At 43.7% G+C, this 144,179-nt stretch overlaps 1 protein-coding gene across 2 annotated transcripts; it reads right to left on the reverse strand.

Annotated features, from left to right (window-relative positions):
• Nucleotides 1–42,659: 42,659 nt before the first annotated feature.
• On the reverse strand, nucleotides 42,660–45,134 carry LOC123407905 (transcription factor BHLH094-like). 2 transcript variants are annotated; one of them, XM_045101147.1, is made up of 8 exons: nucleotides 44,446–45,134; nucleotides 44,130–44,366; nucleotides 43,970–44,035; nucleotides 43,745–43,813; nucleotides 43,569–43,640; nucleotides 43,261–43,473; nucleotides 43,076–43,166; nucleotides 42,660–42,958 (listed from the first exon to the last, which is right to left on the reverse strand). In XM_045101147.1, exons 1-8 carry the CDS (start codon nucleotides 44,809–44,811, stop codon nucleotides 42,921–42,923), a joined length of 1,152 nt encoding a protein of 383 aa, XP_044957082.1. In that variant the 5' UTR covers nucleotides 44,812–45,134; the 3' UTR covers nucleotides 42,660–42,920. The 2 variants fall into 2 exon arrangements, with proteins under 2 accessions (XP_044957082.1, XP_044957080.1); XM_045101145.1 differs by having other exon boundaries at nucleotides 43,076–43,169.
• Between the last annotated feature and the right edge of the window lie 99,045 nt (nucleotides 45,135–144,179).

Here is a 144,179-nt window from a genome sequence, read left to right on the forward strand (position 1 = left end):
GAATCTGACGCATTCAGCTTCTAATACTTGAGAATATTCTTTCGCTTCCCGTCGTGCGAACCAACAAATTTGGGTTGAATACTCTATCCTCGAAAACTGTTGCGATCCCATACGTTTGTGGGACATCAAGGCTTTTTCTGGCGCCGTTAACGGGGAAGCACAGCTATATTCTCTGAGTCACTTGGGATTGACGTCTGCTGATCACTATGAGGAATCCGAAAGATCCAAGAACTAAAATCCTGCCTTCCATACGAGGAGAGGTAAGGAACTGCCATGTAGCTCTGCACTTGATTCACCTCCAGTTTTGAGTAAGTTTGCGACTTCGCCTCCTGCTAGAAATCTTGATATGTCGCCTGTGCTTGATGATGCTACTTCTACTGTCCTTGATGCTATGTTTGATACTATGCTTGATGATGCTCTGCTTGATACTATGCCTGATGATGCTATGCTTGATACTATGCCTGATGATGCTATGCTTGATATTATGCCTGATGATGCTATGGAGGGAGAGATAGCTGAGGATTTTCTTGCGTTTAAGGATAGCTATGATGTTGAGAAACTTATGCGCAAGAGGAAAGAAAAATCTCTAAACGCTTGGATGAAATATGACCCGAAGTTTGCCACTTCGCCTATCTTTGTGACCGATAAGGATTATGAATTCTCTATCAACCCTGAGTTAATCACTCTTGTCGAATCTGATCCCTTTCATGGTTATGAGTCTGAAACAGTTGTAGCCCATCTTACCAAACTGCACGATATAGCCACCCTATTCACTAGTGAGGAAAATATCAGCCACTACTACATCCTCAAGTTGTTTCCTTTCTCGCTAAAGGATGATGCTAAGACCTGGTTCACTTCTCTTGCTCATGTTTGTGTGCGTAGCCCCAGGATATGGTCTACTACTTCTCTGAAAAATATTTCCCTGCCCATAAGAAGCAAGCTTCCTTGCAGGAAATATACAACTTTGCTCAAGCTGACGAAGAGAGCCTCCCACAAGCTTGGGGGAGGCTGCTACTGCAACAAAAGACCTTCCAAAGGCGCCAGAAATAGGCACGTCGACGGGAGAATAGTTGGCTTGACCTTTCTACTATGGCTACGCCTTAATGGACTTCCTAGGCAAGTAGGCAAAGTATTTCCCCCGTGGCCTTGGAGCCTTGCGTTGGTGTTCCCTCGAAGCAGAAAGGGTGATGTAGCGTAGCGATGGTAAGTATTTCCCTGAGTTTGAGAACCTAGGTATCAATCTAGTGGAGGAGTATCTCAAGATCCTACACAAACACAAAAGCTTGATCCCAACGCTATGAAGGGGTTGTCAATCCCTTATAGATTGTTTGCCAAGTGAGAACTGAAAGCAACAAAGTAACAAAGCAAAACTAAAAGTGGAGATGTAAACGATGGATGTGAATAGACCCGGGGGCCGTAGTGTTTACTAGTGGCTTCTCTCATGAAAGCAAGTAGACGGTGGGTGAACAAATTACTGTCGAGCAATTGATAGAACTGCGCAAAGTCGTGACAATATCTATGCAATGATTATATCTATAGGCATCACGTCCAAAACAAGTAGACCGATACTTTCTGCATCTGCTACTATTACTCCACACGTCGACCGCTATCCAGCATGCATCTAGTGTATTAAGTCCATAAGAATAGAGTAACGCCTTAAGCAAGATGACATGATGTAGAGGGATAATCTCAAACCAATGATAAAAATCCCATATTTTTACCCTTGATGGCAACTACTTGATGTGTGCCTTGCTGCCCCTACTGTCACTGGGAAAGGTCACCACATGGTAGAACCCAAAACCAAGCACTTCTCCCATTGCAAGAATCATAGATCTAGTTGGCCAAACAAAACCCAAGACTCGGAGAGACCTACAAGGATATCAAATCATGCATATAAGAAATCAGCAAAGACTCAAATATATATCATAGATAATCTGATCACAAATCCACAATTCATCGGATCTCGACAAACAAACCGCCAAAGAAGATTACATCTGATAGATCTCCATGAAGATCATGGAGAACTTTGTATTGAAGATCCAAGAGAGAGAAGAAGCAATCTAGCTACTAACTACGGACCCGTAGGTCTGAAGTGAACTACTCACGAGTCATTGGAGGGGCGATGATGATGATGAAGAAGCCCTCCAACTCCAAAGTCCCCTCTCGCAGGGCGCCGGGAAGGGTCTCCAGATGAGATCTCGCGGATACGGAAGCTTGCGGCGGCGGAAAAGTATTTTCGAGGCTCCGCTGATTTTTTGCTGAATATTTGGGAATATATAGGCCAAGGATCTAGGTCAGGGGGCGGCCAGGGAGGCCACAAGCCCTGCCATCGCTGCCACCCTCCTGGTGGCGGAGTGGGGGCTTGTGGGCTCCATGGAGCCCACCTGTCTTGGCCCAAAGGCCCCTTGATCTTCTTCCGTTCGGGAAAAAATCATTTCGGGGTTTTTCTTCCGTTTGGACTCCGTTTCAAAACCAGATCTGAAAAGAGTCAAAAACACAGAAAAAACAGGAACTAGCACTTGGCACTGAATTAATAAGTTAGTCCCAAAAAAGATATAAAAGGTACATAAAACATCCAAAGAAGACAAGATAACAGCGTGAAACCATCAAAAATTATAGATAAGTTTGAGACGTATCAAGCATCCCCAAGGTTAACTCCTGCTCGTCCTCGAGTAGGGAAATGATAAAGAATGAATTTTTGATGCTTTCATGCTACCTAGCATAGGTGTCCTTTGTAACTCCTCTTATGTGATGTGAATGTTCAGATCCATTAGGTTCAAAACAAGAGTTTGCTATTGACGTGGAAACAATAATAATTCAAGCAAACTAGCAAGGTAATCATGAACTTTCAAAATAACAAGGCCAAAAGAAAGTTATCCCTACAAAAGCATATAGTCTGGCTATGCTCTATCTTCATTGCACAACAAATTTAAATCATGCACAACCCCGGTATTGGCAAAGTAATTGTTTCACACCTTTACTTTCTCAAACCTTTTCAACTCTCACGCAATACATGAGCGTGAGCCATGGTTATAGCACTATAGATGGTGTGGAGTGTGCTGGAGGTTCCAAGACAAAAAGGAGAAGATAGTCACATTAACTAGGCATATCAATGAGCTGTGGAGATGCTCATCAATAGATATCAATCTGAAGGAGTAGGGATTGCCATACAAATGATGCACTAGAGCTATGAGTATGTGAAAGCTCTTAAATAAAACTAGTGGGTGTGCATCCAACTTGCTTGCTCACGAAGACCTAAAGAAAATTTGAGGAAGCCTATCATTGGAATATACAAACCAAATTATATAATGAAAATTTCCCGCTAGCTATATGGTGGTGACAAAACGAGAGACTCTCAATCATGAAGATCATGGTGCTTAATATGCACAAATGTGGAAAAAGTGGTAGCATTGTCCCTTCTCTCTTTTTCTCTCATTTTTTTTATTTGGTGGGTTCTTTGGCCTCTTTTTGGTGGGCTTCTTTGGCCTCTTTTATTTCCTCACATGGGACAATGCTCCATTAATGATAATCATCACACTTTCAACTCAAAACTTAGAGCAACAATGACTATATGGAATGCCTTCGGTAGTGTACCGTGGCAATGATCTAGCATGGCATAGACATCAATGGAAAGATCATGATAGCTATCTTACGATCATGCAATGGCAACGTAGACATGGTGGCACATGTCATGGTGGTAGTTGCATGGAAATATATCTCGGAATGACTTTAAAAAAGCCATAATAGGTAGGTATGGTGGCTATTTTGAGGGAGGCTAATGGTGGGTTTTGTGCACCGATGAAAGTTGCACGGCACTAAGAAGATAGTGATGGTGGAAGGTGAAAGTGCATCTAAACCATGGACTCAACATTAGTCATGAAGAACTCATATACTTATTGCAAAAAAATTATTAGTAATCGAAACGAAGCATTCAACGCATACTCCTAGGGGAAGGGTTGGTAGGTATAAACCATCGCGCGATCCCGACCGCCATGCAAAGGATGACAATCAATATACTAATCATGCTCAGATTTCATCACATAGTGGTTCACCATACGTGCATGCTACGGGAATCACTAACTTCAACACAAGTATTTCTAGATCCACAACACCTTACTAGCATGACTTCAAAATTACCATAACCACAACTCAAAACTAATTGAGATGAATCAAACTTCTCTAACTATTCAATGCACATGAAGGTGGAAGTTTTTGTATCCCTTTGGATAACTACCCCTTTTGAGAATACTTTCAAAGCATAGATCAACTACCAAGCCACGCACCGCTGTGCTCTAAAGATATAAGTGAAGCACAAAGGGCAAAAGTATCTAGCTCAAAAGATATAAGTGAAGCACATGTGAGCTGAATTGTCTACCAAAAGATATAAGTGAAGCTCGACAAAATCACGGTGTGTGCATGTCTCTATCTCTAGGTTTGCATCAAGGATGATTGTGACACAACAAAAATAAAAGACTCCTACGATACAAGACGCTCCAAGCAAAAACACATAACATGTGGTGAATAAAAATATAGCCCCAAGTAACGTTACCGATGGATTGAAGACGAGAGAGGGGATGCCTTCCCGGGGCATCCCCAAGCTTAGGCTTTTACGGCATCCTTCAATCTCTTGGGGTGCCTTGGGCAACCCCAAGCTTGAGCTCTTGCCACTCTTTATCTCTTTGTCCATAATAACTTCACCCAAAACTTGAAAACTTCACAACACGAAACTTAAACAGAAACTCGTGATAACATTAGTACAAGAAAGCAAACCACCACTTCCTTAGGTACTGTAGAAAACTTAAATTCTACTTGTGCTGATGTTGGGTTACTGTACTTTCAATCTTCCATGGCTAATACCCCCCGATACTATCCATAGTTTCATCAAAATAAGCAACCAATACAACAAAAACAGAATCTGTTAACAGCAGACCAGTCTGTAGCAATCTGTATATTTCGTATACCTCTGGTACTTCACAAATTCTTAAAAATTATGACAGTCTGAAGAATTTGCGAAGCAATCAGCAGCAAAAAGAATCAACTCAAAATCTCTTACATAACAAAAATGACAGTTCTTTTCGTGAACAGAAAGTTTCTGTCTTTTCCAGCATGACCAAACGATCATCCCCAAGACTAATCATAACGGTTTTTCTTGGCACAAATGCAAAAAAAGAAACACAAAAAACACAATCATAACAGAATTATGAAAGTGTGGAAAACACAAAACAGAAAGAAAAAGGATAGATTCGTTGGGTTGCCTCCCAACAAGCACTTTTGTTTAACGCCCTAGGCGAAAGGTGATGCAATCATGTATAGTCATCTTTGGTGCTCAAACCATAAGTAGTGTGATCATTTATCATCTTAAGATTTTCATCTTTATTAGATGACTCACCACTAGCTTTAGGAACAAAAACAGGCTTGACGGTCTTTTTGAGAGTAAGATTTGGAGTATTTTGCACAGCGGCAAAAGCGGAACCCAAGCTGGTTATGACATCTTCTAATTTGCCAATTCTAGAAGAATCATTAACTATAAGTTCCTTCTCCTTTAAATTTTTCAAAAAGTTTCCCAGTTTGGATCCATACTGAGTAATTTGATTGTGGATCTTTCTATCCAAACCCTCAATAAGTTCAACTGTGGCAATTTTGTTTTCAATAACGTCAAGCCTTTGCATCACGTGTTCCAAGGTCAAGATAGTTCCATTAACCATGAGAGGGGGTGCGCCTACCAAATTCATGATAACTCTATAGGAGTCAACAGTATGGCTCCCCAAATAGTTCCTGCCTACAATGGTATCAAGGATATACCTATTCCAAGGAGAAATTCCAACATAGAAACTATGAAGGAGGACGGTAGTGGATTGCTTACGAGTAGATCTACTTTGAGCATTGCAAATCCTGTACCAAGCGTCTTTCAAATTTTCTTCCTCATTCTGCCTGAAATTGAGAACTTCATTTTCAGGGGTGTCGCTTGGAGTGGTGGGTCTAGCCATTGATGGACTATCTCACACACAAACGAGCAGGAAGAGAGAGTGAAACGGGCAAAAGAAAACGGCAAAGGAGAAAGGCAAATGAAAACGGCAAATGTGAAGTGGAGGAGAGGAAAACGAGAGGCAACTGGCAACAAAAGCAAATGCAAGAGAAGAGTTTGTTAGACCTACTTGGATAGATCTTGATTTCTCCTCCCCGGCAACGACGCGAGAAATACTTCTGCTACTGCAACAAAAGACCTTCCAAGGGCGCCAGAAATAGGCACGTCGACGGGAGAATACTTGGCTTGATCTTTCTGCTGCGGCTACGCCTTAAGGGACTTCCTAGGCAAGTATGCAAAGGATTTCCCCCGTGGCCTTGGAGCCTTGCGTTGGTGTTCCCTCGAAGCGGAAAGGGTGATGTAGCGTAGCGGTGGTAAGTATTTCCCTCAGTTTGAGAACCAAGGTATCAATCCAGTGGAGGAGTATCTCAAGATCATGCACAAACACAAAAGCTTGCTCCCAACGCTATGAAGGGGTTGTCAATCCCTTATAGATTGTTTGCCAAGTGAGAACTGAAAGCAACAAAATAACAAAGAAAAGTAAAAGCGGAGATGTAAACAATGGATGTGAATAGACCCGGGGGCCGTAGTGTTTACTAGTGGCTTCTCTCATGAAAGCAAGTAGATGGTGGGTGAACAAATTACTGTCGAGCAATTGATAGAACCGCGCAAAGTCATGACGATATCTATGCAATGATTATATCTATAGGCATCACGTCCAAAACAAGTAGACTGATACTTTCTGCATCTACTACTATTACTCCACACGTCGACCGCTATCCAGCATGCATCTAGTGTATTAAGTCCATAAGAACAGAGTAACGCCTTAAGCAAGATGACATGATGTAGAGGGATAATCTCAAACCAATGATAAAAACCCCATCCTTTTACCCTTGATGGCAACTACTTGATGTGTGCCTTGCTGCCCCTACTGTCACTGGGAAAGATCACCAAATGGTAGAACCCAAAACCAAGCACTTCTCCCATTGCAAGAATCATAGATCTCGTTGGCCAAACAAAACGCAGGACTCGGAGAGACTTACAAGGATATCAAATCATGCATATAAGAAATCAGCAAAGACTCAAATATATATCATAGATAATCTGATCACAAATCCAAAATTCATCGGATCTCGACAAACACACCGCCAAAGAAGATTACATCGGATAGATCTCCATGAAGATCATGGAGAACTTTGTATTGAAGATCCAAGAGAGAGAAGAAGCCATCTAGCTACTAACTACGGACCCGTAGGTATGAAGTGAACTACTCACGAGTCATTGGAGGGGCGATGATGATGAAGAAGAAGCCCTCCAACTCCAAAGTCCCCTCCGGCAGGGCGCCGTGAAGGGTCTCCAGATGAGATCTCGCGGAAACAGAAGCTTGCGGCGGCGGAAAACTATTTTCGAGGCTCCCCCGATTTTTTGCTGAATGTTTGGGAATATATAGGCCAAGGATCTAGGTCAGGGGGCGGCCAGGGAGGCCACAAGCCCTGCCACCGCCGCCTCCCCCCTGGTGGCGGAGTGGGGGATTGTGGGCTCCCTGTAGCCCACCTGGCTTGGCCCAAAGGCCCCCTGATCTTCTTCCGTTCGGGAAAAATCATTTCGAGGATTTTCTTCCGTTTGGACTCCGTTCCAAAATCAGATCTGAAAAGAGTCAAAAACACACAAAAAACAGGAACTCGCACTTGGCACTGAATTAATAAGTTACTCCCAAAAAAGATATAAAAGGTACATAAAACATCCAAAGAAGACAAGATAACAACGTGAAACCATCAAAAATTATAGATACGTTTGAGACGTATCAGAGGCTTATCGAGCTACTGAATGCTTTGCCTGATCACCCTCTTGAGAAGAATGAGATACTTGATATCTTCTATAATGGACTTGCCGATGCCTCTAAAGACCACCTAGATAGTTGTGCTGATAGTGTTTTTAGGGAACGAACCGTTGAACAAGCTGAGATTCTGTTGAATAACATCTTGTGCAATGAGAATGCCTGGACTATTCCCGAACCACCTCCTAAGCCAACTCTGAAGAAAAGAGGTATTCTATTCCTCAGTCCTGAAGATTTGCAAGAAGCCAAGAAATCTATGCGAGAGAAAGGCATTAAATCTAAAGATCTCAAAAATCTACCACCTATCGAAGAGATCCATGGTCTCGATAACCCGATACAGGTAGTAGAAGTAAATTCTCTGCGTAGGTTTGATGAGAGTGATATTCCTTTTGATAAACCTGCTAGCTTATGCATGGATGAATTTGATAACTTTGTTACCAAACAACAAAGTTTCAATGATTATGTTAGCAGACAATTGGAAAAGAACGCTTGTATGCTTAGTCACTTAAGTGCTTGTGTGGACAAAAATGTCAATGATCTTAAACTTTTGAGTAAACATGCCTCTATGGTTACTACTCAGGTAGAACAAGTACTTCAAGCTCAGAATGACTTGCATAACGAGTTGAATGACAATTCCGCCAGAGTCATTACTAGAGGCGTTAGAATGACCCAGGAACCTCTGTATCCTGAGGGTCATCCGAAGAGAGTTGAACAAGAGTCTCAAGGAGTTAGCACTGATGCACCTAGTCATCCTAGAAAGAAGAAGAAAGATGATAGGAACCTGCACGCTAGCAACCCTGTTACTGCTACACCTGAGAGTCCAAACGATGCCTCTGTCTCTGATGCTGAAACACAATCTGGTGATGAACATGAGCCTAATGATGATATCAATAGTGATGTTCATGTTGATGCTCAACCTATCAATGAAAAGGATGTGGAGATTGAACCTAGTGTTGATCTTGATAACCCACAGCCTAAGAATAGAAGATACGATAATAATGACTTCACTGCTAGGAAGCATGGTAAAGAAAGAGAGCCATGGGTTCAGAAACCCATGCCCTTTCCTCCCAAACCATCTAAGAAAAAGGATGATGAGGATTTTGAGCGCTTCGTTGAAATGATCAGACCTGTCTTTCTGCAGATGCGTTTGACAGATATGCTCAAAATGTCTCTGTATGCTAAGTACATGAAAGATATTGTGACTAATAAGAGGAGGATACCTGATCTTGAGATCTCCGCCATGCTTGCTAATTACACTTTCAAGGGTGGAACTCCTAAGAAACTAGGTGATCCTGGTGTGCCCACTATACCTTGCTCCATTAAAAGAAACTACGTTAGAACTGCATTGTGCGACCTTGGAGCCGGTGTTAGTGTTATGCCCCTCTCTCTTTATCGTAGGCTTGAACTGGATAAGTTGACACCCACTGAAATATCTCTGCAAATGGCTGACAAATCAACTGCTTTCCCTATCAGCATTTGCGAGGATGTGCCTGTTGTGGTTGCTAACACCACTATCTTAACAGACATTGTTATCTTGGATATTCCTGAGGACGATGCCATGGCGGTCATCCTCGGAAGACCCTTTTGAAACACTGCAGGGGCTGTTATTGATTGCAACAAAGGCAATGTTACATTCCATGTCAACGGTAATGAGCATACGGTGCACTTTCCGAAGAAACAACATCGGGTACATTGCATCAATGCTATCAAAAAAACTTCATCGATTCTTATTGGGAGCTTTGAATGCCCTATTCCTCGTGTCAAGATGAAGTATGATTTGCTTGTTGGGGATATACACATCCCCATTGAGGTGACCTAGTGACTATTCAAAAATTCTCCGTCTTCTTTTGCGATTCGAGAAAGTTTTGTCGAGGGGATTTGATCAACCCCATTGACGAATTTCTTTCGATGACCATGAGATGGATGAATCAAGGAGTCACAAACCTCTATTCCAAGCTTTCACCTTAGGTTGCTTTAAAGAAAAATGACAGGTTTAGTTTAGTTTTCCCTGTTTTCTGTCTTAGCATCCGGTAGAAATGTACCCCGAAAATAAAAGTTCTCCGAATGCTGTGAAAATCTAGTATGATTTTTTCTGGAATATTTGAAAAATACTGGGACAAAGAGTCTGTCTGAGGGCCACACCAGTGGGCCACAAGCCCTAGGGGCGTGGGCACCCCCCTGGCCACGCCACCCAGGCTTGTGGGGCCCACAGGCACCCCCTGCACTCATTCTTGCTCCCATCCACTTCTCCTTCCTCCAGAAAAAATCGTTTCGCGGCTCAAACACGTGTTCTTGCTCCTCTTGCTGGGATTTTCGATCTCTTTGCTCAAATCACCGTTCTCCGAACTATTTTGGGGAAATTACTCCTTGGTAAGTGACTCCTCCATTGGTCCAATTAGTTTTTGCTCTAGTGACTTATACTCCGTGTATTTTTGCTGCCTTGGTGACCATGTTCTTGAGTTTTGCATGCTTATTCTAGCTGGTCCCAAGTAGTTTTGATGCGTAATATGGTATCTAAGCACTTGTTGGAGTAGTTGCTACGAGTTTAGTTGAACCTTGTTCACCCTTCCTTTGGGTCACTGAAAATTTCAGAAAAGGAAGTTGTTCAGGAGAAACTATCATGGTGGTTCCTCAAGCAAGAGAGGTCCTCGTCTTGCGATTCGGGAGCCTGATCTTTACCAACCTAGGGACGCGCAGGTACAACCATGTGAATGGCCTTGTGATGAATTTATGATTGAGGTAGGCTTCAAAGATGAGTTTGATGCATTTGTTCGCAACGCCGGACTCGAAGAATTCATCTCCGATAAATGTGAACAGTATGTTGCTCTCACTGCCTCTTTTGTTCGTAGATTCAAATTCTCATATTGTCGTGAGCCATCAGTACTGTTTGATCTCTATGATAAATCGTATACCATGGACTTAGAGGATTTCAGTAGAATTTGCAAAAGACCTACTTGGGGTAACCTCAATGATCCTCCTAAATCTTCGGTTAGACATTTTTGCGCTGGTATTACGGTTGGAGAAACTAGAGACATTACGCCAGCTACCATGGGGAGTATTCATTTTCCTGCCTTGCAGTACTTTGCCCTCTTCATAGGCAGATCCATTAATGGCAAGATTGAGCATTGTCACCTCTGTGCACCCGACCTTAGTATCCTTAAGAGTGCAATGACAGGTGACAAAAGCTTCAACATGGGAGCTATTATAGCAAGGAGGTTGAATAAGAATGCTATTGATGGGGATTTCTTTGGTGGGATCTATGCCACCCGCTGATACGTCTCCATCGTATCTACTTTTCCAAACTCTTTTGCCCTTGTTTTGGACTCTAATTTGCATGGTTTGAATGGAACTAACCCGGACTAACGATGTTTTCAGCAGAATTGCCATGGTGTTGTTTTTGTGCAGAAATGAAAGTTCTCGGAACGTCCTGAAAATTTATGGAGAATATTTCTGGAAAATATGAAAAATACCTGCGCAAAGATCCACCGGAGGGGATGGACCACAAGCCATGTTGCCGCGCCCCCCTGGCCGCGACAACCAAGCTTGTGGGGCCCACGTGGGTCTGCCGCCCCCAACTCCAGCTCTATAAATTCACTTTCGTCCCAAAAAAATCAAAAGAGATGATTTCATCGCGTTTGCGATACGGAGGCGCCGCCACATCCTGTTCTTCATCTGGAGGACAGATCTTGAGTCCGTTTTGGGCTCCGGAGAGGGGAAATCGTCGCCATCGTCATCATCAACCTTCTTCCCTCTCCAATTCCATGAAGCTCTTCATCGTTCGTGAGTAATCTATTCGTAGGCTCGCTAGGCGGTGATGAGTAGGATGAGATCTATCATGTAATCGAGTTAGTTTTGATGGGGATTGATCCCTAGTATCCACTATGTTCTGAGATTGATGTTGCTACTACTTTGCCATGCTTAATGCTTGTCACTAGGGTCCGAGTGCCATGATTTCAGATCTGAAATTATTATGTTGTCACCAATATATGTGTGTTTTAGATCCGATCTTGCAAGTTGTAGTTACCTACTATGTGTTATGATCCGGCAACCCCGGAGTGACAATAACCGGAACCCCTCCCGGTGATGACCATAGTTTGAGGAGTTCATGTCTTCACCAAGTGCTAATGTGTTGTTCCGGTTCTTTATTAAAGGAGAACCTTAATATCCTATAGTATCCTTTTGGACCCCGCTGCCATGGGAGGGATGGACAATAGATGTCATGCAAGTTCTTTTCCCTAAGCACGTATGACAACACACGGGATGCATGCCTACATCACATTGACGAACAGCAGCTAGCCACATATCTCTCCATGTTATAACTGTTGCATGATAAATGTCATCCAAACGAATCACCGACCCATTGCCTACGAGTTTGTCCCACTGCTATTGTTACTTGCTTTGCTCTGCTGCTACTTGCTACTGCTATTACTACTGTTGCTACTTGCTACTGCTGTCACTACTGCTGTTCCTTGCCACTGCTGATACTCGTTACACTGCTGCTACCTGCTACAATACTTTTTCTCTCTACGTTGACGGGAAATAATATTTCCCGTCCACGGGCAACTTCTGGCGTCATTGATACAACCGTTAGGAATAGTCTGTCGTCAACAGATCGTTTGTGGCACCGTTGCTATCATACTACTTTGCTACTAATACTTTGCTTGCAGATACTAATCTTTCAGGTGTGGTTGAATCTGACACATTCAGCTGCTAATACTTGAGAGTATCCTTTCACTTCCTGTCGGGCGAACCAACAAATTTGGGTTGAATACTCTACCCTCGAAAACTGCCGCGAACCCACGCTCTGGTGGGCCATTGCAAGACAATTGCTAATTGTTGAGAAACTGGGAGCAGTTCTGGCTCCGTTGCAATGGAGGCATCAAGTCACGAACACGTCAACAGCATTTGTCTAGTGCCATTGCCGGGGACTGCTAGTAGCATTTTTTCTGGCGCCGTTGTCGGGGAAGGGATTGCTATATTCTCTTAGTCACTTGGGATTTTTATCTGCTGATCACTATGAAGAATCTGAAAGATCCAAAAACCAAAGTTTTGCCCTCAACTACGAGGGGAGGTAAGGAACTGCCATCTAGCTCTGCACTTGATTCACCTTTCGTTATGAGTAAGTTTGCGACATCACCTCCTGCTAGAAATCTTGATATGTCGCTTGTGCTTGATGATGCTTATGATGCTACTGCTAGAGATACTATGCCTAATGATACTATGCCTGATACTGCTAGAGATGCTATGCCTAATACTGCTAGAGATGTTATGCCTGATACTGCTAGAGATGTTATGCCTGATACTGCTTTGCCTGATGATGCTAGAGATGTTATTTTTCCTGATGATGCTATGCTTGATACTGCTAGAGATACTACTTTGCCTGATGTGCCACTAGAGGTATTCCTTGATGCTCATATTGCTAGAGTTACTGCCAATGCTCGTGATGCTTCTAAAACTGCTGATACTATTGAGATAGAACCTGCTTTTGCTCCTGCTAGATCTAGCTCTCCTAGATATGAATTGCTTGATATACCTGAGGGTTATGTTATGCAGGGATAGATAGCTCAGGATTTTCTTGCGTGTAAGGATGCCTATGACGCTGAGAAATTACTTCTCAAGTGGAAGGAAAAATCTCTGAAAGCTAGGATGAAATACGACCCGAAGTTTGCCACTTCACCTATCTTTATCACCGATAAGGATTATGAATTCTCGGTCGACCCCGAGATAATCTCTCTAGACGAATCTGATCCTTTCCACGGTTATGAGTCTGAGACGGTCGTAGCCCATCTTACCAAACTACACGATATAGCCACCCCTTTCACTAGTGAGGAGAAGATCCGCTACTACTATATCCTTAAGTCGTTTCCTTTCTCTCTAAAGGATGACGCTAAAGCCTGGTTCACTCCTCTTGCTCCTGGATGTGTGAGTAGTCCCCAGGATATGGTCTATTACTTCTGCGAGAAATATTTCCCTGCCCAAGAAGCAAGCTGCCTTGCAGGAAATATATAACTTTGCTCAACTCAAAGAAGAGAGTCTCCCACAAGCTTGGGGGAGGCTCATCCAGCTACAGAATGCTTTGCCTGATCACCCTCTTAAGAAAAACGAGATACTTGATATCTTCTATAACAGACTTACCGACGCTTCTAGAGACCACCTAGACAGTTGTGTCGGTTGTGTTTTAGGGAACGAACTATAGAACAAGCTGAGACCCTACTGAATAACATCTTGATCAACGATAATGCTTGGACTATTCCCGAACCACCTCCTAAGCCAACTCCGAAGAAAAGAGGTATTCTATTCCTCAGTCCCGAAGATATGCAAGAAGCGAAGAAATCTATGCAAGAGATAGGCATTAGATCTGAAGATGTCAAAAATCTACCACCTATCAAAGAGATCCATGGTACCGATAACCCGATACAGGTAGTAGAAGTAAATTCTCTACGTAGGTTTGATGAGAGTGATATTCCTTTTAATAAACCTGCTAGCCTATGCTTTGATGAATTTGACAACTTTGTTGCCAAACAACAGAGTTTCAATGATTATGTTAGCAGACATTTGAACAAAGTACTCGTATGCTTAGTCATTTAAGTGCTTGTGTAGACAGAAATGTCAATGATTTGAAGCTTCTGAGTAAACATGCCTCTATGATTACTACTCAAGTAGAACAAGTACTTAAAGCTCAGAATGACCTGCTCAATGAATTGAATGACAACTCTGTGAGAGTCATTACTAGAGGAGGCAAAATGACTCAGGAACCTTTGTATCCTGAAGGCCATCCTAAGAGAATTGATCAAGATTCTCAAGGAATTAATGCTGATACACCCAGTCATCCTAAGAAGAAGAAGGATGATGGAAACCCACATGTCAGTTCACCAAATACCATCACACCTGAAGAACCAAATGATATTTCTGCGTCGGATGCAGAAACACAATCTGGTGATGAACATGAACCTCGTGACAATATGGACAGTGATGTTCATAATAATGCTCAACCTAGCAATGATAAGGATGTGGAGATTGAACCTACGGTTAATCCTGATAACCCACAACCTAAAAGATATGATAAGAATGACTTCACTGCTAGGAAGCATGGTAAAGAAAGAGAGCCATGGGTTCAGAGATCTATGCCCTTTCCTCCTAAACCATCCAAGAAAAAGGATGATGAGGATTTTGAGCGCTTTATTGAAATGATAAGACCCGTCTTTCTGCAGATGCGGTTAGTTGATATAATCAAAATGTCTTCATATGCCAAGTACATGAAAGATATCATGACCAATAAACAGAAGATACCAGATCTTGAGATCTCCACCATGCTTGCCAATTACACTTTCAAAGGTGGAACTCCTAAGAAACTTGGTGATCCCGGAGTGCCCACTATACCCTGCTCCATTAAAGGAAACTACGTAAGAACTGCCTTATGTGACCTTGGAGCCGGAGTTAGTGTTATGCCTCTCTCTCTTTATCGTAGACTTGAACTGGATAAGTTGACACCCACTGAAACTTCTCTGCAAATGGCTGACAAATCAACTGCTTTCCATGTCGGCATTTGCGAGGATGTGCCTGTTGTGGTTGCTAAGACCACTATCTTAACAGACTTTGTTATCTTGGATATTCCCGAGGACGATGCCATGGTTGTCATCCCCGGAAGACCCTTTTTAAACACTGCAGGGGCTGTTATAGAATGCAACAAAGGCAATGTCACTTTCCATGTCAACTGTAATGAGCATACATTGCACTTTCCAAAGAAACGATATCAAGTACATTGCATCAACGCTATCGAAAAAACTACATCGATTCGTATTGGGAGCTTTAATTGCCCTATTCCTCGTGTCAAGATGAAGTATGATTTGCTTGTTGGGGAGATTCATATCCCCATTGAGGTGACTTAGTGACTATTCGAAAATTCTCTGTTTCCTTTCGCGATACGAAAAAGTTTTGTCATGAGTATTTGATCAACCCCATTGACGAATTTCTTTCGATGACCATGAAATGAATGAATCAAAGAGTCACATACCTCAGTTTTAAGCTTTCACTTTCTGTTGCTTAGAAGAAAAATGAAAGGTTTAGTTTAGTTTTCCCTGTTTTCTGTTTTAGCACCCCGGAGAAAAGTATCCCGAAAATAAAAGTTCTCCAATGGTCCTGAAAATGTAGTATGATTTTTTTTGGAATATTTGAAAAATACTGGGACTGAGAGCTGGCCTGGGGGCCACCCCAGTGGGCCACAAGCCTCTTCACCGCGCCCACGCCCCTGGTCGCGGCAAGCAAGCTTGTGGGGCCCACAGGGACCCCCTCCACTCATTCCAGCTCCCATCCTCTTCCTCTACCTCCAAAAAAAATCGTTTCGTAGCTCAAACCCGTGTTCTTACTCATTTGGCTGTGATTTTCGATCTCCCTGCTCAAAGCACCATTCTCCGAACCGTTTTGGGGAAATTACTCCTTGGTAAGTGACTCCTCCATTGGTCCAATTAGTTTTTGCTCTAGTGCTTTATCCTTCGCATATTCTTGCTACCTTGGTGACCCTGTTCTTGAGCTTGAAATGTTGATTTTAGCTTGTCCCAAGTAGTTTTAGCGCGTGATACGGTCTCTAGACACTAGTAGGAGTAGTTGCTACAAGGTGTGGTTGGTCTTTATTCACTTTTCTCTTGAACTTCAAAATTTCAGCAAAAAGAAATTATGTTCAGCAGGAAGTTTCATGGTGGTTCCTCAAGTAAGAAGGGTCCTCGTTTTTCTATTCGAGAGCCCAAACCTTATCAACTAAGGGACGCACCGGTACAACCATGTGAATGGCCTTCCGATGAGTTCATGATCGAAGCAGGCTTCAAGGATGAGTTTGATACACTTGTCCGCAATGCCAGGTTAGAAGAATTCCTCTCAGATAAACGTGAACAGTATGCTATGCTCACTGCCTCTTTCATGCGTAGATTTAAATTTTCAGTTGGCCGTGACTCATCCATACTGTTTGATCTGTATGATAAATCCTACGCCATGGATTTGGAGGTTTTCAATAGGATTTGCAAAATACCCAACGGGGGTAATCTTAAAGGTCCTGCTAAATCTTCAGTTAGAGATTTTGCCTCTAGTATAACTGTTGGAGAAACTAGAGACATCACGCAAGCTACCATAGGAAGCATTCATTTCCCTGCCTTGCACTACTTTGCCCTCTTCATAGGTAGATGCATTAACGGTAAGGTTGAACATTGTCACCTATGCGCATCCGACCTTAGTATCCTTAAGAGCGCAGTTATGGGTGACAAAAGCTTCAACATGGGAGCTATTATAGCAAGGAGGCTGAATAAGAACGCTATTGAGGGGGATTTCTTTGGCGGCATCTATGCCACTCGCATAGCAAATTTTCTTGGAGTACCCATCCGCGTAGGAGATCCCCCGCTCCATACAGCTTTCCTTGACCGCGGCGCTATGACACGCTACCAGTTCCTTGAGAGGGATGATGAATCCCTCCTATACATATTAATATTTAACCGGCAACGTGTTTTCCATATTACCCTCCCTGCTCCTGCTTTCTTTGACTTTCAGGTAAAACGAAGATACTACATAACCATAGGAGAGGCAGAGGAGTATGAGAGGGAGGCGACAGCTGCTCGTCTCCGTGAGGCAGCTATCCAGCCAGTGGCTGCAGCGCTCCTGTATAACCCCGATTATGATTTTGGGTTTCGCCAGGACCATCCTTGGGAGTAGACCAAGCTAGGCCAAAAGCCTAAGCTTGGGGGAGTACGTGTTCTCACCGACTTTACATTCATGCTTATGCTTTCACCTTGTTAGCCGGTGTTTACACTTTGCCACTCTATTATCCATGCTAGTTTATTTTCGTTTTCGTGTTTTCTAGTTTTGAGTCCTTTTGAGAAAACCCAAAAAGATTTTCCTTTCTTCTTTTTGCTTGTTGGGAGCTTTCCCGTGTAAATAGTTTTCTTTTTCTTTGGGTCAAGGTAGAAGATATTGATTACAATGTTTAGTGGCTTTTGCATGCATACCTGTTTAGCTTTCAAAGAGCCATATTACTTTGTCTTCTCTTTTGTGTTTGCCTGCATATTTCAGCTTTAGTCCAATGCACGAGCACTCTTATTATTGTTCACATCATTCGATCATGCAAGTGAAAAGCAATAATGATGATATATGATGAAGTGACTGAGACTGGAAAAGCTGGTATGAACTCTATCTATTTTGTTTTTGTAAATATGACTAGCTTGTCGTCCCAGATTCAGCTTTGTTGTGAGAGAACCATGTTTGCAATGACAACTTAGAGATCATAATTTCTGATGCCATGCTTATTTAGCTAGGAGCTCATAATGGTTTGTCTTGAATGCCAACATAGATTTTGAGATGACTATGATGCAGTATGATAGGATGGTATTCTCCTTTGAATGATTCAAGTGGCTTGACCTGTCACATGTTCATGCATATAGTTGAAACAAAATCAACATAGCATCTATGATGTTCGTGTTCATGGTGATTTATATCCTGTTCATGCTTGCACTCCATGTTAGTCAAACTCATTGCATCTTGATGACTCTTGTCGCTGTCTAGTTGGTCGCTTCCCAATATTTTGCTAGCCTTCACTTGTACTAAGCGGAATACTGCTTGTGCATCCACTTCCATAAACCAAAAAGTTTTTCCATGAGAGTCCACCATACCTACCTATTTGTGGTATTTACCTGCCGTTCCAAGTCAATTTGCATGTGCCATTCTCTAAACCTTCAAGAAATAATCTGTTTTGCATGGCCGAACCGCTCATGTGGTGACAGGGGGCTATTGGTATCTTCCATGTTAGGCGTGTTATCCTCGACATGTGTTTATTCATTGTAATTCACGAGAAAGGGGACAGTAATTGGAATGCCCAGTTCCACGCTTAAATCGAAAACATAACTGTAAAACAAGACTCTCCCCGGATTGATGTTAGTATGGACGGTACCCAGGATTCGGCTAGCCGTGGATTGTGATTGATTGGTGGTGGGGGAGTTAAAACTTTACTTTTCTGTTTGGGAACCGCCTATAGCATGAATAGCATGGAAGATATTAAGAACTCTTGGTCATTGCGTTGACAATGAAAGCATGCCACCCAAAATTATTATCTCTGTTTTCAAAGCTTGAGCTCTGGCACCTCTGCAAATCAATGCTTCCCTCTGCGAAGGCCCTGTCTATTTATTTTCCTGTTGAGTCATCCTCTTCTTATATAAGCACCAATTAGAGAGCACCTCTGTCATTTTTATGCTTTGCTTTTGATTGATATTGAGTATGACTATGAATAGATCTTCGTTGCTATGAATTACAATGTTTAGTCAGCCCTTGATCTTTGAAAGTGCTCTGCATTTATGTTTTGCGGTCTCAGAAAGAGCTAGCGAGATACCACCTATTCATATTGCTTCATGCTTGTTTTGATCGAATTGTTGGTATCTGAAAATCATTATTATTTGCTCGCTAGCTGATTATGCCATTGATATTAGTTTACCGTGAGACCTTTGTGTCACTTGCTTATGTGGTTAACTTGTGATCTTGCTGAAATTCTGGTTATGAGTTAGACATAGTTGCAACAACAAGATCAAACAAAGTTTGTCAAAGTTTTTCTTTCTCTCTCAGTTTGTCAACTGAGTTGCTTGAGGACAAGCAAGGTTTTAAGCTTGGGGGAGTTGATACATCTCAATCGTATCTACTTTTCCAAACACTTTTGCCCTTGTTTTGGACTCTAATTAGCATGATTTGAATGGAACTAACCCGGACTGACGCTGTTTTCAGCAGAATTGCCATGGTGTTGTTTTTGTGCAGAAATGAAAGTTCTCGGAACGTCCTAAAAATTTACAAAGAATATTTCTGGAAAATATGAAAAGTACCTGCGCAAAGATCCACCGGAGGGGATGGGCCAGTGGGCCACAAGCCCTGTTGTCGCGGCCCCCCTGGCTGCGGCAACCAAGCTTGTGGGGCCCACGTGGGTCTACCGCCCCCAACTCCAGCTCTATAAATTCACTTTTGTCCCGAAAAAAATCAGAAGAGAAGATTTCATCGCGTTTGCGATACGGAGGCGCTGCCACATCCTGTTCTTCATCTCGAGGACAGATCTGGAGTCCGTTTTGGGCTCCGGAGAGGGGAAATCGTCGCCATCGTCATCATCAACATTCTTCCCACTCCAATTCCATGAAACTCTTCATCGTTCGTGAGTAATCTATTCATAGGCTCGCTCGGCGGTGATGAGTAGGATGAGATCTATCATGTAATCGAGTTAGTTTTGACGGGGATTGATCCCAAGTATCCACTATGTTCTGAGATTGATGTTGCTACTACTTTGCCATGCTTAATGCTTGTCACTAGGGCCCGAGTGTCATGTTTTCAGATCTGAAATTATTATGTTGTCACCAATATATGTGTGTTTTAGATCCGATCTTGCAAGTTGTAGTTACCTACTATGTGTTATGATCCAGCAACCCCGGAGTGACAATAACCGGAACCACTCCCGGTGACGACCATAGTTTGAGGAGTTCATGTGTTCACCAAGTGCTAATGCGTTGTTCCGGTTCTTTATTAAAAGGAGAACCTTAATATCTCGTAGTATCCTTTTGGACCTCGCTGCCACGGGAGGGATGGACAATAGATGTCATGCAAGTTCATTTCCCTAAGCACGTATGACGACACACGGAATGCATGCCTACATCACATTGACGAACGGGAGCTAGCCACATATCTCCCCGTGTTATAACTGTTGCATGATGAATGTCATCCAAATGAATCACCGACCCATTGCCTACGAGTTTGTCCCACTGCTTTTGTTACTTGCTTTGCTCTACTGCTACTTTCTACTGTTGTTACTATTGTTGCTACTTGCTACTGCTGTCACTACTGTTGTTCCTTGCCAATGCTGATACTCGTTACACTGCTGCTACCTACTACAATACTTTTTCTCTCGACGTTGATGGGAAAGAATATTTCCCGTCCACGGCCAACATCTGGCGCCATTAGTACAACCGTTAGGAATAGTCTGCCGTCAACAGATCGTTTCTGGCACCGTTGCTATCATACTACTTTGCTACTGATACTTTGCTTGCAAATACTAATCTTTCAGGTGTGGTTGAATCTGACACATTCAGCTGCTAAGTATCCTTTCACTTCCTGTCGGGCGAACCAAAAAATTTGGGTTGAATACTCTACCCTCGAAAACTGTCGCGAACCCACGTGTTGGTGGGCCATTGCAAGACAATTGCTAATTGTTGAGAAACTGGGAGCAGTTCTGGCTCCGTTGCCGTGGAGGCATCAAGCCAGGAACACGTCAACAACATTTGTCTAGTGCCGTTGCCGGGGACTGCTAGCACCCGCATAGCAAATTTTCTTGGAGTACCCATCCGCGCAGGAGATCCCCCGCTCCATACAGCTTTCCTTGACCGCGTCACTATGACACGCTACCAGTTCCGTGAGAGAGATGATGAATCCCTCCTATGCCGATTGATAATTAACCGGCAACATGTTTTCCGTATTACCCTTCCTGCTCCTGCTTCCTTTGACTTTCAGGTAAAACAGAGATATTACATAACCACAGGAGAGGCAAAGGAATATGAGAGGGAGTCGACGGTTGCTCGTCTCCGCGGGGCAGCTATTCAAGCAGTGGGTGTAGCACTCCCGTATAACCCCGATTATGATTTTAGGTTTCGCCTGGACCATCCTTGGGAGTAGACCAAGTTAGGCCAAAAGCCTAAGCTTGGGGGAGTACGTGTTCTCACCGACTTTACATTCTTGCTTATGCTTTCACTTTGTTAGCCGGTGTTCACACTTTGCCACTGTATCATACACGCTAGTTTATTTCCTTTTTCTCGTTTTCTTTTCGTGTGTCTGTCTAGTTTGAGAAAACCCAAAAAGATTTTATTTTTCTTCTTTTGCTTGTTGGGAGCTTTCCCGTGTACATAGTTTTCTTTTTCTTTGGGTCAAGGTAGAAGATATTGGTTACAATGTTTAGTCTCTCTTGCATGCATACCTGTTTAGCTTTCAAAGAGCCATATTACTTTGTCTTCTCCTTTGTGTTTGCCTGCAGATTCCAGCTTTAGTCCAATGCACGAGCACTCTTATTATTGTTCACATCGTTCGGTCGTGCAAGTGAAAGGCAATAATGACGATATATGACGAAGTGACTGAGCCTGGAAAAGCTGGTATGAACTCGATCTATTTTGTTTTTGTAAATATGACTAGCTCATCATGCCTGATTCAGCTTTGTTGTGAGAGAAACATGTTTGCAATGACAACTTAGAGATCATAGTTGCTTATGCCATGCTTATTTAGCTAGGAGCTTATAATGGTTTGTCTTGGCTGCCATCATGAATGTTGAGATGACTACGATGTAGTATGATAGGATGGTATCCTTCTTTGAATGTTTCAAGTGGCTTGACTTGGCGCATGTTCACGCATGTAGTTGAAACAAAATCAACATAGCCTCTATAATGTTCATGTTCATGTTCATGGTGATTTATGTCCTATTCATGCTTGCACTCAATGTCGTTACTCTCAATGCATTTTGATGACTGTTGTCGCTCTCTAGTTGGTCGCTTCCCAGTATTTTGCTAGCCATCACTTGTACTAAACGGGAACACTGCTTGTGCATCCACCTCCATAAACCCATAGTTGTTCCATGTGAGTCCACCATACCTACCTATGTGCGGTATCTACCTGCCGTTCCAAGTAAATTTGCATGTGCCACTCTCTAAATCTTCAAGAAATAATCTGTTTTGCATGCCCGAACCGCTCATGTGGTGACAAGGGGCTATTGGTATCTTCCATGCTAGGCGTGTTATCCTCGATATGTGTTTATTCACTATCATTCACGAGAAAGGGGCCGGTAATTGGAATTCCCAGTTCCATACTCAAATCGGAAAGATAACTGCAAACAAAACTCCCCCAGGATTGATGTTGGTTTGGACGGTACCCGAGGATTCGGCTAGCCGTGGAGTGTGATTGATTGGTGGTGGGGGAGTCAAAAATTTACTTTTATGTTTGGGAACCGCCTATAGCATGTGTAGCGTGGAAGATATTGAGAACTCTTAGTCACTGCGTTGCCAATGAAAGCATGCCACCCAAAATTATTATCTCTGTTTTAAAAGCTTGAGCTCTGGCACCTCTGCAAATCACTGCTTCCCTCTGCGAAGGGCCTGTCTATTTGTGTTCCTATTGAGTCATTCTCCTCTTACAAAAGCACCAATTAGAGAGCACCTTTGTCATTTTTATGCTTTGCTTTTAACTGTGTTGAGTATGACTATGACTGGATCTTCATTGCCTTGAATTACAATGTTTAGTCAGCCCTTGATCTTTTAAGGTGCTCTGCATTTATGTTTTGCGGTCTCAGAAAGAGCTAGCGACATACCATCTATTCGTGCTGCTTCATGTTGTTTTGATTGAAGTGTTGACACTTGAGGCATATTATTATTTGCTCGCTAGTGGATTATGCCATTGATATGATCTTATCGTGAGACCTAGATGTCATTTGCTTATGTGGTTTGCTTGTGATCTTGCTGAAATTCTGGTTGTGAGTTAGATATAGTTGCAACAACAAGATCAAACAGAGTTCGTCAAAGTTTTTCTTTTGTCTCTCTCAGTTTGTCAACTGAGTTGCTTGAGGACAAGCAAGGCTTTAAGCTTGGGGGAGTTGATACGTCTCCGTCGTATCTACTTTTCCGAACTCTTTTGCCCTTGTTTTGGACTCTAATTTGCATGATTTGAATGGAACTAACCCGGACTGACGTTGTTTTCAGCAGAATTTCCATGGTGTTGTTTTTGTGCAGAAATGAAAGTTCTCGGAACGTCCTGAAAATTTACGGAGGTTTTTCTAGAATAAAAGAAAAATACATGCGCAAAGATCCACGTGAGGGGGTGTGCTAGTGGGCCACAAGCCCACACAGCGCGGCCACCCCCCTAGGCCGCGCCATGCAGGCTTGTGGGGCCCACGTGGCACCACCGCCCCCAATCTCAGTCCTATATCTTCTGTTTTGCCTGGAAAAAAATCAGAGAGAAGGTTTCATCGCGTTTTGTGATACGGAGGCGCCGCCACATCTTGTTCTTCATCTGGAGGGCAGATTTGGAGTCCGTTTCGGGCTCCAGAGAGGGGAAATCATCGCCATCGTCATCATCAACCTTTCTCCATCGACAATTCCATGATGATCTTCATCGTTCGTGAGTAATCTCATCGTAGTCTTGCTGGACGGTGATGAGTTGGATGAGATCTATCATGTAATCGAGTTAGTTCTTGACGGGGATTGATCCCTAGTATCCACTATGTTCTAGCTTGATGTTGCTACTACTTGGCTATGCTTAATGCTTGTCACTAGGGCCAGAGTGCCATGATTTAAGATCTGAACCTATTATCTTGTCGCCAATATATGTGTGTTTTAGATCCTATCTTGCAAGTTGTAGTCACCTACTATGTGTTATGACCCGACAACCCCGGAGTGACAATAGCCGGAACCACTCCCGGAGATGACCATAGTATGAGGAGTTCATGTATTCACCACGTGTTAATGCGTTGGTCCGGTTCTTTATTAAAAGGAGAACCTTAATATCCCATAGTTTCCATTAAGACCCCGCTACCACGGGAGGGATGGACAGTAGATGTCATGCAAGTTCTTTTCCCTAAGCACGTATGACTACATACGAAATACATGCCCACATTAGATTGATGAACGGGAGCTAGCCACATATCTCTCCGTGTTATAGCTGTTACATGATGAATCACATCCGTCACACTCATCCATCACCGATCCACTGCCTACGAGTCTTTTACTACTGGTCCTCGCTACATTACTTTGCCTAGGCTTGTACCTTGCTACAAGAGGGATTGGCCCACTTTGCTGCTGCTGTCACTTTGCTGTTGTTACATGTTACTTTGCTGTTGCTACTACTGTTCCTTGCTACTCTGCTGTTACTTGTTGCAAGACTTTGTTGGCGCTAACATCCCGTCAACAAGGCTTTCTCTAGCGCCGTTGTCGCGGATTGCCAAAGCTTTTACTGGCGCCGTTGATACAACTGTTAGGAATAGTCTGCCTTGTCACCAGATCGTTTCTGGCAGCGTTGCTATCATACTACTTTGCTACTGATACTTTGCTTGCAGACACTAATCTTTCAGGTGTGGTTGAATCTGACGCATTCAGCTGCTAATACTTGAGAATATTCTTTCACTTCCCGTCGTGCGAACCAACAAATTTGGGTTGAATACTCTACCCTCGAAAACTACTGCGATCCCATACGCTTCTGGGACATCAGAAATCTACAATCATAGCAGCAAAATCTGGCATATAATCAAGGTCACTGTCGTCTCCTTCACGCTCTTGGTTTTTCTTTGAGGGGGGGGGGGGTTGGCATGCCAGTATTCTGTCTATAGCTTGACGTCTGAGACCCGGGGTTAAATTCAACACCCATGCGACTCTAATCAGGATTTGGCACCTCGCCGATTGGCACCTCGTCGACATGCAGGTTAATACATTCAGCCATAACCGTCTCTTCAAAATGTCTAGTCCATCGTGTGTATCCACCCATGAATCCCCTCTTGTATAAGTGTAACTCGACCACATCAATTGGACATGACACCTTATAGGTGCAATCCTTGCATGGACAGAGTATGTAATATTCTTTGCCAATTCTCTTCTTTGTCCGTTCAACGAAAGGCATGAGCTCATGCGTGCCATCCACATACCTTGAGCTTGTCCGATCCCCCATCCATTCAGATCGGTCCATCTGTACACGCGAGGGGTAATTCGAAAAAACATCAATATATGGATTAATGGATGCACAAAGATGTGTGAATAAATCACAAGATATTATTTTCAAAATTTATGGAGGGTGCTCCATAATGTTATAGAGCCGTGCGATGACACTGATCAATGACTAGTCAATTTACATGTATCATAAGTAGTACCATTATATGAATTTAATACTTTAATTAGGCCACTCAAAAAAAGAATACCTTAAGTAATTAGCAATGGCATCGCGAGACAACACGGTCGAGAGGAGAAGAGCTTAGCGGGGCACCTCCGAGCTCCACTTACCGCCTACGACCACGAGGGACGTGCCCGAGTCATGCCTGCGCCGACCATGAGAATTGAGCTCCTTCTATATATCCCACCACCGATCGAGGATTGACATCCTATCACGCTGCCAACACCAACCATCCGAGGATTGACTTCCTATAACGCAGACACTAGCGATCGACCAGTTATTGACCCCCTATCCGGTAGCCGCTACCTTGGTTGACACCCACATCTCTATGAGCATAACGTTTTTCGGGGGTTTCCGAAGAGCGGTTGTTTACTACCCCATATGTACTGAGTAGCACATCACAAACGGTGATGTTGTGGAAACCGTGTATCACGCATGTTTCCATCTCATACGATTAGGTTTGGGAAACCGTGTATCTTATACAACAGAGTGTGATAAATAGTTCCCCAACAATTATCAGGTCCCCATAGTTTCCTCGTCTTCCCCCAAATCCCTAAATAGCCTCCAAATCTGTAGCCCCCAAATTCCCTAGCATGGCGCTGATATTGGGGGAATGCGGATGATTGGTGCTGATGGTTTCACTGTGTCTGCTCCGATTCATGCAGTTGCTCTTGGCAGCGCCACCACGACAGTGGTCACCACTGAGCACTTGCCAAAGGTCATTAGGAGGCCGTTGTACTACGGATCCGAATCGTCTTGTCAGTTCTTAATCATTCCTCATCTTTTTAGCATGTCCAAAGCAAGTAGCTCACTCAATCCGTCCTGAATTGGACCTCCCCTCTCTCTATCTCTCTTAGGAAAGCGGTCAAATGTCGGATCATGAGTATGACTCCAACAGATTCCCGCAACATGAGTTTGATTCTGAGTTTTGCGCCATTGAGAAGTACCAAAAGCTGAGTTTTGTGCATGGACACACTCCCGCTTGATGTGTATGCATGGAGGGATTCCACATTGGAAGACGGTTTCTCGGTTGCCCCTTAGAGGTTAGTGCTAAGTTCATCATTTAAGTTTGGTTAATGCCCCCCACTCATCCTAATTATTTAACATTCACAGGGATATGAGGCTTGTGATTTTGTTAACTGGTGGGATGATGAATGTCATGGCAGGGCTCAGAGTGTTATCACCAAGTTTGCAGAAGATAACGTAAATCTAAATAAGAAACTAACTGATCTGGAGTGTACAATAAGTACGATGAAGTGATGACGAGTTGATTTATATACTTCTCGCCCCTTGTTGGTTACCCCAAGTGGAAGGTGGAGATGTAGTCAGCATCAGATTTCCCTTACACGGAGACTGCAAGGTTTATCGAACCAGGAGGACTCCTAGACTCAACAAGTAGGTGTCTTCCACCCTGGCGCTAGCAAAAGACGTGGACCTGCACACACAACAAATAACTTTGCTCCCAATGAGTACACAGAGGTTGTCAATCTCTCCGTCCTTGCAGTTTGCAACGGATCAAAACACAAGCGGGAAACTAATAGTGATTGCAACGGAGAAGTAAATGAAAGCCGTAAATGATGGAGGTGTAAACAAAGATGGTGATATGGACCAGAGTCACATGATGCTCACTAGTGATGTCTCCCAAAAGACGATAAACAACTATGCTTGGGTACACAAATCACAGTTGGGCAATTGACAGAATTATGATTGCACCGCAATGCTAATTATGCTACTTGACAGTTAGAGGTTCAATAGTAATGGGCAGTACGCCAAGACAAGTAGACCATTTATTCAGCAGCATCTACTTACTAATCATCCACTTTGAGATATCTATCCAGAACATCTTGCCGGTATTAAGTTGCGAACCCCACCAAAGTGTAAACTCAAAGCAACGAAAAATTGCATTAGCGAACTATGCGTAAGGTAAAAAATCCTTGAAACTGTGGTCACAAGCACTGTTGTTTTCTCCCTGGTGGCAACAAGCACATCCCCCTAGTCTCATGTTTCTGTCACTCAAGCTAGACATCAAGGGGCATGAACCCACAATCATGCATAACGCTCCATCTTGGAGTTACAATCTACTACTCGAAAAATGCAATAAGTACCAACGGAGAACATGCATGAATCACTAAGGAACATAATATAAAAGGATAATAAAATATATAACTCATAACAATCTCATAATCCATCGGATCCCAACAAACCGAGCATAGCAATAGCAAGAGAATTACATAGATGCCTTGATCATGTAGTGCAGCTCATAAGGACTAACAATTGAAGCACAAGATTGGAGAGAAGACATCACATAGCTACTGGTCATGGACTCATGGTCCAAGGAGGACTACTCACGACACGTCCGGGAAGCGTCCACGGCGGTGGAGAAGCTCCCGGAGGTCAATCCTCCCTCCGGCAGGGTGCCGGGAAGAGGTCTCCTGATGCTCCCGATCTCGGAAGCGCTGAGGCGGCGGAACGATGGAGAAATTCGTGATTCCAGAAGTTCTGTAAGGGTTTCCTCTAGGGACTCTAAATATAGGCCAAAGGAGGGCACCAGAGGAGGTGGGACCCACTCATGCGACCTCCTGGTGCGGCCTAGGGCCTGGACACGCCAGCAGGCCGCCTGGGAGGCCCGTCGCCCCCCTCTAGCCCATCTTCGGTGATCCGGAAGCTTCTGTTTCACTGATTTTCTATATATTTTTTGTGGAATTTTTCGGGTTTTGGAAAATTGGGTAAAAGCCGGTGCAAAATAGACATCAGCAGAGAGGAACTGGCACCGGGTGCCCTGAGTTAGTAGGTTAGTCCAAATATGTGTAAAATGATACAAGAGTATAGCAAAACAAATAACAATGTCACCCAAAAGATCATGGAACAAGCAGAAATTATAGATACGTTTGGGATGTATCAACATCCCCAAGATTAATTTCTACTCGTCCTTGAGTAGATAAATGATAACAAAATAATTTATGTGGTGACATGCTAACACACATATAAGAACTTTAAAGTAAAGCAAGTAAGAGATGCAATTCAAGTCAAGACAATAACTAGCAAGATATGTTGGCACTTAGGATGGCAAATAGAATAATGATGGGGAAGGAAGACAAAAATGTTGGAAAGGCTCACATCAATGAGGACAATCATAGGCAAGAGAAAGCCAAATGATAGATATGATGTGAGGAGGAGGGATTGCCATGTAACGGATGCACATATGAGCTAAGGTAAGCTCTCGAATGGAACTAGTGGGGGTGCATCCAACTTGTTTGCTCATGACGACCTAGAGCTCATTTGAGGACTCTCATCATTGGAATATGCAAGCCAAGTTCTATAGTGTAAGGGTCCCCACATAGTTATGCATGAATGATAATCTCTATGTAGTACCAATATAGTAATGGACTACGAGTGTGGATCTTTCAAAAGGAATAGTAGTGTTGCCCCCTTCTCTCTTTTTATTTATTTTTCTCTTTTTTTTATTTTTTGTGGCCTCTTTGGCTCTTTCTTTTATCTCTCATTTGTCCTCTTTGGAATCTTTTGTTTGTCCTCTTTGGGATCTTTTCCTCGCTTAAGGGCAACACTCTATGGTTTACATGAATAAAAAGAAAAATCATCACATTTATAAGAAGTACTCAACATAAAGACAAGTGAAAACTATCATGATGTGTATATGCCTCTGCCAGTATAGCAGGATATGCAATGATACTAGCACATCATGCAGCAATAATTGGAGCAAGGCCCAACTATCATGCGGCTCAACGATCAAGCAAAAGCATGTATGACATGAAGATCAAGTCATGAGATGGTGGATGTTGCATGGCAATGTATCTTGGAAAGGCTATGGAAATGCATTAGTAGGTAGGTATGGTGGCTGTTTTGAGGAAAGATATAATGAGGCTTATGTATGACAGGGCGTATCATGTCATGGGTTTGGATGCACCGGCGGAGTATGCACCAACTCTGAGTATGAGAAAGGGAAATGCACGGTACCGAAGAGGCTAGCAAAATATGGATGGTGTAAGTGCCAACAATCGAATACTCACATTGGTCCGAACAACTCATACACTTATTATCGGTAACTCTCTATCTAGTTAGGAAATTTACAAAGAGACAAGTACCCCGAGGATGAGTGTTTGGGGGTTTGGTTATCCTTGTGCATCCTCGACTCATGGTAACAGGAGGGTACTCTATATATTCCAACCCCTCCAGAGGTTAGCGATCAATTTAGTAGCTAGAGTTCTCAACTAATTTTAGTTTTTGAAAACACACGGATTTTCCAAAATACGACACCTATCACTAATAGGCTCAAGCTCTTCGCACCAATAGTACAAACATTACTCAAATCAATACCTCAAAACTATTGCAAGTTACTCCTATACTTAAATAGCAACCTCAGTTACCTACTCATGCAAGACACACAACTCAGTGCAACAAGCCAACTCTCTAAACAAGATAAGCATGATAAATCAAGAGAGTTCCAGAAGCAACCTAAATAATAGCTCTTAAAAAGATGAGCATGAAAACTAAGAGCTAGGCATGACAGTAGCTACGAAAAGATGAAGAACACATAAAAGGGATAAGCATGAAAACCAATGTTGTGTTCTAGAGTGGAATGGAGGGTGTGTGTCTCCCAAACAAGGTAAGCTAGGTTATGACTTGTTATGAACAGCAAGCAAAACTAAACCAAACTAAAAATTAAAGAGGAAGACGCTCCAAGCATAGCACATATCATATGAAGTGATAAAAATATAGCATGGAGATGGATGAACTGATGATTATTGATAGAGAAGGGGATGCACGGGGGCATCCCCAAGCTTAGACGCTTGAGTCTCATTTGAATATTTATTGGGGTGCATGGGGCATCCCCAAGCTTGAGCGAACACTCCTGTATCTTCTTTCATCATCTCCCATCGCATACTTGATAACTCCCTTCATACGAAACTCATCATAAGCTGATTAGAGTGGTTAGTTCCCTTAATAAAATAATTCATTACCTGCTGGAAATAAAGATTTTAATGAGAAGCTACTGCTTCTTATGAATGCCAAAAGGTTTTTGCAAATAAAAAGTAACCTTAGGATTTGCAAAACAATGAAAACACAAAACATGGCAGAATTTGTGAAAAACAGAACAACGGGTAGTAAATTATTTATTCGGGGCACTCCTACAACTCAAATCAAAAATCTCAGAATAGATGCCAGGAAGGAAATTATATAGAGCATGCTGTAAAACACATTCAGATCAAAAAGATGATCTGGTGATTTGTGGCAAAACAATTCGTCAATCAGACAGAATCTATTTCTGGACAGCATGTCACAACTTTTGAACTTTCTTGCAATCAGAGGCTATAACTTGGCACAAAGCTTAAAAATAAATATACAATGATGTTGTTAGAGTAGTAACACACATCAAGACCATTAAAAACTGAAAGTAAAAACAAATTGGGTTGCCTCCCAACAAGCGCTTTCTTTTATGCCTTTGAGCTAGGCATAATGCAAGAAGATCAAGTGTTATCAACTCCAAAAGAATAAGAGGGTGCTTGGATACGTTTTAGTCCCATGAATAAAAATAATGAGACTAAAACTTGCTAGTCTCACCCATGCTTGGATCCAAGTACTAAAGAGACTAAAATCAAGTTAATGAGCATTTATTATCCTTCAAACCCTCCAATCCAGAACTTGCATGAGGAGTGAAATGAGGATAGAGAGGACTAATGCATAATTTAGTAGGGGTACCCCTGACTAAAAGATTTTAGCCTCAAGACTAGTTTTATCCTCTCTTTAGTCAGGGGTGCTTGGAACTTAGCCTCTTAAAGAGACTAGTTTTAGTCTCTTGGATCCAAGCACCCTCTAACTTGCCCGATTAACGGACTCATAAGGTAACTTAATATTCTTTCAAGGGAAGTATTCCATTACCTTTTTAGAGGAAATTGGAATTTAATAATTCCCTCTTTCATGTCACTGATAGCACCAACGGTGGGGAGAAAAGGACGCCCCAAATTAATAGTACATGAAGGATCACATTCAATGTCCATAATAAGAAAATCAACGGACACATAATTATCATTGACAATAATAAGAACATCATCAATTCTCCCTAAAGGTTTCTTTATAGAAGAATCAACAAGACGAACACCAAAAGAACATGGATCATAAGGTTTCCAATCAAGCATATCATACATTCTTTTGGGCATAACAGAGGCACTAGCTCCAACATCACACAAAGCAAAGCAAGAGATATTATTCAATTTTATTTTGGCCATAGGATCCCAACCATCTTCTAGTTTTCCAGGAATAGAAGTCTCTAGCTTGAGATTCTCCTCCCTAGCTTTGATAAGAGCATTAGTAATATGCTCGGTGAAGACAATATTAAGTGTACTAGTGTGGGGGTCTTTAGCCATTCTTTGGAAAAAGGTGATAACTTTGGAGAGACTACAATTGTCAAAATCAAGGTTACTACCATTAATTAAAGTGGTAGTAATGTCATCTAAGCTCATTCTTTTAGTAGTCTCTAAATTAAAAGGTCCTTCTTGTCCCATAGTTGAGGTATTAGCATCACCATTAATAGGTCCATTGGGACTAGGAGTGCGATGGGTGCTAAAAGTTTTGAGATCCTCAACAACTTGTATAGTAGCAATGGTAGCGTGTGTAGGAAGGCTCTTAATTCTCTCTTCCTCTTCTTTTTCTCTAGCCCATCTCTCCTTAAGTTTGGCTAGTATTCTTATGTTCTCATTAATTTTGACTTGGATAGCATTCATGGGTGTGGTGTTCCTTTCCTCAAGTGGGGAAGTTCTAATTTTAAGCATCTCTACATCATGAGATATGTTGTCCACCTTCAAAGAGAGACTATATTTTTTTTTCTAGTTTCTCTTCTACAATCTTGTAGAAGGCTTTTTGAGAAGTGATAAAATCCTTAAGCATGCTCTCTAATTCAGAAGTGGAGTTTTTGGTGCTAGGATAATTGTTGTTGTTCCCATTGTTGTTGGATGAAAACGGTCTAGGATTGCTACCAAAATTACTCCTATAAGCATTGTTATTTAAGTTGTTCCTAGAGATAAAATTAACCTCCACTTGCTCTCTTTCTTGAGCAACCAAGAATTTAAAGGAACATCATGAGGATCAATAGGATCTTGCTTAGTAAGTAAAGTCATGATCATGTCAACCTTATCATTAAGAGAGGAGATCTCCTCAAAAGAGTTTACCTTCCTACCTGTTGGAGCTTTCTTGGTGTGCCATTGAGAATAATTTAGCATCATCTCATCCAATAGCTTTGTGGCAGCACCAAGTGTAGTTGACATAAAGGTTCCTCCCGCGGCCGAGTCTAACAGATTCCGCGATGTAAAGTTCAATCCTGCATAGAAAGTTTGGATAACCATCCAAGTAGTCAAACCATGTGTAGGGCAATTCTTAACAAGAGATTTCATATGTTCCCAAGCTTGAGCAACATGTTCATTATCAGATTGCCTAAAATTCATAATGTTACTCCTCAACTGGATAATCTTAGCAGGCGGGTAATACTTCCCAATAAAAGCATCTTTGCACTTATCCCAAGAATCTATGCTATTCCTAGGCAAAGCTTGAAGCCACACTTTAGCTCCTCCTCTCAAGGAGAAAGGAAAAAAGCTTAAGTTTAACAATATCACCATCTAATTCTTTATATTTTTGCATATCATAGAGCTCAACAAAAAATTTCAAGTGCAAGGCAGCATCATCTCCAGCACCGGAGAATTGATCTTTCATAACTAGGTTCAGGTAAGCACGTTTAATCTCATAGGACGTGGCCTCAGTGGCACGAGTAGTAATAGGAGTGCAAATAAAGTCATTGCTGTTGTGACTAGTGAAGTCACACAACTTGGTGTTTTCAGTGGAACCCATAGCAGCGGCAACGATCAAGAACAAAGCAACTAATTTTTTGTGGTTTTTGGTATAAGACTCTAAAGCAAAAACTAAAAAGCAAACTAACAAGACTAAAAAGCAAAGATAAAAGATAGCATGCAACTACCCTATCTTGAAGACTTGAGTCCCCGACAACGGCGCCAGAAATTTGCTTGATGACGAGTTGATGGATATACTTCTCGCCCCTCGTTGGTTAGCCAAGTGGAAGGTGGATATGGAGTCAGCAGCAGATTTCCCTTACACGGAGACTGTAAAGTTTATCGAACCAGGAGGACTCCTAGGCTCAACAAATAGGTGTCTTCCACCCTGGCGCTAGCAGAAGACGTGGACCTGCACACACAAAAAATAACTTTGCTCCCAACGAGTACACAGAGGTTGTCAATCTCTCCGGCCTTGCAGTTTGCAAAGGATCAGAACACAAGCGAGAAAGTAATAGTGATTGCAATGGAAAAGTAAATGAAAGCGGTAAATGATGGAGGTGTAAACAATGATGGTGATATGGACCGGAATCACATGATGTTCACTAGTGCTGTCTCTCTCCCAAAAGACGATAAACAACTATGCTTGGGTAAACAAATCAAAGTTGGGCAACTGACAGAATTATGATTGCATCGCAATGCTAATTATGCTACTTGATAGTTAGAGGTTCAATAGTAATGGGCAGTATGCCAAGACAAGTAGACCGTTTATTCATCAGCATCTACTTACTAATCATCCACCTTGAGATATCTAACCAGAACATCTCGCCGGTATTAAGTTGCGAGCCCCACCCAATGTGTAAACTCAAAGCAACGGACAACTGCATTAATGAACTATGTGTAAGGTAAACAATCCTTGCAACCGTGGTCACAAGCATCATTGTTTTCTCCCTAGTGGCAACAAGCACATCCCCTAGTCTCATGTTTCTGTCACTCAAGCTAGACATCGAGGGGCATGAACCCACAATCATGCATAACGCTCCCTCTTGGAGTTACAATCTACTACTCGGCCAAAGCAATAAATAGCAACGGAGAACATGCATGAATCACTAAGGAACATAATATAAAAGGATAATTAAATATATAACTCATAACAATCTGAACATAATCTCATAATCCATCAGATCCCAACAAACCGAGCATAGCAATAGAAAGAGAATTACATAGATGCCTTGATCATGTAGGGCAGCTCACAACGACTAACCTTTTAAGCACAAGATTGGAGAGAAGACATCATATAGCTTCTGGTCATGGACTCATGGTCCAAGGAGGACTACTCACGGCACATCCGGGAAGCGTACATGGCGGTGGAGAAGCTCCCGAAGGTCAATCCTCCTTCCGGCAGGGTGCCAGAAGAGGTCTCCTCACGCTCCCGATCTCGGAAGCGCTGCGGCGGCGGAACGATGGAGAAATTCATGATTCCAGAAGTTATGTAAGGGTTTCCTCTCGGCACTCTAAATATAGACCAAAGGAGGGCACCAGAGGAGGTGGGACCCACCCAGGCGACTTCCTGGCGCGGCCTAGGGCCTGGCCGCGCCAGCAGGCCGCCTGGGAGGCCCCTGGCCCCCCTCTGGCCCATCTTCGGTGATCCGGAAGCTTCTGTTTCGCTGATTTTTTATATATTTTTACTGGAATTTTTCAAGCTTCAGAAATTTGGGTAAAAGCCCCTACAAAATAGACATCAGCACACAGAAACTGGCACTGGGTGCACTGAGTTAGTAGGTTAGTCCAAATATGTGTAAAATGATATAAAAGTGTGGCTAAACAAATAACAATGTCACCCAAAAGACCATGGAACAAGCAGAAATTATAGATACGTTTGGGACGTATCATGAAGCAAGAAAGAATCAATCACACGCAACGGATGAAAGCAAGAGACAAAAGCATCTGTAGTTGTAGTTGTCGCATTATCCATCTTCTATGCGATGTTTGCAATGATGATTAGGGGTTGTGTTTGATTGTTACTCGCTACATCAATAAGCATATTCATCTATTGCTTACCAACCGTCCTGTGCTAAAATGTACCATGTGCATATTGCACGCATTTGGATGCTCCAACCTGTGTGCATAATTATCACATCGAGAGGAATTTAGAGCGACGGGGTACTCATAATTGTGGTTGATTATGTAGGTATTCTAACCGCGTGCCAAGGTGCCAGTATAATCCGTCAATCTCACACTTAAATTGCCATTCCTCTTTTCTTCATACCACGCTTCAGCCGCCACCATCTTCATTGTCCCGGCAGGCCGTGCTACACACTTACTCACATTCTGCAAACTCTCTTTCTCGATGTTTGTTCATGTAGCACAGCCATGTCGAACGGTAGCGAGGACGACAATTCCACCAGTGTGACGCCTGATCTGCGGTCAACCTCAGAACCATTGCGCACATCTTCCATTAGTCGAGCATCAAGCCCTGACCTCTATTTTATCCATTTCATAAAAGGGTCGACGCCACCCGAGTCATCCGATGACGACCAAACGGACAAGGATCCATCGAGGGACAAAAAGACAATGTCGATTTTGTTGGGGAGGAATGGTCGAACAATGAGGAGGACAATGAGTACGACGAGGAAGACATAGATGATGATGAGGAGGAGGAATGGTCAAACACGGAGGACGATGATGAGGACATCGATGACGGTGATGATGACGACGGAGATGAAAGGCCAACAGTGAGCGGCAAGAAACATCCACGCCAAGTCGATATCGCGAGGCCATCCCACAACAACAACAAAAACAAGAAGCAAATCAGATGGTATATCTCTTTTGTCGTTGGCTCATATTTGCACTTGAACTACGTTTCCCCTCCCGATCTCGTTGCAAATGGTTAAGAATACAGATTCGATAGTGATCATTCACATTATCAGGCACAATTGGTTTCATCAATTGTGTGCCTTGTCGAGCACACAATTCAGAATAACAAATCATATGTGTTGTCCAGAATTATCACACACAATTTTGATTATCGACCTGTTTGCAGAGTATCGCACACACCTTGTTACGTCAAACCATTTGTGTTATTCCGGATTAGCGCAAATAGTTCATCTGAGTGACCTGTATGTCGTATGTCATACACATCCGGATCTGCGTAACCGCTTGCATTACATTGGATCTTCACAGACAATTCTACGATGTCAGTTGCATACTGTACATCGCACACAACTATGTATTTTAAACTGTTTGTGTTGTTTTTACTCATCACAAACAGTTTGTAAATACCAGTTGTTTACCTTGCATCGCACATGCAACTCATTTTTGAATCTTGTTTGATGGATCTGCCATCGCACACAGTTCGTGTCATTGGCGATGAATCTTGAACTATACTGTTTGCGATTGATGGATCACACACAGTTTCTCTGAAGGGTCTCTAGTTGATGTGTTTTCTTTGGACCATCCTACAGTAGTGATATACTATCTTGGACATCTTTTATGATTGTGAGCCCCCGTAAAATATTTTCTATATGATCGAGTAGTTGATGTTGGACAAGGAAGACATCATAATGAGTAATGTTTGTTTACATTCACACAAAAGTTATATTGTCATGGATCCTCTAACATGTGGTGCTTGTCTAGGATATTTTGCTAGAAAAAAATCCACACTAAGTAAAGATACTACTTGTGCATCCATAACCCTTAAACCTAGTTTCTTGCGATGAGAGTCCACAAAATCTACCTATGGATTGAATAAGATTCTTCAAGTAAGTTTGTCATCAGTGCACAAAGCAATAAAAATTGCTCCTAAATATGTATGATCTTTTATTGGAAGGGAAAATAAGCTTTGTACGATCTTGTGAGGGCAAAGAAATATAAGCGACGGACTGCATAATAAAGATTCTATCATAAGGGGCAATATAAAGTGATGTTCCTTTACATTAAGAGCTTGCACATCCTAGATTAAAAAGTGCATGACAACCTCTTCTTCCCTCTACGAAGGGCCTATCTTTTATTTTCATGTATTTACTTTCATGCAAGAGTTAATAATGTTTATACCTATTCCAATCTATTAAGCCTTTAGTTGGCAAACATCATGTGTTGGGCAAATATATATATCCACTTGGATGTAGGTGATCATGAGGCATTATTGTTGTCATTATCCTTGAGGTAAATAAGTTGGGTGGCGAAAACAATGAAGCCCCTATCTTCCTATGTGTCCAATGGAAATGTTTGCTCCAACAATATGCATTCAGTGTCCACAATCATAGAAGACTAAATGATGGTTGAGTATGTGAACTTACTAAAATAAAAAGCACTTACATAGACTCTTCTGTACAATATGATGAATATTGATTATCTCAGTGACTAAGAACAGAATTTGTCAATTGTCAGTTAAGGTTATGCTTCATACTCCAATAATTGTGGACAAATTGTTACTTGTTTATGAGAAGCTATATGATGAAAACTTGGTGCTTTGTTAATATGCATGACACCCATGTACGTATTTTTTTATCATCACATCTCTCTCTAATTATGTGGTCACTATTATCAAGTTCGGCTTTCGCTTGAGGATAAGTGAGGTCGAAGCTTGGGGGAGTTGATACAGCCATTTTGCATCATGATTTCTTATTGGTATTTATATTGTTGTTGATCATTATTCCACTTTATGATACATATCTTATGCCTTTTCTCTCTTAATTTACAAGGTACATCACAAACAGGGAAATTGCCGGAAACTGAAATCATGGACCTGAAAACCAAGAAAAAGTCTGAAAATTCTTTGGACTTCACGAAGATTTTTGTGGAATATACCCACATTTATGGAGAAAATAAGTGCGAGATGGGGGACACGTGTGGCTCCTAAGTCAACATGCGCGACCACCCCCATGGGCGCGCTCTGATGGCTTGGGAAGCCCACAGGAAGGCCCAACCCCCCTGTTCTCCTATATAATGGTATCTGATCTAGAAAAAATAAGAAGATACTTTCAGACTAAGCGCCACCTTCTCAAGGCCGAAACCTGGACACATGTCATTTTGCTCTCCGATAGAGTGATTCTGCTAGCGAAACTTCCCTCCGGGAGGGGGAAATCAAAGCCATTGTCATCACCAACGCTTCCTCCTTTGTCAGGGGACCAATCTTAACAAACATATTCACTAGCACCATCTCATCTCAAACCCTAGATCATATCTTGTATGAAATATTTGTCTCAAAACCTCAGTTTAGTACCTCGGGGCTACTAGTAGTGTTGATTACATCTTGTAGCTGATGCTTATTGGTTTACTTGGTGGAAGATAATATGTTCGAATCCTTTATCATATTTATTACACTCCTGATCTTGAACATAGTAATTATTTGTGAGTAGGTTCTTTTGTTCTCGGGGACATGGGAGAAGTCCTGTTATAAGTAATCATGTGAAGTTGGTATTCGTTCGATATTTTCATGGTGTGTATGTTGTTGCTTCCTTTAGTGGTGGGATATGAACGTCAACTACATGACACTTCACCATATTTGGGCCTAAGGGAAGGCATTGTGGAGTAATAAGTAGATGGTCGGTTGTTAGAGTGACAAAAGCTTAAACCCTAGTTTATGCATTATTCCATAAGGGGTTGATTTGAATCCACATGTTTCATGCTATGGTTAGATTTATCTTAATTCTTATTTTGTAGTTGCGTATGCTTGTGAGAGGGGGTAATTATAAGTAGGTTGTTTGTTCAAGTAAGAACATCACCGAAGCACAGGTCCACCCACATATCAATTCATCAAAGTAACGAACGCGAATCAACTCAACATGATGGACATGACTAGACGAAAATTCCCATGTGTCCTTGAGAGCGCTTTACTTTATATAAGAGAACTTCGAGGCTTGTCCTTTTCTATGAAAAATATTGGGCCACCTTGCTACACACTTGCTACTATTGTTACTTGATACGTGTTGCCAATTATCTTGCTGCAAAACTATCTATCATTGTTACTCACATCACATGCACGAAATACCTTCCTGAAAATTGCTTATCATTTCCTTCTCGTCCTCGTTGGGTTTGGCACTCTTACTTATTGAAAAGACTACATTGATCCCCTATAATTGTGGGTCACCAGTCCCGAGCTAGTGATCTTGGCTTAATGATAACAAGACAAAGAGGGACATGATTGCCCAGGTTCACGCTCCCTCAAAGAAGTAAACCCCATGTCCTACTTCTTTTGCATTGATTATGGATGGGGTGCAAAGTATAGAATGATCTACCTCGAGATCATATGTTTAATCGACTATCCTAGTCTTAGTTTATATAATGTACCGGGGGCCTAGGATTTAGAAGAGTCATCATCTTGTGCGCCAATTCCTGTGGGATCTTCCTTGTATACATTATGGGTTGCGCGAAGAGGCGCATTAATTAATTGCCACGCGGGTCCTTGGCCCACCGCTTCTCTTCGGGAAATGACATGGTGAGTATCCCTAGTCCAGGACACCATCAATTAGTACTCCGCTGTCACGGGAGGGTAGGACAAAATATGTTATGGACGTTCTTATTGCAAGCATGTATGAGTATATACGAAATAGATGCCTACATATGATTGATGAGTTGGGGTTAGTTTATATTGCTCTAGGTTGTGACCGTTCCATATTGAATCTCATCTGAACACATCAATGCTACTCCGTGCCTACACTTTTTACTATTGTCTCTATTAAATTACTATTGTTCTGCTTTGTTACATACTTGTTACTATTGATGTCTTTACTGTTACTCTATTACTACTACTGTCATATTACTATGCTATTAATGAATTGTTGTAGAAAAGTTATCTCTCGGTTGAGGTTGAATTAATAAATCAACAGCTAAGCCTTTTAAATATTTTTTGGTCCCTGTGTGAAATCATTTTTTTTTGAAATACTACCTTGAAGAATGTTGCGATCACCTATAATTGTGACCCAACAATGCGGTCGATCGAGAGGTGGACGATGAGGGTGCCACGGCTTGGATGTATCTGTGCTTGTAAGCTTGATTCCCCCCCCCCCCCGGTCCACTTAACCAGCTTGATTTACCCCCCTTCCCCTTACTCAATCCCCTAAGAACCCTAGAACCCATTGATAATGCATAAATTCAGATGTGTTGGTCAATCCCATTTTGAAACCCCCCGTTCTATCAGACCCTTAATGCATAAAATCAAATGCGCAAATCGAATCGAATACCCGAATCAAATGTAGAAATCGAAAGGGGGGACAAAGGGTTGACCTTCATTGCCGAACTCTTGCTGATGAGGTGTTGAAGCCGGTGCTCACCTTGACATTCTTCGTCGTGCTGCTCTCGTCCGCTCAAGTGGGAGTGCGAAGAGAGCAGTAATGGAAAGTGATGGTAATTATGTAAACACTTTGGTAAACAACGTGACGTCTCCTCGCGTGCAACCTCAGTCGTCGACGTGCCTTGACTTGCATCGTTTGGGTTTGAATGTAGAAAAAGGCCGATTCGACTGTTCCCACTGGGCAAGGCCGAGAGGTGATTTGATGTTTGTGCAATCAACATTTCGATGGGATTCAAGCAATCAAACAGCCCATTTTCATCCAGCTTGAGCCTGCATGGAACGTATGCACGCAATCAAACACGCATTTTTTTCGTCCCCGTGAGCCTGACCGTGAGGTGTTGAAGCCGGTGATTGACGCCGGTACTCGCCTTGACATTCTTCGACCCGTTGGTCGCGTCCGCTCAAGTGGGAGTGAGAAAAGAACGGTAAGGGAAAGTGGTGATAATTATATAGATGCTTTGGAAAACAACGCGATGTCTCGACTCTGTCTCCTCGCGTCCAGCCTCACCCGTCCACGTGCCTCGACTTGCATGCTTGGGTCTGAATGTAGAAAAAGGCTGGTTACTGAGCCAGGCCGAGAAGTGATTTGATGTTTGTGCGGCCAATATTTTCAATGTGACCCAAGCAATCAAACAGCCCATTTTCGTTGCAACCAAACACGCATATTTTCGTCCCCGTGAGCCTGGCCGTGTGTTTAGCTCTCATCTCTTATCCTTGTGGGTGGTTAAAAGCAGTGTTGCTGCCAGATTACCAGAATGGGGGCAAGATGCAACCTAGAAGCAGAGCACGGCACTCCGCATTGCCGGGCGCATCCGTGGCGCTCACCATGCATCTGAAGCGTGCTAGCAGCGCCATAAGAGAGGAGAAGAAATGGGCAGGCACGGCATTCATCGCTCCCTGCGTGCCTGCTTCCGCTCGACGACGATAAGAAAGTTGGGCGCCTCCCACAGCGACGTCTAACCTTCGGGATGTCGAGCCCCGCGACAGCGACCGCGGCGCTCCGCCGCTCCGATCGAGGATGGATACACGCGCCCTTTCGACGAGCCGTGTGAAACGCAGTGGCCCAGCTACGACGCCCACCTGTATACATACATATTACATAGTAGGAGTACTACTGTAGTAGCAGCAGCAGCAGCAGCTCCGGTACGTACGTGCGTAGCGTATACAGTTGGGTTGTATCTGGTTGGTGTAAAGCAACGGGCCCTGTCCTCCCTCCCTTTTGCTGTCAGCGTAAGACGGTGGTGCTATCAATTTGTTTGTATAACAGCCTGTCGCGCGTACATTCTCCGGGCTGGGGTCGACGCGACGGTGACGTGGTGTACAGTTCGTCAGTTAGATGGCGTCCTTGTGAGCAGTGAAACTGTAATGCTCGCAGTTACGGCATCTCTGAAGAAACTGGGCACCGTCTGAAGCTGATGTTGAGCGACGGGTGGCCGCAGCAACAACACCCGACGCAGCGTGAGATCCAGCGAGGAGAGGAGAGGAGACGAGACGGATCGTAGAGGGGACTAAAAGCGACGTGTAACCTACCGAACTTTGGTGCAGCGCGGCGTGCGTTTCGCTCTAACCGCCGGGCAGCGGGCAGCGAGAATACGTAGCGTGGGCAACAAACAGCCAGCAGAGCACGCGACAAACGGCTTTCAGGCGGAGAGAAGCTAAGCTCCAAGGAAGATTCAGTATACTGACGGAGTTTCTCATTGCCACAGATAATAAAGATCTAAGAGCAGCAGTATTAGGATGGGCAGGACAGGCGAGGTGCCAGTAATATCTGCACCGTGTCACACACACACAGACACAGGCTGCAACTTATCGCTCCGTTATATTAATCACTTAATATTTATATATTATACTACTAATCAACGCCAGTAATATTAGAGGAATCACATCACACCGCCCTACAGGCGGAAAATGACACGACAAATTCGTCCCTTGGTAGTAGATCCTAATTACGGAGACTGTTAGCTTCAGAGTTGAGAGCTATAGCTTCACTCGCCACCGCGGCACATCTTCTTAATAGGAATTCCTATGTACAGATCATTTTCCGTTCAGCAACGCCGACTAGAACTCCATTTTCATCTGGCCTGCTTGCAAATCACCTGTGCCGATTACATAATGCGCACGGGTCAGCGACGATATCAATATCATCATAAGGAGTAGAAGCATGTAGGAGGCGTTGTACGCGATTTCTACTGGGGACTTTTAAGAGAACTAACCGTGGAAGCTCTCCGCTGAAACCCCGTTATCCTGGCTCTGTCTGTTGTCCACATGAAAAACGCTCTGGAGATCGTCCTCCCAGAAGTTCCTCTGCTGAGAGACGCGCAACAAAACCAAAGTGTATCAGGATAAGGCCTGCATCAAGCGATGCCAAAACCCACAGAATTCTCAAGGCAAGAATCACCTGCTGCAAGTTCGTGCTGGCCGTCGCATCCTGGAAGCCGTACTGCGCGGCGTTGGTGGCCTGAGAGAGAGCCAAGTCCAGCTGATTCAGGGTGCACTGGCTCTCCATGCTGTTGGGCAGGAACGACTGGAAGACGTCCCCTTGGTCGCTGAACGGGAAGGCCGAGCTGGAGCTCTCGAGCGAGAACACGGAGCTCGCCGATGGGCCGTACATCTGCATTCGACAGGGAGGAGGTGAGTAACTATGGACTCCGTTACGGCGCGATGATGATGACGATGATGACGAGCAGGGGTGAGTTTTGGGCTCACGTCTTTGTGCAGGAGCGTGGGCAGGTTGCTGAAGTCGAGCGGGTTCACGGTTGCCAGCTTCATGGAGAGGAACTGAAGCCACGGAAACAGAGGAGGAATTGATCAGAATTCAGAGTGGCACTTTGGTTACTACTACTGTACATGGCATCAAAAAAGTGGCTCTTCTCAGTTCTTACCTCGACTTGCCGTTGAAGGGACTGCACGTAGTTTATGATCTCATCAAGCATCAGTGCCTTGCCAATCACCTAAAGGTCACACACGAAATTCGGCCAATTTAATTGTCAACCTTGTACACAAAGGCTGTCTTCCATATAATAAAATGTGCATCAAGATTGTCCTGTGCGTGCTTATTTTCTTTCCTGACGATTTCTCATTTTGAGTGGAATGACTAGTTTAATTACCTTGTTGCATCCTGGAACGAGGTCCTGGAGAAATTTCATCCGCTGGCTGATCCTCTCTCTTCTCACCTGCCAACGTCCGAGGAAATTCAATACTAGTACTTCTTACAAAACCGAAGCAAGATACTACTAGTGGAAGCAGCGTGATCATTCAGGACAGTACCCGCTCTGCAAGGCTGTGGCTGTCAGTAGCCTGGCCTCTCCTTGCCCGGACATGGACGTAGTCCTTGGGGGGCTCCACCGGCTTGGCATTCTTCCCCTTGCCCTTCCTCTGCTCGCCGTCCTCCACCGAGCTGTCGCTCCCGGCCTGCTCCGCCTTGGGCCTCACCGGGGCCGCCGCCTTCTTCTCGGCGTCGCCCGTCCTGCACCTCTTGGCGTCCGGCTCCTTGTGCTCCCCGACCTGAAAGGCACAATTGGTCGGCGTCCGCAGCGGGCGTCCTGCTCCCCGATTGGCGAATGGCGAACGAAGGCAAGCTCACCTGGCAAGAGGTGCTCAGGGAAGGCTCCTTGGCCTTGCCTTTGGACGCGGGCGCCTTCCTCTTCTTGGCATTGGCGTCCTTCATCGCAGAGGCAGGGTCGGACACGGAGGACGCCTCCCGCGAGCCGCCGAACTCGCCGCCGGGCGCCGGCGGCAGCATCCCTAGGAGCCCCGGCGCCAAGTGCTGCCCGTTGAAGCTGGACAGCCGCGCCGCCCGCTCCGCGAACCCCGGGTCGCCGCAGAACTTGTCCAGGCAATCCCCGCCCGCCGTCACGGCGCCGTCCAGCATGCCGAAGTCGAGCATCGGCGACGAGGTGAGGAGGCTGGAAATGTAGTCGCCGCTTCCGCCGCCGGCCCTGCCCTCCATTGCGGCCGCAAGAAACGGAGCCGAACCGCCGGGACGCCGTCCAAGAACCGCCGCCCAAGCCGATCGAGACGCGTCCTTCCTTTATGCGGAGAATCAAGAGCGGCCGGAGGCGCGGCACTTATAGGAGAATGATGATGATGAGGAGGAGGAGGAGGAGGAGGAGGAGGGGGCTTGGGGGTGAAGGAGGAGGTGGGAATGGATGCTCGAGGGGCAATTGGGGTGGAGGGAGGGTCAAAGTGGCGGTGATGCCCCGCGGCAGCTGGAAGTGGAAGAGGGCTTTGATGGAATCCTGTTTCGATTTGGGATGGAGAGGAGGATGCCTTTCCGCTGCCGGGGCCCTTTTAAGTTCGTCACCCTGCCCGCCGGCTCCGTAATGACCGGTGGCAGTAATTCCTCGTTAGCCCGGCGGCGGTCTCGCTCTAGTTCTTGCTCCACGGAAGGCTGGTTAGAGCATCTCCAAGAACCACGCGATATAAAACGGCACCAGAGATAAAAGTGGTTTAGTGCGCCGGACCAAACAACATCGCACATCGCACGTCGTTTATTTCGTGCGTCCGCTTTCGCGTGCTGCACACTCGAGCGCCCGCGCCGCATCCTCTCCGACCGCGTCGCTTTTGCCCCGCCCACGCCCTCGCGGGCGAATTCACCGGATGGACGACCTCGGCAGCGGGTGGCGTCGCGCCGACGCTCGCCGTGAAGCCACGTCCCCCCTCTCGATGCTCCCAAATGCCGCGGTGGCGAAGAAGGGCAAGGTGTCCGGAAAGAAAAACAAGGCGGTGGACGGCTCCTTTAGACAACTGAAGAAGAGACTTGCACGACGTACGAAGGATGTGGCAGCAACCGAAGCGCCGACGAGCTCGCTTGCTGCGCCGGCGGCCGATGCGCACATGGTGGTCGATGAAATGCCCACAAGGTAAAATTTCGCCAACTTTTTCTGTTGTTGTTTTGTGAATGGATACATATGGGTAGCTTATTTGTTTTGTTGTATATACTTTGTACTTTTAATGTTGAGACATATATGTCAACTATGAATGTTGGCTCCAACAGTTTTCGTTGGTCTCAAACCAATGAGGTGCATTTCTATGATCATGAGTTTGAGGTGGACGAGGATGGTGAGGGTATCGTCGATGCACCGAAAGGAAGAGCGGGCAACTACACCATGGACGAGGACGTCTTGCTATGCAATACATGATTACAAATATCTAGGGATGCCACCGTTGGAGGGGACCAAAGTAGAGATGCATATTGGATCCGGATGAAGGAGCACTTTGATATGCACAACAAAAGTGGAATTGACCGCTTGAAAAGATTTGTTCGCTCCCGGTGATCGACAATCAACACAAATTGTCAAAGGTGGGCGGCTGCACTTAAGGCGGTTGATACGTTAAACCTAAGTGGAACTAATGATAGAGATAGGGTAAGTGCCATTTCTTTCATGATTCTTCCATGTTAATGCTTCTTCTTTGTTCATGCTTCTTCTTTGGTGTTTCAAGTGCTAACTTGTTCTTTTGTTTGTAGCTCACTATTGCACAAAACTTATTTCAAGAAGAGGAGAAGAAGACCAAGAAAGGGAAGATCAAGAAAGGGAGGCCATTTACCTTGCCCCATTGCTATGATGCGTTGAAGGATGATGAGAAATGGAAGCCCCGTGAAGGTGTCAATGAGGAGAGCAACAAATGCAAGCGAACTAGTGATTTGGATGATGAGGTGGAGGCATCAAGTGATGACGGCAAGAGAAGCCCTACACCAAACTTGGTTGCCTACTCCAAGCCAAAAAAACCAAATGAAGGCAAGAAAGACGCAAAAGAAAATAAGAAGAGGAAAGGAGATGATGATCTAAAAAATGCTATGGAAGCTATTGTGAACGCAAGGAAGGAAGCGAACAAGGTGAGGAAGATGGAAAGGAACCAAGATGCGGTGACCGAGGAGAGGAGGTTGGCGGTCGAGGAGAGGAGGCTGGCGGCCGAGGAGAGGAATGGGAGAAGTACTTGATCTTCATGGACACATCTACCCTCGATGAGAAGCAAAAGGAGTACGTCAATCTTGCCCGTGAAGAAGTCTTGGTCCAAATAAGAGCCATGATGGGTGGCATGGGCGGCATGGCTACCATGGGAGGCATGGGTGGCTTCGAAGCTACCATGGAAAGCATGGGTGGCTTCGGAGCTACAATGGGGGGCATGGGAGGCATGGGTGGCTTCAGAGCTACCATGGGCGGCATGGAGGCATGAGTTTTGCGTCTCTCATGGGAGGCATGGGAGAACTTCCGGGTGACATGGGTGGATGCATGTCTTCCGGTGTGTCTCACATAGCTTCGCATGATGTCGTTGAAGATCTTACCAACACCTTTCGAGCTCCCCATGATGTTGCGGTGCGCGACGATGAAGAAGAGGAGGAAGAAACGTCTTTGGATGAGGAAGAAGAATAGGAGGAAGAGGAGGACGAAGATGAGGAGGATCCGGCATGATTGTTGATGTGCCCTTTGTTTGTGTGAACTTTTATGTTCATGAACTTGGTTGGGTGATTTTGAACTTGGTTGGATGGTGATGTGATGTGGCATGATTTCGAACTTTTATGTCATGATGAACTTGGTTGGGTGATTTCAAACTATGCTATGTCTTGTTTTGATGTTTGAAATATCACCATATTGTCAAAAATGAACATATTGCAAGCATCGGTTGCTCGTGCACGATGTAGTTTAGCGCGCCTGCTCGAGCGGCTCGCGCACGCTATTTTTTGCGGCGGCAGCTGGAGCTAGCGCTCTTCGGTGCACTACAAGTCGCTATTTCGGCGCACCAAACTGTTTTTATGGCGCGGGGCGGTTGCACGACTGTTGGAGATGCTCTTATAGCAATCCAACGTGGTGATGCAAATGGCCTCCGCATGTCCATTCCGATCAAAATCATGACCCAACGCATCCATCCAAATTTAGAATATATCTATTCGTTGTTGGGTGACGAGACACATTTCAAGCCTAAATTTACATTTGGATTAGCGGCCTCACCTATCGGCCACCCAACCATCAACAACGGTCATAGTCAATGCAGTCACCTAACTCGAGTCCACATGGAAACGTGTGAAAGCATCCATACGGTCGTCCTTTTTAAAAGCGAACGTATCTTTTGTCGACGACCGCAAACCCTATGTTGCCATAGGGTTCTTCGGCAAGGACAAGGGCAAGCTCGACACCGGTGCTAGCTCTTCCCGTCCTCCACCTTCGCCATCCCCTCCATCACGCTCTGGTTGGCAGCCATGAGAGAGGCTTTACATTTCTGGTGCATCAAGTGCGGTGGCACTTGCAGTATCGCCAGCCGCTACCATACTTGGATGTGAACCTTCCCCACGACTGGCACCTCGAGCCACATTAAATCCCGGTGTTGGCGGTGCCTCGGTCGTTGTGGGCGCATGCAAAAGATGTGCGCAAGCACTGCATCCACCCCACGTCGGAGCAACGGCAGCACGCTGCCTACCCACCGGACTCCCCGAACCGGTAGGTCTGGTTCCCAATGGAACATGACGAGGCATGCCGCAGCGGCATGCAACCTAACCCTGGCTTCGTCCCACCGCCCCAGAGGTAGCGTCGAATGTCGTGGGAATGAACCTGACAGTAGAGGTGTAGGGTACAAAAGAAGAGGGCAGAGTCCTAGCTACAACAAGCTTGTACGCAAGATGTATGAGTTCACGCCCCTCTCGTAGAGGTAATAACCCTGCATCTCAGTGCTCGGGAGCTCTTGCAGTGTGGAATATGTGTTACAGGGGATGCGAGCTCTTGTTCCACAGGGGAGGGGTGGCTTATATAGAGTGCGCTACCCCTCATCAAGGCCCCAGGATCTAAGGGTTCGGTCAGTAGAGTTTAAAGGTGTACGTTACTGATAACGTATGTATGTAATTAATGCTATTCATGATGATCAGCCGAACGCTCGTCTGTTGGACTTCCTGGAGTGGCTTCTGATCTTCTGCGTCGATTGGTTTCTTCCGAGTGGAAGTTGGTTGTCGAGTGAAGGGGAACATCTTCCGAGTGACTTCTAACCGAGTGACTTTAGGTGCCATGGCTATCCATTCGGAACCTTCTTCGTGACAATCAAGTCTTTATTGAGGTATACTTGGGTAGGACGTTTAGGTCAGGCCTATGACCCTACCCTAGCTACATATCCCCATCATTAGCCCCCGAATGGATCGGGGTTCGAGTGAGGAAGGGGTCGATGCGGATTCTGACGAATCATAATGATGTTGAACATACTTCCGGGCTTGATAGAACTTTGTGTCGATTGAAGTCTTCGTCATTCACCTTGATCGATTCTGTTGTGAAGCATATCCGAGTGAATTTAAGGACTTGAAGTTGATCCGAGTGGTTGACGAAATCTTGAGATGTGACGGATCACTTCGTAAGGTCCGGATTTCATGGGATTCGAAATTTCGAGTACCGTGCACTGCGCAATGATGACGCAACAACCAAGGCAAGTGGGGCAACGAAGCCTCGATTATTACGCTGTCATTATCGCCACGTATCACATATCCTTTGTTAGCGGGATAGACAGTGATTTGGGGGGTTGATACGTCTCAAACGTATCTATAATTTTTGATGGTTTCACGTTGTTATCTTGTCAACTTTGGATGTTTTGTTTACCTTTTATATCTTTTTTGGGACTAACTTATTAACTGAGTGCCAAGTGCCAGTTCTTGTTTTTTCTGTGTTTTGACTCTTTTCAGATTTATTTTGGAACGGAGTCCAAACGGAATAAAATCCCGGAAATAAATTTTTCCAGAACGGAAGAAGATCGGGAGGCTTGAGGGCCAAGCAAGTGGGCCCACAGGGGGCCCACAAGCCCTATTGCCGCGGCTAGGGGGAGGCCGCAACAACCAAGCTTGTGCCCCCCTGGCGCTCCCCTGCCCTAGGTCTTTGGCCTATAAATTCCCTAAAAATCCAGAAAAAATCAGGGCATCCACGAAAACACTTTTCCACCGCCGCAAGCTTCCGTTTCCGCGAGATCTCATCTGGAGACCCTTCCCGGTGCCCTGCCGGAGGGGACTTTGGAGTTGGAGGGCTTCTACATGAACATCATCGCCCCTCCAATAACTCGTGAATAGTTCACTTCAGACCTACGGGTTCGTAGTTAGTAGCTAGATGGCTTCTTCTCTCTCTTGGATCTTCAATACAAAGTTCTCCATGATCTTCATGGAGATCTATCCGACGTAATCCTCTTTGGCGGTGTGTCTCTCGAGATCCGATGAATTGTGGATTTGTGATCAGATTATCTATGATATATATTTGAGTCTTGAGTCTTTGCTGATTTCTTATATGCATGATTTGATATCCTTGTAAGTCTCTCCGAGTCTTGGGTTTTGTTTGGCAACTAGATCTATGATTCTTGCAATGGGAAAAGTGCTTGGTTTTGGGTTCATACCATGTGGTGACCTTTCCCAGTGACAGAAGGGGCAACAAGGCACGCATCATGTTGTTGCCATCAAGGGTAACAAGATGGGCTTTTATCGTAGATATGAGATTGTCCATCTAAATCATGTCATCTTGCTTAAGGCGTTACTCTGTTGTTTTGGACTTAATACACTAGATGCATGGTGGATAGCGGTCGACGTGTGGAGTAATAGTAGTAGATGCAGAAAGTATCGGTCTACTTGTTTTGGACGTGATGCCTATAGGTATAATAATTGCCATAGATAACGTCACAACTTTGCATGGTTCTATCAATTGCTCGACAGTAATTCGTTCACCCACCGTCTACTTGCTTTCATGAGAGAAGCCACTAGTGAACACTACGGGCCCCGGGTCTATTTACACCATTCGTTTCCACTTTCTCTTTTACTTTGCTTTGTTACTTTGTTGCTTTCAGTTCTCACTTGGCAAACAATATATAAGGGATTGACAACCCCTTCATAGCGTTGGGTGCAAGCTCTTTGTGTTTGTGCAGGTACTTGTGATATTCCTTCACTGGATCGATACCTTGGTTCTCAAAACTGAGGGGAATACTTACCGCCGTTGTGCTACATCACCCTTTCCACTTTGAGGGAACACCAACGCAAGGCTCCAAGGCCACGGGGGAATCCTTTGCATATTTGCCAAGGAAGTCCCTAAAGGCGTAGCCGTAGCAGAAGGATTCCTGGTGCAGTTGCTGAGGAGTATCAAGACAAGAATAGTCTCCCGTCAGCACGCTTGTTTCTGGCGCCGTTGGAAGGTCTTTTGTTGCAGTAGAAGAAGTATTTCTGGCGCCGTTGCCGGGGAAGGGAGAGATCTATCCAAGTAGGTCTAACAAACTCATCTCTTGCATTTACTTTTTTGCCAGTTGCCTCTCGTTTTCCTCTCCCCCACTTCACATTTGTCGTTTTCATTTGCGTTTCTCCTTTGCCGTTTATTTTTCCTTTTGCCTTTTTGGCGTTCTCTTTCACCCGCTTCACTCGCTTTCTTCCTGCTCGTTCTTGTGCAGGATAGTCCATCAATGGCTAGACCCACTACTCCAAACGATACCCCTGAGAACGAAGTTCTCAAATTCAGGCAAAATGAGGAAGAAAATTTAAAGGACGCTTGGTACAGGATTTGCAATGCTCAAGTAGATCCACTTTTAAGCAATCCACTACCGTCCTTCTTCACAGTTTTTATGTTGGAATGTCTCCTTGGAATATGTATATTCTTGATACCATCATAGGCGAGAATTTTTTTGGGAGCCATACTGTTGACTCCTATGGAGCTATCATGAATTTGGTAGGCTAACCCCGCTCATGGTTAATGGAACTACCTTAACCTTGGAACACGTGATGCAAAGGCTTGACGCTATTGAAAGCAAAATTGCCAGAGTTGAACTTATTGAGGGTTTGGATAGAAATATCCACAATCAAATTACTCAGTACGGATCCAAAGTGGGAAATGTTTTGAAAAATTTAAGGGAGAAGGAACCTATAGTTAATGATTCCTCTAGAATTGGCAAACTAGAGGATGTCATAACCAACTTGGGTTCCGCTTTTGCCGTTGTGCAAAATACTCCAAATCTCACTCTCAAAAAGACCGTCAAGTCCGTTTTTGTTCCTAAAGCTAGTGGCGAGTCATCCAATAAATATGAAGATCTTAAGATGATAAATGACCACACTACTTATGGTTTGAGCACCAAGGATGACTATACGTGATTCCATCACCTTATGCCTAGCTAAGGGTGTTAAACAATAGCGCTTGTTGGGAGGCAACCCAACGAATCTATCCTTTTTATTTCTGTTTTGTGTTTTCCACACTTTCATAATTCTGTTATGATTGTGTTTCTGTGTTTCGTTTTGCGTTTGTGCCAAGCAAAACCGTTATGATTAGTCTTGGGATGATCGTTTGGTCATGCTGGAAAAGACAGAAACTTTCTGCTCACGAAAAGAATTTTCATTTTTTTATGTAAGAGCTTTTGAGTCGATTCTTCTTGCTTCTTATTGCTACGCAAACTCTTCAGACTTTCGTAATTTTTCAGAATTTTTGAAGTATCAGAAGTATACGAAGTATACAGATTGCTACAGACTCGTGTGCTGTTAATAGATTCTGTTTTTGTTGTGTTGGTTGCTTATTTTGATGAAACTATGGATAGTATCGGGGGCTATTAGCCATGGAAGATTGAAAATATAGTAACCCAACATCAACATAAGTAGAATTTAAGTTTGCTACAGTACCTAAGGAAGTAGTGGTTTGCTTTCTTATACTAATGTTATCACGAGTTTATGTTTAAGTTTCGTGTTGTGAAGTTTTCAAGTTTTGGGTGAAGTTCTTATGGACAAAAAGATAAAGAGTGGCAAGAGCTCAAGCTTGGGGGTGCCCAAGGCACCCCAAGATGATTCAAGGATGCCGTAAAATCCTAAGCTTGGGGATGCCCCGGGAAGGCATCCCCTCTTTCGTCTTCAATCCATCGGTAATGTTACTTGGGGCTATATTTTTATTCACCACATGTTATGTGTTTTTCTTGGAGCATCTTGTATCGTAGGAGTCTTTTATTTTTGTTGTGACACAATCATCCTTGCTGCACACCTAGAGAGAGACATGCACTCACCGTGATTTTGTCGAGCTTCACTTATATCCTTTGGTAGACAATTCAGCTCACATGTGCTTCACTTATATCTTTTGATCTAGTTGATTTTGTTCTATGTGCTTCACTTATATCTTTTAGAGCACGGCGGTGCGTGGCTTGGTAGTTGATCTATGCTATGAAAGTAGTCTCAAAAAGGGTAGTTATCCAAAGGGATACGAAAACTTCCACCTTCATGTGCACTGAATAGTTAGAGAAGTTTTATTCATCTCAACTAGTTTTGAGTTGTGGTTATGGTAATATTGAATTTATATTAGTAAGGTGTTGTGGATCTAGAAATACTTGTGTTGAAGTTAGTGATTCCCGTAGCATGCATGTATGGTGAACTGCTATGTGATGAAGTCTGAGCATAATTAGTCTATTGATTGTCATGCTTTGTGTGGCGGTCGGGATCGCGCGATGGTTTATACCTACCAACCCTTACCCTAGGAGTATGCGTTGAATGGTTTGTTTCGATTACTACTAAAACATTGGCAACAAGTATATGAGTTCTTCATGTCTAATGTTGAGTCCATGGTTTAGATGCACTTTCACCTTCCACCATCACTATCTTCTTTAGTGCCGTGCAACTTTCGCCAGTGCACAAAACCCACCATTAGCCTCCCTCAAAACAGCCACCATACCTACCTACTATGGCTTTTTAAAGTCATTCCGAGATATATTGCCATGCAACTACCACCATGACATGTGCCACCACGTCTACATTGCCATTGCATGATCGTAAGATAGCTAGCATGATGTTTCCATTAATGTCCATGCCATGCTAGATCATTGTCACGGTACACTTCCGAAGGCATTCCATATAGAGTCATTATTGCTCTTAGTTTTGAGTTGTAAGTGTGATGATCATCATTGATGGAGCACTATCCCATGTGAGGAAATAAAAGAGGCCAAAGATGCCAACCAAAATAAAATAAAAAATAAAATAAGAGGCCAAAGAGCCCATCCAAAAAAATGAGAGAAAAAGAGAGAAGGGACAATGCTACCACCTATCCACACTTGTGCATATTAAGCACCATGATCTTCATGATTGAGAGTCTCTCATTTTGTCACCACCGTATAGCTAGTGGGAAATTTTCATTATATAACTTGGCTTGTATATTCCAATGATAGGCTTCCTCAAATTTGCCTTAGGTCTTCGTGAGCAAGCAAGTTGGATGCACACCACTAGTTTTCTTTAAGAGCTTTCACATACTCTTAGCTCTAGTGCATCATTTGTATGGCAATCCCTACTCATTCACATTGATATCTATTGATGAGCATCTCCACAGCTCATTGATATGCCTAGTTAATGTGACCATCTTCTCCTTGTTTGTCTTGCAACCTCCACCACACTCCACACCACTTATACTGCTAAAACCATGGCTCACACTCATGTATTGCGTGAGAGTTGAAAAGGTTTGAGAAAGTAAAGGTGTGAAAACAATTACTTGGCCAATACTGGGGTTGTGCATGATTTAAATTCGTTGTGCAATGATGATAGAGCATAGCCAGACTATATGATTTTGTAGGGATAACTTTCTTTTGGCCTTGTTATTTTGAAAGTTCATGATTACCTTGCTAGTTTGCTTGAATTATTATTGTTTCCACGTCAATAGAAAACTATTGTTTTGAATCTAATGGATCTGAACAGTCACGTCACATAAGAGGAGTTACGAAAGACATCTATGCTAGGTAGCATGAAAGCATCAAAAATTCATTCTTTATCACTTTCCTACTCGAGGACGAGCAGGTGTTAAGCTTGGGGATGCTTGATACGTCTCAAACGTATCTATAATTTTTGATGGTTTCACACTGTTATCTTGTCAACTTTGGATGTTTTGTTTACCTTTTATATCTTTTTTGGGACTAACTTATTAACTCAGTGCCAAGTGCCAGTTCCTGTTTTTTCTATGTTTTTGACTCTTTTCAGATATGATTTTGGAACGGAGTCCAAACGGAATAAAATCCCCGAAATAAATTTTCCAGAACGGAAGAAGATCGGGAGGCTTGAGGGCCAAGCAAGTGGGCCCACAAGGGCCGCACAAGCCCTGTTGCCGCGGCCAGGGGGGAGGCCGCGGCAACCAAGCTTGTGGCCCCCCTGGCCGCGGAGGGGACTTTGGAGTTGGAGGGCTTCTACATCAACATCATCGCACCTCCAATGACTCGTGAGTAGTTCACTTCAGACCTATGGGTCCGTAGTTAGTAGCTAGATGGCTTCTTCTCTCTCTTGGATCTTCAATACAAAGTTCTCCATGATCTTCATGGAGATCTATCTGATGTAATCCTCTTTGGCGGTGTGTTTGTCGAGATCCGATGAATTGTGGATTTGTGATCAGATTATCTATGCTATATATTTGAGTCTTTGCTGTTTTCTTATATGCATGATTTGATATCCTTGTAAGTCTCTCCGAGTCTTGGGTTTTGTTTGGCCAACTAGATCTATGATTCTTGCAATGGGAGAAGTGCTTGGTTTTAGGTTCATACCATGTGGTGACCTTTCCGAGTGACAAAAGGGGCAGCAAGGCATGCATCGTGTTGTTGCCATCAAGGGTAACAAGATGGGATTTTATCGTAGATATGAGATTGTCCATCTGAATCATGTCATCTTGCTTAAGGCGTTACTCTGTTCTTTTGGACTTAATACACTAGATGCATGGTGGATAGCGGTCGACGTGTGGAGTAATAGTAGTAGATGCAGAAAGTATCGGTCTACTTGTTTTGGACGTGATGCCTATAGATATAATCATTGCCATAGATAACGTCACGACTTTGCGTGGTTCTATCAATTGCTCGACAGTAATTCGTTCACCCACCGTCTACTTTCTTTCATGAGAGAAGCCACTAGTGAACACTACGGCCCCCGGGTCTATTCACACCTATCATTTCCACTTTCGCTTTTACTTTGCTTCGTTACTTTGTTGGTTTCAGTTCTCACTTGGCAAATAATCTATATGGGATTGACAACCCCTTCATAGCGTTGGGTGCAAGCTCTTTGTGTTTGTGCAGGTACTTGTGATATTCCTTCACTGGATCGATACCTTGGTTCTCAAAACTGAGGGAAATACTTACCGCCGCTGTGCTACATCACCCTTTCCGCTTCGAGGGAACACCAACACAAGTCTCCAAGGCCACGGGGGAATCCTTTGCATATTTTCCAAGGAAGTCCCTAAAGGCGTAGCCGTAACAGAAGGATTCCTGGTGCCGTTGCTGAGGAGTATCAAGACAAGAATAATCTCCCGTCAGCACACTTGTTTCTGGCGCCGTTGGAAGGTCTTTTGTTGCTGTAGCAGGGGTCCAGCAGTCAGCGAGTCACTCGGGCGATTATAAAACTGGCCGACGTTAGGGATGAGGCAGTGCCTTCCTCTGATTCTTCCCCGCTTCCACTCCACCTCCCTCTCGGAGGTGCTACTTTGGTTCGTCTCCGCACTGCAGTAATGACGAAGGGCCAGACGAGTCAGCTCGAGCGCGCCAAGAAGGGTGGGAAATCGAGGAAGCCAGGCAGCCGATCCATGCTGCCGCCGGGGTGGATCCAGGGAGACTTTCTCCCATCCACTGTCCGGGAGGAGGACGTTCTGGAGCTTGTTGAGCATGGGATGGTGGCCGAGAAGTCTTGGAGGCTGCCAGAAGGAGAGCTCGAGCCGGAGCCTCGCGAAGGGGAACGTGTCCTCCTCCTAATTCACATTAAGCGAGGTTTCTCTCTGCCCCTCATCTTTTCATCGACGGCTTTCTGTATTATTTCGGTGCACAACTTCATCATCTTCCTCCCAACTCAATCGCGTATCTCTCTGCATTTGTCATGTTGTGCGGATGCTTTCTGGGCTATCCTCCTCACTAGGGACAGTTCAAGCACATCTTCTCTTTGCACTCCCAAGCAGTGAAGAAAGCAAACCCGAGTGATAGTAGGACTCCCGTCATCCAGTTATGTAGTGGTCTGGGTATCCAAAAGAGGAGTAGGAGCACGTATCCCTTGATGACCCTCTCCGAGTCAGTCCAGAACTGGCAGTCGACCTGGTTCTATTGGAATGACATTGCGTCTCCGAACATGTTGAGTGGCCTTCCTCCATTCACCTTGGAGCGACCGACTGCTCCTAGGACAATCAACGTGTTCGAAGATGAGAAGACTGAGGTGGGGATGTTGGTGAACGAGGTGGTTAAATTGGTCCGTGGCGGAGTGACGGGGATGGATCTGCTCGAGACATTCCTTAGTCGGCGTATTCAGCCTCTTCAGGCGAGGGGTCATGCCATGTGGCACTACTCGGGCCCTCAGGACTCCACTCGGTCGTACCCGGAGGAGGTTTTGGAAGAAACCGTAGCCGAGTGGCTCAAGAGCATCATTGGACCCTGTGACAATCCATTAGGAACCAAGTGGGTCGCACTTTACTCTGCTGAGAACAAACCACGGAACCTGGTGCGTTATATCCTTTATGATTACTTTCATGTCTTAGTCGAATGACTGGATCTTTGACCGACTGATTCTGGTGCTTTTGTTTCTTGTAGGAGTGGGCAAACATGCATTCTCCCATACCCAACGGGGATCATTTTGACAACGACTATGCTGAAGACATCGAGGAGAGAGAAGATGATTCAGGTGATAGCGAGGAAGAAAATTAGTCTCCTCCACACCCCGAATCACGGTCCAAGCATCGCCATGATCCAACAACTGCTCCAAGCAAGACCTTAGCTTCCAGCAGCAGGAACGTGAAGCGCGACAGAGCTGTTGCGACTGACTCTATAGAAAAAGCTGCCAAACAACCCAAGGCTGATGCTCCTAAGCCTCGGAAGGCCCTGCCCCGAATAAGGATTGTTGTGCCAGTTGCTTCAACGTGAGTATTCATCTCTTTCTTTGTTTTGTCATTATGACTTTCCGTGTCTCTGACGGTCGAGTGAAGTTCATTCGCGAGAGCCGCTACTTCAGTGACGTCGCCTGTTAGGGGTGAAGATGATCCCATGGACTTGGACGCTCTGGACATGCGTGCTTCTCAACAAGGTATGACGAGTCTTTGTTTTACTCTGTTTTCTAGTTGAAATCCGTCGACTGAACTAACCGACACTATCGACTAACAGCTACAGCCATCATCTTCTTGGATGATGAGCGAGAACCGCACCGCATGGCTGCTGAACAAACTCAAGCCATGCCTGTAACACCGACGTTGAGTGTTCCTCCAGCCAGTTTGACTTCTTTGATTACAGCCCCTCCAACTGGTTTGACTGTTATGACAACACTGCCGACTGCGCCTCCTTCGTAACTCCTGTTACCACTGCTGCAACACCGACTCCTTCAACGCCTGCATATTCTATGCAACATGTCCCGGAAGATCAAACCAGAGCCGCCAAATAAGCCATGATTCAAGCTGGACTGATGATGCAGCAGACCAGAGAGGCGTATGAGGCTAGCAAGTTGGCATACGATGCCGGTTCGGTGCTTCAAGCTAACATCCGAGTAAGTGCAATTGTAAGTTCATTTGCGACTGAGTCTTGTCAATCTTGATTTTGCACCCACTCGGTGTTTTCTTGCGCTGTGTGGTTGTTTGTGTCTAATCCAGTGGGCATGTTGAGTGAACCCACTGGGTGTAGTCCCCGAGACCGCCGTCAAGTGTTTGGATCGTCAAGGGTCTGATTTGAAGTGTTATTCTCACTTTTTGACTCGGTCAGGTCGGACCTGGCTGGGTAGCTTTGTATCTAGTGGGGGCACACTAAGTGCACCCACTTGGTGTAGTCCCCGAGACCGATGTCGAGTGCTTGCATCGGGAGGGGTCTAATTGGAAAACACGCTCTGTTTCTTTTTCATGACTCGGCCAGGATGGACATAGTCGAGTGGTTTATATCCAGTGGGGCACGCTAAGTGCACCCACTAGGTGTAGTCCCCGAGACTAATGTCGATCATTTACGAAGGGCATTAGTCTTGAGAACTTGGGTGGGTGCGGCGGGCCGCCATTTGGTTGAATGAACTGTACTTATCCACTCGGGAGAGGAAAAATACTAGTATCGACTTACTATTTCCTTGATGTTTTTCAGAAAGCCCGTGAGATTGGATCCAAGTATGCCAACTTGGAATCAGAGAAGAACCAGCTTCAGCTGGATCTGGAGCTAAAGACCAATGACTTGGAAGCCTTGAAGAAAGCACTCGAAGACAAGGACAAGACCCTTGCAGAAGTTAAGGGGAGGTCCGAGGCTGCTAAGAAGAAGCTCTTGTACATCGGTAAGTTGGAAGAAGAAAACACGAAGTTGAAGAAAGAACGACTCGAATGGGGGAAAAGCTTGAGCAAATGGAGAAAAGGGGGAATGCCATGGAAAAGTTTCTAAAGGACTTCCTGACCAAAATGCTCGCCACGCTTACTCGTATGCTTCTTTCACCGAGTGAATCGTTTCGAACTTTACCGAATGAATTGTGACTGACTTTTCATTTTTCTCTCGCACAGAATTCTACGTGGATTTTGACAAGGAGACTGAAGAGGTGGAGCCGTATATGGACCCCTCCAGGTCACCTGTTTTAGATTCCATGGTTGTAGATATGTTTCGTCTCAACGCTCGCCTCTTGAAGGTCTAGGGATATGTTGCCCGACTGCGAGCTGTGGTGGGGAAGATTGACAAGGAGATGTGTCGAGAAAACACTTTCTAGACTGATCTATAGTCTGTAATGAGTTGCTTGGACCAGATTCCCAACAGGGTGCATGCATGGAAGAAGTCTGCTGCATGATCTGGAGTTGACGTGACCCTTTCGCTCGTACGGGTCCATTGCAAAGAAGCTAGGGAAGATAAGTTGAAGGCGCTCCAAGTGGCTAACACGAAGAAGCTCCAGTTTGAAGATTTCATGGAGACCTTCATCGATGCGGCGACTCGCATCGCTGATGGGATCGACCTTGATACCTTTGTTGAGCATGCGAGTCCTTGTGAGCCTTGAGAAGGAACTTTGATTACGGTCCAAATTTTAATTCACCTCGGTATACCGAGTGTTACTGTATCCATTAAAACTTCGTTTGGGTGTTGAACCCGAGTACTTTCGTCTGGATGGACGACTTTAATACGTGCCGGATTTCGTCAAATTTACCTGCATTTGGCTGAGTTTGTTTGGTTTTTTGAATGTTCTCGAGTGAATAGGTTGCTATTCATTCGGTAAGGTTTTTAACTTAGGCGATTGATTCGCGGATAAGCCCCGAGTGAAAGGATTGCTCTTCACTCGGAGTAATTTCTATGTGTAGGTGAAGACTGGTTCACAACTAAGCATCCGAGTGAATAGGTTGCTATTCACTCGGAAGGGTTTTTCACTTAGGCGAAAACATGTTCGCAACTAAGCCCCCGAGTGAAAGGATTGCTCTTCACTCGGAGTATATTCTATACTTAGGCGAAGACTAGTTCGCAGCTAAGCATCCGAGTGAATAGGTTGCTATTCACTCGGAAGGGTTTTTAACTTAGGCAAAAATTTGTTCACAGCTAAGCCCCTGATTGAGAGGATTGCTCTTCACTCAGAGTATATTCTATACTTAGGCGAAGACTGGTTTGCAGCTAAGCATCTGAGTGAATAGGTTGCTATTCACTCGGAAGGGTTTTTAACTTAGGAGAAAACAAGTTCACAGCTAAGCACCCGAGTGACACGATTCCTCTTCAGTCAGAGTATATTCTATACTTAGGCGAAGACTGGTTCGCATCTAAGCATCCGAGTGAATAGGTTGCTATTCACTCGGAAGGGTTTTTAACTTGGGCAAAAACCTGTTCGCAACTAAGCCCCCGAGTGAGAGGATTGCTCTTCACTCGGAGTGTATTCTATACTTAGGCGAAGACTGGTTCGCAACTAAGCATCCGAGTGAGTAGGTTGCTATTCACTCGGAAGGGTTTTTAACTTAGGCGAAAACATGTTCGCAGCTAAGCCCCCGAATGAGAGGATTGCTCTTCACTCGGAGTATATTTTATACTTAGGCGAAGACTGGTTCTCAACTAAGCATCCGTGTGAATAGGTTGCTATTCACTCGGAAGGGTTTTTACCTTAGGCAAAAACAAGTTCGCAGCTAAGCCCCCGAGTGAGAGGATTGCTCTTCACTTGGAGTATATTCTATACTTATCCGAAGACTGTTTCGCAGCTAAGCATCCGAGTGAATAGGTTGCAATTCACTCGGAAGGGTTTTTAACTTAGGCTAAAACATGTTCGCAGCTAAGCCCCCGAGTGAGAGGATTGCTCTTTACTCGAAGTATATTTTGGGTGTGAAACTGCTCGATCGGAATCGACACAAATTGTAGAATTTAGGACTTTGACAAGCAACATTGTTCAGCAAACTCTCTTATTACATCAATCCCACTGGTTGTCAAGCATAAAAACGTCGGAGCAGATCCGCATTCCAAGCACGGGGTTCATCGGCTCTCTTCTTGAGGTTGTAAAGATGGTAGGCTCCATTGTTCAGTACCTTAGTGATGACGAATGGTCCTTCCCACGTAGGGGCTAGCTTATGAGGTCTCTGTTGATCCACTCGGAGCACCATATCGCCTTCATGGCACACCCGACTCCTCACATGCCTTGCATGGAAGCGACGAAGATCTCGTTGGTATACAGTTGACGAATTAAAGCCAGTTCGCTCTCCTCCTCCAAGAGATCCACTCCGTATTGCCACGCCTGTTCAGCCTCAACTTCTGAATACAAATCCACACGGGGAGCATTATCAAGGAGATCACTCGACAAGACAGCTTCAGCTCCATACACCAAGAAGAAAGGTGTGCGTCGAGTCGACCGGTTAGGAGTTGTTCTTAAGCCCCACAAAATAGATGGTAGTTCAGTTATCCAGGCTTCAGCTGCATGTTCCAAATCCCGCATGAGTCGTGGTTTCAGCCCTTGAAGGATAAGGTCGTTTGCCCGCTCAGCTTGTCCATTGGTTTGGGGGTGTGCGACGGACGGATAATCCACCCGAGTGCCTTGAGCAGAGCAAAAGCGCATGAATTCCTCTGAATCGAAGTTGGAACTATTGTGTGTTATGATGCTGTGAGGAACTATGTACCGAAATGTTATATCTCTCACGAACTTTATGGCAGTGCACGAGTCCAACTTCTTTATCGGCTTGGCTTCAATCCATTTGGTAAACTTGTCGACTGCAACAAGCAAATGTGTGAATCCACTATGACCTGTTCAGAAGAGGCCGACCATGTCCAAACCCCAAACAACAAATGGAGAGACGAGTGGGATGGTCTTCAAGGCACACGCAAGCTTGTGAGACAAGTTAGAATAGATTTGGCAACATTTGCGGTGATCAACGATATCTTTAGCCATCTCATTAGCATGTGGCCAGAAGAACCCAGCTCGGTATGCTTTCGCAACAATGGCCCGAGAGGACGCATGATGACCAGAGGTTCCCGAGTGAATTTCTTCCACGATTAGTCGGCCCTCCTCAGGGGAGATGCACCATTGAGCTACGCCGGTAACACTTTCTCTGTAAAGCTGATCGCCCATCAAAGTAAAAGCCTTCGATCTACGAACAATCTGCTTAGCTTCATCTTCGTCTTCAGGGATTTCTCTTCTCAGGATGTACGCAATGTATGGTACTGTTCACTCGGGCGTGATCACCAGAATTTCCATAACTAAATCAACCACTGTCGGGACGTCAATCTCAGTCGGATTGGAGGTGCTTATCAGTTGCGAGGGCTTTTCAGTGAAAGGACCCTCTTACACCAAAGGAGCATGTAAGTGTTCCAGGAACACATTGCTGGGGACAGGTTTCCGAGTGGATCCAATCTTGGCCAGTTCATCAGCTGGTTGGTTTTTCAATCAGGGAACGTGATGGAGCTCCAGACCTTCAAACTTCTAAAGTTTCCTTACTACATTGCAATATCCAGTCCTGGCGGGGTTTCTGACATCCCATTCCTTCATCACTTGATTGACCACCAAATCTGAGTCGCCGTATACCATCAGGCGTCGGACGCCGAGGGCGATGGCCATACACAACCCGTAGAGGAGGGATTCATATTCAACCTCCTTGTTGGAGGAAGCAAAATGAATCTGGAGAACATAGTTGAGCTTGTCGCCTTTTGGGGACACCAATACCACACCAGCACCGGACCCATTTAACATTTTGGAGCCATCAAAGAACATTGTCTAGTGTGCCGAGTGAATTTGAGCTAGCTGTTGTTGTTCCACCCACTCGGCCATGATCGGCAAGGGCGTGTGACTTGATAGCTTTCTTTGCCTCAAATTTGATGTCAAAATATAACAAATCAATGGCCCGTTTAGCCACACGACATGATGCGTCACAATTGTGAAGAATCTCTCACAGTGGAGCATCACTGACGATTGATATAGAATGATCTTGAAAGTAGTGCGCCACCTTCTTCATTGATAAATATATTCCATAAAGGAGCTTATGGTAATGAGGATACCTTTGCTTCGAAGGGGTCAATACTTCAGAAATGTAATAGACTAGCGCTGGACCTTGTAAGCTTTGCCGCCTTCTTCTCGTTCGACGGTCAGAACTGTGTTGACAACTTGATTGGTAGCTGTGGTGTATAAGAGCAAGGGTTCTTTGCTACGCGGAGCAACAAGCACTGGCTGGGTGGAAAGTAGGTCTTATAGCTCAACAAATGCTGCTTCTGCCTCGTCATTCTACTCGAACACATTTGATTTCTTCATGAGTTGGTATAAAGGCAATGCCTTCTCACTGAGACGAGAGATGAACTAACTCAATGCCGCTAGATAGCGTGTGAGCTTCTGGACATCGTGCACCCGCACAGGGCTTTGCATCCGAACGATGGCGCCGATCTTCTTGGGGTTGACATCGATCCCATGTTCAGAAACAAGGAAACCGAGTAACTTATCGCCAGGGACTACGAAAGTGCACTTAGCTGGGTTCAATTTGATGTCATACTTCCTTAGGTTGGCGAATGTTTCTTATAGGTCAATCAACAGGTCGGAACCTTTGTGAGACTTGACCACAATATCATCCATGTATGCTTCGATGTCCCGACTGATTTGATCAAGCAGGCATTGCTGGATCATATGCATGAAAGTGGCGCTGGCATTCTTCAAACCAAAATGCATGGTGATATAACACAAACACCTGAAAGGGGTGATCAAGGCCGTTTTTATTTCATTTGTGCCAAACAGACGGATCTGATGGTAGCGAGAATAAGAATCAAGAAAAGATAAATGCTCACACCCCAAAGTCAAATCAACAATTTGATCAATGCGGGGGAGCAGAAAGTGATCTTTCGGGCAGACCTTATTGATGTTCTTGAAATCGATACACATACGAAGGGACTTGTCCTTCTTGGGGACGATGACGACATTCACGAGCCACTCGGAGTGGTAGACCTCGCGTATGAACTTCGCCTCCAAGATTCGCGACACCTCTTCGCTGATTGATTTTCTCTTTTCAGCAGCAGACCGATGCAAAAACTCTCTGACAGGCTTTGCCTTCGGATCCACTCTCAGTCGGTGGTCAGCCAGTTCCCTAGGTACACTCGACATGTCAGCAGGCTTCCATGCAAAGATGTCCCAGTTCTCACAGAGGAACTGAAAGAGCTTGGCTTCCTATTTGTTGTCGAGTGTTGTGGAGATGTTGGTCGGAGCAGCATTAGGATTTGTCGGGTGGATGTTCACTGGTTTGACTTTGCCTGCCGACTAAAAAGCGGACTCAGAAGCGGGCTTCTTGGAGTGCATCAGGTCGGCAGGGTCAGCATTCTTCCGATATTCCTCCTGTTCGACCACAACCATCTGTTGATTAGCAATTTTAGAGCCTTGTTGCAAGCACTCTTTGGCTCTCTGTCGATTGCCTGTGACTGTGATGAATCCCTTGGGCCCTGGCATCTTCATCTTCACGTACACGTAACATGATGATACGTCCATTTTGCATCATGCTTTTATGTTGATATTTAGCGCTTTATGGGCTGTTATTACACTTCACGGTACAATACTTATGCCTTTTCTCTCTTATTTTTGCAAGGTTTACATGAAGAGGGAGAATGCCGGCAGCTGGAATTCTGGCCTGAAAAAGGAGCAAGTTTGAGATACCTATTCTGCGCAACTCCAAAAGCCGTGAAAATCAACGAGGATTTATTTTGGAATTTATAAAAAATACTGGGCCAAAGAAGTACCAGAGGGGAGCCAGCAGGAGGCCACAAGCCTGTTAGGCATGACCTACCCCCCTGGCCGCGCCTAGGGGGCTTGTGGGCTCCCTGTTGGCCCTTTGGCTCCCCTCTTTTGCTATAAGGAGGGTTTCGTTCCATAAAAAATCAGTAGGAGGCTTTCGGGAGGAATCGCCGCCGCCACGAGGCGGAACTTGAGCAGAACCAATCTAGAGCTTCAGCAGGGTCGTCCTGCCGGGGAAACTTCCCTCCCGGAGGGGGAAATCGTCGCCATTGTCATCATCAACACTCCTCTCATCGGAGGGGACTCATCACCATCAACATCTTCATCAGCACCATCTCATCTCCAAACCCTAGTTCATCTCTTGTACCCAATCTCCGTCTCGCGACTCCGATTGGTACCTGTAAGGTTGCTAGTAGTGTTAATTACTCTTTGTAATTGATGCTAGTTGGATTACTCGGTGGAAGATTATATGTTCAGACCCTTGATGCTATTTAATACCTCTCTGGTCATGAATATTATTATGCTTTGTGAGTAGTTACTTTTGTTCCTGAGGACATGGGATAAGTCATACTATAAGTAGTCATGTGAATTTGGTATTCGTTTGATATTTTGATGCATTGTATGTTGTTTTTGCTCTAGTGGTGTTATGTGAACGTCGACTACATAACACTTCACCATTATTTGGGCCTATAGGAAGGCATTGGGAAGTAGTAAGTAGATGATGTGTTGCTAGAGTGACATAAGCTTAAACCCTAGTTTATGCGTTGCTTCGTAAGGGGCTGATTTGGATCCACTAGTTTAATGCTATGGTTAGACTTTCTCTTAATTCTTCTTTCGTAGTTGCGGATGCTTGCGAGAGGGGTTAATCATAAGTGGGAGGTTTGTCCAAGGAAGGGCAGCACGCAAGCACCGGTCCACCCACATATCAAACTATCAAAGTAGCGAACGCGAATCATATGAACATGATGAAAACTATTCCCATGTGTCCTCGGGAGCGCTTTACCTCCTATAAGAGTTTGTCCAGGCTTGTCCCTTGCTACAAAAGGGATTGGGCCACTTTGCTGCACCGTTGTTACTATTGTTACTTGCTACTTGCTACGGATCATCTTACCACACAACTATCTGTTACCGACAATTTGAGTGCTTGCACAGAATACCTTGCTGAAAACCACTTGTCAGATCCTTCTGCTCCTCGTTGGGTTTGACACTCTTATTATCGAAAGGACTACGATAGATCCCCTACACTTGTGGGTCATCACATGGATGGGCCATGAAACGAGCATAGGCTGGACGACCAAGGATGGCATGATATGCACTCTGGAAATCCACCACCTCGAATATCAACTTCTCCTTGCGAAAGGTTTTATTAGAACCAAAAACAACGTCCAATGCAATCTGGCCGAGTGACTTGGCCTTATTTTTGGGAACGACTCCATGAAACTGCATATTGCTCTCACTGAGTCGGGACATTAGAATGCGCATCCCCTTAAGAGTTTCTTCATACAAAATATTCAACCCGCTTCCTCCATCCATCAGGATCTTGCGAAGCCAAACGCCTTCCACAACTGGATCAACCACCAGAGCTTGTCGACCAGGAGTAGGGACATGAGCTGGGTGATTCTACTGATTAAACGTTATGGGGGTCTGCGACCACTTGAGGTATGTGGTGGTGGAGGGTACAACCATATTGACTTCTCCATTGATGACCTTAAATCGACTCCTACTCTCTACTTCAGCAAAAAATCAACAGGGTTGCTTGAACTTCTAGGAAGTCATCTTTGTCTTTGTCGTTCTCCTTTTCAGGATCTTTTGCACTCGGCTGATCCTCTTTAAACTATTGGATCAAGATCCTACACTGACGAGTAGTGTGCTTAGGCAATATCAGATTGCCATCTTCATCTTTCTTCGTGTGGAGTACACACGACTGATCCAAAACATCTGACTGGCCCTTGGACTTCTTGGGGGGAAATTGCCCTTTGGGGTTTCCCTTGAATTTTCCTTGTGCCGCCAAGGCAGGTGCTTCTTCTGGAGTGGAACCATCAGCCTTGCGCTTATGCTTACGATTGGAATTGCCACCAGCATCGTTGTCGACTGCTTTTCCTTTAGCGTTGCGGATGAGGTCTTCTTCTTCGCCATTGGCGTATGAGGTAGCAATCTCCATCATCTTGCTCATGAACATGCCGCTTGTACGACTAAACTTCAAATACAGCTCTCTGTATCTGACACCATCTTTGAAGGCACAGACTTCTTGGTGCTCAGAAATATTCTCCACTGTGTGATGAAGGGTGGTCCACCGCTGAATATAATCTCTCAAAGATTCATTTGACTTCTGCATGCAAAGCTGCAGCTCGGAGAGACCAGCAGGACGCTTGCATGTGTCTTCGAATGTTTTGATGAACACTCGGGCGAGATCCTCCCAGTAGTAGATGCTAGAAGGAGCCAACTGATTTAGCCACGCCCTAGCCGAACCATCCAGCATCAGAGGCAAATGCCTCATGGAGACGCTGTCATTGCCTCCACTAATTTTCACTCCCACTCGGTAGTTGTCAAGCCATATTTCAGGCTTGGATTCTCCTGTGAACTTACTTATTCCAGCCGATAACCTAAAGTTGGGAGGAATATCAGCAGAACAAATTTCTCTACTAAAGCACTCGAAACCAGAAACTGCAGTACCTCTTCCACTCGGACGATCTCTGTCGAAACCATCTTTGTGAGGTGTGCACCTGTCGATCCTTCTCTGCGCGAGTGCATTTCTCACATCAAATCCTGGACTCTGCTCGTCACGGAACAGACGCCTGTCATCGTAGTGTCGGGACACATACTACCGCTCCTCGGAGGAGAATGCACCCGACGGCGGTCATCACGGTGATAACGGGGAGCGAATTGGTTCTGCCCCTGGTCTCTATGTTGATTCTCTCAGTAACCCCCGTCTCTGCGATGCTGAGGTGACCCTGGACTGTTAACTGAACGAACTGTATCTTCTCTGGGTGATTATTGTGTAACCTATTGAGCACCTGTGACACAATTGAGTTTTGTTGCTGGGCTGCTTGAAGCAAAGTACGAATCTGCTCTAAGCATCTGCCAACCTCTGAATTTGATGGCTGCATAGAATCTGCTATCTTAGCAGCGGCTACAACATTTAGTATGGAGTACGATATACCTCAATGTTGTCCCTTCATCCGCTCGAGAAGAGTTGTCGTTGATGCCGATTGGAAGTTGGACCTCGTGTTCACCGCGGTCGAACCCGGGTGGGCTCTCCATAGAACCCGCCATGAAGACCTCCGTTGGTGGAGTGCAACTCTCGCACTCGGAAGGGACATCAGACTTATCTGACGCTGAGTGGATCGGGTTACGGAGAGGTTCAGCAGGCTCGATGGCTGCGACCTGCGACAATGGTGGAGATGATGTCTGGTGAGCCACTGCGTGCCTCACCCATCGTTGAAGTCATGAGTGACCGGATCGCTTGTGACGACGAACAACGGGGCAAACGGTTGACAACAAAGTCAATGGCTACCGAAGGAGTACACCGCAGGAGCTTGCACGGAAGTGCGTTGCCCCGCGGATCGGGAGCGCCTCGATGTCGAGAGGCGCCTCCGGAAGCCATGCCGAGTCACCGGCAACGAAGATGAGCTCGCCGAAGTGGATCTCGCCGCCCAGAAATGAATCGCAGCCGAAAGATGTGACGAAGAGTGAAGATTGCAAACTTGCCGGAAGTCGCTGAGACGCCTGCCCCACAATAGGCGCCAACTGTCGTGGGAATGAACCTGATAGTAGAGGTGTAGGGTACGAAAGGATAGGGCAGAGTCCTAGTTACGGCAAGCTTGTATGCAAGATGTATGAGTTCAGGCCCCTCTCGTAGAGGTAACAGCCCTACGTCTCAGTGCTCGGGAGCTCTTGTGGTGTGAAATATGTGTTATAGGGGGTGTGAACCCTTGTGCCAGAGGGGAGGGGTGGCTTATATAGAGTGCGCTACCCCTCATTAAGGCCCAATCATCTAAGGGTTCGATCAATAGAGTCTAAAAGTGTACGTTACTGATAACGTGTGTATGTAATTAATTCTATTCATGATGATCAACCGAACGCTCCTCTATTGGCCTCCCTGGAGTGGCTTCTGATCTTCTGCGTCGACTGGTTTCTTTTGAGTGGAAGTTGGTTGTCCAGTGAAGGGGAACATATTTCGAGTGACTTCTAACTGAGTGACTTTAGGTGCCATTGCTATTCAGTTGGAATCTTCTTCATTACCATGAAGTCTTTAATGAGTTACCCTTGGGTAGGACGTCTAGGTCAGGCCTATGACCCTACCCTAGGTACATATCCCCATCACCGAAGGAGGAGGAGGAGGCCGCCTAACAGGCCGCGCTGGGGGCCATGAAGCATGTGCTAGAGGAAATAAAGCGCGATGAGGACGTGCACTAGGAGGGCCTAGAGGAGTCACTCGCTCTCTATCGTGTCAGGGATTGCGTCATCCCCCCGCTGCCGTCGGCACTCCCCGAGCCCAGGGTCAAGCCAACACTGGCCCGGGAGGAGCGGTATGAGTGGTTCGATATCCTACCGAGTAGGTGAGTGCACCATCCATCTTGCTAGGCGTGGTGCTAGAGCAGGAGGCTGACTACCTTGAGCACCAGACACGACACCACGGGGAGGACGAGCGCGCCGAGGCCCAGCGACAGATGTAAGCCCATCATGAGTACGAGGAGTATCATGCCCACTGGGTATGGGAGGAGGAAGAAGAGCGTTGAGAGAGTGAGGAGAAGCAGTGTACCCGTGCAGAGCAGTGCAGCCGACAAGGCAAACAGCGGAGGAGGCAACATGGTTGGCGTGGGAGACGGATTTCCCGTGGGCAGAGCCAACGCTGGAGTTTATCGACCTCATAGGTCCGGGGAGGACGACGACGCCGAGGGGCAGCATGCTAGGGCACTTTTTTTTACACTTTATTAATGTTTAAGTGAAATTTGGTCGACGGTTGACTGACCACTTATGTTTATTAAGTTCAATTTAGACTTTGGTTGTACGTGTTTTTTTATATATGAGCAGACAAAAAATACGTCTTGCCGGTGTTGGGTGTAAATGTCGACCCAATTGAAAAAGTGGACACAACTGTCTGGTCGGTGATACGTCTCCAACGTATCTATAATTTTTGATGGTTTCATGCCATTATCTTGTCAAACTTTGGATGTTTTGTATGCCTTTTATATATTTCTTTGGGACTAACTTATTAACTCAATGCCAAGTGCCAGTTCCTGTTTTTTCCATGTTTTTGTCCCCTTTCAGAGGAGATTTTGAAACGGAGTCCAAACGGAAGAAAATCCACGAAAAGATTTTTTTGGAACGGAAGAAGATCGGGAAGCTTGGGAGCCAAGGCAGGGGAGCCTCAGGGGCCCCACAAGCTCCCACCCCGCGGCCAAGGGGAGGCCGCGCCATCCAGGCTTGTGGGCCCCGTGGACGCCCTTTGCCCTAGGTTTTTCGCCTATATATTCCCATAAATTATAGAAAAAATCAGGAGATCATTGAAAGTACTTTTCCGCCGCCGCAAGCTTCTGTCTCCGCAAGATCCCATCTGGAGCACGTTCTGGTGCCCTGCCGGAGGGGGCATTGGGATACGGAGGGCTTCTTCATAAACACCTTGACCTCTCCGATGATGCGTGAGTAGTTCACCATAGACCTACGGGTCCATAGCTAGTAACTAGATGGCTTCTTCTCTCTCTTGGATCTTCAATACAAAGTTCTCCATGATCTTCATGGAGATCTATCCGATGTAATCTTCTTTTGCAGTGTGTTTGTCGAGATCCGATGAATTGTGGATTTATGATAAGATTATCTATGAATCTTATTTGAGTTTCATCTGATCTCTCTTATGCATGATTTCATATCCTTGTAATTATCTTCGAGTTGTGGGTTTTGTCTGGCCAACTAGATCTATGATTCTTGGAATGGGAGAAGTGCTTGGTTTTGGGCTCATACCGTGCGGTGACCTCACCCAGTGATAGAAGGGGTAGCGAGGCACGCATCATGTTGTTGCCATCAAGGGTAAAAAGATGGGGTTTTCATCATTGGTTTCAGATTATCCCTCTACATCATGTCATCTTGCTTAAAGCGTTACTCTGTTCGTCATGAATTCAATACACTAGATGCATGCTGGATAGCGGTCGATGTGTGGAGTAACAGTAGTAGATGCAGAAAGTATCGGTCTACTTGTCTCGGATGTGATGCCTATATGTATGATCATTGCCTTAGATATCGTCATGACTTTGCGCGGTTCTATCAATTGCTCGACAATAATTTGTTCACCCACCGTAATACTTGCTATTTTGAGAGAAGCCTCTAGTGAACACTATGGCCCCCAGGGTCTACTCCACACCATATTTTCAGCCTTACACTTTTGACTTCGTTGCACTTTCCGCCTTCCGATCTCACTTTGCAAACAATCTTGAAGGGATTGACAACCCCTTTGAAGCGTTGGGTGCAAGCTTGTTTGTGTTTGCGCACATACTCTAGACTTGACAAGACCCTCCTTATGGATCGATACTTTGGTTCTCAAACCGAGGGAAATACTTACTGCTTCTGTGCTGCATCACCCTTTCCTCTTCAAGGGAAAAACCAACGCAAGCCCAGTCTCCGTCAACGTGTCAATTTCTGGCGTTGTTGTGTGTGGGATAGTAGAAGAATTTCTGGCGCCGTTGCCGGGGAGTAAGATCAAGTCAAGGACTCATCCAAGTAGGGGTCGCAAACTCATCTCTTGCATTTACTTTGTTTGCCAGTTGCCTCTCGTTTTCATCTCCCCCACTTCACCAATTTGCCTTTTTCGTTTGCCTTTTCGTTCGCCCTTTCGTTCGCCCTTTTTCTCGCCTTCTCTTTGTTTGCCTGTGTGCTTGCTTGCTTGCTGAAGTCACCATGAACGAAAACACCAAACTTTATGACTTCTCTAATACCAATAATAATGATTTTATTAGTACTCCGATTGCTCCCGCCACTAGTGCGGAGTCATACGGAATCAATGCCGCTTTGCTGAATCTTGTTATGAAAGAGCAATTCTCTGGCCTTCCTAGTGAAGATGCCGCATCCCATCTCAATACCTCCATTGAGCTTTGCGATATGCAAAAGAAAAAAGATGTGGATAATGACGTGATTAAATTGAAGCCTTTTCCTTTCTCGTTGCGAGATCGTGCAAAAACTTGTTTTCTTCTTTGCCCAAAAATAGTATCGATTCTTGGGATAAGTGCAAAGATGCTTATATATCCAAGTATTTTCCGTTGGCTAAGATCATCTCTCTCCGTAATGATATCATGAATTTCAAGCAACTTGATCATGAACATGTTGCACAATCTTGGGAGAGAATGAAATTAATGATTAGAAATTCTCCCGCTCATGGCTTGAGTCTTTGGATGATTATTCAAATCTTTTACGCTGGCTTGAATTTCGCTTCTAGAAATATCTTGGACTCCGCCTCGGGTGGAACGTTCATGGAAATCACGTTAGGGGAAGCCACAAAACTCTTAGACAACATCATGACAAACTACTCTCAGTGGCACACTGAAAGGTCACCAACTAGTAAGAAGGTACACGCTATAGAAGAAATTAACTCGTTGAGTGCTAAGATGGATGAGTTAATGAATTTGGTTGCTAGTAGAAGTGCTCCTTTGGATCCTAATGATATGGCCTTGTCTTCTTTGATTGAGAGTAGCAACGCTAGCTTGGACGTTAATTTTGTTGGTAGGAATAACTTTGGCAACAACAATGCTTTTAGAGGAAACTATGTTCCTAGGCCTTTTCCTAGTAACTCCTCTAATAATTTACGCAACTCCTACAACAATACTCATGGAAATTATAATAGATTACCCCCTGATCTAGAGAGTAATATCAAAGAGTTCATCAACTCACAATTTTTTTAATGCGTCCATAGAGGAAAAGCTACTCAATATTGATGATTTGGCTAAGAGCGTTGATAGAATGTCTAGTGATGTTGATGCTTTGAAAGTTAGATGTGCTCCTCCCAAAATCAACATGGATGAAACTTTGAAAGCTATGTGTGTTTCCATGATTGAAAGCCAAGAAAGAACTGCCCAAATTCGTGCTAGACATGAATGGCTTAAAAAGGCGTGTTCTCGTGATGACAATCACGAAGATCTTAAAGTGCTTCGTGTGACTCCTATTAAATCTTTGCTTTATTGTGTCAAACCTAATGATTATGGGGATGGATATGAATCCACTTTGGTTGAAAAGTGCCCTCAAGATTCAGAGTCCATCTATCTTGATGCTAAAAGTATTCAAAGTGGAGTAGAAGATGTTAAAACTTTGAGTAGTAATGAAATTACTACCATGGATTTCAAGGAATTCAATTATGATAGTTGCTCCTTGATTGAATGCATTTCTTTGATGCAATCCATGTTAAACTCTCCACACGCTTATAGCCAAAACAAGGCCTTTACCGATCATATCGTCAAAGCTATGATAAAATCTCTTGAAGAGAAACTTGAATTGGAAGTATCTATCCCTAGAAAGTTTCATGATGAGTGGGAACCTACCATCAAAATTAAAATCAAAAACTATGAATGCATTGCTTTGTGTGATTTGGGTGCTAGTGTTTCTGCGATTCCATAGTCTTTATGTGATGTTCTCGGTTTTAATGAGATTGAAGAGTATTCTCTTAATTTGCATCTTGCTGATTCTACTGTCAACAAACCCATGGGAAGGATCAATGATGTTCTTATTATTGCAAATAGGAACTATGTACCCGTGGATTTCATTGTGCTTGACATTGATTGCAATCCTACATGCCCTATTATTCTTGGTAGACCTTTCCTAAGGACTATCGGTGCTATCATCGATATGAAGGAAGGGAATATTAGATTTCAATTTCCTTTAAGGAAGGGCATGGAACACTTTCCTAGAAAGAAAATAAGATTGCCTTATGAGTCCATGATGAGGGCCACTTATGGTTTGAGCACCAAAGATGACGATACGTGATTCTGTCGCTTTTATGCCTAGCTAAGGACGTTAAACAATAGCGCTTGTTGGGAGGAAACCCAATGAATTTATCTTTTTATTTTTCTTTTGTTGCGTCCACACTTTCATATTTCTTTTTTGATTGTGGTTTTTGTGTTTCTTTTTGTGTTGGAGCCAAGCAAAGCCTTTATGACTAGTCTTGGTAATGGGTGTTTGATCCTGCTGGAAAAAGACAGAAACCTTTCTCTCATGAGATGATTTTTCATTTTTATTCAGAAAGAGCTTTTGAGCTGATTCTTTTTGCTGCTGATTGATATGCTTTTTCCCAGAGCATCGTAATTGTTCAGATTTTGTGAGGTACCAGAAGTATACAAAGTATACAGATTTCTACAAACTGGTCTATTTTTGACAGATTCTGTTTTTGTTGAGTTGGTTGCTTGTTTTGATGAAACTATGGTTAGTATCGGGGGTACTAGCCATGGAAAAGTGAGAATACAGTAGCCCATCATCAATATAGATAGAATTCAAGTTTGCTACAGTACAAAAGAAGTGGTAGTTTGTTTTCTTGTACTAATGTTATCACGAGTTTCTGTTTAAGTTCTGTGTTGTGAAGTTTTTAAGTTTTGGGTGATGTTCTCATGGACGATGAGATAAGGAGTGGAAAGAGCTCAAGATTGGGGATGCCCAAGGCACCCCAAGCCAAATTCAAGGACACCAAAAAGCTTAAGCTTGGGGATGCCCCGGGAAGGCATCCCCTCTTTTGTCTTCAATCCATCGGTAACATTACTTGGACCTATATTTTTATTCACGACATGATATGTGTTTTGCTTGGAGCATCTTGTATCATTAGAGAATTTTCTTTTTGTTGTGTCACAATCATCCTTGCTGGACGCCTTTTTGAGAGAGAGAGAGACATGCACTCATCGTGATTTTGCTGGAATGCTCATAGTGCTTCACTTATATCTTTTGAGGTAGATACTTTTGCTCTTGTGCTTCACTTATATCTTTTGAGCCAGACACTTTTGCTCTTGTGCTTCACTTATATATTTAGAGCACTGCGGTGCATGATTTGGTAGTTGGCTTATGCTATGAAAGTAGTCTCAAATGTGATAGGTACCCAAAGAGGATACAAAAAGCTCCATCTTCATGTGCATTGAATAGAAAGAGAAGTTTTGATTCCTCTCAATTAGTTTTGAGACGTGGATTCGGTAATATTAAGAGTTATGTTAGTAGGGTGTTGTGAATCTAGAAATACTTGTGTTGAAGTTAGTGATTCTCGTAGCATGCACGTATGGTGAACCGCTATTGTAGGAAGTCGGAGCATAATTGATCTATTGATGGTAATCCTTTGTGTTGAGGTCGGGATCGCGTGATGGTTAACACCTACCAACCCTTCCCCTCGGAGTATGTGTTTAGCACTTTGTTTTGATTACTAATAAAAACTTTCGCAACAAGTATGTGAGTTCTCCATGACTAATGTGAGTCCATGGTATAGATGCACTTTCACCTTCCACCATTGCTAGCCTCTCTAGTGCCGCGCAATTATCGCTGGTGCACAAACCCACCAAATTCCTTCCTCAAAACAACCACCATACCTACCTACTATGGCATTTTCATAGCCATTCCGAGATATATTGCCATGCAACTCCCACTGTTCCGTCTAATGACTTGTGTCGTCACTCTCATATTGCCATTGCATGATCGTAAGATAGCTAGCGAGATGTTTCAATGTCATACGCCATGCTAGATCGTTGCACATCCCGGTACACTGCCGGAGGCATTTCCTATAGAGTCATCATCATTTTGAGCTGTGAGTAAATAAAAGTGTGATGGTCATCATTATTAGAGCATTGTCCCATGTGAGGAAATAATAAAAAAAGAGGCCAAAGAGCCCAAAAACAAAAAAAGGGGAGAAAAGAAAAAAAAACAAAATAGGCCTAAGAGCCGAAAAAAGAGAGAGAAAGAGAGAAGGGACAATGCTACTATCTTTTTCCACACTTGTGCTTCATGATAGCACCATGTTCTTCATGATTGTGAGCTTCTTGCTTTGTCACTACCATATGCTAGTGGGAATCTTCATTATATAACTTGGCTTGTATATTCCAATGATAGGCTTGTAACTTGGCTTGAGAAAGTAAGAGTGCGAAAACAATTATTTGGCCAATACCGGGGTTGTGCATGATGTACATTAGTTGTGTGAGGATGATGGAGCATAGCCAGACTATATGATTTTGTAGGGATAACTTTCATTGGCCTTGTTATTTTGAAAGTTCATGATTACCTTGCTAGTTTGCTTGAAGTATTATTGTTTTCATGTCAATAGCAAACTATTGTTTCGAATCTTACGGATCTGAACATTCATGCCACGTGAAAGAAGTTGCAAAGGACAACTATGCTAGGTAGCATTCCACATCAAAAATTCATTCTTTATCACTTCCCTACTCGAGGACGAGCAGGAGTTAAGCTTGGGGATGCTTGATACGTCTCCAACGTATCTATAATTTTTGATGGTTTCATGCTATTATCTTGTCAAACTTTGGATGTTTTGTATGCCTTTTATATATTTTTGGGACTAACTTATTAACTCAGAGCCAAGTGCCAGTTCCTGTTTTTTCCATGTTTTTGACCCCTTTCAGAGGAGATTTTGAAACGGAGTCCAAACGGAAGAAAATCCCTGAAAAGATTTTTTTTGGAACGGAAGAAGATTGGGAAGCTTGGGAGCCAAGGCAGGGGAGCCTCAGGGGCCCCACAAGCCCCCACCCCGCGGCCAGGGGGGAGGCCGCGCCATCCAGGCTTGTGGCCCCCCTGGACGCCCTTTGCCCTAGGTCTTTCACTTATATATTCCCATAAATTCCAAAAAAAATCAGGAGATCATCGAAAGTACTTTTCCGCCGCCGCGAGCTTCTGTCTCCGCAAGATCCCATCTGGGGCACGTTCTGGTGCCCTGCCAGAGGGGGATTCAGATACAGAGGGCTTCTTCATCAACACCATGACCTCTCCGATGATGCGTGAGTAGTTCACCATAGACCTATGGGTCCATAGCTAGTAACTAGATGGCTTCTTCTCTCTCTTGGATCTTCAATACAAAGTTCTCCATGATCTTCATGGAGATCTATCCGATGTAATCTTCTTTTGCGGTGTGTTTGTCGAGATCCGATGAATTGTGGATTTATGATCAGATTATCTATGAATCTTATTTGAGTTTCTTCTGATCTCTCTCATGCATGATTTAATATCCTTGTAATTCTCTTCGAGTTGTGGGTTTTGTCTGGCCAACTAGATCTATGATTCTTGCAATGGGAGAAGTGCTTGGTTTTGGGTTCATACCGTGCGGTGACCTCACCCAGTGACAGAAGGGGTAGCGAGGCACGCATCGTGTTGTTGCCATCAAGGGTAAAAAGATAGGGGTTTTCATCATTGGTTTGAGATTATCCCTCTACATCATGTCATCTTGCTTAAAGCGTTACTCTGTTCGTCATGAACTCAATACACTAGATGCTTGCTGGATAGTGGTCGATGTGTGGAGTAATAGTAGAAGATGCAGAAAGTATCGGTCTACTTGTCTCGGACGTGATGCCTATATGTATGATCATTGCCTTAGATATCTTCATGACTTTGCGCGGTTCTATCAATTGCTCGACAGTAATTTGTTCACACACCATAATACTTGCTATTTTGAGAGAAGCCTCTAGTGAACACTATGGCCCCAGGGTCTACTCCACACCATATTTTCATCCTTACACTTTTTACTTCGTTGCACTTTCCGTCTTAAGATCTCACTTTGCAAACAATCTTGAAGGGATTGACAACCCCTTTGAAGCTCTGGGTGCAAGCTTGTTTGTGTTTGCGCAGGTACTCTGGACTTGACGAGACCCTCCTTCTGGATTGATACGTTGGTTCTCAAACTGAGGGAAATACTTACTGCTTCTGTGATGCATCACCCTTTCCTCTTCAAGGGAAAAACCAACGCAAGCCCAGCCTCCACCAACGTGTCAATTTCTGGCGCTGTTGTGTGTGGGATAGCAGTCGGCTGATCCAAATGGAGAAAAACGGATAAAATGAGCGTCCGTTTGGATCGTCGAGTTGGAGTTGGTCTTATGGCTTGGCCGATCGTCGGTCCGTTAAGGATTTTTTACATGGATTTCGCTGAATTTTCTGGGAAACACATAGAATTTCAAATTTTGTGTCTATACTTCGTCATGGGATGGAGATTAAATAAAGGGACCGCCCTATTTCTTCTTCGAGAAAGGACGGATTTTATTGGCTCAGAATAAAACATCAATAGGATACGGACACGATGAGTACATATCCGGTATCAACACTTGTCGATAACTAGCAAGGTCATATAAACCAAATCTGCAAGAAAATAACAAAATGCAATGAGATTTACGATAGGAAAACTATGGAAATGGTCATATTCATCCCAATCCATACCAACCCTAGCATCACACCACAGAAACGATGAAGTTTTTCACTAATAACTTCTTCAAGAAGGGAGGGTAACTCAAACAACATCATCACTGGATCCAACCACGAAAGCCAAAACCTAGGTTTGCACCCATGAAAATCAGTGTGAACATAACCGAGCAATGTTTTCAACAAGGTAACAATTTTAAAAAACAGATGCATTGCCACGTTTAACCAACTCGGGATCAGACCTAGACTTTTACCTCGGATCTAAAGATCGGTTGCTCGAGTAGCATTCTCATCAAAGTCACTCATGTGTTGTCACCACCACTTTTCCGTGATCTGAGCAACTAAATGTGATTTGCGACTCTCGACGCTACACAACTATCACTCTACGTAAAGTCGCCATCCATAATTTGCATCTTACTATAAAAGTCAACCACATCATGTGGAGAGATGACCCCCAGACCTTTCACTGACCACCACCATCATGACGCCGCAAGACGTCCCTGTCGCATAATCTACAACCACCACCACCTGGCCGACAGGATCCAGATCACCACCACCAAGCCAGCGAGATATGAATCAAGGCAACCACGCCGAGTCGATCAAGGGTGACACTAAAGAAGCCATGGCCGCCTGATACCAAATTTGACCACCCCGTCATCTGTATGGGCACAGATAGTAGCTACCACCTAGAGCCCCATGGGCCACCACCAGGTTCCGAGATTTCACTGCCCAAGTAGCAAACATTCAGGGAATCCAGTCATCGTGGTAGATATCGACAATAGCGAGGGTAGTATCTCGGGAGCGTCGGGTGGGGGTCGGGAAGTTCTACCATGACCCTACAGCCTTTCGTCACTCGAAGCTCAACAACGAAGACTTTGATGACACTGACGGCGACAAAGGTTTCGTCGGCTAGCCCACCATATGAGGTGTTGGATTCCCCCTAAGAGGAAGGGTGAGGTAGCACAACAGCAGAAAGTATTATGATTGGTTGACAACAAAGGATTATTGAACCTTTAGTAGGCATCACACTAACAACATTAGCAACACCTCTACACAAACACAAACAAATGCTTGCACCTCACAAAAGTAAGGGGGGCGTCACTGCCCTTTTTCTTACCAGTTATAAGATTAAAAGCAGATAGTGATAATGATAGCAAAGATAATGATATCAATTGTAGGAACTATTGGAACTTGAAGGTTAATTTAAAATGGACCCTATCGAGGGGGTGACCTCTTGGTAGGCTCACAAACACGTAACCATTTTTCAAAACATCGGGGCTCCAAGCATCCCTCAAGGTGGGCTCACCTAGGCCCGTTCGCCCATCGCGACACTTCACGCCGGCTCACCCACGTCGGCTCGCCCATCGCGACACTTCACGCCGGCTCACCCACGCCGACTCGCCCACCACCACACTTCAGGCCGGCTCGCCCATCGCAGCACTTCGGTCCGGTTCGCCCTGGTCGGATCCCATGGCACGAGCGAGATCGACATGCGGTGTTGGGGAACGTTGCATGGAAAACAAAAATAATTCCTACGAACACCCAAGATCTATCTATGGAGATGAACAACTACGAGAAGGGGAGTGCGTCAACATACCCTTTAGTCACGATCCACTTCTTCACGGTGCAGTCACGATCCATCCTGATCCAGCGTCGAACGAACGTCACCTCCGAGTTCAGCACACGTCCGGCTCGATGACGTCTTCACTTCTTCGATCCAGCGAGCGTAGGTGAAGTCGTAGCTGAGTTCTCCGGCAACACGAGGTGTGGTGACAATGGTGGTGGTGCGATCTCGGCAGGGCTTCACCAAGCATCATCGCAACATGACAGTGGATAAGAACTACCAGAGAGGGAGAGGGGGAGGGCACCGCCAAAGATTCGTGTATTGGCTGCTGTTGACCCACAAGTATAGTGGATCAATATTAGTCATTTCAATAAGTAAGAGTGTCGAACCCAACGAGGAGCAGAAAGAAATGATAAGCAATTTTCAGCAAGGAAGTATCTACAACTAATGTAAGTAACGGTGATAGATAGGTTTGTAGCAAGATAATTCATAACAAGTGACAAGTAACAATAGTAGCAACGGTGCAGCAAGGTAGCCCAATTGTTTTTATAGCAAAGGGCATGCCTGAAAGTTTTCTTGCATAAAGCAAGTGCTCCCGAGGACACATGGGAATTTCTGTCTAGTCATGTTCATCATAAGTTAACTTGCGTTTGCTACTTTGATAGTTTGATATGTGGGGACTAGTGCTAAGGTGTTGATTTTAGTTGAACTAACAACCTACTTATGATTACCCCCCTCTCACAAGAATCTGCAACTATGAAAGAAGAATTAATATAAATCTGACCATAGCATGATGCATGTGGATCAAAATCAGCCCCTTATGAAGCAACACATGAACTGGGGTTTAAGCTTCTATCACTCTCGCAACCCATAATCTATTTGTTACTCTAAAATTTAAAGCACATATGTTCCCTTGGTGGTTTAGATAATTCATGACATTATACATTGCCTCTTGGACTAACACTTTTACCTAGATATTTCAGGTTTAGTCCATGAAGAGCTATGGCTTAAGGTTTATGTGGAGATGCCCCTGGATGCAAGAAAGGAATAATATTGGCTCAAGCTTCAAGCTAGAAGACTCTTCATTTTATATTTGTGAGAAATCACTTGTGAGTCCATAGAAAAGCCAATACTATTAAAAGGGGGTGAGGTAGTAAAATGAACTGATTGCTCAAATGCTCAAAGTTAGCCAGCAAAACACTCATTCATTTTTCCCACATATCCACTCTGTCAAGTTCCACATACAAAAATCCGGTGTCACCAACATTGCCACATTGGACCCACCTAGTTTGAACCTAAGACAGAACCCTAGCCATTCCCACCAAATCGGTGCAACCGAAACTGCATCGATGCTACCAACTTCAGTGTGACCAACATTCTGTTGCCAAGATACACAAAATCGTAATTTACGAGTTTGAGTATCGGTGCCACCGAGTTTGGTCATCTGAACGTTCGTCACCTTTTCGGTGCCATCGAGTTCTATATATCGGTCTCACCGAGATTAAAAAGTTCACACTTTTAGTACTAGTCGATACCACCGAGTTGTCCACTTTGTTGTCAACGAGTATGCACTTTTGTGTGTAACGGTTGGATTTTGGCTGCTGCCTATATATACCCCTTCACCCACCTCTCATTCATGGGATAAGCACTCAGAACACACACTTCATTTCCAGATCCATTTTCTGAGAGAGAACCACCTACTCATGTGTTGAGACCAAGATATTCCAATCCTATCATTTGAATCTTGATCTCTAGCCTCCCCAAAGTGCTTTCCACCAAATCAACCTCTCCTACCCATGCATATTCTATGTGAGAGAGATTTGTGTTGAGGAGACTATCTTTAAAAGCAGAAGAGCAAGGAGTTCACTGATCTACCACTGCTATTACCTTTTGGAGGGTGGTGCCTCCTAGATTGGTTAGGTGTCGCTTGGGAATCTCCTACTTCGTGTTGTGGAGTTGAACCAAGATGTTTGTAAGGGCAAGGAGATCGCCTACTTCGTGAAGATCTACCGTGATTAAGGCTAGTCCTCCATGGACGGAAGCCGTGGTGGGATAGACAAGGCCGCTTATTTGTGGACCCTCCGTGGGTGCAGCCCTCCATGGACTCTCGCAGTCGTTACCCTCTCTAGGTTGAAGTCACCACTAACATGGACGTACGATAGCGCCACCTATTGGAACCATGCCAAAAATCATTGTGTCAACCTCATGCGTTTGATCTCCTAAACTCTACTCCTTTACATGTGCAAAGTCTTTACTTTTCGGCTGCCATATATGTTGACTAGCATGTGTAGGGTGCTCTAGACTTGTTAGAACTGCTAGATTTCTGCCCTCCTAGAAATTGGGTTAGGCTAGAAATGTTATCTTGACAAGTATTCTATTCACCCCCCTCTAGACACATCTTCTATCGATCCCTCAATTTGTATCAGAGCAAGGTCTCCAAAACCTTGGTTTAAGAGCCATTGGAGGAAGATGAATGTGACTAGTTCCCAGATTTTTAGTTGTAGAGTGCCCATTCTTGATGGGGAGTACTTTAGACAATGGAAGACGAAATGATTGACATATTCGATGATTTCCATTTGTGCAAGTATATTAAATATCCATATGCGCCTCCCATTGACCCCATACATCCTTCTCATGATGATGAAGTTAACATGCTTGGCAACCTCAACACCATCAATCTTATCATTAGAGGTTTACCAAGAAACATGCTTAATCAGTTGCACAACTTTGAGTGTGCTCATACCTTGTGGAAAGACTTAGAGGAAAGATATACAAATTATTCCTTCAAAAATCTTGATACCATTGTTCACAACATTGCTTTCCAAAAAATGAAGCCAACCAATCCAAACTTCGATAAATGCTTATTTGAGCTTCGTGACCTCATCCGTGCCAAAGGAAATGTCATTACCATCAACAACATCATTGTTGAAGCCATTCGAATGCATAAACTTGAATATTGTAATAGTCAAATTTTGATGAAACATTTGTCTCTTATGAGGAAACTTCATCCGATGATGACTATGCGGAACGTGGATACTATGATGATGATGAGGACTTCGAAGACCATGAAGAGTCTCAGTCTTATGGCTAACTTTAAAGACAACATGGCTGGTGGTAAGGAGTGGGTTCTCGACAGTGGATGCACTGATCACATGACCGGAGATAAATACATGTTCTATGAAATCACAACGAATCGTGGACCTCGAAGGTATGTAACTTTTGTAGACAATTCCAAAGGTAAGGTACTTGGTTTCGGTAAGGTGGTCGTATCTCATGACAGTTCTATTCAGAATGTAATGCTAGTAGAATCTCTTGGCTACAATCTACTTTCCGTATCTAGACTAGCATACTTTGGTTTCGATGTGCTATTTGCAAAAGTTGAATGCCGAGTATTTCATAGCGACAATCATAACATCGTATTTACTGGTTTCCCTAGAGGTGATCTATACATTGTTGATTTCTCTAAGATATCCAAACCCCGTACATGCCTTGTTGAAAAATCTTCTAAAGGTTCGTAATGGCATAGAAGGCTTGGACATGTTGGTATGTGTAATATTGACAAACTTATCAAAGGTGATCATATTCTTGGTGTTAAAGATGCTATCTTTGTCAAAGATAGACTTTGTAGTGCCTGTGAAGTAGGAAAACAGGTTGGAGGAAGTCGTCCCGTGAAGAACAATATGACCACAAGAAGACCCCTCGAGCTGCTTCACGTGGATCTCTTTGGTCCCAATGCTTACAAGAGCCTCGGTGGAAATTCTTATGGTCTAGTCATTGTTGATGATTTTTCTAGATTTACGTGGGTGTTCTTTCTCATTGATAAGTCGCAGGTACAAATGTTATTCAAGAACTTCGCTCGAAAAGCTCAAAACCAGTTTGAAGTGAAGATCAAGAAGGTTCGGAGCGACAACGGAACGGAGTTCAATAACACTAATGTGGATACTTTTCTTGACGAAGAAGGTATCTCACATGAGTTCTCAGCGACGTACACACCTCAACAAAATGGAGTTGTTGAGAGGAAGAACTGGACGCTCATAGAGATGGCGAGAACGATGCTTGATGAATATAAAACTCCAAGACACTTTTGGGTAAAATCCATGAAAACAGCTTGCCATGCCATAAACCGACTCTACATGTACAAGCTTCTCGGTAAAACGGCATACGAGCTACTCGCCGGTAACAAACCCCAAGTTGGATACTTTCAAGTATTCGACTCTAAGTGATATATTCTTGATAAGCATCGTCGATCTAAATTTGCACCTAAATCTTATGAAGGTTTCCTTCTTGGTTACGGATCAAACTCTCACGCCAACCATGTCTACAACAACTTAACTCGGAAAGTTGAAGAGATGGTAGATGTGAAGTTTGATGAGACTAAAGGTTCGCAAGTCAAACAATTGCCAATTGATATAGGAGATAAGGAACCTTCGGAAGCTATCAAAGGTTTTTCCATTGGCAATATTCGTCCCATGGAGGTGAAGGAAAGCACTTCATCAACTCAAGCGGAAGCTCCTACTTTGCATCAAGGCGAAGCGAAAAATTACATGGAAGCATCCACAAGCGGAACACGACATGATGAAAAAGAGGAAGAAGTACATCGTGATGATCCACCTCAACCTTCCTCACCACCACCTCAAGGAGAAGATGACGCCAACGACAATTCTGAAGATGATGATGAAGAAGAAGAAGTTCCTCCACCAAACAAGAAGAAGCTGTCAAAAGTTAGAGGAAGAGTGGACATAGATCTTCCGCTGAAACAAATCTACAACGACATAAACAACGGGAGAATCACTTGCTCTAAATCTCGATTAGCTAACTTTTGTGAGCATTATTCTTTCATATCTAGCATTGAACTCTTGAAGGTAGAAGAAGCTATCTAATATCCAGATTGGGTGAATGCCATGCATGAAGAGCTACACAACTTCAAGAGGAACCAAGTTTGGACACTTGTTCAAAAACCAGAAGGCGAGCAGGATATCATTGGTACAAGATGGGTGTTTCGAAATAAGCAAGATGAAGATGGACAAGTTGTACGCAACAAACAACATCACATAGCCGAAGGATACACGTAAGTCGAAGGTATGGACTATGGTGAGACTTATGCTCATGTCGTTAGACTTGAAGCCATTTGTATTCTTCTAGCTTATGCCAATCAACATGATAGCACTCTCTACCAAATGGATATTTAAACTACCTTTCTGAATGGATAAATTGAAGAGGAAGTTTATGCTAAACAACCTCCTAGTTTTGTGAACCCTAAGAAACCTGATCATGTTTACAAACTTTGCAAAGCTTTATAAGGCCTTCAACAAGCACCTAGACCTTGGTACAAATGCCTAACGTAGTTTCTCATTGAAAAGGGATTTAAAGTTGGCAAAACTGATGCAACCTTATTCACCAAAAGAGTAAATGGTCAACTATTTGTTTGTCAAATATATGTGGATGATATTATCTTTGGATCTACTAACCCACATTTTAGTAAAATTTTTGGTAAGCTGATGTCAGAGAAGTACGAGATGTCCATGATGAGTGAACTGAAGTTCTTCCTTGGATTGCAAATCAAACAATTTAGAGAAGGTACGTTCATTTCTAAAACCAAGTACGCCAAGGACTTGATAAAGAAGTTCAACATGCAAGAATGCAAAGGTATGAGAACCCCCATGCCTACTAATGGACATCTTGACCTCACTAAGGATGATGCACCCGTTGATCAAAAGGTTTATTGATCAATGATAGGATCATTGTTATATCTATGTGCCTCTCGTCATGATATCATGCTAAGTGTTTGCATGTGTGCCCGCTATCAAGCAGCACCTAAAGAAGGACATCTATTCGCAGTGAAAAGGATAGTGAGTTACCTTATAAATACACCAAACTTTGGCATATGGTATCCCAAGGGATCTTCTTTTGATATTATTGCCTATTCCGACTCGGATTATGCTGGAGACAAGGTTGATATAAAATCCACCTCGGGTACATGTCAATTTTTTGGGAGATCTCTTGTCTCTTGGACATCCAAGAAACAAAATACTGTATCCTTATCAACTGTCGAAGCTGAATACATTGCCGTTGGATCATGTTGTGCTCAATGACTATGGATGTCCCAAACGCTTAAGGATTATGGCATTCATGTTAGAAAAGTCCCATTGTTGTGTGACAATGAAAGTGCTATTAAGATTGCATATAATCATGTGCAACATTCTAGAACTAAGCACATCCAAGTGCGACATCATTTCATCCGTGATCATGTTGCCAAAGCAGATATTGATCTCAAGCATGTTCGTACTAACAAACAACTAGCTGATATTTTCACCAAACCACTTGATGAGAAAGTGTTATGTCATTTGAGGAGTGATTTGAACATCATTGATGCTTCAAACTTGAGCTAGTCTCACTCGGATGCATGCAAGGGCATGAGCTTGACTGACTATTCCTTGATGCCATTGATATGGCCATCTTATGTCTTGGAAACTATGCTCCCTTGTATTGTATCTAACCTTTTGTTGGTACTTGGATGAAGTACACTCCACAAGATTGCAACCAACTCCAAACAAAATCAATCTTGACATGGCCAAGCATCAACAACCTATTTCTTCGAAGATGAAGGAAGAAGACAACAAAATCATATTCTTGACAACACTATGATTATGAATCTCACTCATATCATTTGGATATATTATGGTCTTCATTGCGTGACTAACCATTTTAGGTGAAAAGTGAACCAAAAAAACATGGATTGCTCCCAACACAAGATAATCTTCATCAACCTTGAGCATTCACAACAAGTTCACCTACATGCTACGTCAACAACATCGTTCGAAGGTATGTACTCATATCCTTGATAAAGCTCTACACCAATTAATGGAGTAAAGAAACTCAGGAGATATGAAGACATCGAAATGCTCAATCAAAAAATGGCAACCCCATTTCGAGCTTCACGATGAGTATGACCTATGATCAAGCATCCTTGCTTGACTCCTGAAGTCAAATACTCTAATATAGATGACCTAGTCACCGCCCCACATCTAGATGGAGAATATCGTATGGTTCACATTTGATCTTTCACATTCTTAGAACCATCCTTCTCTCATTTATATGTGTGTATTTAAAAAAATGGAATACCTTTTGTTTGAGGTGGTTCTACTACCTACACGAATTTCATCTTATTGTTCTCCGCTAGATAGGAACTTTGGAGTGATTCTTTGTTGGATGTTGAGTGATAATCATATGATTCTACTATGTTAGCATTGTATAGGGATTGCACTAGATAAAGTATGAACCCTAGGCCTTATTACCAAGCATTTATAGAACATTTTTGTTGCTATTTTACTATTGCTACCTTGCTGTTTTTATATTTTTTATTACAAAAACATATATCTACTATACATACTACACTTGTGTAACATCCCAAAATTATAAATTTTGGAATGTTAATTATTAGTTTGTTTGTTTGTTTGCTTGAGTGATTGAAACTTGTGTGAAATTTGAAACTTTTCAAAAACTTTTGAATGAGAGGGAATAAAATGACTTTCCCCTTCTCTGGTGAATTCAAATTCAATCTTTTAAAAGCAACGAGAGAAGATGACATGACTTCTTCAACTATAAAGAATTTGAACGGAGATATTTGCATTTGAATTCTTTTGCATTTCCATTCGTTTTCTTCGTGTAAGAAATGCCGGGAAATACATTCTAGAGAGGAGGAACATGACCCTCAAACCCACGGGCATTTTGAAAGTTATTTGAACCCTAAAACTTAGAGGGTCATTTGAAAATTATTTGCAAAAGAAAATAAATCTTTTAGGCAATTTTGTGAAATATTTTTTTCTGAAGTTTTTATTTTTGCCGTGGAAAAATGCCCATCATTTATATTTTATTTTTCTGATAATTTTAGTATATAGAAACTCTTTATTCCGAATTGATTTGATTTCCCTTTTATCGTTTTAGTTTCCTAGTTTTAAAAATAGGAAAGGAATCACTTTTAAATGGAAATAAGAGCTGGCCCAATTAAGAGCTTTCCTATTTTGGCCCAACACGAGATCTTCACCTCCGGGATTCGCGAAGCACCTTCCCTCCCAGCGCCTCTCGTCGCCTCTATAAGAACGCCCCTCCTCTCCTCGTTCCATTTTCCCCATCAGCTCACCCTCTCCTTGCCCGTAGCCACGACGCCCCCACCATTGTTGTTCCTCCAAGGAGCCGAACAGAAGAACGCTCAGGAGCACCTGACGCCCCCTTCCTCGCCTCTGGGACCCCCTCCGCTGTTCCCCCTCCCTGCCGGCGACCTCCCCACCTCACCGGAGCAGCTACCTCGCCGGAGTTCTTCCTCTCTGTCACCCATGGTGAGATTCACGAAATCCGTATTGCAGTTTTTTCAGAAAATTGCAATCTTAGAAAATTCATATCTATTAGTCTATAACTCCAAATTAGGTGATTCTTTTTGCGTTGGATCACAAATTTTATGCAGTTTCTCTAGATATATGATTTGTCTATGTTTGGATTTATAAAAAATGAGTTAGATCAGATTTGAATTAAAGCTTGTTTTGCTTATTCCAGGAGTTTAAAAATAGGTTTTAATTTGATTCTTTTTGCTGCTGCTTCCTATTGATCATATCTTTCAGTATTTTAAGTTTCAATGTTTTTTAAATATTTTTACTTAGGGTTTTAGGCAAAACAGATTCTGTTTTGGCCTTTTTTGTTTTCTTGCTATTTCTTTTGTATTAATTGTTCTTAATTTGTTTTTTTTGTAATTGTGACAAGTTATATTTTCTTTTTGATATTTACCAGTAACTTTTCAACAACAACAAAATTTTATTTTATTTATTCTTATTTGTTTGCATGGAATCAATTCTAGTTCTATACTAACTTGCGAATTGATTGCATTGCTAGTTTGATTTCCTATTTTGAAAATACTTATAAAATAATATTGTTTTGTAAATTTTACTTCTGTTATCTTAGTTATTTTATATTTTGTTTTCTGTTATTTTTTCTATTTTAGTGTTTTATTTTCAGTTAGAACAAAAACTATATAGTGTTTGATGTAGTACAAGGCTTCCTAGCTTCTTTGAAGTTTCCTTTGGATTTTATCCGCTCTCTCTTATTGATTTTTGATTGCATCAACTTTTATTGCTGTTTGTTAATTGATTGCTAGAATGATTGCTAGTGTGAGTGCTTATGTGAATACTATGTTTGATTATATAGATTTCATCGGAGAGTGACGAATAGTTCTATCACGTATTTCCCGAGAACGAAAATTATTCTTCGTCAACATCACCAGGCAAGTCACTTTGATCATACTATCACCTATGTTTTATGCATCGTAGTTCTACCATCCTATGCCCAATTGCATGCTGAGTAGGTACTTGGAAATTTAAATATAGATTGTAGTATCATGTGGTAGGCACACAACAACCCCTATACTTGGCCCCGGGACGACAAATTTCATATTGCTATGCTTGAGTAGACGGGATTTCGGTTGAGTGCATAACACGAGTGATGCGAGGTTCATTAAATAATCAAGACCGATTAAGACAAGACTTTTCAAGACCTCGGACGCAACGCAACTCTGGGTGAAGGACGGTTGATCGGCTCCCTGGAGAACCCAGTGGATGACCCGGGATGCTGGAGAGGCCATGACATCCTGCGGAAAGCTTCACCCAGGCTCAAAGAGATGGACGGATATTTTCAAGACCCAAGGCTTACCTGCACAGCCACAAGTCATTATGGGCTCTGGCTTGGTTGGACAACACGGCGACTCTGGACAGGCGGTGCTAGCAGATGTAGAAGAACGGTAGGTATGGATGGGCACCGACAGGGATTCAGAGGGACCCGTTGAAAGACCATGTTTTGATCATCCGGTCTTCAAACACCCTGAAGTGCGAGGACATACTCGGAGGCGATTAAATCTTGTGGGGAACGTGTGCAAAACTCTGCAGAGTACTCAAACCTAATCGATTAGCCGTGTCCACGGTCATGGACAACTTGAGCCAAAGGAACTGAAGTTATCTGGATTTCTCAACACCATTATATATATTTGATGAGGGTAATAATGATAACTCGGGTATGAGAACTGGTTGGCGGAACCATCTCATTAACAACCAACTACGTAGTAATATTTTGCTTTTAGCCCCCCTCTTGTTGTAGGATAAAACTGGCTTTATGCAAAACTTAACTCCACCGGCCAAATATGCATGTAGAGATAGTTGATTATTATTTTACTCCTCCCTTGATGATTTGCCGGCATATTCAATATGCTGACCTACACGGCTGCAACGTCTTATGTTGCAGATTTTTTCTTCGACGAGTAAGAGTACGATTCAGGGTTACGGTCTACACTCAACTTGCCGTTGGTGTTTATTGGGACTCCACTCCCTTGAGTGCTTCCGCTGAAATATTTAAGGTATATATCAGTTTTACGCTATTTACATGTGATTGCACTTTGATATATACATTGATGTACTGTGTGTGCCAGCATACTGATCCAGGGATGGCACAAAAACACAGAGGCTTGACTCGTTTTGAGTCGGGTCGCTACAACTTGTATCACGATCTCTTCGCTGAACTAGTGCACCTATACAGTTTGCCATTGTATTGGGTGTGTTGGGGACACAAGAGATTTTTTTTATTTAATTGTAGGGTTTTTTAAGAGAGGCCATCTTTATCCTACACCTCCCATGGATTTACACCTCCCACGGATTGATAAATCTTAGGTCATCCACTTGAGCAAAAATTGCTACTGTCCTACAAAACTCTACGCTTTGAGGCCTAACATAGTCTACAATAGTAAAGTTGTGTAGTAGAGATCATTCACCCTCGGGGCTGAGGGTATATACCACTAGCTATGTGTTCAATCTCTCTCTCTCTCTCTCGTGTTCTTGAGATGGCACGATCTTGATGTATCACGTGATTTTTTACTATACTCGGATTATATGGTGTTCTTCGCTTGCCATCTTTTTGTGATAAATCAAATCTTTCCCTTTAAGATCTCGTTATGTTAGATTGAATATTTTGGTTTGAGAACTCTTGCTTTATGTCTTGCTTGCAAATACCCATAGTGACATTAGGGTACTCAAGTGGTTCACTTGATATATGGTATTGCATAAGCTTGTGGATTCCGGTGTCCTTGGGGATCAATCCATAGGGGTTGATTGCACATTTTCATACTATGTTCTCGGATAGAAATCTTTGTGTGCTCCTTGGAGTTGTTTGTGTTGGATTTAATATGTTAGAATTGAAATTGTTTGATGCATGTTCCATAATTTACCCACAGATACTTGAGGTGACATTGGAGTATCTAGGTGACATTAGGGTTGATTGATAAGTATCATGGGTGTTATTCTCGTACAAACTCTAGGGATGTTTGTGACACCTATAGGAATAGCTCAAAACATTGATTAGAAATAATAACTTTGAGGTGGTTCTACTAACTACACCAATTTCATCTTATTGTTCTCCGCTAGATAGGATCTTTGGAGTGACTCTTTGTTTCACGTTGAGGGATGATCATATGATTCTATTATGTTAGCATTGTTGAGATATTGCACTAGTGAAAGTATGAACCCTAGGCCTCTATGAACCCAGCCCTTATTACCAAGAATTTATACAACGTTTTTTCATTGTTTTACACTTGCTACCTTGCTGTTTTTATATTTTCATATTACAAAATCCTATATGTAGTATCCATACTACACTTGTATCACCATGTCTTCGCCGAACTAGTGCACCTATACAATTTGACATTGTATTCGGTGTGTTGGGGGCACTAGAGATTTTTTTGTATTTGATTGGAGGGTTGTTTGAGAGAGAGCATCTTCATCCTACAACTCCCATGGAGTGATAAACCTTAGGTCATCCACTTGAGGGAAAACTTCTACTGTCCTACAAAACTCTACGCTTGGAGGCACAACGTAGTCTACAAGAATAAAGTTGTGTAGTAGACATCAAGCACTTTTCTAGCAACGTTTCCCGGGAGCTGAGTGCTTGAAGGCATATATTTAGATCCTGCAATTAAATATTTTAGTTTCTTGTTTTTCACTAGTTTGGTTTTATAAAATAAAACTACAAAAAATGGAATTTAGGTTGCCTCATTTGCTTCATCTCTATAATGTCTTTCATGAAAATGATGGTTCGGAAAATTGTGCTCAATTGCTCGAGCAAGAATTTATGAAAGTACTTAATGTGAAATCCTTGAATGATGAGCATGATAGCAATATTATTGGTATTAGTTCTCTGAATATCCATGATGCTAATGATTGGCAAAGCCACAAGCTTGGGGATGATATGTTTGATGAAGATTCTATTTTTACTCCCCAAGTTTTGATGAGAAAATTTATTATGATGAAATCATGCCTCCTATCTATGATGATTATTGTGATGATATTTATGCTATAAAGAATAAGGATAACCATGAAACTTTTCATCATGATTTTAATTTTCATATGGATTATATCAATCAAGTATCTCCCGATAGTTATTTTATTGAGTTTTCTCCCACTACTATGAATGATAAGAATTTTTCTTCTATGGGTAGTAACAAAAATTCTATGCTTCTGCATCATCAAAATAATGATTTATGTGATAGTTATATTGTTTAATTCTGTCACACCCTATTTTTTTGCTATCACTTGTGTGTGTTGTAAAATTCCGAGCTTGTTAAAACTTTTTCAAAACCAATGTTGTGAGTACCATGATTGACATTGTATGCTTGTATGCTTGTTCATGTGAGGTTTTAAACCCTAAATTCCTTTGGTATTATACTAATTTCCAAAAAACCCTTGCTCACCAAAGTAAAACCACCTTGAGTTGCACTACATGTCCTTGATAGAAAGCAGTGCTTATACTCATATTTGGTAATCTAATTTTAGCTATCTTTATATTTCAAAAACATGTCCATTTCTGAGGCTAGAATTGGTATACCAACATGGGAAAATACTTTTCTGCCTTGGAAAAATCTGATTAAATTTAGAGATGATGAGAAGGACATATATTTTCCATACATAGGATTTTAAACCCCATTTTATATTATATTTATTGATTAAAACTATAAAATCTATTTTTGTCTGTTTTGGCATTTTGAAATATTTCCAAAGGAAATATTCTCAATAAATTCCTAGAAAATTCCAGTGGTATCCCTAAGCCTTGTTTGGTGTCCACATAAAGTTTCACCTTGATCAAAGGTGGATAAGGACCCCAAATAACCCAAAACCATCTCTGTCCAGAATCAAGTTAGAGCAACTCTACATAGCAAAGTTTGTCCAATAAGGCTAAGAATTTGCACGAGTGCCTAATACCTCAAATGAGGGTTCCACACCAAAAATGGGATTTCTGGGACTTAGTTTGCCCACACTCCCTTTGGAAGGAACGGATCTGGTGATATGGGAGTGTTTTTCAAGTTTACAAAGCTAAACTTGTCCTTTGAAGCTCAAATTTATTGGAACTCCATGGTTTACCACCAAAACCAAACCTGTTAAGTCTCAGCACCAGTGGTGGGGTGCAAACCCCTAAACCCACTGTCGAACACCTTCTGGATGATAGGAAAAAGCAACCTTAGCCACAGCTAAACCAAACTCCTTTGCTTCAAACTCTTAGATTAAGTGGACAACACCTGTGTCTAACCCCAGTCAACTGGCCCCTCAATGGTTCAAAGTGGAGAGGCCAAAAACCCCAATTTAGACCTCAGTTCATGACTGACAGCACCAGAATTTCTTGCCTCCTTTGACCAGTCGAAGCTCCCACTAAAACCAAACGGCTAGCCACACCCCCAGCAAGTGCCAAGACATGCTAGACATGTCCAAAGTGCCTCAGAGCGCACCAACATGCCGTGGCATGCCAAAACTGCGCTCTGGGCACGCTACACGGAGTCACTGAGGTGGGGGCGACGCCCTCGGCGAGTTCCAGCCTCCCCCGAGATGTCGAACCTCTTTCCCGACAACCCCTCTGCGTCGGGCAACCCTCATGGCCCCTCCTCTCTCGCGCTAGAGCTCGCGCGACGCGTGCCCACACGCTCCAGAACCGGCCAAGGTTGCGCGGCCACGAATGCGCGACTCTCCTCTCTCTCTCTCTCTGCAGCAGATGGTTCGGGCGGTCGAATACCACATCCTAAGACCGTGGTTTCAACCCCAACGTCTCTCTCCACCCCCATGCGTGCCACGGTGAGTCACCAATACTCCCGAATCTGCTCACCGTCGCGGACCTATAAATAGCCCTCCCCCTCGCTCCAGCACCCCTCAGATAGCTTCGCCATGATCACTAGTACCTCCCTAGCCACCCCAGCATACCAGCAGAGCCCCGGTGCTCGAGATCGACCGAGGCCCCTCTGCCTCGGAGCTCCGGTCGTTCTCCGGCTATACGACGGCTCCTGCGCCCCTCGACCCACCAAACTGACCCCCTTGATCACACGAAGCTTTGCCCCAACTCGCCCGAGCTTTTCTGTGTCTCTAGCCACCCCCTGGACCACCTCCCGAAACTCCTCCGCCACGGCCTCCTCGTCGCCGGCGAACCCCTGCCTCCCCGTCGTTGTTTCAACCACCGACAGGTAGGCGACGGTCAAGCAAACTCATCCCGTGTTCGTTGGGGCATGAGCGCGTCGGCAACCTCGTCGGCGTCCTCCTCCTCCTCCTCTCTGGCCGGACGTAGGAGACGACCCCGACAGGTGTGCCCCACCTGTCGGTGGCCCAGCCTCCTCCCCCACGCTGGCCTCGACCACTGACCGCAGGGCCCCGCGCGTCAGGTTCAAACCTGACGTCGCGCGCGCCTAGGCAGGCTGTCGGCTGGCCATGGGCCAGCCCAGCTCTGGGCAGAGCCAGGCCGGAGTTAGCCTGTTTTTCTTTTTATTTTAAACCCTGGTTTCTAAGATTTTTATAGAAACATATAACCAGTGTAAAAATATAATTCTTCCACTGTTATTCTTCTAAAAATGTGTAGTATTTAATGCTATGCTTAGGTGAATTTTTCCAGCAACTGTTCTATTTTATATTAATAAAAAGGACTAAAATGCAATAGTTTTTCTTCTGCTTGGTTGTTTAAAAAAATATTCCTTCAAAGAAAACTAAGGCAAACATTTTTAAAATGACTTTGTGGACTGTTTCCGTGTGAGCTATTTCTTATTTATTGTTTTATCGACGATAGAAAATCCGTGTGACGAGGGAATCGAGCGGAAGACCTCGAAGACCCCGGATACTTAGCTGACCTAGGAAAGCAGCCCTTTGACCATGACTGAGCATATGTTACTTTGCATGTTAAAATAGCAAGTATTCCCGTTGCATATGATCATAAGTGCCGGTAATCATTTGATATGATTTCACCGAAGGCTCCTCCGGAGCATTTGCATTGAGCTTGACTCTACCCCTTGAGGGTCATGCTAATACCATGTTGACAAGTAAAGATAGATGTAGAAATATCATGAGCATGTTGTTGTCACAAAGCAAGAGTTTATGAAAACCCCGTCGGGTGCCACTAATGCCCGAAGGTGATGATGAGTTAGGTGGTCACTTTTGGTGAAGTGATGCACCCGGTATTTGTGTGAGTAAGGTTTCGGAAATGGGATTAGATTAATGATGTGTCGACCGTCCCAACCTTACCAGTACGACTACGTTACCCCTTATGGGATGGGGCTATGTTAATTACTCTGGTCGGTGCTAGCAGAGAGCCACATTACTAGTGGCGGGAGTGATATGTGGTCACTCTCGTGATGGGGTCGTGCCGGGTAGGACGACTATGCCATTTTTATGAGTTTGAGTCACACCATTGGTCCCCGCATGGTTGGTACTGTCCAGAGTTGGTGCTCGTAAGACATACAACATGTGGGCTGGGTACCAATCGAGTGGACCTCTTTGTCTAGTATCGTCAGGGGAAAGGCATTGATTGGTTACTTACCTCGGGTATGTGATATACCGCGAGTCGTGGATGACACAGAAGTTTCCCGGATCTCGTGGGTCCAGCGTACTACCTCTGCAGAGTGTAAACTATTCGAATAGTCGTGTCCACGGTCAAGGACAGTTGGGTAATCCTACTTAAACTACGTCCTGATATTTCCGCATAAACCAAGTGGGTGTGAGTGTGTGTGTGTGTGGTGTTGAGAAAGGTGTTGCTATGATAGAAATGATATGACCAAGTTCGGTGACTTGGCATATAGGGTGAACCCGGATGGTTCAGCCCTCGACGGATATATTGATACCTGTAACATGTTCTTCAAGAGTAATTCTCTAACTTGATGCATATTCATGATCATTCCACCCAGATGAGTTACACTAAAGATGCATGATATTGTTATCCTTCACTTTCGTTGATTATATCATGGGCTGGTTGCGAGTACTTTCAAAGTACTCATTGGATTGCCACTGGTTATTTCATTGACCAGACATGGAAGGACCGGAGTTTGGAGATGAGTACGTCTTCGGAGACACCCCTGCGAACTAGGACGCTTCCGAGTCAGAATGCCCGTCGGTGTAGGCTTGATGGCATGGGCCCCCGCTTAGCCCCTTTGTTTTCCACTATTAGTGTACTCGTGTGATTTGGCCTTAGGCCCTGTCTTGTGAACTTGGCCCTTCGGTCACGTGATGTAATAATCGGTACTTGGATGTAAGACTCTTTATTCAGTATCTGTGTTCGGTGAGCATTGATCTCTGGGATCACTGAGCACGGCGATTCTCGACTAGTAAGTCGGGGTCCCCACAAATTCCTTCATGGTGCTACTAAAAATTATTATGAGGGAGTAACATATGCTTGTAGGAATTGCAATAATATCAAGTTTCCTCCCTATGTGTGCAAGGTTTTGAACTAATGCTTGTTTTACCTTCCTATGCAAGTTGAACATTGCTACAATAAATTGTTTTCTTGCAAAATCCCTATGCATAGGAAGTGGGTTACTCTTAAATGTTCATGTCATGTGATTCATGATGCTCTCTTGCATGCCTCGGTTACTACTTTTTATACGAGCATCATTGAAATCATCATGCCTAGCTAAAAGGAATTAAAGAAAAGCGCTTGTTGGGAGACAACCCAACACTTTTAGTTTCTATTTTTGTGTGTTCATATGATTAATCTACTATGGTAATCATGTTTTATAACTTCTATTTCAATAAAGTGCCAAGTAAAGCCTTTGGGGTAAGGTGGATACTTGGTTGTTTGATTCTGTACAAAAACAGAAACTTTTATGTCCAGTAGAGAATTTCTCTCATTCTACTAGAGCATCAAAAAAATATGTAATTTTTACAAAACATTTCCCTGCAAATTATGTGCATTTTCCAAATTGTTCAGAAGTTTTAGAGGCAGGGAAGTGTGGTATTCATTCATATCTTCACATAATGTTCTGTTTTGACAGATTCTATTTTGCATGCATAGTTTGCTTGTTTTAGTGTTTCCATAGCTTGAATTTAGTGATATAAATTTTGGGAATGAAATAATACATTATTTATTATGTGAGAATACTTATGAATGTTGCCTTGGCAGTACCTAACAATTATGAATCTTGCCTTGGCAGTACCTAAGTTCCATTAAGTTTTGTGTGATTGAAGTTTTCAAGTTTTGGGTAAGATACCGATATGAGGTGAATAAGGAGGATCAAGAAACTGAGCTTGGGGATTCCCAAGGCACCCACAAGGTAATATCGAAGGAAGACTCAAGCGTCCAAGATTGGGGCATCCCCTCTTACATCTCCAACATTATCGGTATATCTTACTTGGAGCTATATTTTTATTCATCGCATGATATGTATTTTGCTTGGAGTGTGTGACGCCCTTGATTTGATCATACGCTAACCATACACGCAAATGCGTACGACCAAGCTCAAGGACTCATGGGAAGTTATCACAACACAACCCTAGACACAAATAAAACATACAAGCTTCATATTACAAGCCAGGGGCCTCGAGGGCTAGAATACAGAAGCTCGATAAACATTGTAGCCAGCGGAAGTAACAAATATCTGAGTACATACATGACACATGAGGTGCCTTAGAGAAGGCTAGCAAAAAATATACATCGACCGAACGAGGCGAGGCCTCCTGCCTGGGAGCCTCCTAACTACTACTGATCGTCAGCGGCCTCTACGTAGTAGTAGGCAACGTCGGGGTAGCAGTCATCATCGGCAGGATACGCCATCTCCTGGGCTCCATCATCTGGTCGCGGAAACGGGTCAAGGGGAAAAAGGGGGAGCAAAGCAACGGTGAGTACTCATCCAAAGTACTCGCAAGACAGACATCAGAACTATGCTAAGTATGCATCAGTATCAAAGGAAGGGGCTATACGTGGACTGAGTGCAGCAATGCGAGAAAAAGGGAGAAGGCCTAGTCCTATCGAAGACTAGCATCTTCAGGGGTCTTCCAGCAATAGACAAGAGTAGAACAGGTAACACAATTAATAGTCATATTGTTGCAGCAATATTAATTAAAGACACACCCAGAGATCCTTCCTTGACTCCGTGCGAAGAAGCAATCCCGGAGCAAACATTCCAGTTAAGTAACAGTTGTAGTTGTATAAGATAGGGGCACAACTCCAAGTCGCCCTGTAATCGTGGACACAACTATTCGAATAGTTAATTTTGATCCCTATAGGGTGGACCAAGTTTCCCATCACGCTCTATAAACTCTAGCCGGACACAATTTCGTGGGTCATGCCCGGGCTCGGAACATCGACACGTTGCAGCCCCACCTACACTCAAAAGAGAGGCAAGCTCGCTGGTCTAAATCCTAAGCACGCAGGGGTCATGGGCCCATCACCCTTTGCACTCCTGCACGATGCAAGGGCGGCCGATGTCGGTCCTAGCACCCCTTATTACAAGAGCGATGCCTATCCGGACCACTCGGGCGCGTGTCGCTCCATTGCTGATGTCTGAAGAGGTTCGGCTGATACCACGACACCGAGTACCCATAACTTCTCCCGTGTAGCCGGTTAGTGCAAAAAGGTCTCCGACCAACATAGATCAAATACCCAAATCCATTAACATTTTAATTAACTCATCGACACATCCATGCGGGAATCCACCCACCTAACATTTATCCATCAATGTTGCTAGTAACATGGTTAAGTAACTGTGTGGTTGTAACATCAGGGGGGATCTGAGGTATAAACGTCGTTCGATTCTGAACGATGTAACCATCAAGGTGGACTTAGAGGAATCACCCTTGAGGGTCTCACATTTGAGGGGTTGCACGACATAGTCATCATCGGGAGTGGTGAAGGAGGAATCACCCTCGATAACCACGACCGACTAGCTGCACTACAGAGATAGCATCATGAGTACTTCGCGAGGTGTCACCCTCAGTACCCGATAGTAGCTCTGCAGCGTCGTACAACTAAGGGGGTGTGGGTGTTGTGTCAGGTCTTGGCTCATCGATCAGGGATCGAGACTTGACGATAAAGCAGGGGCAACTAGACTAAGGGTTAGAGGGCATGACTGAGCCACCTATACTAAGCAGTTTAAACTGTGGTAATGGAAAGTAGCAGTTCATCAAAATTAGGCTATGCATGAGATATAGGAGCTAACTACAAGAGTAGAAAAATTCTAATGCAAGCATGAGGGAGAAAGGAAGGGCGATATAGGAATGATCAAGGGGGTTCGCTTACCTTGTTGCTCTGCAGCAAAGGGCTGGTCGTCAGGAGGGCAGTCCTACCCGGTAGCAGCGTCAGTCTCGGGGTCTAACGGTAAGAAGAGGGGGGAAGAAACAATAAATATAGCAATGACTAAGCATGACATAGCAATATGCACATCTAGGCATGAGCTAACGGAGTATCATCCATCATAGACGGATCGGAAAAATATCACATGATATTTCTCGGGTCTCTGGCTACTACCGGTCAGACGAAAACAGTGGAAAAGTTCCACGTTTGCTATGCTAGTGACGCGTGATAGACGAACTGATAGCGTATTCGGGTTCGTCTCGTTCTCCTGATCAACGTTGATATTTAAAATATTTTCATGTGACTTACTGTTTAATTAATATTGATTTTTAAAGTTTTATTCAATATTAGGAATTAAAGAGATTTAAATAATTCAGATATTTAGATATGACATCATTGTGATGTCAGCATGACATCAACAATCAACACGGCTTTGACTCGTCAAATATGACGAGTGGGTCCCATGTGTCATAGACACATTTATTATTAGGGTTAAATAAATATTTACTCAAGTTAATTAGTGGGGTGGGACCCACCTGTCATACCCTGCTTAGGATAATTTATTTATCTTAATTAACAGATTTAGCTAATAGTTTATTTAATTAAATTTACCTCATTTTAATCATTATAATTAACCAAATACTTATTTACTTTTTATTATTATTACTATCATTACTGTTTTTTTTGACCGGCTACTGTAGGGAAAACCCCCCACACCCATTTTTCCTTTATTCCCATATATGAGAGCAATATGTACAAGAGGAAATTAGAATGTACAAAGGGGAAGAGGAACTAAGATTACAAACCTCAAGGTGGCAAAAAGGAAACCCATTTAAGGAGATCATCCCTGAAACTAGCCTTAATTCAATGAGCTAACACAGAAATGTCATGAATGAATCCAGATCTCCATTTTTTGAACTTTGGCTGCTCCTGGTTGAAGACCTTTGCATTTCTGATAGTCCAGATGTTCCAACATGCAGTGAAGACCACCTTAGCAAAGAAAGGGTTATGGAAGACCCTTTTAGCAGCAACAGCAGCACTCCACATGGATGGACCCTGCCATGTGATCTGCGGGTAATTCCAGACCCTGGTACTGAAAAGACAGTTGAAGAATAAGTGATCTCTGTCTTCCTTGACTCGAGCGTGACATAGAACATAAAGGTTGGAGTCAGAAACATTCCAGTGACGCCGTTCAAGCATATCTTGAGTATTTAGCCTGTCCATGATGAGCATCCAGGCAAACATCTTAATCTTCATGGTACAACAGCTTCTCCAGATCCAGTTGAGTAAAGGGTTTGGTATAATACTGCTATGAATATGAGCATAGTAACTCTTGGCTGTGTAGACCTTAGCATCCTTTCCCCATACCCATCTGTCAGAGGCCTGGTGCTCAAGATCCAGGTCCTGAAGCAAAGATTGGACCGAAAGAAGTTCCTGATAAGCTTGAGCAGACAGTGGTAAGTGAAACATGGAGAGCATGCTGTCATCATAAAAGGTTGTAAAGACCTCTTTAGCTATGTAGAAAGGATCAGCCACAAAAGAAAACAGTCTTTGGAATCTGGCAGCCAGTGGCATAATGGAGTTTCCAATCAACCAGGAGTCAGACCAAAACAGGAAGGAGTCACCCTTGTTCGGTAGAACATATGTAACTGATCTGAATTTGTCAAGCCGTTTACAGATATCCTTCCACCAAAAAGAACCACAAAGGGAAGTTCCCTGAGGTATTGTGTCATGATAGTAAGTGTTCAAAATCAGATGAACCCAAGGGATATCAGCATGATTGAGGAATTTATCAACATGCTTGAGGAGGAGTGCTTCATTCTGGACTTCTAGGTTCATAATTCCTAGCCCCCCTTTATTTTTAGGCCTGCACACCAGAGGCCAAGCAGCAAGAGAGGGTGCATGATCATTCCCATTTCTTCTCCATAGACATTGCCTTTGAATCCTCTCCAGGTGCTTCAGTATGCCCGGTGGGATATCCAGACTGCATAGAAAGAAGATAGGCATAGAAGACAGAGCTGAGTTTAAATACTGCAGCCTTCCCCCCTGAGCAAGAAAAGATGAACTAGCACTGAGTCTTCTTTCCATGTTATCAACCAGAGGCATGAGATCAATGATTCTTGGTTTAGTTGTCCCAGCAGGAAGGCCAAGATATGTGAAGGGCAAAGATCCCACTTTGCAACCAATGGAGTCTGCCAGATCCTGTAGATGCTAAGGAGAAGTGTTAACAGGTAGAAGGGCAGATTTGTGGTAGTTCACGTGTAATCCACTGGACTAGGAGAAAAGTAAGATCATTTTCTTGAATTGCAACAACTGGGATTTATCAGCAGGTAGGGTGATAAGGGTATCATCAGCATATTGCACTATAGGGAAATCCTTATCATGACAAGGTATGGGCAGCTGTATCAGCCCCTCCACCAGCAGTTGATTAACCAGAGTTTGTAAAAAATGAGCAGCAATAGGAAAAAGCAGTGGAGACATGGGATCTCCCCGCCTGACACATTTCTTGCACATGAACTTCTTTCCAGGCACACCATTGATCAGAACTGAAGATGAGCCAGAAGTTAGGAGCTGCTTAACCCAAAGGATCCATCTGTCATTGAAGCCTTTGTGCTTAAGAATCTGGAAAATGAACTCATGTTCCACAGAATCAAAGGCCTTTTCAAAATCCAGCTTAAGAATAACTATAGGTTTCTTGGATTGATGACATTGGTGCAGGTACTCGAGAGTCCATCCCACACAATCTTGAATGATCCTAGATTTGATAAAACCATACTGATTCTTGTGAAGGCACTTCACAATCTGCAACTGTAGCCTGTTAGCAATCATTTTGGACGGAAATTTGAGACCCATTCCAGTAAGTGATATTGGTCTGTAATCTCCCACATGTTCAGGTGATCTCTTCTTCGGAATTAGAGTAATATAAGATGAGTTCATGTTCTCAAGCTGAGCCTGACCAGCATGAAAAGCAGCAGCAAGTTGATCAAACTTAGGGGAGATAATGTGCCAGCATTTCTTGAAGAAAAGACCATTGAAACCATCAGGACCTGGAGCTTTGTCAATGGGCATATCCTGAACAGTCTTGTCCATTTCAGACTTAGAAAAAGGTTCTGTGAGAATATCTAGACCCTCCACCTCATGCAGCATGGATTGTAAATCAAATGCCATGTTAATGCCAAGAGAAGTTCCCATTCTATCCTTAAAAGATGCCCAAAAGCATGCAGCAATTTGATCATGATCAGATATGGTAGAACCATCATTTAACTTGAGAGATGCAATGGAATTCCTCCTATATCTCTCAATAGCCATGGCATGGAAGAATTTAGTGTTTTCCTCACCAACCTTAACAAACCTGATAGTGGCTCTCTTCTTCCAGTACAAGCACTGAAGATGCACAAGATGTTCCAAATGTAATTTGACAATTTTCCTGAAATTAGCTTATGGTCTGAAAAGTGACCTCAACTACTCAAGCTCATCCAAACACAGCACAACTTGATTACATCTGGAAATAAAAGTTTTTAACTGTGATAGATTTGTCTGCCATTTTTTCAAAGCCTGCCTAAGATGCTTCATCTTATCCATAATAACAACAGTAATGTGGGTTTTCCTTGAAGGAATGAGCCAGGATTGCTGGACACATTCCATGAAGCCCTCCATTTCAACCCAGTAGTTTTCAAAGCGAAATAGGTTGCATTTAGGGATGGAAGTGTTGACAGTGACCACACAAGGAACATGATCAGAAGCAGTCTTTGCAAAGGGTAGCACTTGTGTAAAAGGATATGAGGAGATCCAGTTGGCTGATGTGAAAAACCAGTCAAGCTGCTCTAGAAGAGGGGAATCTTGCATATTGGACCAAGTGTAAGATATGCCTTTAATGGGTAGTTCCAGCAATCCCAGATGCCCAATAATTTCATTGAAGATGAACATGTCATTTACATTTGCCCCAGGAAGGTGTCTGTTGTCAGGAGGTCTAATGAAATTAAAATCTCCAAGAAGCAACCAATTAGCCCAAGTGGGAATATTAAGAATGTAGAGCCAACTAACAAAAAGATCTCTGGTTTCACCTTGACATGGACCATGGACATTCACTAAAGTCCATGATTCACCCGTGTGATTTGAGGTAAAAGAGATGATCAATCCGTAGGGTGTGCATTCCACTAATTGACCAGTAAGAATGGAAGAGTTCCAAAGGGTGATAAGCCCCCCTGATGCACCCCTGGAAGGAGAGTAAGCAAACTGATTAAAGCGTTTGGGACAGAAACATTTGACTGTACGAAACTCTATTGACTGCATTTTTGTTTCCTGCAAGCACACCACAACAGCTAGGCTCTCATCAATCTTGTTACGGACCGCACGCTGCCTATGGTCCGAATTTAGGCCACGCACATTCCAACACAGCACACGCCAACTTCTCGTAGAACGACTATCCATTGCACAATATATATATAGCAAAAGAAGGGCTATGTAATAGCCAGTGCGACCAAGGTTCCGAAAACCAAAAGACAGAGCAAGCAGAAGTTTGACAGTACATGGAGCCAGTACAGTAATAGATTAACATAGGTGGATTAAACATCAATAGACGATGGCGCGGAATCAGCAGGATCTTCCATAAGTCGATCCACCATAAGCTGCTCAGGAGCAATGCCTAGTGACTGCCCAACCTCCTAAATCACTGGGATAGGAGTGGCAGGAGGTACTTGCACATCTTCAGTCTCGTTCGACGTAGAGGGCATTGGCTTGGCCTTGGGCTTCCTCTTCTTGGGGACGTGCGCAGGCAGCTCCTGCAGGATTGGCTTGAAGCCATCGCGCTTGATGGAGCCGCGAGTACAACGACGGACAGAGGAGTCAATGACCGAAGTGGCCTTCTTGCGGGTCCCCTTCTTGGATGGAGCAGGAGAAAGAAAAGATAAGTCCTCTGCAGATGAAGAAGGACTGAGAGGGATTACCTCCTGCATTGAGAGAGAGGTACTAGCAGGCTCTGATGGTGGTGGTTCTGGAGCATCAGGGTCGAAAGCCGCCGCCCAGGATTGCTTGGGGATCATAATGGGCTCCAGAATTGGCATCTGCAGTTGACAAGGCACGTGCATAGAAGTAGCAGCTCCCATGAGAGCATCGAAGGTGTGTGCCCAGGAAATAACTGGCGGCAGAGGAGGCCCGTACACAACCCTTGCAGCCCCAACAAAGATGTTGTCGATCTGAATGTGAGGGGGTTTGTAGAGGACAATTGCCAGAGGATTGTCATCGTGTGCCTCCTCCATCACAGGCACATCTTCCTCCGGCTCAGCATCATGGCCCTGGGCAGCCAGTGGCATGTCAGCATCAGGGGCATCAGGGTTAGCCAGCGGGGTTCTTGATCAGCAGGTTCCACCTCCATGTCACCCTGCGGCTGAGGGTCTAGGTCCACAAGCTCATGAACCGAGCCCGAAGAAGGACTCGGTTGATCAATCACCATAGACTCTTGATCCTGAACAGGATCGGCAGAAGGTGCTTCCGGGGCCGCTTCAGGTTCCCATCCTCCTCCATCAGCGGCAGCAGGCGGCTGTCCCCAACCTCCGGCATCAGCAGCAGGAACCACTGGATCTTCAGGCGCCAGCGGCACCGCATTCCAACCCAGCGCAGGATACGGGGGCAGAGCAAATTGCAGATTATCATGAACGAGATGTCCAGGGCGTGGGTGAGGGTTTCCATTGAGGGGCATGTGATCCTCATCATTAGGCAGAATCTCGGCAGCCGCCACACCCAGGATGTATACCGGCGCAGACCAAGAAACCTTGGCGCCTCCCCAAGCAGCATATTTAGAGAAGTTGATACTGCGAGGGACCAGCCAGTCATTTGGGAACGAAACAAACACGATAGAGCGAACCAAATAAGGATCATCACTGACCTAATGGTGAAACTCTCCGAAGGTGTTCACAGCAGCCCGGAGATCTTCAGTGTTGCGGAAGTCCAGGGGGACCCCCAGAATCATGAGGCAGCCCTGACAAAAACCCTCTTGACCACGGAAACCAACACCCTGATCGTGACACAGGAAGCGCACCACAGAGTTATGAGCAACTTCCTGCGGAACCATGTGGACCACAACATAGCTTTCCGCCGCATCTCGGAGCTCAAACAATCCAACACCCTCAATCCATGGCTGGGCAGACCGAACATCTAACCCTCGGTGAAGAAGAAGAGCAACAACTTCTTGCCGTACCTGAATCACGTTGTCAGCCGGGGGTGCTGGGTGGACGTCAGCGATGACAAAACGCTCATGACGTTTGGTGATGGGGACCGCAGGCGTGGTGTAGGTCCGAGGCAGCCGGTCCGGTCCTCCATCGATGATGTTGTGGCCAGGCGTGAGGAAGAACTCAGGATCAAGCTCGAAGTTCGCCATTGCTGGAGGTGGTGGCGGAGTGGCAGGTGGCGTCCCGGAGGGAGTTCGAGGATGCGATGGTGATGAGACAGGACGGAACTGTGCCGCAGGCGTTGCGGTTTCACCAAGAGTATCAGTAGTTCCCGAGATATCAGCGACAGGGGAGGTGGTGGGTCTCTTACAGTTCCAAGTAAGACAATTAGTACGCATAAAAGAGGCTCCTCTAGATCGTGCGTGGCCCACAGTACTGTCAGCGAATCCAGGCGAAGCCGTGCATTTCGCAGCTAGATGGCCCCGAGCATTGAAAGTTGTGCAAGAAAAGATATCCTCAACCATGCCATTAATGAGTTCATCAAAGGCCAGATGGGCCTCCTGCGAGGAGGGAATATCCATCGTAGGGTTAGGGTCGGGCCGAGAGAAGGAGGTAACCTGTGCAGACTTATTAATGAGTGTGGAAATAGGCCCAGAATCCAAACTTGCCACCGAAAAGTGATTCTCATCATTCAAAATACCATGAATCTCGGCGGGATCAGCTGTAGCTCCTTGTTGCACGGGAGAAGTTTCGTTTAATTTGGCAATATGAAAATCATCGCCGGGAGATCCGGGAGATGAATCTTGGCGAGAAACTGTCCCGAACGTAATATGCGGCGTGGCTGTCGTCCACCGGAGTTCTGCCGACGGTGGCGCTGAGATGATGACACGTTCACGAGAAGGCACCGAATAACCAACCTGTTCAAGCGTGAGTAGCTCATCTTGGGTAACAGGACATCTATAGCCCTTGCAAACTTCATATTGCTAAAGGGATGCGAATGTGAGCTTCTTACGAACAGATGATCCAGATTTAGGAGAAGATTTGAGGGGTCTGGAATGCGTCGCCATCAGACCTAATGAGGCTCTCCTCTTAGAAGGACTCACAATAATCCATTCAGCATCACATTGCTTCTTCCAGAGAGCAAATTCCCGATGCCAATTAGGACCACCATGTCCCCATAGATGGAAAAAGCACTTAAAACTTGAGCACTTGGAAGAACGTAAATCCGGAATATCAAAACCGACTTGCATGCAGGACACTTTGAATGAGAAAACCGAATCTGTCACTTGAGAGACACGAAACTCAATAGCCGATCCCCCAATCACCGATTCCAGAGCTGCGGCGACTGTGTCCGTTGAGAGACGAAACACATGACGACCAAAGGAAACCACCATGATGAAAGAGCGGCGGTGTTTCATAGGGTGCACCGTAACACCAGAGTGGCGATAAACCTCATCAGAGAAAGCCAAACCATGCGAAAAATCCAGATCCAACGTAGAACCACCCATGCAAGCCATGCACGACCCCGTGAGGAGGGTCGGGAGGGTTCACCTAAGCAGAGGAGCGGCGAGGATGGAGGATAGGCCGGCTAGAGTGCCAGATCGCCATTGGGTCGCCGCGGTGGGAGGTGGGAGTCCTCATTTGTTTATCGTGTTTTTATTATTTTTAAATCCTAATTATCCAAAAGAGTAATCACTGTTTGACTAAATAATTAATCCAATTAATTAATTAATTAATATTAAATATTTATAGAACTATTATTGTTTTTATATTATGTATATATAGAGGGGGTGTCGTGGGCCCCCTTGTCAGTTTGAGGGAAGGGCAAAATTGCCCCAAAACAGCTAAACACAACAGCGGGGTTAATCCCCCCTGCTAATCGGCCAGGGTGCGAGCGGCCGGGGCAGCCGAGGCTGGAGCAGCTGCTGTAGGTGATGCGGGGTAGCAGGGCAAGAGCAGCAGCAACGACAGCTAGCGGCTATGCGCATGTGTGCGAGAGGGCGGCCTTGGCGTGCCAGCGGTGGTAGGGTGTGGGTTGGCGATGGCCGGAGGGGGTTGGGCCACGGTGGCCAGTCGAGCCAGGGCGGTGGAGTGCGGCACCGGCGGGGTCGGAAAGGGGGAACGGGGGCGCGGTGGCCGCGGTGCGGCTGGCCAGGCCGGAGCACGACCGGATGGTGGAAAGAGGGAGGAGCGGCAGCACCGGGGCCTCACCGGCGGTTGTAGTGGAGCAGAGGCCCGGGAGGTTCCAGCGGGGAAGGGGAGAGGCGACATGGTGGCAAGGTGGTCCGGTGAGGGAGGCGTCGGAGGAGGGCCGACAATGGGGGCTTGCGTCGGAGGTGGTCAGCGGGGCACAGGGCTCGGCCTCCCTGCCCCGATCCAGACTGGATTGGGAGGGAGAGGGAGAGGCTGATTGAGGGGGGATGGGGGTGGTCTGGTGGTGGCTGTAGGGTGGGAGGAAGTGGGGGGGTGTGGGCTGGGTGTTAGGGTTTCGGGGATAGTTATATATCCTAGGGGGTGGGGTGGGCCGGTTGGGGCCAGCCCAGTAGGGGAGGGTTTGGGGTGTTTCCCCCCCTTTTTTTACAGTTTTAGTTTTATTTTATTTTAGTGAACTTAAATTCCTTCAAAAATATTGATTCCGAAAAGACAGTTTTCTATGTAATATTTGACACACACCGAACATTTTTATTTTGACATTGAAAACTTTTATACTTTGACTTTATTTCAAGTTTGAATTTGGAATGGTTTTGAACTAGCGCGAGATTAATAATAGTAATCACGGTGACGTGGCATCATTAGCATAGGATTACTGTAGCTTAGTTACATAGATCACTGTAGCAAAGGATCAAGATGTCACGGAGTGTTTTTTTATTTTGTTGTTCTATGTTAGATGTTATTTATAATCCTGTTTTTCAACAAAAAGTTCCAAGAATTGCCTTTATAATGCTTGTGATGTGTGATATACAAAAACAGAAACTTGTGATCCAGTATTTGAATTATGATATTTCATGTAAATTTTTCCACAATACTTCCGTGGAAGTTTTTTATCATGTCCTAAATTTGCATTATTTTTGTAGTTACATAAGTACACTTTTTAAATAAATTGCTATAGATTGTTCTGTTTGGATAGATTGGTGTCATAGTTTTGTTATCTACTTAGCCTAGAGTTTTCATGGCTTATATTGGTAGATATAAATTGTGGAAATGATAGTATAGAGTACCTAATGTTTGAATATTAATATGCAACTTGTCTTGGCAGTACATGAAGTGTCGATTTACTTTTCTGTGTACTAACCTATCTCATGAGTTCTTTTCCAGTTTTGTGTGGATAAAGTTTTTGAGACATAGGTGAAACTGGGATATGAGAGGATTAAACGAGATATAAAAGCTCAAGATTGGGGATGCACAAGGCACCCCAAGTTAATATTACAATAAGTGTCAAGGATCTAATCTTGGGGATGCTACACATCCCACCTCTCTTCGTCAACAAATATAGATTAACCTATGTTGATCCTAAGTTTTTATTTAACCACATGATAGTGCTATTCTTGGAGTGCATTTCTGTTTTACTTTGCTGTTCAAAACAAAATATCGGATCTGAAATTTTTATCAAGAGAAGAGTCCTCACATAGCTATTTGATTGTTTAACTACTCAATGATCTTCACTTATATCTTTTCAGAGTAGTTTGGTGTTCACTCTTGTGCTTCATTTATGCCCTAAGAGTACACTGTGAATGAATTGAATATCATAAATCTGAAATTATCCATGTGATTTATGTCTTGTAGTAGTTTCAAAAGTAAAATCTATTTAAGTTTGATAATTAATCACTGTATATTGGTCATATGAGAAATTCATGAATAATTAGTATAAGAAAGAGATCTTTCACATACAAATATATTATGTTGGACCTCTTTTATGATTTTCAATACCCATTAATTATTTTCAACCTTAATCAAATAGTTGAAATTGGACAAGGAAGCCAACGTAATGGTTATGTTTGGGTATATTTGCATAGAAGTTACATTGTGATGGATCCTCCAACATGTGGTGCTTGTTTAGAACCTTTTGCTAGCCAAAACTTCATACTAAGTAGAGATACTACTTGTGCATCCAAATCCTTGAGCAAAGTTTCTTCCATGAGAGTCCACCATACCTACCTATATATGGTATTTCACTACCATTCCAAGTAAATTTGCATGTGCCACCTCTAAACATTAAAATAAACATCCGTTTTGTGTGCCCGTGCTGCTCATGGAGCAACGGGGCGGTCGTTATCTTACATGCTAAGCGAGTTATTCTCAAGATGAGTGTTTATTCACTTATCATTGCACGAGAGAGGCCGGTAAAAAGGATGCCCAGTTCTGCATACTACAAAAATGAATAATCAAGAACCCCCCTAGAAAGTTGATTGTTTGGATGGTACCCGTGGATACGGCTAGCCATGGAATGTATTTGAATGGTGGAGGGAGAGTAAAATTTCAATTCTGTTTGGGAACCACCAATCATGTGATTAGCATGGAAGATATTGAAAGCTCTGTTATGACGTTGACAAGAAAGGCACACCATCCAAAATTACATATTCATCTCTGTTTTAAAATAATGAGATGTGGCACCTCTGCAAATCCTTGCTTCCCTCTGCGAAGGGACAATCTATTTACTTTCATATTGAGTCAATTTCTTGTTTCAACCTCGGTCTATTAGTTGGCCAGCACCGTGTGGTGGGTAAAGATCCAAACATATATATACACTCAACTATATTTGATCATGATTGATTCTTGTTGACAATTATCTTTATGATAAATATGTTGGGAAGTGAAACATTAAGCCCCTATCTTTCTCTTTGTTTGATGGATGTTATTTGTTCCAAAAATATGCTTTGAGTATTAGCAATCATAGAAGACTTTATGATAATTGAGCATGTGGAGCTATAACATAGCCTTAATGATGCATTGAAATTATTTGATGACTAAGAACATATGTTGTTGAGTTTCAATAGAATGCATTGTTAGAACCATGACATGTGAATTGATTGATACTGAATCATGATGATATTTTTTTGAAAAAGTTGCTTGTTATGATGCTAGAAAACGTTATTGTAATTATCATTGATCAAACTTATATACTATGTCACACTTCATAAATTATTTCTTTTATCATTTAGCTACTCGACGATGAGTAGGAATTAAGCTTGGGGATGCTGATATGTCTCCAGCGTATCGATAATTTATGAAGTATTCATGCCAAGTTTTTTTCGAAACCCTCAGCGGAAGGGATTGATAGTCTTCCTTTGCCGTCGGAAATTATTCAAATTTCCTTAGGTTTCTTTGAAGATTTGTAAATAAACACAAATGATATTAATATAACTATTGATGAGAGAAAAGACCTGAAGAAGAAACGGAAAGTCGTTGCTTCTTCCTTTGAAAATAGTGAGATCGATGGATTTATTGTGGATATAAAAAATCCGCAACTTCTCTTCGTCGAAAGAAATTGGCATGCCATTCTCATGTGATGACAGAAGTCACTCGCATCCATAAAATACACAAAGAGGAAGTTTATAACACAACTGCACTCAAAAACAAAAGAGTTACCGAGAAAAAGCATCAGAAGCCAAAGTCAAAGAAAAAGAAATAAAACACTAATCGCCAGTTGATGGTTGTGTCAACCGAGAATTTTGTTGGGATAAATAGTGCTCGAAACAAGGATGCTTCTGGCGTGAGCCAAGTTCTCAGCAAGAGAAAGAAGTTGTCACTTAAAACATTGATGTCTCTCGTGAGAAGCATGTTGAAAGAATAAATTGGAAAAGATTCACCACCCTCGGTTCGGAAGGATTCAGAAGAAGTAAAGGCAAAGTTTTCTAAGAAGGAAGTTTTTATGTCCCCACTAATGAAGACCAAAGAAATTCCCTCCAAGTCAACCAAAACACTAAGATTATGTGTTTTATATCAATGTTTAAGAGTGTTTCCGCTCCCACAGACTACACAATCATCCATGCAATCATCCACTCAACCAAAACATTTGACACACATAGAGCAAAAAAAAATCTACAAATCAGATAGGCATTTGAAATTTGCATGGGAGATGTTCTTATGGTTATATGTTGAGAAAATAGCACTTGAAAGCACAACCAATAGGAACTGCTGATATTTCCATGAGATAATCTTTTTTAAATCATCTTCCTTCGAGTTCCCATATGCCTATACTTGTCAACACTCTTGGGTGTACATATACGTTAAAGTACCTAATGACAGCAAAAAAACAGAATGATTGACACTCAATCCTCGAATACAACAAAAATTAACCTGCAAGCATCAAAATATTTTGATTATCCAAAGATTCATTCAGCACACATCAGAGTTTACAAATAAAAGGTTTGTTTAATAAAAAAGAAGATTATTGATGCATAACATCAGAGAAGATTTGAGCGTTTTTGGAAGGTAGTTTATTTATACGACATCTTTAGCAATGCATGAAAAAATAGAAGGAATTTAGCAATGTGATTATTTCTATATTTGTTTCTTCCCTTTTCATGATCTTTTTAGATTTTCACCCTAAGCTTAATCCATATGATGAAAAAGTTTATTAAATAGTATGAACTTCAATAGTTGTAGAATTTGTTCTCGATGTCGACGATGCCCGGCTAGCATCCTCGTCATCGACTCGGTGCTAACAACCTGCTTGAGAGGCGCCATGTCCGGGACTGGGCTCCGCTGGACTGGCACTGGGAGGCGCTACCTTCTAGGGCGCGCATCTTGCCGAGGAACTGGCCTCCTCTCGTCAACCTAGAGCTTCTTTGGTGGTGGTCGCATGAGCCACTTTTCGTGCGGAGGCAGCCGGGCCCAAGGAGGAGGTACGCCGCCGTGTCAGGGAGGAGGATGAGAACGTCTGATGCTACATGGAGGCGTTGGACGTTAGGTTCTCTAATACCTGGCAGGTTCTTCAGGGATCTCACCGGAGATATGATCCTGTGATGGTTCCTTCTCTTTGGGTGTCCAGCGCCCGTGCCTCAGTAAAGTGGCAGCTCTTTGGGTGATCGGTTTGATAATATTAGAGAGACGTATTAGTGATAATATTCGAGAGATTAATTCGAGATTATATTCGATAATATTAATTCGATGATGCATTAATTGTCACATCCCTAACACTTAAGCAAGATAACATTGTGCTCATGTCTTCTTTGCATTTGCATCTAAGAAGTTTCAACAAAAACAACAAAGTGGCAAAGGAAAAACTCAAAACCCTAGCCACCATTTCAATTAAAGGAAATCTCAAACTAGTTCAAAATCAATGAACCCAAAATGGCCTCAAGAAATGTTCAAACTTTCTGTTAAATCATGAAAGTAAATGAGCATTGGAGAAAACTATTTTCTTGACACTTTAAGTATTTTAAATAAATGCAAAAGCCACTGGTTTCAAATTTAAAAATTGAAATCAGAAACTATAATTTTCCAAAAATGTTGAAAACCTTGGAAATGAGTGGGGATATTATAAAAAATATTCCAGGAGGTCTAAAATAGTTTTTACTTTTTGTTTTGGAGCTGAATTAATTCGCAATACAATATTTAGCAAAACAGAAAAAACAAAAACAGAGAAAATGGGAAAAAGCTTACCTGTCGCCCAAGCTTGGCCCGGCCCATCTCCCCGCTCGTCCCCTCCCTCGCGCCAGTAGGCAGCAGGAGGTGGCCGCCGCCCCCTCCGGCGCGGACACGCACCTGCGTGCCTGCCTGGCCGCCGCCTCGCGCTGGCGACGACGGGGATAAGCTCCCCAGAGCCTCCCCTATCCATTCCCCGCCTCGGTTCTCCTCTTCCTCCCGGATCTCCTCCTCCCCCTTGCTGCCGCCATTAGAGCCGAGCTCGAGCTCTTGCTGCCCGTGCCCCTGGCCATAGGATCCCCTCCCAGAGCACGCCATTAGCTCCGCCTCGTCGCCCTGGTCATCTCTGCAGAAGCCGAAGCTTCCTCGAGCACTGCAACGCCCGCAACGCCGTCGTCTTCCACCTCCGACCGCCGGACCTCTCCCGTCGATTCGTCACCCCCAGGCCTTCCCCGAGCCGTCTAAGCTCTGCTCTGCACTCCCCGTGAGCATGCGGTCGTTTCCCCTAAGTTTCCCCCGTCGATCCCCTGCTCTAGCTCTAGTTTCACCGGAGCCCGACGAGGACCGCCGCTGCCACTCGTCGCCGGTAGCCCTTCGATGATCAGCTCGTCCTTCCGAGGGCACCAACAGCTCCAGGATGACGCGTAGATGCCGTAGCAGCTAAGAACTGAGCGTAGATCCCTCTGATTCAAAGACCCCGATGATGCCCGAGCTTCGGCCGCCGCTCCGTCTCGTCGCCGACGCCTGTTCCGGCGTCCCTAGCCTCCCCAGATGGTCCTGCCAGATCGGCCACTTCGCGAGCATGCTGTAGCTGCAAACCGCGTGCGTTTTGGTGCTGTGCAGCGCCGTCTAGGTCGCCTCCGGCGAGCCCTCCGCCGTGGGTCTGGTCGCCGGCGACCACCCTCCGGTGGGCGTCGACGTGGCCGACCATTAGGGCGTAATCGCCCTCCCCTCAGTCGCTGCCAGAGGGCCCCACGCCTGGTCAAACCCCAATTAGGGGCTGGTCAGCGCGGGATTAGTCCCAGAGAGGCTGACCAGTGGGGCCCCCCTGTCAGGTTTGACCTGCACAGGTCGGCTGACCTGCTGACGTCAGCCTGATGCAATAAATAGAATTTCCAGTTTAAAATTATTCAGGAAATTGCTAAAAGTTGTAAAAATCAAAGAAATTAATTTGTAACTCCAATGAAAATAATTTATATATGAAAAAGTATCAGAAAAATTCAAGGATTCTGATTATGCTATTTTCAACTATGTTTGAAGAAGTTACAGAACCCTAAATTGTGAAATAAGGAATAATTCAATTCTTTTAATCACCTTATAAATGGAATTTGCAAAAATATTCAAATTTCATTATATATGCAATGATCACACACTGCCCTAAGTACAAATCAGTATCATAACATGACAATTCATGCATGTTAACATCAAGATGAACCGAGCATCAGGTCGAATCAATTAAATCGGTATCCGAGAATACCCGTTTGAATTGCTATTCGAATGTGATTCAAATCAACTCTAAACCTATTACATGTTGAAAATAATAACTTATCACCTTGCATTCTCATGCCATGCTCATGCATCATTTTGAATGCATATGATTGTTATTGAATGTTGCCTTTCATTTTGGTAGGCTCCGCACCCCCGGATTCCACCGAATATCCGTCTGACGGATATCGTTCCTCCTCTGAGCAACAAGGCAAGCAACCCTTTTGATCATCCCGATAACTCCCATGTTCTTGCTCCTGCACCTATTTATTGCATTAGGATCAAATGCTTCAACTGCTTTTGCCACGATAGTTGGACCCACTTCCTTTGCATGACTTAACCTTGTCAAAGTAAATAGCCGAACCTTGCAACCTAGCATACCTGGTAGTTGCTTGAGCTATGATGTGCCTTATCCTGCTATGCTTGCTATGCTTAGAGTTGTGTATGGTCTGTCATCTGGGAGATGAACAGAAATGTGGAATGTGTTCGGTGAGCAAAGGTTGTGTGTTGAACTTGATTTGGTAAAGGTACCGGTGAAAGGCTGTGTAGGAGTACATGGCGGGTTGTTTCATTGGAACCGTCATTAGGAACTGAGTTCCGTGTATGTAATCCAAGACTAGATACTACCACATGCTGGGCCCTGAAATATGACCCCGCTCGGCCTATTAATCGCGTAGTACTCGGTGCAGGAGTTGCAAGTAGTTTCTGGTGTTTATAGTAATGCTGGAGGCCGTGCATGGTGCTGACCTGAGAGGTGGGCCGTGATGCGGTAGGCAGTGGCACGGTGTACCAAGTGGCACCCGGATGGTGGGCTTGGGAACCCTGCGCACATCGTTTGAGGCCGTGGCGGAAACCTCGGCCGGACTTCCGTACGGGTTACTCTCAGATAGGCGATAAACCTGGACTAGGTACTAGTGTGGTTAACGGTCGTGGCCGACTCCCTCGCTGGGCTTCCGCTTGAAGGTTGCCGAGGTGCATGACGTGCACATGGCGATAAGTGGCGAGAGCGTGTGTGACGGAGTACACCCCTGCAGGGTTATGATCTATTCGAATAGCCGCGTCCGCGGATATGGACTACTTGGATACATATGTTGTTCATAGATAACTTCAATGGCTACTCATAAAATTGTCAAGATAAGCGTGAGTGTCGTGGATGGCATTTCCGTACGGAGACGGAATGATTCCACGATAGGGTATTGTTGTGGTGTTAGTAGACTCGTGTGCGAGAAATCAAGTTGTCAAAATTATTTAAAAATGCAAGTTGTCTAGCCACGAGTCAAATGCTGGCTTTCCGCCTGAAACCCCACAATACCTTTTGATACCTTGCATGAGTAGTTAGTTCTCCTAAAGTCTTGCTGAGTACCTTCGTACTCATGTTTGCTTAATAAATGTCGCAGAGGTTGCTAATGACCCTAACGGAGGGTTCTTCGTAGACATCGACGACGACGAGTAGCTGGTGTCCCAGCTACGATCTGGCCCTACGTCGGCTCTGTAGTATAGTCAGGCCACGTGCCTACTAGTTGCCCTGTCTGTACCCAGACAGTTTATAACTCTTCCGCTGGCTTGTATTGTATGACTGCTATTATGGGTCGTGAGACCCTTAATGTGTAATATTATGAGTGTGGCTCTTCCGAGCCTCTTAAATAAAGCTTGTATGTTTATGGTTATGTTGTGATGCCATCGATGTATCTATACATATCAGTATGCCATGCGTACGTGTGTCTTACCTGGTATGTATGGGGTTCGAATACCTAGTCGTGAACTTTAGTAGCACTCCTTACAAGGAAATGCCCCTTTGTGATCCGACGAGCCTTGGTAGTTCGCTACTGCTCCGGACACATTGGTTGACCGGCATGTGTCCTTCTTAGCTGCTGTGTCTGTCCCCTTTGGGGAAATGTCACGTGATGTAATGGAGTCCTTGTAGCTTGCTACGACTCGTCTACATCCGCCGATGACCGACACCTGCTTTGTTGGGTCATGCATGCCTGTCCTTGTGCGGTACTGCCACTTTGGTTTATGACTAGACATGTCGATCCGGGTTCTTTGACATTGGATTGCTAGCGATACTATCGCATACGTGAGTCAAAAGACGCAAACGGTCCCGGCTAAGGTAAGGCTGCAGCCGTGGAGTTAACCGTGCGTGAGACCACAAAGGGATGCGATGTGTTACAGGCTAGATTCCTATGGCTTAGGATCGGGGTCCCGACAGCGTTGGTATCAGAGCCTGACTGACTGTAGGATTACTAAGCCAAACTGGTCGAAGTTGAGTCTAGAATTGCTTTAGTTATATATAAGGGAATTGTTTGTGGAAGGGAACGTAAGACTCTTGTTCTCTTCTCAAGTTATTCTATTCTGGTCATCCTCGTCTTTTCTGCGGGAATTAAGGACTAGGTTACTCATCTTCTCCTAGGCTCGTGTTCTGATCGGTAGCTTATAGGACTACGGGTCGAGAGATATTGGGTTTCTTTTATTCCTAGGAAGCAGGAAGTAAGTTTGATGATCAGAGAGTTGAACTTGATAGTTGAGTGGTTACGCTATTCCATTTTGGGTTGTCTCAAAATTTGTTTTTGAGCATTTACAGCCGTTATGCTGCCCAATTTTTCATTCGGAGCTCTAATGCTTTTGCATTACTCTCTATTACAAATGCCTGGCCGTCCTTCTCGTCAGGTGGTACGTCTGACCAGGTGCATTGATGTACCGGGTCATACGGCCATGCTGGTCAGGGTGATGTCGGTGTGCGGTTACCGCTGGTACCCCGAGTACACGGTAGAGGAACATTACCGAGACTTCAACCAGAGCCAGTACATCTGCACTGTTAGGGTATTTCCAGACTACCCTGGAGCGGAGAAGCCAATCCATTGGTCCTATGGGTTGGGGGTCACCGTTGACATGGCAGTACAGGATGCTGCCTATTCAATGCTGACTATTATGAGAGCGAGACATGCACTGCTGCAGAATTCAGAGTTCTGCTATGTTCCGGCCTCTCAGTCTGGTGAAGAGGGATATCTCAGTGGAGTCTATTTTGATTCTTCTATGGAGGATCCACTTCTGCAGTCCACTGTTGAGATGCTAGAGAACAGAGACAAGGATGCTCGTGCTCTCCGCATGGAGCTTTATGCTACCCGTGCCCGTCTGTGGACAGCTATGACGCAGCTGGCACCGGTAGTCCAGACAGGGTATGGAGAGATGGAGATCCTGAACCCTGTTAGGACCCATCTTCCGGCCCACGTTGACTGGCCAGCTATAGGAGGAGTCACACCTCTTCGGGGACCCCTCTTACCACCAGTCAGGGGACCAAGGCCACATCCGTGTCCTTATGGATCCCAGGGATCTCAGGCTAGAGCGTTTCCTGATCCGCAGGTTGAGCTTCCAGGTCATGGAGGTAATCTCTATGAGATGTTCTATGCGGATGCCTGAGCTGTGAGCGGAAGGATAGTATGGTAGTAGCCGTACATTCACAGTCCTGCGTGACTTGTGAAGTATGGTAGTAATGTGAGATGAATTCCGGAGGCCTAGATAAATAATGTATAGGAAGCTTGTAAGCCTCTGATGAGTAGTTCCACCATTTCAGTAGTTTGCTCTTCGGTTAAGTTTGTACTGAACTATGTAAGGGTGTGTATGAACCATGGTGTATATATAGCAGTGGCTTGTTACCATGTTGTTCGGATATTCATTTCCGCATTCCGTGTGTTCAGTACATTCTTAATCCATAGCTAGTATTGATATGATATTGGTCTAAGCTATGAGTTTGTTTGTCAGGATGGTGTTCACCAGGTTGAACCGTGCCCCTGCTCATGAGCAAGGTGAGGGTAGTCAAGCGTCGCAGGAAGACCTGCCTCACCCACCTTCTCTGGTAGAAGTGATGCTTGAGGCAGAAAGAAACAAAAGGGAGACCAACCGACTGCTAGAGCGTATTGAGCAGAATACGGCTCGACAGCCTAGGAATGCTGCAGTGTCCCTCAATGACTTTGTGAAGCTGAATCCTCCAAAGTTTCATCTTTCTGTCGATCCCCTCGACGCTGATGACTGGTTGTGCAGCATCTCACGCAAGATTCGCTCGGCGAATGTGTCTGAGGCCGACAAGGTGACCTTTGCGGCGTATTTCCTGGAGGGACCCGCCAATCTGTGGTGGGAGAATTTTGAAGCCATGGGTCCCGCTGAACCAGTGGCCACATGGGCAGACTTCAGTGCAGCTTTTCGTCTGCACCATATTCCAGAGGGCCTGATGGACAGAAAGAGAGAGGAATTATGTGCCTTCACTCAGGGCAAGTTGTTTGTGGATGCCTATAGCCGCAAGTTCGGTAACCTCGGCCGCTATGCAACAGAGGAGGTGTCTACTGACGCCAAGAAGCAAGCAAGATTCCGTAAGGGTCTGAGCCCTGAGTTCCGTCGAGACCTGCGCCTCCATGAGTGTGCAAGTTTTCAAGCCCTGGTCAACAAAGCGATCAGTGCGGAGACTGGTCATTCTGACTTCGAAGCCACAAGGAAGCACTCCCGTGACTTCGGCTCGTCTTCTGGTTCCGCGTTTCCAAAACGCAGGCTGTGGGTTCCAAACAGTTCTCTACCGCCAAGATACACTCCGAGGCCATCCTACGTGGCGCCTCAGACGAATCAGGCCAACCCTCCAGCAAAAGCTTATGGTGGTCCAGCTAGCAATGCTGCACCACGTGCCAACCAGGTGATATGCTACAAGTGTGGAGAACCAGGGCATTATTCCCGTGAGTGTCCTCAGAATGTGGGTGCCAAGCAACCCGGAAAGTCCGTCGGGCAAGCCAAGTCGGGCAAAGCGTTCTACGTGAAGCCAACTCCTGCACATGGCCGTGTGAACTATGTGTCAGCAGAAGAAGCTGCAGAGGATCCCGACGTCATGCTGGGTACGCTTCTTGTTAATCATCACCCAGCGTCCGTTCTCTTTGACACTGGGTCTTCTCATTCCTTCATTTCAGAAAGTTATGCACAGTTGCATAACATGTCTTTTTGTGATATGCCAATTCCATTGGTTGTTCAAACCCCTGGTAGTAAATGGCAAACCTCTAGGATAACCTATGACAATGAAATTCTAGTAGCCAGGCTAGTTTTTCTAGCCTCATTGATAGCATTGAAATCTTCGGATATTAATATCATCTTGGGCATGGACTGGATGTCAGCTCACTATGCCAAGATTGATACTCAATCTAGAAATGTCCAGCTTACCCATTCCTCGGGTGAGATAGTAAATGTCTCTACTCGAGTTGCCAAATGCCAGCTCTATTCCTTAAACGCCAACCCTTTTCCGGAACTTGAAGACATTCCGGTAGTCCGTGACTTCCCGGATGTTTTTCCAGAGGAACTGTCAGGAATTCCACCTGACAGAGATGTAGAGTTTGTGATAGATCTTGTTCCGGGAACTGTTCCAATTGCCAGAAGACCTTATAAGATGGCACCCCTGGAGCTAGCCGAACTTAAGAAGCAATTAGATGAGGCCTTGAGCAAGGGTTTCACTCGTCCTAGCTCTTCTCCTTGGGCTTGTCCCGTCCTCTTCGTCAAGAAGAAAGATGGAATGGATCGGATGGTTGTAGATTACTGACCAGTTAATCTGGTCACCATTAAGAACAAGTATCCGCTCCCCAGGATCAACGATCTGTACGATCAGCTCGCTGGATCCTCAGTCTTCTCCAAAATGGATTTGAGTTTGGGATACCATCAAATCAAGATTAAGAACGGGGACATTCCAAAAACGGCTTTTGTTACTCGTTATGGCCAATATGAGTACACCGTTATGTCCTTCGGTTTAACCAATGCCCCAGCCACCTTCTCTCGGCTGATGAATTCAATCTTTATGGAGTATTTGGATAAATTTGTCGTAGTATACCTCGATGATATTCTCATCTACTCAAAGAATGAACAAGAACATGCCGAGCATCTAAGGCTGGTATTGATGAAACTTCGAGAGCATCGCCTTTATGCCAAATTTTCAAAATGTGAATTCTGGTTACCAGAAGTGACCTATCTAGGCCACGTAATCTCTGGTAAGGGTATTGCTGTCAATCCCGAGAGAGTTCAAGCTGTCCTTGATTGGACTCAACCTGAATCGGTTAAGCAAGTTAGGAGTTTTCTTGGTCTAGCGAGCTATTGTCGCCGCTTCGTCGAGAATTTCTCCAAGGTTGCAAAGCCTCTAACTGAACTCCTCAAGAAGGATAAAAAGTTCGAGTGGACACCACAGTGTGAGCATAGTTTTCAGGAACTGAAAAGACGCCTGACTTCCGCACCTGTGTTGCTACCACCAGATTTTTCTAAGGACTTTGTTATCTATTGCGACGCCTCGCGACAAGGATTAGGTTGCATTCTCATGCAAGATCGTCATGTGATCGCATACGCATCTCGACAGTTGCTTCCACATGAGGATAATTATCCCACACATGACCTTGAGCTTGCAGCTGTGGTCCATGCACTAAAAACCTGGCGACATTACCTTCTGGGTAATCGTTGCGAAATATTCACTGATCACCAAAGTCTGAAATATATCTTCGCCCAGCCGGATTTGAATCTCAGGCAAAGATGGTGGGTTGAGTTGATCTCGGATTACGACTTAGGGATAACTTACACCTCAGGGAAGGCCAATGTTATGGCCGATGCACTAAGTCGTAAATCTTATTGTAACAATTTGATGCTACAACAAGGTCAACCACATCTCCATGAGGACTTTCGGAAGTTGAATCTTCATATTGTTCCTCAAGGATTCCTTTCTACCCTGGTGGCGAAGCCTACTCTTAAGGATCAAATTATAACTGGCCAAAAGCGTGACAAGGGTATATCACGGATCAAGGAGAATATTTTTAGCGGAAACGCTAAAGAATTTTCCATGAATGATCAAGGTGTTGTGTTCTTCCAGAATCGTTTAGTGGTTCCTAAGAACCCACATCTAAGGCAGTTAATCCTTAAGGAGGCTCATGATTCTCCTCTCACCATTCATCCCGGTAGTACTAAGATGTATCAGGACCTACGCCAGAGGTTCTGGTGGACTAGGATGAAGAGAGAAATTGCTGAGTTCGTTGCTAACTGCGACGTTTGTCGCCGAGTTAAGGCAGAACATCAAAGGCCTGCTGGCACCCTTCAACCTCTAGCTATTCCTGAATGGAAATGGGATAAAGTTAGCATGGATTTCATTACCGGATTTCCCAAGACCAAGACAGGAAATAATGCTATCTTTGTGGTCATTGACCGTCTTTCCAAAGTAGCTCATTTTCTTCCATTTTGTGAGAGTATAACAGCTAGCCAGCTAGCAGAGTTATATATCTTTCGAATAGTGTCTCTTCATAGTGTTCCTCTGGAGATTAACTCAGACCGTGGAAGTATTTTTACTTCTCGCTTCTGGGAAAGTTTTCAGAATGCCATGGCGACTCACCTATCTTTTAGCACTGCTTTCCATCCTCAATCAAGTGGTCAAGTAGAAAGAGTGAATGAAATCCTAAAAGATATGCTCCAAGCTTGTGTTATATCGTCCGACATGAATTGGGAGAAGTGCTTTCCATTCTCCGAATTTGCTTATAACAATAGTTATCAATCAAGCTTGGGCAAATCTCCTTTTGAAGTTCTCTATGGACGAAGATGTCGAACACCTCTTAATTGGTCAGAAACCGTAGAGAGGCAACTCTTTGGCCCGGATATGATCCAGGAAGCAGAAGAGCAAGTTCGCATTATTCGTGAAAAGTTGAAAACAGCCCAGTCTCGTCAAAAGAGCCAATATGACCGTCATCATAAGGCTGCGACCTTTGAAGTTGACGAGAAAGCTTACCTTCGGGTTACACCTCTGAAGGGTACCCATCGTTTCGGTATCAAGGGCAAGTTGGCTCGTCGTTAGATCGGTCCTTTTCACATTCTTGCCAAACGAGGAGAAGTTGCCTACGAGTTGGAACTTCCTCCGCATCTTTCCAAGGTTCATGATGTATTCCACGTCTCGCAACTCAGGCGTTGCTTTTCGGATCCTATCCGTGAAGTGGACCACGAAACGCTTGATCTACAAGATAACCTTTCTTACCGAGAATACCCCGTGCGTATTCTTGATCAAGCTGAGCGTACCACTCGACGTCGAAACCTCAAGTTTCTTAAAGTTCAATGGTCAAATCATTCTGAAAAGGAGGCAACTTGGGAAAGAGAGGATCGTCTCCGACTTGAATATCCTGCGTTATTCCCGACGACTTCTAAATCTCGGGACGAGATTCTTTTGAGTGGGGATGAGTTGTCACATCCCTAACCCTTAAGCAAGATAGCATTGTGCTCATGTCTTCTTTGCATTTGCATATAAGAAGTTTCAACAAAAACAACAAAGTGGCAAAGGAAAAACTCAAAACCCTAGCCACCATTTCAATTAAAGGAAATCTCAAACTAGTTCAAAATCAATGAAACCAAAATGGCCTCAAGAAAAGTTCAAACTTTCTGATAAATCATGAAAGTAAATGAGCATTGGAGAAAACTATTTTCTTGACACTTTAAGCATTTTAAATAAATGCAAAAGCCACTGGTTTCAAATTTAAAAATTGAAATCAGAAACTATAATTTTCCAAAAATGTTGAAAACCTTGGAAATGAGTGGGGATATTATAACAAATATTTCAGGAGGTCTAAAATTGTTTTTACTTTTTGTTTTGGAGCTGAATTAATTAGCAATACGATATTTAGCAAAACAGAAAAAACAAAAACAGAGAAAATGGGAAAAAGCTTACCTCTCGCCCAAGCTTGGCCCGGCCCATCTCCCCGCTCGTCCCCTCCCTCGCGCCAGTAGGCAGCAGGAGGTGGCCGCCGCCCCCTCCGGCGCGGCCACGCACCTGCGTGCCTGCCTGGCCGTCGCCTCGCGCTGGCGACGACGGGGATAAGCTCCCCAGAGCCTCCCCTATCCATTCCCCGCCTCGGTTCTCCTCCTCCTCCCGGATCTCCTCCTCCCCCTTGTTGCAGCCATTAGAGCCGAGCTCGAGCTCGAGCTGCCCGTGCCCCTGGCCATAGGATCCCCTCCCAGAGCATGCCATTAGCTCCGGCTCGTCGCCCTGGTCATCTCTGCAGAAGCCGAAGCTTCCTCGAGCACTGCAACGACCGCAACGCCGTCGTCTTCCACCTCCGGCCGACGGACCTCTCCCGTCGATTCGTCGCCCCCAGGCCTTCCCCGAGCCGTCTAAGCTCTGCTCTGCACTCCCCGTGAGCATGCGGTCGTTTCCCCTAAGTTTCCCCCGTCGATCCCCTCCTCTAGCTCTAGTTTCACCAGAGCCCGACGAGGACCGCCGCTGCCACTCGTCACCGGTAGCCCACCGATGATCAGCTCGTCCTTCCGAGGGCACCAGCAGCTCCAGGACGACGCGTAGATGCCGTAGCAGCTAAGAACCGAGCGTAGATCCCTCTGATTCAAAGACCCCGATGACGCCCGGGCTTCGGCCGCCACTCCGGCTCGTCGCCGACGCCTCTTCCGGCGACCCTAGCCTCCCCAGATGGTCCTACCAGATCGGCCACTTCGCGAGCATGCTGTAGCTGCAAACCGCGTGCGTTTTGGTGCTGTGCAGCGCCGTCTAGGTCGCCTCCGGCGAGCCCTCCGCCGCGGGTCTGGTCGCCGGCGACCACCCTCCGGTGGGCGTCGACGTGGCCGACCATTAGGGCGTAATCGCCCTCCCCTCAGTCGCTGCCAAAGGGCCCCACGCCTGGTCAAACCCCAATTAGGGGCTGGTCAGCGCGGGATTAGTCCCACAGAGGCTGACCAGTGGGGCCCCCCTGTCAGGTTTGACCTGCACAGGTCGGTTGACCTGCTGACGTCAGCCTGATGCAATAATTAGAATTTCCAGTTTAAAACTAATTCAGGAAATTGCTAAAAGTTGTAAAAATCATAGAAATTAATTTGTAACTCCAATGAAAATAATTTATATATGAAAAAGTATCAGAAAAATTCAAGGATTCTGATTATGCTATTTTCACCTATGTTTGAAGAAGTTACAGAACCGTAAATTGTGAAACAAGGAATAATTCAATTCTTTTAATCACCTTATAAATGGAATTTGCAAAAATATTCAAATTTCATTATATATGCAATGATCACACACTGCCCTAAGTACAAATCAGTATCATAATATGACAATTCATGCATGTTAACATCAAGATGAACCAAGCATCAGGTCGAATCAATTAAATCGGTATCCGAGAATACCCGTTTGAATTGCTATTCGAATGTGATTCAAATCAACTCTAAACCTATTACATGTTGAAAATAATAATTTATCACCTTGCATTCTCATGCCATGCTCATGCATCATTTTGAATGCATATGATTGTTATTGAATGTTGCCTTTCATTTCGGTAGGCTCCGCACCCCCGGATTCCACCGAATATCCGTCTGACGGATATCGTTCCTCCTCTGAGCAACAAGGCAAGCAACCCTTTTGATTATCCCGATAACTCCCATGTTCTTGCTCCTGCACCTATTTATTGCATTAGGATCAAATGCTTCAACTGCTTTTGCCACGATAGTTGGACCCACTTCCTTTGCATGACTTAACCTTGTCACAGTAAATAGCCGAACCTTGCAACCTAGCATACCTGGTAGTTGCTTGAGCTATGATGTGCCTTATCCTGCTATGCTTGCTATGCTTAGAGTTGTGTATGGTCTGTCATCTGGGAGATGAACAGAAATGTGGAATGTGTTCGGTGAGCAAAGGTTGTGTGTTGAACTTGATTTGGTAAAGGTACCGGTGAAAGGCAGTGTAGGAGTACATGGCGGGTTGTTTCATTGGAACCGTCCTTAGCAACTGAGTTCCGTGTATGTAATCCAAGACTAGATACTACCACATGCTGGGCCCTGAAATATGACCCCGCTCGGCCTATTAATCGCGTAGTACTCGGTCCAGGAGTTGCAAGTAGTTTCTGGTGTTTATAGTAATGCTGGAGGCCGTGCATGGTGCTGACCTGAGAGGTGGGCCGTGATGCGGTAGGCAGTGGCACGGTGTACCAAGTGGCACCCGGATGGTGGGCTTGGGAACCCTGCGCACATCGGTTGAGGCCGTGGCGGAAACCTCGGCCGGACTTCCGTACGGGTTACTCTCAGATAGGCGATAAACCTGGACAAGGTACTAGTGTGGTTAACGGTCGTGGCCGACTCCCTCGCTGGGCTTCCGCTTGAAGGTTGCCGAGGTGCATGACATGCACATGGCGATAAGTGGTGAGAGCGTGTGTGACGGAGTACACCCCTGTAGGGTTATGATCTATTCGAATAGCCGCGTCCGCGGATATGGACTACTTGGAGACATATGTTGTTCATAGATAACTTCAATGGCTACTCATAAAATTGTCAAGATAAGCGTGAGTGTCGTGGACGGCATTTCCGTACGGAGACGGAATGATTCCACGATAGGGTATTGTTGTGGTGTTAGTGGACTCGTGTGCGAGAAATCAAGTTGTCAAAATTATTTAAAAATGCAAGTTGTCTAGCCATGAGTCAAATACTGGCTTTCCGCCTGAAACCCCACAATACCTTTTGATACCTTGCATGAGTAGTTAGTTCTCCTAAAGTCTTGCTGAGTACCTTCGTACTCATGTTTGCTTAATAAATGTTGCAGAGGTTGCTAATGACCCTAACGGAGGGTTCTTCGTAGACATCGACGACGACGAGTAGCTGGTGTCCCAGCTACGATCTGGCCCTACGTCGGCTCTGTAGTATAGTCAGGCCACGTGCCTACTAGTTGCCCTGTCTGTAGCCAGACAGTTTATAACTCTTCCGCTGGCTTGTATGGTATGACTGCTATTATGGGTCGTGAGACCCTTAATGTGTAATATTATGAGTGTGGCTCTTCCGAGCCTCTTAAATAAAGCTTGTATGTTTATGGTTATGTTGTGATGCCATCGATGTATCTATACATATCGGTATGCCATGCGTACGTGTGTCTTACCTGGTATGTATGGGGTTCGAATACCTAGTCGTGAACTTTAGTAGCACCCCTTACAAGGAAATGCCCCTTTGTGATCTGACGAGCCTTGGTAGTTCGCTACTGCTCCGGACACATCGGTTGACCGGCATGTGTCCTTCTTAGCTTCTATGTCTGTCCCCTTTGGGGAAATGTCACGCGATGTAATGGAGTCCTTGTAGCTTGCTACGACTCGTCTACATCCGCCGATGACCGACACCTGCTTTGTTGGGTCATGTATGCCTGTCCTTGTGCGGTACTGCCATTTTGGTTTATGACTAGACATGTCGATCCGGGTTCTTTGACATTGGATTGCTAGCGATACTATCGCATACGTGAGTCAAAAGACGCAAACGGTCCCGGCTAAGGTAAGGCTGCAGCCGTGGAGTTAACCGTGCGTGAGACCACAAAGGGATGCGATGTGTTACAGGCTAGATTCCTATGGCTTAGGATCGGGGTCCCGACATTTATTAAGTGTATTATTCGATGTATTATTTATATTATATATATGATGATCTTGGTAGCTAAAGTGAATACTAAATTGTTTTATCTTTCTTCTCGATTAGTTAAGCTATGGACAGTAGAGACAGAGACCATGATCAACAATATGTCTTGTATGACATAATACACTCTAGAAACCAAGAGAATGAAGAACTAGATGATGGCTCACAATATATTAACCGGTCCGGTGAGGGAATTGAGGAAGAACAACCAAGAGACGAACGGGAATGAGAAAATGATGACAAAGAACTTTTCTCAAATTAACAAAGTCCGGCGAGGTATATATTTGGCCTCTCGTGATCATTAGATGTATTAATTGATTTGTATATATATATTAATGAATATCTTGTTTTAGCCCTCTCGATTGAGCTAATTGTTTACAAGCAGGGCAGTACGAGGGTCGACCAAAAAGTTGGCCGAGGGCACAAAGTACAACATCGATGAGATAACATTAGGTGGCGAACCAAGTGGTCCCAAATAGAATGTGGACAAATTTGTCCATCAATGCGGATCTATTGTCAAGGACCAGATCCCGATCTCCATTTATGAGTGGCATAGGCAAAAGAAAGATCGAGAAGTTAGTTTTGTTGACGAAAGAGCAACAAAATCTGCTTTGGGACATGCTCATGATACATTTCACCCTATCAGAGCATTTGTCAGAGACACAACGGGAGAAACTCAAGAAGTATGCTCTTAAGAAGATGGCCACACAATTCTGCAACTAGAAGAAAAGGTTATGGTACGACTTCGGGAAACAAGACAAGACTCTAGAATTCATTGGACAATACGAGAAGTTAAAAGATCACTGGGACTTACTTGTGAAGTTCAAGCAATCAGAAGCGGCTCAAGATCGGGCGAGGATAAACCTTCAAAATGCTCAAAAAAGAGTGGCACCATTCTCTGGGCCAGGTGGCTACAAGAGTGGCATGCCTAAGTGGGATGAATATAAGCAAAAGATGATTGCTGCAGGGGTCATTCCAAAAACATTGTCTTGGCCCAAAAGGTGCAAGAATTGATTTTTTGGGCATGGTGGAAAGTTGGACCCAAAGACAGTGGAGATTCTGGAGCAGGCAAGTCTTAAAAATGCCTCTCACGCTATACTTGATGCAATAGAATATTCTTGAACGGGGTGTTCCACCCCGAAAGAGAGAACGACAAGCTTACACGCGCCCTCAAGAATCCTGAACACCGAGGACGAACACGAGGCAAAGGCATTGTTCCGTGGTTTGAGGGCTTTAAGGACTGGAATGACTCTTCCAAAAGCCATTCGAGAAACAAGAAGAAAGAGGCAGCCAAGAAGAAGCAGGATGCTGACCGGCTTGAGGAGTTCGAACACAAATACTTGCGGCAACAGGAGCAGATCGACACACTTAGCCAACAAAGGGCGTCTCAACGGTTGGAGCAATCAGATCCAACATTGGATAGCACTGTCCCATTGATGCGAGAAGTAGTGTAGGTTCCACGGGGGTCCTTGCCGATGATGCACTGTTGGCTCCTTACCCCGTGGATGAAATCACAGAGGCGAAAAGTTGTGAACTACACCTGAAACTCAAGAACATATCCATGAAGGTAGCAGACGGCTATGCTTTAACAAATCCCCCTGATGAAACCTTCCATTCCAAACCGATTCCAGCTAGATATGCTCGTGTCGGGGTGGATGAAGTGATGCCGGGATATGAGTCAGTAGAGCTCGAGATTCTTGGAGGTCTAGGGAAGCACACACTACAAGAAGTCTTACGTGGTCTCTGCTTATGGAGAAAGGAGTGCATCGTCTTTCCAAGGCCCCCGACTCCTCCAAGTCCGCCGCGTGGGCCGACTCCACCCTACCACCCCGACATAGAGCGTAGTGCTAGTCCGCCACCACATCAGCCGACTCCATCCCACCCCGACATGGAGCGGAACGCGAGTCTGCCACCACATCAGCCAACTCCACCCTGCCACCCCGAGACGGAGCCCAGGGCGAGTACTCAGTCATTTTATTTTGTGATGAGGAACCAAACTCCAAAGCACAAGAGATCACTAAGGAAGAAACCCTCCCCTCCTTCCAAAAATAAGTTGGCTTACGAGAAGAGCATGGAGGAAAGAGATGCCCAAGTGGGTGAAGAATCGAAGGCCCATTTTGGACCGAAACCGCCCCCGACACCAAAGGAGATAGTACCTCTGGAAACTATACGATGCGTTCTGGACAATCTTGCTAATACACCTCCGGAGAGGAGTCGATCAGACTATGAACGCTTAGCAAGTCATATCATAAATAGCAAAAGAAGAAGGACTTGAGCGGTAGTGAGAAAAGCACGAAAATTGTTCCCCGGCTGGGAGAACACGCAGTGCAATCGATCCCGCTGCTCAAGGTGAGTACCGAGGGAATCGATGCTCCTGCTAATAAAAACATGGCTAGAGAGTCCGGTGTCACTGTTGAACAACTCGTCCGCATGATGGGCGACGAGAAAATGCCAAGGGTGAAAGGGGATCAACTATCATGGAAATTTGTCCCTGCGAAACCTGTGGTCAGGCCTGACGAGGTCCGGGAGCTACCAACGCAAATGTAGAAATTGCAAACCTCGTACATGAGGGAAGTAAAACTCGGGCAAGAGAACCTCATGGTGAAAGTCAAGCCAGAGCATTACTTCAATGCAAAAGATTTGTGGATTGAAAATGAAGAATCGTTTTAGTTATACAATCAAAACGCACTCAACAAATCTCTCGTCAGTTGCTATTGTCTCTAAGTGATTTGTTTCTATAATTTAAGTCTCTAGCTCATCAGCTCGTTCATTTGCCTCTAATTATCCTCACTATATTCTTTTGTGTGATGTTATGCAGAATGAAGATGTTTGAAATGAAAAGAGATGGAGTCTTTGGCATTGGCTTCATTGACCCAAATACCATTTGTGATCAGACGTTAATAAAGCACAAAGATGAAACAGAGGAGAACTTGTTTAGGTTTTGGAGGTACTAAATACCCAACCAGAAATAGTATTTCCTTACAACTTCATGTTAGTGTTATTGTCTTGTACTATAAATTCTATTCTGGTTACTCGATGTTAAGTGTACTTAGTTGCTTGATGAGTTATGCATGCCCGCTTATATAGCACAGTTTCCACTGGATCCTGCTAATAATTAGTGTTCACGAGGGAAAAGTTGAAGTAGTGGACTCACTAAAAAAACACGATAAAGAGTAGACAGACCTAAAGTTAATGCTCGACAGGTAATTTCAATCATTATCGCACTATGTCGACCTCTTTAGTTCATTTCCTGATGTCAAGTTATCAATGACTCCATTATTCTTTTCCTTTGCCGTGCAGGGTTTGGAAAAGGTTCATCCACAAGATTACCGGTGAATGGAAACCAAAGCTGAGATGGACACGACCCAAGGTAATTAAGTAGTACTAGCTATATGTCCATGCATCTCTTTAGTTCTAGTTTCAATTTCATTATCATGATTGATTATTATGTGACTGAATTCTATTCTCGTAAAGTGGTGCATGCAGCACGCACATGTGAATAATGTATGTGCATACTATGTTTGCAAGAACATTCGCTTCATGACCGAACGGCACCCAGATGCAAGAACTCGTTGTGTACATAAACATTATTCACAATTATTTTATCATGGTCCAATATATAGACACACAACTAATATATTCATATCGATCTCTGTCTTTAAAGATGTCGAAGATGCAGGATCAGCTCCTACCAAAGGACAGCATATGATCACTTCAAGAGGAAATGACGGGATTTTTTCTTGAGCAGGTCATAGCTCCCGACGAAGAATACAACTTCACCAATTAATGCATGCATGCAATGATCTGCAAGTTGTAGAAGAAATTGTATATACCAAATTGTATATATGTGTGTATGCATATATATATAAGCATGGTCGTACGAGAAATTATATGATATACGTCCTGCGAGAAATTCTACAATATATGCATAACGTGTATGGTATGTAGTAGCGTAAGATATGTTTGAAATGAAAAAGAATTAAATGGAAAATAGAAAATGAAAAGCAAAAATAAAGAATACATCCCAAAATCACAAAACCCCAAAACCCCAAATCCCCGAATCCTATAGTACTGGTTGGTGTTACCAACCGGGACTAAAGCTCCCTGCCCCCTGGCACGCTCTACCAGCCACGTGGAAGGCAATTAGTCTCGGGTCGTGGCAAATAGGTACTAAAGGGGCGGGGGCTTTAGTTCCAAGTTATTAGTCCCGGTTGGTGAACCGAGACTAAAGGCCCTTACCAAGAGGGACTAAAGCCATGTTTCTACTAGTGCTCCCAGGCTCATTTGCATCCATTCTGAATAATTTTTGAAATAAATACTAGATAATTTAGAAAATTCCAAAAAAAATATCACAGAGAATTTAATGCGTGATGTCCGTTTCAAATTTCAAACTATTTACACATCCGAGTAGCTCTCGGTAAAAAGACAAATTTGAGGTCTGTTAAAAAGTATACTGTTCATATAATGTTTGTAACCAATTTGCCTTTTCTAATGAGAGCTACTCAGATGTCCAAATGGTCAAAAAAATTAACCGCACCTCACACATCAAATTATCTACCTTGCTTAATTTTTTATGAATTGCTTTATGACCGGATGCATATGAGTTCGAACTTCGAACTGGATATTCGTTGAGAAAATACGGTGAATTTAATTCTCCTAACGTCCGTCCACCGGAGACACCATCCTCGTGGCTAATTCATTCATCGGATCGATCTGCCTAACATCTTGTCACCTTTTTAGTTCTTTTTAATACGAGATGAAGCAACCGAGATAATCGTGCATGCGTAGTGTCAATGTTAGTTCTCCAACATGAATATTCTCATCAACGGAGAATTGGGGATCATCATCGGGTGGGGTCATCTCACCATACCTTCTTATTCAGAAGTAAGCTTGTCCCCATCTTAAGAGTCTGAGTTTGCAAACCAAGGTAACTTAAAGTGTCTATAAAACTCCAATCCAATAACGAACAAATTTTGTTGGACTCTTCACAAAAAGGATTGTGAAAAACTTTGGATCTATTCATCTTCAATCATTATGGAACAACGAACATCAGAAATAATAAAAATTACATTTAGATTCCTAGACTACCTAGAGACGACTACAAGCACTAAAATGGATCGAAGGTGCACTGCCATCATCACCCCTCGTCATCAAACCGGACAAAAACTTGTTGTAGTGAACAGTCAAAAAGTCATCATGCTATGACCCCATAGGATCAACGCACTACAACAACAACCGCCGTCCAGGATAAGCATAGATTTGATAGATCCAACATAAAGACACACCAACATAGATGAACAAAGACTGGATCCAAATAGATCCACCTAAGACAACCGCCGATCAAATCCTGCGAGACACACCTCCACACATTCTCTGATGATGCTAGACACACCACCCACACGGGAGCTAGGCAGAGAGAACCTTATTTCATATTGAGGGAGCCGTCGTGCTCTCGTCTTTCTGAAAAGGAACAAACCCTAAAAGTACTCAAAAGTACGTAAAAATGGAGCACTCTCGCCGGCAAGGCACCCCCTCCCCTCCCCTCCCCATGGCATTAAGGCCACACGATATAAGGCAGATCGGCGGTGCTTTCGACACGAGGTAGGAACCCAATCCGCCTTTTCCTGAGGAAGAGAGACGAATGCAAAGAAGGACACGTGAAAGTTAGCCGGTAGGAATTAATTTGGACTCTTTTGAATTTAAATACTACCTCTGTCACGGTTTAGAAGGCACGGTTAAATTTACGTGCATTTACACAATAGACAAGGTTTAGGGTGCATTGTGTTTACACTCCTAACAACTAATTGGTACTTCGTTGTACTACTTCTATATGCATGCATAGTGTGAATGCTATTTTTCATCCCATCTCACAGCCAATCAATAACCACCTAGGTTCCAGAGAATTTCTAAACACGCCTTCTAAACCGTGACGGAGGAAGTAGCCTATTTGTGCACAAACACCTCTAATACACACTTATAAAATATGCAAAAATAAATTAAATTGCACGTGATTGGACTATTTAATAATACCAATATTGTACTAGATTACTTCATGAACAGTTGATGACACAATGATTTAGTTCATTTTAAGGCAATATTTGTAACCATGACCACTATCATGTAATAAAATAAGGCCAGTCCACTAATGCCTAAAAATGGTCCCAATTATCAGTTGTCCAATCTGTTCCCGTTCCTAGTCGCATGCAAATAATTAGATGGCAGTTAATTACATGTGTTAGTTTCCTTGTAGAAAATACATATATTAACTAGCTCATATTAATTTATGAAAAGTATCATCGAGCATTGAACTAAAAGATCACATTAATTATTGAAAACATCAATGAGCATTGAACGGGAGAATCACATTATATATAGAAAGTATCATCGAGAGTTGGACGAAAGGATCAATAAAATATGCATGCCCTGTTGTAAGACATGTGCAATTGGTTAACTTTGATTACTTTGGAACATGAATATTTGTATTTATGGTATACGGCTCACACGAACTACCTCGATTGCTAGCTGTGTGTGTTCACCGGCTTTCCCTAATTAACCATGCCTTGTTTAGTTTTGGGGTTTAGTTTCTCTCATTAAGTGGATGAACCCTCTACTTCTTGATAAAAACATCACCTCATAACTGGATGATCATAAAAGTACTCTATAGGTATGTCCGAGGGTGTCTCTTGGGTTAGTATGGATCAAGACTGAGATTTTGTATTCTATAGGACGGGGAGGTATCTCTGGGCCCTCTCGGTAATACAACATCACAAGAAGTTTGCAAGCAATGTGACTAAGGAGTTAGTCGTGGGATATTGTATCACAGAACGGGTAAAGAGACTTGCCAATAACGAGATTGAACTAGGTATGAAGATACCGACAATCGAATCTCACGCAAGTAACATACCGATGGAGAAAGGGAACTGCATACAGGATTAATTGAATCCTTGACATATTGGTTCAACCGATAAAGATCTCAATAAAATATATAGGAACCAATCTGGCATTCAGGTCCTGCTATTGCTTATTGACAGTAGAGGTGTCTCGATCATGGACACAAGAACAAAAGAGTTCGTAATTTTTTTATCACTTTCAGTTTATCAACTCAATTGCTTGAGCACAAGCAACAGGTTAAGCTTGGGGAAGTTAATACGTCTCCGTCGTATCTACTTTTCCTAACACTTTTCCTCGTGTTTTGGACTCTAATTTGCATGATTTGAATGAAACTAACACGAACTGGCGCTCTTTTCAGCAAAACTACCATGGTGTTGTATTTGTGCACAAATAGAAGTTCTAGGAATTGGACAAAACTTTTTGGAGAATTATTTTGAAATAAAAGAAATATGTTGAGACCAAGACACACTAGGGGGGTCCCCGGCTGCCCACTAGGCACCAGGGCGCCACCCCCTCTAGCACGCCCTAGTTGTAGTGGGGGCCACGAGGCTCCGCTGACCCTAATCTGGATACTATAAATTCCTATTTGCCGAGAAAAAAGTAGGAGAGGAAGTTTCATCGTGTTTTAAAATACGGAGCCGTCGCCACCTTTTGTTCTTCATTGGGGGCGAGATCTCGAGTACGTTATAGGCTCCGGAGAGGCGGGTTCGCCATGATCATCATCACGAACCATCCTCCATCGCCAATTTCATGATGCTAACCGCCGGGAGTGAGTAATCTCTTTGTAGGCTTGCTGGACAATTATATGTTGGATGAGATTCATCATGTAATCGAGTTAGTTTTGTTAGGTCTTGATCCCTAGTATCAATTATGTTCTGAGATTGATGTTGTTGTGACTTTGCTATGCTTAATGCTTGTCACTAGGGCCTGAGAGCCATGTCAGATCTGAACCTCTTATGTTTTCACCAATATGTTTGTGTTCTAGATCCGACCATGCAATTTATATGCACCTATTACATGTTATGGTCCGCATACCCCATGGTGACAATAATTGGGATTCTTTGAGGTGATGACTATAGTTTGAGGAGTTCATGTATTCACTATGTGTTAATGCTTTGTTCCGGTTTTCTATTAAAGGAGGCCTTAATATCCCTTACTTTCCTTATGGACCCCGCTGCCATGGGAGGGTAGGACAAAATATGTGATGCAAGTTCTTTTCCATAAGCACGTATGACTATATACAGAATACATGCCTACATTATATTAACGAATTGGAGCTAGTTTTGTGTCGCCCTAGGTTATGACTATTAATGATGACTAATATCCAACGTTATCACCGATCCAATGGATACGATATTTTCACATATTGAGCTTTCCTAAGTTACTATTGTTGCTTCTACTGTTACAATTGCTACAAAACTGCTCTGTTACCGTTACCGTTACTATTGCTATTAAACTATCGTACTATTGTGCTACTTATCACTCAGCTGTAGATATTTAGTCTCCAGGTGTAGTTGAATGTAAAACTCAACTGCTAATACTTTCAAATATTCTTTGGCTCCCCTTGTGTTGAATTAATAAATTTGGGTCTACCCTCGAAAACTGTTGCGATCCCCTATACTTGTGGGTTATCAAGACCTTTTTCTGGCGTTGTTGCCGGGGAGCATGGCTATATTTGTTGAGTCACTTGCGATTTATATCTGTTGATCACTATGAAGAACCTTAAGGATCATAAAATGAAGATCGTTCCCTCTAAGACGAGTGGAGGTAAGGAACTGTTATCTAGCTCTCCACTTGATTCACCTTATGTTTTAAGTAAACTTGCAACACCACCACGTGCTATTATTTCTCATATGTCGCATGTAATTGATGATGCCACTTCTGATATGGATGATACTATGAATGATGCAAGTACTTTGCTTGATAAGACTGTGCCACTAGGTGAATTTCTTGATGAACAACTTGCTAAAGCTAGAGAAATTGAGAATGCTAACACTGATGAAATTGCTGAAATTGGAAATTATGATTCACCTATTGGAACTAGTGCTCCTATATATGAATTGCTGAGATACCCGAGGGTTATGTTATGGATGCATAAGTAGCTAAAGACTTTCTTGCTTATAAGGATAGAGGTGATCTTAATAAATTACTATGCAAGCCAAAAGAGAAAAAACTTTGAATACTAGAATGAAATATGATCCTAAGTTTTCTACTTCACTTATATTTATTACTGATAAGGATTACGAATTCTTTGTCGACCCATAGTTAATTACTTTGGTTGAACCTCATCCTTTCCATGGCTATGAAACTAAAATTGTTGTGGCACATCTCACTAAATTAAATGGTACAACCACCCTATTTTCTCATGAGGATTTTTTTTCGATATTACTATATTCTTAAGTCGTTTCCTTTTTCATTAACGGGTGATGCTAAGATATCACATAATACTCTTGCTCCTGGATGTGTGTGTAGTCCCGAGGACATGATTTATTATTTCTCTAAAAAATATTTCCTTGCTCATAAGAAACAAGGTGCCTTACATGAAATATTCAACTTTTTGCAAATTGAAGAAGAGAGTCTCCCACAACCTTGGGGGAGGCTTCTCCAATTACTTACTGTTTTGTTTGATAATCCTCTTAAGAAAAATTAAATACTTGATATCTTCTATAATGGACTAACCGATGCTTCTAGGGACCACCTAGATAGTTGTGTTAGATGTGTTTTCAGGGAATGAACTAAGGGAAAAGCTCAGGAATTATTGAACAATATATTGAAGAATGGTAATGATTGGACACTTTCTAAACCACCGCCTAACCCACTCCTAAGAATAGGGGTATCTTATTTCTCATTCCTGGAGATATGCAAGAAGCAAAGAAATGTATGAAGGAAAAGGGTATTAAAGCTGAACATGCTAAGAATTTACCACATATTGAAGAAATACATGGTCTTGACACACCACCATAGGTGGTAGAGGTAAATTCTATTATAAAGTTTGATGAAGCTAATATTGTTTACAATAAACATTATAGTCAATGCTTGTATGAGTTTGACAATTACAATATAAAGCAAGATCACTTCAATGCAAATGTTATGAAACAATTGAAACAAAATTGTGATATGATGGAACGGTTAAGTGACTTGCTGTTTAGAATTGTTAATGATGTCAAAGGTGTTAGTAAACATGCTTCTATTGTTGAAACTCATGTAGAGCAAGTTGCTAAATCTCAGAGTGAATTACTTAATGAAATAAATAGTAATATGAATGATCATGTTGTTAGAGTAATGACTAGAGGATGTAAAATGACTCAGAAACACTTAATCCTGAGGGAAACCCTAAAATAATTGAACAAGATTCTCAAAGAACTCATGTTGATGCACCTGGTCCATCCAAAAAGAAAAATAAAAGTAAAAATGATAGGGCTTTGCATACTTCTAGTGAACGTGAGGTAGAAACACCTTCTGAGGATAATAATGGTGTCTCTATTTCTGATGGTGAAACACAATCTGGTAATGAACATTCACCTAGTGATAATTAAAATTACAATGAAGATGTTCATGTAGATGCACAGCTAGATAATGATAAAGAACCTGACAATGATGTTGAAATAGAACATGCTGTTGATCTTAATAACCCACTTGCTAAGAAGAAACGTTATGATAAGAGAGACTTTGTTTCTAGGAAACACGATAAAGAAAGAGATAGATGGGTTCAGAAACCGATTCCCTTTCTACCTAAACATCTAAGAAAAAGGATGAGAAATAATTTGAACGCTTTGCTGAAATGCTTAGGATAGTCTTTTTGCGTACTCGTTTGGCTAATATTTTGAAAATGGCCCCTTATGTTAAATACTTGAAAGATATTGTCACTCATAAAAGAAAAATATCTGACGCTGAAATCTCCACCATGCTTGCTAATTATTCTTTTAAGGATGGAGTACCCCAAGAGATTAGGTGATCAAGGAATACCAACTATATCATGCTCTATCAAACGAAACTATGTCAAAACTTCCTTATGTGATTTAGGGGCTCGTGTTAGTGTTATGCCCTTTTCTTTGTCTAAAAGACTTGATTTAAATAAACTCACACCTATTGAAATATCTTTGCAAATGACTGACAAATCAATTGCCATACATATCCGTATTTGTGAGGATGTTCCCATTGTTGTTGCAAATGTTACTAACTTAACACACTTTGTTATACTTGAGATGCCCAAGGGCTACAACATGTCGATTATCCTTGGTAGACCCTTTTTGAATACTGCAGGGGCTGTTATTGATTGCAACAAAATCAAGTTCACTTTTCATATTAATGGTAGTGAGCATATAGTGCACTTTCCGAAGAAACAATTTCAAGTGAATGGTATTAACGTTATTGAAAAGACTTTCACACGTATGATTACAGGTTTCCAACTTCCCCTTCCTCCTGCCAAAAATAAATATGAATTACTTATTATTGGGTATACGCATATAATCGTTGAGTTAACTTAGTGTTTTACGAAGATTCTTTGGGTTCATGCTAATCGAAGGTGGTTGTTTATAATACTTGATCAACCTTATTAATTGATTACTTTCGAGAGACATGTGGTCGATGAATTTAGTAAGCACAACCTTTTGTCCCTACTTTTTCGTTTTCTGTTATTTTTAGTTAAATGCAACAAAATGTCATGTTTATCTCGTTTTTTTTTAATTATCTGCGCAATAAAAAATATCCCAAAAATAAAAGTGCTCACAATGTCGTAAAATTTTAACATGACTTTTTCTGAATATTTGAGAATTTCCCATGTTGAAAACACCACAAGGGGGTCCCCGAGGTGCCCACTAGGCACCAAGGCACTCCACACCCACCTGGCACGCCCTGGTGGGTAGTGGGTCCCATGAGTATCCACTCACTCACTCTTTTACCTCACTTCCTCACCTACCTCCACAAAAAAATCGATGTAGCTCTCTCTCTCTCTCGTGCACTTGCTCCCAAAGTTGAAATTTTCAATCTTTTTGCTAGGACTCCATTTTTGAAAGTGTTTTGGGGGGTTGCTACTTGGTATGTGACTCCGCCATTGCTATAATTAGGTTTTGGTCTAGTGGTTTATATTTTGAGTAATTAGCTGCTCTTGGTGCTACTGAAAATGACCTTGCATGGTGCATTCTTTGAGTTCCAAGTAGTTTGAATGCTTGATATAGCCTCTAGACATCCATATGAGTAGTTGTTATCCATTATGTAGAGTTTTGTCGATATTATTTTGTGTCTCCAAAATTTTCAAAAATTGTTCATAAATGAAAAATGCACCTCTTTAGGAGCATTTCTTCAAGGTGGAGGTACTGGGAAGCATCGTCGAGTGAAAGCTCGATATGACAAGCCTATGTTGAACCAACGACAAACTCGATGTGGGATACCGACAGTAGATCGTGTTTATGGTTGTGTGATGAGTTTATGATAGGCGCTGGTATTAAAGAGGAATTTGATCGGGTAAAGGGAGATTACATTTATGAGAGAGAGACGCGTGAGTACAACGCAACAGTGGAGGCTGCCAATCTAGCCGAGGAGGCTCCGCCGAGAGTGTCCACGAGTTATCATAACTATTACACAAGCGAGGGATGGTGATTACCAACTTAGGCCAAAATCCTAATCTTGGAGGAGTATGTATTTCCACCGATATTACATTCATGTTCACACATTTCATTCGAGTTGTTGGTGTCCATCATCTTTCATTTCTCTTATCCATGTTATATTTAGTTTCTCGCTTTCTTCTTGCGTGTTTGAAAAACTTTGAGAAAATACAAAAAAACATTTCTCACTTCTTTTCAGTTTTTGTTTCTAGTTTAATTAGTCATAGTATTAAAAGAAAACCTAAAAATATTTCTTGTTCTTCTTTTGCTTGTTGGGAGCTTTCCCATGTAAATAGTTTTCTCATTTTTTGTTTTCCTTTGTTAATGTTTTCTTCAAGAAAAACTGAAAACTCCAAAAATATTTGAGTGTGTTTCTGTGATTTTTTTTCTTTTGTTGAGTCGTACTAAGGAGAAGACCACGATGAAAATATTGAGTGGCTATCATATGCACTATCGTTGATTTAATAAAGAGGCCATATTACCTTGTCTTCTCCTTTGAATAAAATGTTTGCATATTCCACCTTAGTCCATGGCACTCTTGCACTATTATTATTTTCATATCATTCGGTTGTGCAAGTGAAACACAATAATGATGATATATGATGAAGTGACTTGGCAAAGAAAGGCGGGTATGAACTAAACTTGTTTTTGTTTTTGTATATATGTTTAACTCAGTATCCATTATTTAGCATATTATGATTGAACATGTTTATGATGAAAATTATAGATTATAGTTGCACATGCCATGTCTAAGTAGCTAGGAGTGGATAATGATTGTTTTTAGATGTCAACATGCATTGAAATGGTTGTCATGTACTCCCTCCGTTCCTAAATATAAGTCTTTTAACAGATTTCACTAGGCGTCTATATACGAAGTAAAATGGATGAATACACACACTAAAGTATGTCTATATACATCGTATGTAATTCACTAGTTGAATCTCTAGAAAGGCTTATATTTAGGAACGGAGGGAGTAGTATGATGATATGGTATCCTCCTCTTAATGCTTTGAGTGGCTTGAATTGTCACATGTTCATGCATGTAGTTGATTCAAAACCATCATAGCCTCCATGATATTTATATTCATGATGTTTATATCCTACTCACGCTAGTATTTGCTACTGCGACAATAGACCTTCCCTGGTACGGCGCCAGGAATCCTGCTGCTGCGGCTACGCCTTTAGGGACTTCCTTGGCAAATATGCAAAGGATTCCCCCGTGGCCTTGGAGCCTTGCGTTGGTGTTCCCTCAAAGCGGAAAGGGTGATGTAGCACAGCGGCGGTAAGTATTTCCCTCAGTTTTGAGAACCAAGGAATCGATCCAGTGAAGGAGTATCACAAGTGCCTGCACAAACACAAAGAGCTTGCTCCCAACGCTATGAAGGGGTTGTCAATCCCGTATAGATTGTTTGCCAAGTGAGAACTGAAAGCAACAATGTAACAAAGCAAAGTAAAAGCGAAGGTGTAAACGATAGGTGTGAATAGACACGGGGGTCATAGTATTCACTAGTGGCTTCTCTCATGAAAGTAAGTAGACGGTGGGTGAACGAATTACTGTCAAGCAATTGATAGAACCGCGCAAAGTCGTGACGATATCTATGGCAATGATTATATCTATAGGCATCACGTCCAAAACAAGTAGACCGATACTTTCTGCATCTACTACTATTACTCCACACGTCGACCGCTATCCAGGATGCATCTAGTGTATTAAGTCCAAAATAATAGAGTAACGCCTTAAGCAAGATGACATGATGTAGATGGACAATCTCACATCTACGACAGAGCCCATCTTGTTACCCTTGATGGCAACTACACGATGTGTGCCTTGCTGCCCCTACTGTCACTGGGAAAGGTCACCAGACGGTAAGAACCCAAAACCAAGCACTTCTCCCATTGCAAGAATCATAGATCTAGTTGGCCAAACAAAACCCAAGACTCGGAGAGACTTACAAGTATATCACATCATGCATACAAGAAATCAGCAAAGACTCAAATATATATCATAGATAATCTGATCATAAATCCACAATTCATCGGATCTCGACAAACACACCGCCAAAGAATATTACATCGGATAGATCTCCATGAAGATCACGGAGAACTTTGTATTGAAGACCCAAGAGAGAGAAGAAGCCATCTAGCTACTAACTACGGACCCGTAGGTCTGAAGTGAACTACTCACGAGTCATTGGAGGGGCGATGATGATGATGAAGAAGCCCTCCAACTCCAAAGTCCCCTCTGGCAGGGCACCGGGAAGGGTCTCCAGATGAGACCTCGCGGAAACGGAAGCTTGCGACGGCGGAAAAGTGTTTTCGTGGACGCCCTTATTTTTTCTGGATTTTTAGGGAATATATAGGCCAAAGACCTAGGGCAGGGGGGCGCCAGGGAGGCCACAAGATTGGTTGCCGCGACCTCTCCCCTGGTCGCGGAAATAGAGCCTGTGGGCTCCCTGTGGGCCCACTTGCTTGGCCCTCAAGCCTTCTGATCTTCTTCGTTCTGGAAAAAAACATTTTGGGGATTTTATCCCGTTTGGACTCCGTTCCAAAATCAGATTTGAAAAGAGTCAAAAACACAGAAAAACAGGAACTGGCACTTGGCACTGAGTTAATAAGTAAGTCCCAAAAAAGATATAAAAGGTAAACAGAACATCCAAAGTTGACAAGATAATAGCATGAAACCATCAAAAATTATAGATATGTTTGAGACGTATCAAGCATCCCCAAGCTTAACTCCTCCTCGTCCTTGAGTAGGGAAGTGATAAAGAATGAATTTTTGATGCTTTCATGCTACCTATCATAGATGTCCTTTGTAACTCCTCTTATGTGACGTGAATGTTCAGATCCATTAGATTCAAAACAATAGTTTGCTATTGATGTGGGAACAATAATACTTCAAGCAAACTAGCAAGGTAATCATGAACTTTCAAAATAACAAGGCCAAAAGAAAGTTATCCCTACAAAATCATGTAGTCTGGCCATGCTCTATCATCATTGCACAATGAATTTAAATCATGCACAACCCTGGTATTGGCCAAGTAATTGTTTTCACACCTTTACTTTCTCAAACTTTTTCAACTCTCACGCAATACATGAGCGTGAGCCATGGTTTTAGCACTATAAGTGGCGTGAAGTGTGGTGGAGGTTACAAGACAAACAAGGAGAAGATTGTCACATTAACTAGGCATATCAATGGGCCGTGGAGATGCTCATCAATAGATATCAATGTGAATGACTAGGGATTGCCATACAAATGATGCACTAGAGCTAAGAGTATGTGAAAGCTCTTAAAGAAAACTAGTGGGTGTGCATCCAACTTGCTTGCTCACGAAGACCTAAGGCAATTTTGAGGAAGCCTATCATTGGAATATACAAGCCAAGTTATATAATTAAAATTTCCCACTATCTATATGGTGGTGACAAAATGAGAGACTCTCAATCATGAAGATCATGGTGCTTAATATGCACAAGTGTGGAAAAGTGGTAGCATTGTCCCTTCTCTCTTTTTCTCTCATTTTTTTGATGGGCTCTTTGGCCTCTTTTATTATTATTATTATTATTTTGGTGGGCATCTTTGGCCTCTTTTATTTCCTCACATGGGACAATGCTCCATCAATGATGATCATCACACTTACAACTCAAAACTTAGAGCAACGATGACTCTATATGGAATGCCTTCGGTAGTGTACCGTGACAATGATCTAGCATGGCATATAGACATAAATGGAAACATCATGCTAGCTATCTTACGATCATGCAATGGCAATGTAGACGTGGTGGCACATGTCATGGTGGTAGTTGCATGGCAACATATCTCAGAATGACTTTGAAAAAGACATAGTAGGTAGGTATGGTGGCTGTTTCGAGGGAGGCTAATGATGGGTTTTGTGCACCCGCGAAAGTTGCACGACACTAAAGAAGATAGTGATGGTGGAACGTGAAAGTGCATCTGAACCATGGACTCAACATTAGTCATGAAGAACTCATATACTTGTTGCAAAAGTTTTATTAGTAATTGAAACAAAGCATTCAACGCATACTCCTAGGGGAAGGGTTGCTAGGTATAAACCATCGCGCGATCCCGGCCGCCACACAAAGGATGACAATCAATAGACTAATCATGCTCGGACTTCATCACATAGCAGTTCACCATACGTGCATGCTACGGGAATCACTAACTTCAACACAAGTATTTCTAGATCCACAACACCTTACTAGCATAACTTCAATATTACCATAACCACAACTCAAAACTAGTTGAGATGAATCGAACTTCTCTAACTATTCAATGCACATGAAGGTGGAAGTTTTCGTATCCCTTTGGATAACTACCCCTTTTGAGACTACTTTCAAATCATAGATCAACTACCAAGCCACGCACCGTCGTTCTCTAAAAGATATAAGTGAAGCACATAGAGCAAAATCAAGTAGCTCAAAAGATATAAGTGAAGCACATGTGAGCTAAATTGTCTAACCAAAGGATATAAGTGAAGCTCGACAAAATCACGGTGAGTGCATGTATCTCTCTCTAGGTGTGCAGCAAGGATGATTGTGACACAACAAAAATAAAAGACTCCTACGATA

Source organism: Hordeum vulgare, chromosome 7H (assembly GCF_904849725.1).
Source record: "Hordeum vulgare subsp. vulgare chromosome 7H, MorexV3_pseudomolecules_assembly, whole genome shotgun sequence".
Taxonomy (NCBI): Eukaryota; Viridiplantae; Streptophyta; class Magnoliopsida; order Poales; family Poaceae; genus Hordeum; species Hordeum vulgare.

Excerpts from the sequence above, each read along its gene's own strand:
- LOC123407905 (XM_045101145.1), bottom strand. The coding sequence starts at position 44,811 with ATGGAGGGCAGGGCCGGCGGCGGAAGCGGCGACTACATTTCCAGCCTC. Across the intron at positions 43,641-43,744 it reads CCCTTCAACGGCAAGTCGAG|TTCCTCTCCATGAAGCTGGC; the intron begins GTAAGAACTGAG and ends CCGTGGCTTCAG. Across the intron at positions 42,959-43,075 it reads TTCAGCGGAGAGCTTCCACG|GTGATTTGCAAGCAGGCCAG; the intron begins GTTAGTTCTCTT and ends TAATCGGCACAG.